This window comes from Amphiura filiformis, chromosome 2 (genome assembly GCF_039555335.1).
Source record: "Amphiura filiformis chromosome 2, Afil_fr2py, whole genome shotgun sequence".
NCBI lineage: Eukaryota > Metazoa > Echinodermata > Ophiuroidea > Amphilepidida > Amphiuridae > Amphiura > Amphiura filiformis.
Window position 1 is genome coordinate 87,809,290 of NC_092629.1, and position 144,179 is coordinate 87,953,468.

Sequence of the window (144,179 nt, forward strand, 5' to 3'; positions counted from 1 at the left end):
CCTGCACTGAGGCCAGGCTTTACCTCCAATTGTGGGTCTCATAATGGGCTCCCAAAATAGGCTGAAAATTATCGCATAAATTGATTTTTATTTTTATTTTTCTTCTCCCCTAAAACACTGAACTTTTGGATCCTCTTTGGGATCATTGTACCTTGTTTTACCCCCCCCATTATTCCCACACACACCCCATTAAATGGTATGAACACTAAAAATCAAACTCTTTAAAACCTACAGGAAAATTATCTGAGAAAAAATTCTTATTCGCACAATTCCCTTTCATCGGCGCATAGGTGAGCAAATCCTAAACTATCAGCTAAGTTATACAAGTTTACAGTGGGCAGTTCAGAAATTTACCGCATAGTATGATTAGTAAACTAATCATACTATGCGATTAAAATATGTTTTCTGTACTGTAAATTTCACTCTACAACACCCTCAATATCGGTTAACGTTTTTATCACTCGAATTTAGAGCAAGCCTTAAAGAGGGCACATTTCCACCCGTCCACAAAAATGAGAGAGCACAGTCATAATATAGACCCTTGATGATCATAAGATGGAACTATACAAATGTAAAGCTGTTGTTTGTGTTGCTTATGCTCAATATCCCGGATAAGCTCTAAAGTTGGGAAAATATCTTTTTGTTAATTCAGTATGTTTGGGTGGGATAATGGCTTGCAAGGCTGTAAGCAGTTCAATTCAGGTCAGCTTTTCTCCTAGAAGTACATGTATAGCCTATGTGTGTAGCCTGTAGACTGTACATGGTTCATATTAACATGATTAATGATAAATACTACCTAAACATGACCAGTTTACTAACTTTTCATAAGCCTCACTTTTTAGCAGTCCACCTGCACCGAAACACACCCTTTTAAAGCTTTTTTTAAGGTTCTGCCATGTCTACGCTGCGCTGAATGACCCCTATATTCGAGTTGCCTCCGCCCTTCCGGGTTTTGTCCCAATTAGAAGGGCAGGGAAAATAGGATAAAAAAGATTGAGTTATAAATATCAAGCCGTTTTACCATTTCATCCAGTGTCTTATCATGGTTTTTCCGTTTCTATTAAGGGATCTGGAATGAACGTTTTGAGCGTTTCGACAGTATTTTTGTGGGACATGAGAGCACATCAGACATATCGAATTGCATTCTGAATACGAAGAATGCCTTTCTGATATCAAATAATTTTCATTTTTTGAAATTCATGATATAATACAATTTTTTGACAATATATTTTTCACATTTTGATAAATAACAGTCCTCGAAGTAAATTTTATAAATCTAATGATATGTTCTTAAAGTGTACGTAGCTGGGAGGAAAAGCCGACGATCAATTGAACATTTTGACCTTTCATATTGAAGATATGGATTTTTTCCCAAAAGACCTAATTTTTTTTGTGTGTTTTGGCGAAAAAATCCATATCTTCAATACGAAAGGTCAACATTCATCAGATTTATAAAGTTTACTTCGAGTACTGTTAAATATCAAAAATATCAATTTTTAATCATTTGCCATAAAATGTGTATTACATTGTGAATTTCAAAAATCAAAATTATTTGATATCAGAAGGACATTCTTCGTATTCAAAATACAATTCGATATCATCCGATGTGCTCTAATGTCCCACAATAAATACTGTCCAAACGTTCATACCCCATCCCTTAAACGCATAAACGTATTTGGAACCCGGAGAAATTTGACTGCTCAAATTTACGTTGATCATGTTGATATGTATTTCCATGGACCCAAGGATGTGGGCGGGGGCGTTGATTGGGGGAGCCGGGCCTGATTGGGTGGCACAAGCCCTTTTTGGCAATTTTCCTGTGGGATTTTCTAAATATTTTCAAATCGATTGGAGGCATGTGCTCTGTATTGTCTGCACTTAAGGGAAGGGTATGAACGTTTGGACAGTATTTATTTTGGGACATTGGAGCACATCAGACATATCGAATTGCATTCTGAATACGAAGAATTTTGTCAAATAATTTTGATTTTTTGAAATTCGCAATTTAATACACATTTTATGGCAAATCATTAAAATTGATATTTCTGATATTTAACAGTACTCGAAGTAAACTTTATAAATCTGATGATTTATACTTAACGTAGTAGGTGGGATGAAAAGCCGACGATCAATTGAAAATTTTGACCTTTCGTATTGAAGATATGGATTTTTTCCCCAAAACACCAAAAAAATAGGTCTTTTTGGGAAAAAATCCATATCTTCAATATGAAAGGTCAAAATTTTCAATTGACCGTCGGCTTTTCCTTCCAGCTACATACACTTTAAGAATATATCATTAGATTTATATAATTACTTCGAGGACTGTTATATATCAAAAATTTGAAAAATATCAAATTTTTTATAATTTGTCATAAAATTTGTATTATATTGTGATTTTCAAAAAATGAAAATTATTTGATATAAGAAAGACATGCTTCGTATTCAGAATGCAATTCGATAGGTCTGAGGTGCTCTCATGTCCCACAAAAAATACTGTCGAAACGCAATAAACGCTCATTTTCTAGATCCAGTACTCTGGTATTTTTTATGGGACATGAGAGCACATCCGACATATCGAATTGAATTATGAATACGAGGAATGTCCTTCTGATATCATTTTTTTTAATTCGCGATATAATACAAATTTTATGAATGATTAAAATTTGATATTTTTTAAATTGTTGACATTTAACAGTCCTCGAAGTAAACTTTCTAAATCTAATGATATGACAGCATTCAAGTTTTGATTTACGTTTGGCGGACACGCGTGTCGTGTGAAAAAAAAAATATTTAGGGGTGAAAACAGTCAAAATTCTTGATTACTTAAATGTTTCTAGGGTAAAATGTCACATATTTTCAGATTTTGGACACTTAAAATCCCTTATTTTTCACTGATTTTGAGAAAAATTAATTTTTGGTCCAATTTGGCCGAAAATGGCCGTTTTGGGGTGACAAAAAAATTGACTTGCTGAGTGTAGGCCTATGAACATGAAAACTACTGAGTAGTGCATAGCCTAATTGTTTATGCTAATTATGTGACAAGGGATTTGTGATATTCAAATCATTAAACGGGTAAATCTGTTTCTTATTTTTCGTAACAGGGTTAGAAAGTTGGGGTCAGGTTGACAATTTATTTGGGAAAAAATGCAATTTTCGCCTAATTTTGAGCTTGAAAAGCCATAACTCCTCAATGGTATGAGATAATTGTGATGCTTTTTGTGTCTTTTTGTTCAGTAGGCTATTTCAATAGCTAAATCATAGCCGATCAACAATTTAGCAGTTGCAAGGTCCAAAGATTTACATGATTCCAGGTTATTAAAGTTTCATGTAAGCCTAAAATGTTCTATTTAAAAAAACCTGATTGTTTCATTGTCCTTATGCTGGTTTCATACTACCCTGCCGCTTGCCGCTGAGCGGCGTGGCGCACGCGTATTGCAGACAAACGGACACAATCAAGGCTTGTCATTGGTTGAAACGCCCTGCATATAAAGGAAGAAAAAGAAAGAAAGAAAGAAAGAAAGAAAGAAAGAAAGAAAGAAAGAAAGAAAGAAAGAAAGAAAGAAAGAAAGAAAGAAAGAAAGAAAGAAAGAAAGAAAGAAAGAAAGAAAGAAAGAAAGGAAGGAATGAAGAAAGAAAGAAAGAAAGAAAGAAAGAAAGAAAGAAAGGAAGAAAGAAAGAAAGAAAGAAAGAAAGAAAGAAAGAAAGAAAGAAAGAAAGAAAGAAAGAAAGAAAGAAAGAAAGAAAGAAAGAAGGATGGAAGGATGGAAAGAAAGAAAGAAATTTGACAAAAAATTTGTCATAGCATATAAAGGAAGAAAGAAAGAAAGAAAGAAAGAAAGAAAGAAAGAAAGAAATGAAGAAAGGAAGGAAGGAAGAAAGGAAGGAAGGAAGGAATGAAGAAAGAAAGAAAGAAAGAAAGAAAGAAGGAAAGAAAGAAAGAAAGAAAGAAAGAAAGGAAGGAAGGAAGGAGAAAGAAAGAAAGAAAGAAAGAAAGAAAGAAAGAAAGAAAGAAAGAAAGAAAGAAAGAAGGATGGAAAGAAAGAAAGAAATTTGACAAAAAAAAAATTATTGTAAAGTTGAATTTAACAGACTATGCTAAAACGGCCTAAAATTTCCTCAGACCTGAAGGAAATTCTCTCTGCGCCAGTGATGAAATGCACATAGTTTCACTGATTCCAGTTTGAAAGATTTTAAGTCATACTATATACAAGCAGAGTTATGCAATTATGTGTAATAAGCCGGAGCTTTAAGTTAAATTTACAATACCTACAAGGACAAATGAATGGTAAAATGCCAAACAGACCTCAAAACAAATAAAAATGCATTCAGTATTTCTTACTATTTCCTCTCTATATATAGTAATGTTGCTATATAGTGTAGAGCATGGATTTGGATCATTACTATAGTATTATAGTCATGATAGTAGGCCCAGGCCTAGTTTGAAATTTTCCTTTTGATAAACAGAAATATAGGCCCTATACTATCATTAATAATACTAAATCATGATGGAGATTTTGTTGAAGAGGTGTATAGGCAAAAAATAATGATAAAGAAATGTATCTAATTTTTAAGTTCTCACTGTTCATCATATATTTACAATGGAGTATAGGTATAACACTATTTATACCCGGTATTTATATCATCAGCTATGTCAGAAAATATTGAAAGAGCTTTTTTTAACTGGAATTTACATTGTACATTTAGGCCTGTAAATTATCCAACACAAAGAAAATATTTTTGGAATTGTCAAGTTGTGTATAGGCTCTACATGCTGCATGAATTATAAAATATTACATGTAAAAAACCACCACAGATTTGTGCAGACTTATTACAAATTGCAAACTAGATAAATAAACCATCAGAAGTAAATCCGTGGATAATAATTCCCCATTCGTGGTTATCATGAATGAATAGAGAAGTTACAAACACTGATAAGTAAACATTCCTTGAGCAAATAATAACCTGAATAGATGCATTCTGATATCACATCCATAGCTGCTCTGTGCCTGCATGAATGAACTCATACACAAAATGTACCAGTATAGTATATTATAAACTGAAAATGGCAGCTTTTGAGCCTCAAGGCAGACTTCTCATTGGCTATTGTTGGTCAGTCAGTAAGTTTAATAGGAGTGGCTTAGCTTGGCTTTGTGAATCCACACACGCCCATTTTGGAAATGGCATATAATGTGACTGTTATGACCCAATGACCCCCTTTTTTTTTGGTTGCGGCTACTCAATGACCCCCTTTTTTTTCTAGATTTTCTAGAAGAGCATCATCAAAATGCAACAAAATAATGCCGAAACTTTCAAATTTTGCTCCATTTTTTTAAAATTATGCCGAAACTTTCAAAATTGTGCCGATAGGCCCCTACTTCGCGACACCGGTAGGCACATACCCGTCACTTCTAAAGTTGAGTGCCCCCCCGGGCATCGTAATCTTCATGCCGGAATACCCACTAAATTACTGTATCAATCGCCAAGCAAAAAAGAACCTCGTCATCGTCGTTCACCAATGTTATAATTACCTCTGTTACCTGTATACCGACCCTGTCAAGAAAACCATACATAGTCTTTTAAAATACAACAATATTAGAATATTACCTATGTCATGGTGTGCCCCTCTCTCCTGGCTCCCCACTCCACGGGGAGGGGAGGACAACACATAATATACCTACCACCAAACCACTCCAGTACGTTTGTATTAGTGGTGATTTGGTGACTCTTACCATGCTTACGGAATGAGTATTTTAACGAACTTGGGTTGATGACGTAACGCACTGGTGGCTTACCATTTGATTTCCAGGATAGGGGAGTGTATGTTTTTTCTTCTTTAATTCGCCCATTAGTGAGGCAAAATAAATCGCCCCACTAAGAAATAAAATTTGAAATAAAAAAAACCGCCAGACCCAAACTCCAACCCCCTTGAAAATCAAATGGTGTGTCCCTTACCGATGAATGTTTGCACAGAGCCTACATTAAAATGTAGTCTTCGGAAATAATTTACGTACTGTGAAGCAAAATAAGAGCGTTATCTCATGAGACCTTGTATTTTAGGGTTTTGTTTAATTCTAGTCTTCTGAAAAATAATTATTAAGACATTTTGCCTAGAAGCGGCAGTAGTAATAAGGACTGTGGCGACGTTTTTCTCTTCGACGTTTTTCTCTTCGACGTTTTTCTCCCTCGACGTTTTTCTCCCTCGACGTTATTCTCCCTCGACGTTATTCTTCCTCGACGTTATTCTCTTCGACGTTTTTCTCTTCGACGTTTTTCTCTTCGACGTTTTTCTCTTCGACGTTAATCTCTCAAGACGCTATTCTTCCAAGACGTGATTCTCCAGCGACGCTAATTGTGCCGTCGTTCGAAATTATAAACCATGGCAGCGTAGGTTACCCTTCACTTTTTTTATAAAGGGAAAAAATGTTTCGAAACGAGGAAGATGTCTATGCATATACATCGAGGTTTATCTTTCGTTCGGAAGAAAGACGCGAAACCGATCGTTTAAACGCCGAAGAAATGGTCCAGATAGAAAGTTTAATTCGGACCATCAGAAAACACGACGATTATAAAACTTTACTCGGTTGGGCGCTCGAAAAAGAAGACATAATTTCGGGGTTTAAATCGTGGAGCGATAATGTACTTTTTGACGGCGTAAATCCTTACAAGTTATCTTTTTAGGGCATGGACGCTTTACATTTTTATAGAAAATCTCGAGAAAGTTTTAAATTATTGATATTTTCCCCATGAATAATAATAATAAACGAAATTTTTAATATCCCAGCGCGCGTTGCTCAGATTCGAGTCCAGGTTCGGGGAAATCGTGTCTTCTTTTTTGAGACGTGTAATATAGAACTGGAAAACACCTGTTATATGGCACCCTCACCCCACCCGATACATCAAAAACGTGAATTGCGTCAAACTGCGTCGATTGCGTAACAAAATGCGTTGATTGCGTAATGAAATGCGTAAAACCGCGACATTGCTTAACGTAATTGCTTAAAATGCGTCGAATGTGTAACAAAACGCGTCAAACGCGTAACGAAACACCCGTCTTTTATAGCCAGTATTCTGCACGATTCTGCACTTACGAAATTACTTACGAACAACGTAAAAAATGCACAAAATTTGTCCGTAATATAAACAGTTAAGGTTTGACACTATTTTAAAGTGTTGCGATTTGGTAGTTCACAGCATCTTGCGAATGGTAGCTTTGGCAAAAATCGCATTGCTCATTTCATAGCGAGTGTGTATAAAAATATCACAGATATACTTTTGTAGGTCCTGTGGTTCTTGAGTTATATTGTAGGAGGACTGAAACACCTGCAACACTTACATAAATGTACATAACTCATTAACAACGATAAATCAAGCAAGGTTTGAAAGTATATGGTTTGTAGAATGAACTTTTGCAAAACATCAAAGTGTTATTGTTCAATAATATATTGATTTACATAATGGAAATCGATATTTTGTGGCTGCTTCGAACAGTACCTTGTCTACCCTTAAGGATATTGAACACTAACTATTAATATGATCATAGTCTGACCCGAGACTACATCCAACCACAGTTGCAATAAGCTTAAGGTGGCCCTATGCTGAGACAAATATATCTAAAGAGATCGGAAGCATTCATTAATTCGCCTTGGGTCAATCGAACCAGAGAAGGTAAGAATAGATTCTCATCTTGGTATCGATATAACTGACTGTATCTATTGCGCTTAGCATTAAGTCCAGTAGCGATATTTGAGTTGGTTATATAGGGAGGGGAGCCCCCTCTTAAAGAGGTATGGGTTGTGCTTCTCAGGGATAATGAACTAATTCATTATAAAATCATCTCCATGCATCGTTTATGTTTCATACAAACAAACAAAGCCCCCGCCCCACCCCATCCTTCAATATACGCGCATGTACAGGGTGATTTAAAATGAACTGTACCCAAATTCAAATATTAAAATAAAATATTTAGCGACATTAAAATAATTTGTGTTTGTAAGTTGTAACAGGATAGTATGTTTCCTATTATTGGTGAAAAAATCATGTCTTTACCACAAATGGTTTTGAAGAAAACTACATTTTTATAAAACACACAAATTTTGTTACTGCGGTAGAGAACACGGATAAACTTAGTTCCATGTGTTGGTCTAACAATGGGATGATAAATTGAAAATGCGATATCTTCTGACTAAAATCACTTATTATCAAAATTCAAAATTTCTACTACAGAGCACTTATCACTGCTTTCTATGATAGTTTTTGATATGTACAATCTCCGCGAATATATATGAAAAATTGGTTAAGTTGGGTACAGTTCATTTTAAATCACCCTGTATATGTGACCGTCCACGGCGAATGAGCCGTAAATTCCTCCCCCGGTCAATTTTGTTTTATTTTGTGTTTAATAAACATCATAAACTTAAAAATGGTATATCATTTGACTTCAAACGATATCCAGAAGCGAGGTTATGGTTTGTTAAACTTTGCTCCTTCAACAAAATTATAGCTTTTTGCGTTTTTACATATGTCTCTTTTTCCACATTGCTGGCAATATATATCAAACAGTCATAATTGGCGGTCATTTCAAATCATCCTGAAGTCAACGAGGTTTAAGAAAGTTCTCTCATTGTTAATTGTTGGTTATGCATACCTGTACAAAATACAATGCCTGGTAACCCATCACTTGAACAAGATTTAGCAAAAGCAAACAAAGACCAGAGCTATCAAAAGTCCTATAGCCGGCCATCTAAGGTAGAAGCTTAGGGACGCACCATTAGTCTTCAAGGGGGGGTGGAGGAAGTTGGGGTTGGGGCAAGATTTTTTTTTTTCGCCGCCAAAGGCGACAAGTTTTTTTAAAAAGTTTTATTTTTAATATGCATTTATACAGTTGGGTGAGGAAAGATTTTTTTTTTTTTTTTTTTAGTGTTGGTAGGAAAGTTTTTTTTTGCTTATGTAGTGGGGAAGTTTTTTTTTCAAAACTTCCTCCCCACCCCTATGAAGTCTAATGGTGCGTCCTTATTATCCACTTCAACAATAGGATTATTGATTAGTTTTTGATGATCAAAATAAGACGGAAGTCGGGCCAGCTTAATTTATCGATGAATACGACCTTCGTACACATTGTACACCGTAACACAGAATACAATTTAGGGAATTTACGGCTCGTTTGTGCTGCCGGGTCACATATGATTTCTAGGCCTAGAACTCGTGAGTGTAATAATGCCACCTTCGACAGAGAGCATCAACTATCGTCCGCGGGATAGATTTCCGATATCAATCATGAGAATAATTATGTTAGCACAATAGGCTATTGTATACTTCTGGTTATATACCCTATACTGTGTCCTCCCATAGTGTTATCATTGTAGACCATGCAGATCTGCTCTAATTTTTAATCCCTTGATTTTTGTTTGGTTTCTGAACAAAAGAGAAACCGAAACTAAAGATTTGAAATGAGACACTCCCTCATTTCAAATATATAGTTTTGGTTTCTCTATTGTTCAGAAACCAAAAATCAAGGGATTAAAATGTGGAGATGAACTGGTATGCAATCATAACACTATTGTGCTGGGAGGACACAAGAGGGTATATATAATCAAAAGTATAATGGCCTATAACCATACGTATATATTATAATAGCCTATTGTGCTAACATTTTCATTATCGATATCTATCAACGCGGACGACTTTTGATGCTCTCTGCCGTATGTGGCACACTTCCATGACACCATAAAATTAAATTACATCCGAGTTCCGAGATTCGTTTGATAAGTTATGCATAGACATCATGTGCATATATTGAGGGGTGGGGGTGGGGGTGTTTTGTTTATTTGTCTGAAATATAAACGATGCATGATGATGTAGATGATTTGATTATGAATTAGATTATTCCCCGGAAAGCACAACCCATACCTCTTACCTATGTTCCTCCGCCACCTATATATAACCTCCTCCTCCCCCTCCCCACACTCGATATCGACTCTTCCCTATTATTCCACTCCACTCTTGAGCCCCCTCTCCCCTCCTTCCCTTCCCACTTCCAATGCTCTCTTCCCTCTGTTTCTCTTTCTCCCTTACCCTTACCCCCTCCCCCTCACACACACACATACCCTCTTTCCCTGGCGATCTCTTCTATCTCTCTCTCTCTATTCTCCAATAAATAAATTGAATAAAAGTTAGTTTAAACCAGCTTTCTATGATATTGATCTTCCGTCATGCGACATGCACATAAATAGAGTTGTGTATAATAGTGTTTATAACACTGAAGTCATAATCTGTCAAGTGCCTATTGTAATGTCTGTGGAAATATTTCGATGGTCTATATATTTTCACAGTGAAATCAGCTTAGGCTAATTCGTAGTCTCAAGTCAATGCTTTCAAACTAAATCAATGCTTTCAAATGTAGACTGCTTTGTTCGACTTCTCTGCTCGTGAATATTGCACTGCGAAATTTAAACATTTCTTTTGTATACTTAGAGTAGGTAACTTCAAATTAAATAATTTTACGATCCACACCACTTATAAGAAACTGAAACCAAAACCGAAACTGACTGACACAAATGTTCGGTTTTAAACAAAAGGTAGAAACAATGAGTTCGATATCTTATGATTCAAGTGGTTAGGCAGGACAATAGGAAACCACGTGACCAAAACCAAAACCAAAACTAAAACTATATATTTGAAATGAGGCACTGTCAGAGTTACATATACTTACATACTTAGATAAATGTGTAAAAATTTATTTAACTTCAAACGGGATCAAATAATCTGTTTTACCATAGCATTTTTTGCTTTTGCAATAACTAAGTTTATATTGCAGTCGTAACTGTGTCGGAGTTAAAAACTTTCAAACACGCCAATCCAAAAGGTGCGAGCGAGATGAATGGTCTCATCAGCATAATGTGAATACAGTAAGCCAAAAAATTAAGGCACCAGTTATGTTCACCTCCTGTATATCCTAAACAAAGACGGATATGTCATAATTGGAACCAGCAGCCAATAGCTGCATCTTTTAGCTCAAATTTAAGACCTTATTTGTTGAAATTGTTCAAGAAATAAAGACACGGCGATCCCAAAATCCAAGGAAGATACCAACTTAAAAGTTGCAGTTTGCTGCGTTAAATGCCCTATTGATTTGTACACAAAGCGTTCGTGAGCAAGAGAACTAGCGCTGCGCTTCCATTGATTAGCACGTTAAAACTAGCGTCGTACTTTCATTGATAAGAACACAAAAGTGCAACTTTTGATTTCGCTTCTTCATTAGGTTTTCGATCACCGTTTCTCTAATTCTCAACCAATTTCAACAAATAAGGTCTCAAATCAGAGCTTCAGATTACATATATTGGCTGCTTGTTTTAATTTTGACATATTTGCCTTTATTTAGGATATACAGGGGTGGACATAACTGGTACTTAGGTTTTACTTAGGTATAATTCTTAGGCTTACTGTATACTAAACAATAATACGACCCAGATGTGAGCCCATGTCTTCACGGTCTATGTTTATAACTTTCCGAATGTCAGATGTTTCTCAGATCGATCTGTTCACCATCACACTACTTTATACACATACTGATGTCCAGGTCTGTTGAATATCCAATCTGGAATAAGCTCGTTTGCTTCTTTTACCCATAATCCTTTGCAAACCAGTTCCTGTAAGTCGGATTCAAATTTACCGTCTTTGAATTTGTCAAAAGTATCCTTGCTGTTACTACTCACACTGAATATAATTGGACCACCTGCAAATGATTAATAGTATGCATTCAGTTTCCACAAGAGATGAATGTGAGTGTTATCAATTATATTGCCCCTCCCTCCCCCCCCCCCAAGAAAAAAACACGATTTAATTAAGATTTCATTATCATAAGGTTGCTTCCTTACCCGTACGCTTTAAAGCAGCTGATATTTTGAATATCAAACATGAATTTGTAATAAGACCGATGCTCAAAGAATACTGCAACCCTCGGTTTTGCTTTTGTCATCAAAAGACCCAGCAATTTAAACAAAATATATTATCTTCGTTGATTATATATTTTTTCCAACAAACCGTATAATTTTCAACTCTAGACCCCGACCTTACCAACAGCTTTAGACACTTCAGTTTTGTGTCTTTGAAGCCAATTTCTGCTGTAGCCTTGATGATTGACTCACCGTGTGTTCAAAGTTCAAATAAGAAACGTTGACAAACCCACGTTCAGAAGTGGATCAATATATGTTTCTTATGTTTATTGTTTCCTTATTTCATTAGATATCCATTGTACCACTGGCGACATAAAACCGATCAGATCTGATCGAATACTGTTTACTAATTTAAAATTTGAAAACAATTCTGGAATTAGAATGTTATTGTTTTATACTGCGCTTTTATATAGTTTAAGTCGACTCACCAGGTTTGACAATGCGTATCAGTTCTGGAAAGCATCCTAGATTTAAATGGCCTTTTAAAAGAGCTCCGCATAAAATTAAGCCGTCGTAGCTATCTGCAATTTAAAATTACAATTGACGCATGTGAAAGTTGTGAAAAGAGTAATCCCCGTATTATTATTATTAATTGATTATTCAGTTTCTAGATTCTATTGTCTAGCCTGCATTAGTAAATAATTCGAGACTTCAGACTTAAATAACATCGCTGAAGGTCCATCAGTAAAGGGTAGTTGGTAAAATATGATGTACGGGACAACAATGAAATATTTCACTAGAAGTTCTGCATTATGATGACCTAAGCAATTATGTGATGCGATCAAGCAAAATCAGTCGGAACTCGGAAATATTGATTTAGAGATATAGCCAAACAAAGGAAGTATTTCCTTTTGTTTCCTTTTGTTTTGGAAACTCTTTATTGCTCATATCTTTAGAACTGGTTGATTAAATTCAATGGGGTTTTCTGCAAAATGCAATGAGCTTTGTATGCTTGTTGCTATCGTATAAGAAACTAAAAATATGAGTTCCGACTGAGTTTCCTTGATCGCATCACATATGACGCCAATGGTTATTATTTTCAGTGACATTGCAAACAATGTTGAAGTATAACGGAATCATCCAGTCGTGGAATCAGAAGGTGAATTATGAATAAAATACTGCACTGACCTTACGAATTTGGCACATTTTCATCCAATCTTATTGGACTTCATCTTGCTATTGCAAAGATGCTACTGTATTGATCGTAATCGGAGACCGGTCACGTGTCAAACGGCAAGAAATATTGATTATTGATGCATCCCATGCACGTGAAAAACTAGTCCATGTTAAGGACAAGCCTCTGAGAGACAAACAATCGAACCTTGTTTACGGTATGAAGTGTGGGGATCCGGATTGCACAGAAGCATACGTAGGTCCGGGACGTAGGCGCCACAAAACAATCCCTCAAAGCAGGCTTGAACAGCATAGACGTCCTATCGCAACTGAATTCCGCAATATCACGCTAAAACGTCTAGACACCAAATTGATACGGAGGATAAACTATACAAACGAGGGGCCTGATATTTCCAACTTTCACGTCCATGGGATGCATCAATAATCAATATTCCTTGCCGGGTGACACGTTACCAGTCTCCGATTACGATCAATACAGGAGCATCTTTGCAGGTGCCAGATGAAGTCCAGTATTTTATTCATAATTCACATGTTGTTAAGGGATCTGATATCAACGTTTATCGACGTTCTCACGTATTTTTGGTGTGAGCTGAGAGTACACCAGATTGCAATCTGAATACGAGGAATGTCCGTCTGATATCAAATAATTTTGATTTATTGAAATTCGCGATGTAATAAAAATTTTATGACAAATTATTAAAATTTTTATTTTCTAAATTTTTGATATTTAACAGTCATCGAAGTAAACTTTATAAATCTAATGATATGTATTTAAAGTGTATGTAGCTGGGAGGAAAAGCCGACGATCAATTGAAAATTTTGACCTTTCATATTGAAGATATGGATTTTTCCCCAAAGGACCTATTTTTTTTTTGGTGTTTTGGGAAAAAATCCATATCTTCAATACGAAAGGTCAAAATTGTCAATTGATCGTCGGCTTTTCATCCCACCTACATACACTTTAAGTATAAATCATCAGATTTATAAAGTTTACTTCGGACTGCAGAGAATTATTAAATGGATAATGTCCTCAGGGAGGTAGTTCCAGAGTGTCGCGACGTCGGAGCATAAGGATAGAAGGATTTTCAGCACAAGGTCAGACGACAGAAAGATGGAACGATGGCTTGGGAGAATTTTGGTTACTGAGACTTAGCAAAATGAAAGAGAACATCATTAAAACCATTATGTGCTAAGTACAAAAAATAACCACATATCACCTTACGCCACTATGGATGAAATGTTCTTGACAGTTATAATTCCCGAACGAATTATGGTCTATTCTTATCCATGAGATGACAACTTTACAGTTTGTCGTAGAGCCATGGTCAGTTTATAGCCCAGATGCAGAATCGGCAGTTACACCTGATGACCTTGTACTCCAGACAAGCTTTCAAAAAAGTGACCTTCATCGTGTTCATCTGAGGCAAATGGTTGTCAAATGTTGACAGTCGGTAACAGGATTGTCTTTTCAGAATAATTATTTAGCACTGTTAAATCCTGACACATTTGAATCATGTGTCCAATAAAATGTGAAGAAGAGATACGAAAAGAATTCGTTTAATGCAAAAGCATGAACATATTTCCTGAAAAATACAATCAGAGTATTTGTAATAGCTTACCATCGTTTATATCCAGTTTATTGGTTCCGATGCGATCGCATATCAGGCGTCGGTATAATCCCCCTTCTTTGCAAATTTTCAAACTTTCCGTGGAAATGTCAACTCCGTCTATATTTTTAAATCCATGTCTTGTCAACTGTGTAAGCATAACATGAGAACATTCCTATTTAGGTTGTACTTTGATTAATCATGAGTAAAGGTATAGAATAATAATATCCGCATTATTTTGTCTGAATTAATTTAGAATCTAATACAGAAAAATTAAAGATTATTAGTTGCAGCACATTGATAACTTTTGGCGTTGATAGTGATGATAGCCTCTTTTAACAAGCTCAAAAAAAGACGGAAATTAAGGACAATTATTTGCCCCCGAAAACGCAACAAAGGCCCTCAAAACGCCTTGAATTGAAAGGACAATCTTTAGATTTGTAGCTCAAAATAAATGGGCAAAATCCCGAAAGTAGACCCGAAAGTTAAATTACGCATTAACGAGGCGGTTTTTAACCAAAATAAAAATCTTAACGAGTATTTTGAGACCTGCTACAACGTCAATGAAAATATCGACAATACTGATAACTGCAACAACAAGAAAAAGAATGTCCGGTCATACCTCGTGTGCCACAAGACCCGTTCCGCAGGCCATATCCATAATTTCAGCATCTTTGTTAGTTAGACATTTTGCCATAGTTTCTGCTGACCTTCGTGGTGCAGTATAACCCTCATGAGCAAGATCCTGTCAAGTGGAAACAAATTTCGAGTGGCATAACTTTTAAGATTACACTAAGATTTATTCCAGGTTTTAATTCCAGAGGGCGTTGTTTATCACAGCAATAACATACTTAGAAAAGAATGAACTCTGATCGCGCTCCAAATAAATTACTAGGGTAAAAAAAATCAAGTGGAGCTGGAATTCGAACCCCGAGAATTCTAGAATTATTCAGTCCATAAATGGTATAGCCCTTTTGACTGCTCAGCGATATGAATAAAGTGAGCTGAGTAAAGCCTCCGGCAAGCGGAGGGCGTTTCAACCAATGACAAGCCTTGATCGTGTCCGTTTGTCTGCAATACACGTGCGCCACGCCGCTCAGCGGCAAGCGGCAGGGTAGTATGAAACCAGCATAAATGCGTCAAACCCATGAAAACTTAACGGCCGATGCATATGTGCAAGTGACATCATCGTGCTATGTAATATGTAGCAGAAGAAGCATTTTGAAGGTATATTTTAAAAACTCATTAATTCCAATGCTAGAACTTGAAGTTGATAGCAAAAACAAAACGAGAATTTCCCAATTCAAAGCTTAAAATAACAGAGAACAATCAAGTTTTCTGTGAGCAGCGTAATATGTTTTGTTTAAAATACAATTGAAACCCTCACGTTGCAGAAGAGAATCGCCCATGCAGTAGAACGGCTGAAATTGGCTTCGTGAAGTAGTGGTCATGCACAAAAATGAAAAAACGTATGTTGAAGACAGTGACCAATGGGAACCACATTTACATATGAGTTACATAAAATATTAACGAATCAAAATCAACGTTCTAACAGATTGACAGATACCAGGAAGTAGCCCTCTTGTGACGATCGGCGAGGTAAAATAGTGCATTTTCTGCTAGGCCTATAAGGAAAGGTTTCTATACAAAAACGATTCTCTTGTAAACCGCACAGTTTCCACCTCGATACACCTGGACACACATTTTCGTCCAAGAGCTTCCAAGCAGAGAACAGCAAGCAGTGAATTGTCTCCCCACAATATTTGATTACACGACACGGTTGAGTACATAGCATCGTACGAGCTGTGGAGCTTCTAGCTGGAAATGGGCCTCTGTAATTGTTTTTTGTCGAAACCTCAAGTGTTCCCTTCATCCAATCAGAATCTTTTTAATATCATACGAAAGCTAACACTTCCCCCAAAAAAAAACACTTTTCGTCATTAGGCCAAACAGACAACGCAATTCAATGTTATAGCAAGGCGAATGTGGTAAATCTATTCAAAACTACCTATCCTTAAGCACATTTTATGACCAAAAGGTAGGTTTTAAAAGTCAAAACCTCAAGTGTTCCTTACAATATTTGTCAACTTTTATGTCATTAAAGCCTTAATGTACGATCTTTTTCAGAATATACCTTTATTTATTCAAAACCGATTTTTGACATATTTGTAATACTTACACATGTTCAACGTACATCTATGAGTAAACTGTCAAATTCGCCCTATTTGTAGTAAAACGAGATGATTTTCTGTTGGTCCGACATAATTATATATTATCATAATTTTCAGATTATATTAATATGTCGGAACGATCGCTAATCTTAGTCTCCTACGAAGCCAGTTTTGGTTACGCTCCCTCCACACATGTGGAGGGAGTGTAACCAAACTGGCTTCATAGAGAATAACCCTGAGGCCGCACTCGGCGTCCTAATCCGAAAAGTGCGAGATATTTCGAGTGATAGAGGTGAAGTGTATGATGTTGTTTGCCTCCAAATGTATTGGGAACTTTCATAATAATTGCATTTATATTAACTATTTTATCATTATGGAAGAAAAAAGAAAAATCTAAAAATTCAAAAAGATTGTACATTAAGGCTTTAAATGAAAAAGCACACTTGTATTGTCCATGCACTAGCGTCACTAGAATGAGCAATGGCCAATTCTCTTTAAATTGCAAATCTTGTGCAAAAAGTTACTATTTTCGCCTGTTTTTTCATACGGTTGTAAATTCAATGAACCATGACTTTGCTAAAGAGCGCTTACAAATTGATAATATGTGTGCGGAAGGCCAACATCATGAGAAGTACCTACACTTTCAGTAAAAAAAACGCAGGTTATTCTCACTTCAAACTTTCTCTAGATAAATTCCTTATTAAATAAGCTTCATAATGATAGGTTCTAAAAGACAGTACGATAAATATATATTTTTTTAATCACAGGAATATTATGAAAAGTCGGGCTCAAGTGGTTGTTGATTCCTATACCTTTGTACTGTGGCCCATAGCTTCTTCACAGAAGTGGGTCAAAGGTCATTAATGGGGTAAAATCTTACAATTGCATTATCTGTAAAAGGGTATGAGGCTCAAACTCAGTGACAACAAATCTCATAACCAGGGGAACATTTTGCAGGGTTCATGTCAAAGGTCATGCAGAGGGCAAATTTTAGAAATGAATTTTCTGGACATCTGTAAGGGGTACGGGGATCAAACTCGGTGATAAAAACTTAATGACCAGGAGAACATTTTGGCACACTTTGCAGGTGCCAGGTCAAAGGTCATCTGGGGTCCAATCTTAGAATTTCATTTTCTGGACATCTGTAAGAGGTACGGGAATCAAACTCGGTGGCAACAAACCTCATAACGCAGGGAACATTATGGAACATCGTGCAGGGGTCAGGTCAAAGGTCATTAATTTTGGGGTCAAATCTTAGAATTGTATTATATATCTGGACATCTGTAACCGGTATGGGGCTCAAACTCGGTGACAACAAAACCTCATTATCAGGGGCACATTATGGAACATCTTGAAGGCGTGGTGCAATAATTATGTATACCCCGGGTGGTCAATTACAGGGGGGGGCAAGATTTTTGGCAGGCCAAAGGAGGGGGCAAGCATTTTTGGCAGGTCGAAAGGGGGGTTAAGCGATTTTGGCAGGTCGAAAGGGGGGCAAGTAATTCTGGCACAGATATTTTGGGCACCGTTTCTATATTACGCCCTGGTGTAGGGAAACATTAAAATATGCAAAATTTCCTGTTTGCTGCGCTCGCATTAGGCGAAGTAAAATAAAAAGCATGTTTCACATCCGGATTTTTTAAAAAAAGGAGGAGGAGGGGGCTCTTTTTTATCGCAAAATCAGTGTAAATAGGCCTACCCATAATTAGACCCTAATTAGAGCTATTATAGCGTACACATATTAACACAATAATGCCTGGAAAAAGGAGGAGGCCTCTTTTTATATGTTGTTCTGAGAGGTAGGCCCCTCTAATTATCTCAAAACCTTCCAAAAGTGTTTCTTGTGTATTAGCAAGGCTATAGAAAGCAGCTTTACTTCCTAGACATATATTTTGAAAAGTTATAGGCCTAACTGAATTTCAAAAAATAAAAAAATGATTGAAGAAATCTCAAAAAAGGAAGCGGGAAGGGACGTGAAACAATACATGTTTATTTTTTTATTTGGCCTTATATGATAAGACAATAAGGTTTAAAAATAGTGGTGTGCGCCCGTACAAAAAGACAGACACAGAGTGCTCTCAATCAAAATAATAGGCTTACGGCAGGTTTAAATTAAATAGATACCGTACATGCATGGTATAAGTAATTATAAGCAATCTTGCCTTCTCGTATGTGGGAGCCCATTCGTCATAGAATTGCTTTATTCCTTCCAGCGTTGTTGGGAAGCGGCCCTCTTTTGCATCAAGAATTTTATCGGGAATGTTATCCGCCATTATGAAACCTAACAATCATGCCAACTGCAGCACATAGTATGGTGTTCCGCGTTGCTTTGAGTATCTCAGTTCACTCGGTGAACTTGACCTTGTGCCATTGTGATATGTACAATAATAGTACATGCCAGGCGGCATAGGAAGCGCAACACGTGACGTACGAGGCTGGCGAAGATACAGCCCCATCATTCAAAATACACGGTTAGCAATTATAAATGGAAAATTAACATACTTACAGTGGGGTACTTTGTCGAACCCCGACGGTTTTAGAGTAAGATCATTTTGCTTTGACACGACATAACAAATTTAGAATTGTTTGTGACGATTTCATGATTATGTGTTAATCCAATGGCGACCTAAAAATTGGCGATATCGCTTCCATCACCGCCTGGTACATGCCTGCCTGAAAATTCACGCCCTCAATTTTGTTCGTCGTCTGCAAAACAATCCTGGAACGGCACTACTTAACGTATGGTGAGGGGTGATGATCTTCAAGTTTGCAAGTTTGGCACTCTCTGATAGGAGGTACACTGTCTTATGTTCGTCGAAGGCGGCCCTTTTTTTTAAATTTTTTAAAGGCTACAATTTTGTAAGAAAAAACTATAAAATAAAACCCCTTGCTTTTGCTTTATATTTTCTGAATATAAATTAGGCTACATCACATTTTGATCATCATGATCAACGACCTCATCCCATGCCAGTGGCAGATCCAGTCAGGGCACACCCGGCCCGTGCCCCTTTCATGTAAAAAAAAAAAGCCTGTGAAAAAAGAAAATAGGAAAAAAAAAAAAAACTGTGACAATTAACATTCACATCGCATAATAATATTGTAAAAATTTTCCATGAAATGGCTTCAATTGGGCCTTAATTTTTATTATTCATTCAAAATACTGAGGGGCGCATCCTCTCCCTCCACGTAGGCCTATGGATAAAGAAGTGCCTACTTTAGCTTTTGTTTTTAACCAGATATGGATGCAGGGGCGGGCTCAGCCGACCTGTGACCCCTCCCCTTACGCTGGGAGAGAAGAGAAAGGGCGAAAAAAATAAGAGAAAAGGGAGACTGAGAAGAAATATATGTGATTATTTTAGGCATTGTTTGAAAATGGGTCCTAGGCCAAAAAAGCCTGTGAAATTACTGCGGGCCCGCAGATATGCAGGGCCCGTTACATTCACCAAAATCAGTAAGACGGATTCAATGCTGATTATTTTCAACATCAATCCATGCATGCTATTAAGTGTCCAGTGTATAATAAAGTGTCCAGTTTAGGCCTAATTTTTCAAATTTTATAAATTTACCATTAGCTTACCAATGGCTTCGATGGAACCTTCATTTTGCAAAATTTTCCAACTTCTGAGGGGGATAAACAGGTGACCGTTTTCAATTTTGTTTTGGGTGCGAACTTTGAGTTTGGTAGTGATGTCTAAACTGACCTGCACGTGTGGTGACAACCCTTCTACAGGTTAGCGCGCGCAATTCAAAACAAGCTTCAACCTACAATCTTAGAAATATTTGTTCGAACACTTTTAAGGCCATATTGGAAATGGTCCCCCTTCTACCCCCGTACAATGTTGGCATGCCTAATATGCTCATCTTCACCATATCTTCTCCCAATATTGTTTGGTGGGGAAAGGGGAGGGGGCATGCTTAAGATGAACGTTGAGACAACACTATTATAATTCTTATTTTTCAGCGACTCATATAGCGTGCGCACTATATGCTAAGGGGTGGTGCAATAATTATGTGTACGAATCCAACGAGCCAAGTCATGGTCAGGATTTGGTCGGACATCTTTGGGTAGCCGCTAGCACCACCTTGGTGCTTTGAGCGTCCAATTGTGCAACTAAAACACCTAGAGAAGATGCAAGGACGAGGAGGGTTAATAGAATAATATAATAACAGAGATAATTCCGCAGGTAATCCCATCGCATCTATTCATACATACTATAGTCCTTTTGTTCGCAAGTACATCAATGCATAGATACCGCGTGTAGTTAATCCGATTATTATGTATTAAGGTGTAAAACGGGTGATGGAATGCAGTTTAAAATTTCCGCCAAGGCCGAATCATTTCACATTTTGAGTGCATTGTAGCCGACGGCTACCCAACTAAAGGCTGCTAGTCAGGTGTAGGAATGCGTGAATTTAGATTCGTCTATATTTAAATTGTTAGTCTGCATTATGCAATGCAGTTCCAATATGTGATGCATCTTTCACAATTTAAACGAGGGTACTTATTCGATTTTGGTATCATACAATGAATAAATTAATTCAAGCTGATAATGAGAAAATGGGGCATTTTGTTAGAACTTTCGACTTTCATTTCAGTTTGTTACCCCGGTATACAACCGTGTGACCACAGAAGTTACCAATGTAACGTTAAATGCCAATTGCCTTAGTAGTAAGTAACATCATTTTTTTGGTTAATTGTGTTTCAAATCAAGGTTAAAGCTAATTACCATAATTGCAGGTCAGTTTTAGACATCACTACCAAACTCAACACCCAACCACAAAGTCTAAATACTTTTGAAAGTATGCAAATGACTAATATAGTTATATTACATAATAATTGTGTATCGCTGTGATTAAATTAATAGAAGTTTGCTCAGAAGGGGGGGGGCTGAGGTGTTTAGGCCTATGTGATTTTATTTCAATATTAATAAATGGGTTACGTGAAATTGATTCATCGCAAATTATAGAGGGTTGGGTATTTTTCACACATAAAGTTCAACATTCTCCCGGCCCCCTCCGGCATTAATAATGAACGGTCCCAAAAACAAATCTTTCAACGTTAACTTGAAGGAACATCCCCAAGGGAATTTTTATTTTATTCCCATCGCCTCGTTTAGGGCGTAGACCACCAAAATAACTTCTCCATTGAAAAGCACGTAAAAATCAACTTTTTTTTCTTGGCACGCGTGACAATATTTTTCACTTTTTACGTCATATCCCTGTATTAATTAAGGTATGAATTTTAATTTAAGCTTCAATTTTGGTGAACTTTACAGATTCAATTTTTTTATTAAAAAGTGTTGAAAAGCGACGCCGCTATTTCAACGCCAAAATTAGTATTAAAACTTGTTCCGTTACCCGGGTTCCGTTAGCAGTAATTCGGACAGGGCCTACTTGTCTTGTGAAATCGATTTGTATAATATATCAATTTTAGTCATTAATAGGTTAGCATCTTTCATTTAAATCAGAACATGCCAACCTCACAAAGAACATGGTCCCTAAGGACACCATATTGTCTCCAGTAGCCATATACTTTTAACCGGATCTCATCACCATTGCACCTTTCGCACAGTGATTTGATGTAATGCGCCCTTTAACTCGATTTCAAAGCAGGTCAAGATTCTGAGGTCATAGAACTACTAAAGTATGTTAGCCTTGAGTTCATGGTCCGGCCCGTACGGACATATTCATCCTGGGATAACTTTAAAGCCTGCACTGCACTGCTTAGCTCTGCTTGTATTTAAAATAGCAGGTCAAAAATTATTGCATGGATTGATAAATACCATAATGGCGGGTAAGATAAGTGCTGTTAAAGATAAAGCATACCCAACAACGTTAGAGGGAATCAGACAGTTTTACGATGAATGGGCACCAACTTACGACAAGGTGAGATTAACATGGTTGCCGTATATACAAACCCTGCGCAGAGCGCTGCAGCTTTGCAGGTGCCGGGTATATTTATATACGGTACTACTAGTGCGCATGTACATGTAGGTGTAATGGCCCTGTAGCTATTAGCAGAGAGTAGATATTCTTGAGAGGGCACTCTATTCACGTGGTTTCCTTTCCAACGCTAAAAGATCACGAATTTTGGTGGTTTGCAAATGAAAAGTGTCCGCACTATCGATTGATTATGTAACTGTTATGAATAATTTATTAGGTTTTTCAATGCAATCGCCTCGACCCATTAATACATTATTATCTGTATTATCAAAGTACTTGGAATAGCAATACGATGAGTTCACTGAACTACGCCCTAATACTGATGGAGTTTTAATGGCGTTTAATGGCTTTAATCCTCTCCATACACAGATGAACAAATACAATAGATGAAGGTCAACACGTATGACCTCCTATGTGACATGTTATATGTGATGTACAAAAACCTGAATATCATAAAGATCAGTATTCGTTTGTGCATATGAACTGCACATTTAATACGTTGCTAAATATTGCTCATTATAATATATAACATTGTATAATGACAAATATTGGTATTATGACGGGGCCACAAGGGTGATACTAATTTTAATGCTATATTTTCAAAACGAATACGTGTTCCCGGTTGGCTCTAGCGATTTCACAGAAAAGGTATTTCTAGTGCAATGATGCAGCGTCGGACTCTAGCTGAGAGCGTAGCCTAAGTCATTACGGACTCCAAGAAGGGCTCTCCATACACAAATGAACAAACACAACGGAGGGTAGTCTCCTCCAGCTCCGTGACCAGCTTAATTTCGATGGAGCGGAACCAAATTGGCTGCGCAGGAGACGGGTCATTTTGCTATGCAAATTTTTCAGTGTCGTAGCCCTGCTATTAGCATAGAAGAACTCCTGGAAGCGGCAGCTTTAATTAGCATGATGGAAGGTCAGGTCGGGTATCAAAGGTTATTGTAACTTCAAATACTACTTGTATTTCACACCTTGCCACTGTCACATATTTCCTTCATATTATTGGCAGCAAGTCCTAATTTTGACTTTGCTATTGCAAAATGTCATTTCATATCCAATTAATAGACATTCTTTGAAAAAACATATCACTGGTGCCTGATGGGAATACCCGACCGCCATGTCATTAAACTGGGTCGTTTTCGCCTGATTTGTGCCCAGATGTATTTGGGGGGGGGGCGCTATACTCTCATTGAACAGGCAAAGTTCGCAAAACTAACAACGTTGTTATTTGCCAATATCAATTATCATGATCCAAGGGGTCGAACATGAATTATTCATAACGGATCAATAACTGGCCTCACTTTCTAGCTAGTAAACCAGCGGAATTTTGCATAGGTTTTGCGTTGCTAATAGAACAAACGTAAATTTTGTGTCACCCCCTTGCTATTAGGGCACCAGCTGCACGATAGAGATACTGCTTGACCCATGACCCTTTTTGACTTTATGACATGTTCCTAACATATCAATGATTCTTTTTACCATGTACATGTGTAAGCCCACAGTGGTGTAAGCCCAATGGATATACTCTAACATTTGCCCCATATGACCTTTGACATTTAGTGACCTCGGTTTGATTTTGTTCATGCTCCCGTGATATGGAGAATACTTTTAGCCAGATTGGGAGAAAGTTTGAAATTTTGACCCCAGATGACCTTTGCCCTAGATGACCTTTGACTTCGGTTGACCTCAATTTTGTTTCGCACATATTCCCCTCATTTCAAGGATTCCACCCACCAAGTTTGAGCCGGATAGGACAAAGTTTGAAATTCATGACCTTTGACCTCCGATGACCTCTATATAATGTTTTTCATGCTCCCCTCATACGAAGGATTCCATCCACAAAGATTGAAATTTGACCCCTCCGTGATGACCTTTGACCTCGGTTGACCTCGATTTCATTTCGGGCATATATTCCCATCAAGGATTCCACCCACCAAGTTTGGGCCCGATCGGGCAAAGTTTGAAATTTTGCCCTTTGACCTCGACCTCTAATGACCTTTCAAACCACCCCATAAACGTGGAATGCCCGATACCTATTTATATCCGAAATATTGGATTAATGCGTCAAAGCACGGCGAAACGCATTGCCGGACAGACAGACAGAGCTCCTTATTTTATTAGTACTAGTGCGCCTGTTGCTGTAATAGCCCTTTAGCTATTAGGGGGTATGTGGGCACTTATTGGGGTATGTGGGCGCTTATTGGGGTAGGGGCGCTTATAGAAATCATTTTCAGCAATGAATGCTGGGAAGACACTATAGCATATTTGCAGCAATGCATTCTGGGTAGACATTTACAGTGCATTTCAAATTGGGCAGATAGCCAAAAGCTGAATGGAATCTATGAATGAATGACCTTGTTCACCTGCTTGGGCAGCTTGAAACTTGTTGTAGATTGTCTAGTGGATTCTTTTTATCCATGTGCACTTGCTGCTTTGTATCCACGTGGGGTATTTTCCCCCATGACCTTTGACCTTGACCTCCGATGACCTTCGAAACTACCCGGTAAACAGCGCCCGGCCGGTACACATCTATGTCTGCAATATCGGAACGATGCGTCGAAGCGCGGCGCAACGCATAGCCGGACAGACAGACAGACAGACAACGGCTATTATTTTAGTAGTATAGATAGATAATATAGACCGCGGAACCATTTATCTATATTGACCATTTTGATACTTGTTTGACTGCGTTTGAATCTATATAGTTCTTCAAGTTAATACATGTACAGTGCACTGGCTTAGATATTCAACATGGGGGGGGGTGAAATTGAAAATACTTCGTTCCCCAATAGGAGTCAGAAAATTTGGCAAAATATAGGTTACAAACACTCATTTTCCCTCTATTTTATCACAATTTTTTAACTTCACCTAGGATTATGGGGGGGTGAAAGGTATTCCAGCCCCGCACCAAAATTATTGAAGGGGCTGAGCCCCTCCCCCCTTTTCCTAAGCATATGCAGTAAGACTATAAGTTGAAATTTTGTTGACTGAATCAACTTGAATGTTGGTAGTGAGTGTGCTGCGCTGGAGCACCGAGATTCGTGAATTCAGAAGTGATTTTGGGGCAAAATAAAGTAGGTCGTTTATACCTTTTGAATTAATTGGCTATAGCAGCTCTCAATGTATAGAAACCACCATATTATCCGCGGGATACCTGAAGGGTCCGTACCTTATTTTACTATATCCATGTTAGTAACCTTTGAAATGTGTCTCCAATCTCTTTAGGATCTTGCTCATGGTAACTATACTGCACCCCGATGGTCAGCAGAAGCAATGGCAAAGTTGGTGATTAACAAAGATGCAGAAATTATGGATATGGCCTGCGGAACGGGTCTTGTGGCACAAGAGGTAGGACCAGAAATTTCTATCCTATATATCTGCTGCAGTTGTCATCGTTATCGTCATCATCCTCATTATAATTATCATCATTAGCATCAACATCAGCAGCATCATCGTCGTCGTCGTCATCATCATCATTATTATCATCATCATCAGCATTAGGATCAACATTATCATCAACATCAACATCCTCATCATCATCATCATCATCATCGATTATCATCATTATCATCATCATCGCCATCATCATCCTCGTATGGTTAGTATCTTTGTCGTCGTCGTCATCAATACTTTTAACACCTTTATAAGTTTTTAATACTAAAATCCAGCGTTAGGAAAATACGTTTTACGTAAAACGGACTTTTACCGTAGTTTGAAACTTTCGATAAACAATACAATATTGTCTTTGGGTAGAATTGTGTACAATAATAATCAAGTTCTCATTTTATACTTTTATAGTTAATACAACACGGCTTTAAAAATATAGATGGAGTTGATATATCTACGGAAAGTTTGAACATTAGCAAAGAAACTGGTATCTACAGACGCCTGATATGTGATCGCATCGGAACCAACAAACTGGATATAAAAGATGGTATGAGATCACATAACCTATAATCATCTACAATCCAGGAAAAAAATAGTTGGCACACTTGCACTAAACAATGGAAATGCGTGCTCTATCAAAATTGGAGAGGCTTGAGAAACATGCATGCAATATATGTGAAGTACAGACTCACCCCTATATCTCACCCTTCCCCACTCCCCATCTTTCAATTTTGGGGGTCTCACAGACTTGTTGACAACATGGCTTCGTCCAACATTGAATTGGGGGAGCGGGGGAAGAGATATACCAAAAGACAGGCACAGTGTTCCAACCTTTTTTCCTGGATTGTAGTTTTGATAATAAGGCATTGGGACCAATTCATGTGTCTCAACCTTTTGTAAAATTTTAATCTGTAATTTTTTTAAATTTTAGATGTGAAGAACATTTACAGTGACTGCCTATAGGACATGCAACAAATGTCGCTCCATATTTCCATGAGAAATGCGAATTTTCAAGCAGTTGCTTTAAACAAACGGCCTACATTAGGCCTATCATGTTATATAAGAGCACATATCCAGTAATACCAAGGTCCTGGGCTCATACAACAGTATCCTTCGACTATATCCATAAATACTGTACGTATTTATAAATACGCACGTGACCACTTCCGAGCTGCCATAATAGCTTGTAGACATTAAGTCTCGAAGTGACGTTCTACACAGCCGCCGCTGGTGATCTTCCTGTACATTTGAATGCAAACATGCAGGCGGTAAACAACACGAGAGTACTATGCAGCAAAATTGTCTATGTTGTTTAACTTTGTGATTACGTATAATTATTGTAAACGTTTCCGTCTATAAATGTTTTTTTGCGTCGGCAATTAATTCCAAAATGTGTTTTTTGATAACATTTACAAATACGGAATACCCCATGTGTAATAATAATACTTAAATTTGATGATATTTATCTAAAAAGTTCCTACCCTTTTCTATATAGTGGTCAATGGCATTTGGTCACGCATGCTGGTCTTGTCCATGGGTGACGTGCGTAACCTTTGAAAGTCGAAACATACTGAATACAATTGCACCAGGCAGTAACTGTAAAGTGTCATGTATACGACTTTCTTCAGTTGCATTCGCTTAGGAACGTATAAATTAATAAAAAACTATGTTTTTATTTCAGATACATATGACGGTTTAGTTTTGTGCGGGGCTCTTGCGCAGGGCCATTTAAATCAAGAATGTTTTCCTGAACTGATACGCATTGTTAAACCTGGTAAGTTAAGTATAAAACAGTTTCAACTGTAATTAAAAATATTAAACAAGATTATTCTCTATATTTATATTTAATCAAACAGTATTATTCGATCAGATCCAATCGGTCTTATCCCAGATGGCAAGACTTCGTTTGGCCCAACGTTGGCGATGGTCGGCATGGCCACGGTCGGTATAAGCCGACGCCAAGCCAATGTTGGACCAACGTTGTTGGTCCAACCTTGGCGTAAGTCGACTATCATTTTAAGCAGGTGGAGAATGCTGGGCATTCTCTAAATTCAGTAAATTTCCTCTGTCAGCCGCGTAAATTGAATGGGATTATATTTTGAAATAAAAACGCTTAAAATATCACAAACAAGTACGCCTATGTTCATAATAAATAATAAATACAAGCTAAAACCGTTGGGGTTCGATATTGAACCCCACAAAACTAACCTTCAAATTAATTAAATACAGTAAAATTTGATTATTACTGGGTGAGAGTCGCTGTGACGGTTTTAAATTCGCCGTATTGGTTAGGCTCCGATCACTCAGGATGCAAATTGAATGGCGATTACCAATGATCACGGCAGCTGCGAAATTCAGTCCCGATTTGCTTTCATGTTCCGATTGTGTGGAAAGTGCCATACGGCTTATCAGTTTTGCCGTCTCTCTCTCTATCATGTCATCCCCGCCGCTTGATTTTAAGGTTGCCAAGGTTCACCTACCAACATTGTGCCAATATCCAGCAATATGATGATTTCACACCACCAAAAAGAATTATATGGTTGTGTGCCCTTAACTTCACTTCTCAGAAAAAACATGGACAGCTAAAGTAAGCATTAACTGAATGAGCAGAAATGTGCATAACTTTGGCAAAATTTGGATTGGTCATGATTAGTAATGTTAAATACTGCAAGTGTACCACAGATGGGAGAGATCGAATAACTTTTAATGATTTTAAGCAGCCTTTTCTTTACAGAAACACTGGCATGATTTTGCCTGTAAATATGCAATTCCCGGACATCGTAGACTTCGAGGGCCAGTCGTAAAAACTAATGACGGGCAACCTATATTTTTCCCAGCCAGAGGGATCAGGCAAGGGCTGATTTCAACCATCATAGCTGTCACTTAAAATTGAGTCGCTCCTGTGAAGGAAAAATGTTTTCTTAAGGCAAATTTAGCACATATCTCTATGGGACTCTGATTTGGTGGTGTGAGATCTGACTGAGTGCCAACGTTGGGCCAACTATGCTTTGCTATCTGGGATGCCGCCTGTGATCAAATTAAAACAGCCAAAATAAAATGTCAAAACAGTAGAAGTTAATCAGAAATTAAACAGACTTAAAAGTTAATGAATTCGATTATGTTGGTTTGTTGACTATTTCTTGTACCGGTGAAATGCAACCGTTGTTTAAAGCATCCTTATTGATATGACTCAGAACTGATATGAAAATCCACTCGCCAGTTATTTGGTTATAGAAATTAAACCAGATACATGGCCAATGGATCTCACAGTTAGACGGGGAAAGACTCGCTAAATACTCGAACAGAAATATACGGATAACAAAATATAACTTCACAAATAAACTTTAATTCCGCATCAACAAAGTGATCACAACATAATATAGATGATTGAATATACGTCCTGCTCCCACAGTGGCTGGCTCTCGACTACCCAGGGTAATTGATGAAAGGAAGCCGCGGAGCGATATATTTAAATGAGGAAATATAAAAAGAAAATAGCGCCATAACATTATATTGCGCTAATTGTTGACAGATACCAAACTCAGGAGGGAATTCAATTTTTGATCAATTCTCTTCAGGTAGTGAAACCTACTGCGAATGTGACTTTTTTCCGGGCATTGCTCCTGTACACACAATTCTATCTCATTTAATATTATAACTACATGTATTACTTTACACATCCATATTTTATTTTTATTTTTAAGGCGGTCTTATTGTATTCAATGTAAGAAGTAAAACCATGGATACTTATGAGAAATTCAAAGACGGAAAGTTTGACACCGACTTGCAGGAATTGGTCCGCAAAGGATTGTGGGTAAAAGAAGCATACGAACTTATTCCAGATTTGATTCTCAATGAACCAGGACATCAGTACGTGTATAAAGTGGTATGATGATGGACAGGGAGAACTCTTTTAACTGTTGACAAATTATTCTTTAAAAAAAGCGCAAGAAATGTTTATCGAAGCAACTATACACACTAAAATCGTCGCTGTTTTGGCATAGTGTCGTATGACGATTTTTGGGCAAAATGAGTTATATAAACTTTCAAAATCTATGAATGAAACTCTATATATTCACAAAGTTTTGAGACCTAAATGTAATTAGTTAATGAGATATGGCACTAATTAGTATGATACGACATGTTTTTTATGTTACACCCCCCCCCCCCCCTAAATCTTCATTCTGTGTTTTGGCATACAGTCGTATCATAGTCGTATCACGATACGTCGCCATAGGCCACCGTGTAACTGCAGTTTCCTATTGTTTTGGCATACTGTCGTATCACATGGCGTATCATATATTTTTACATAGGTTGTCAAATTGTGCATATTTTGGCATACTGCCGTATGAGTTTGCAGATTAATTAGGCTACTTCTAATTAGTGAATGAATAACAAGTTTGTATTATGTTGAGAACAAAGACAAATATATTATTGATTATATTCTTTGATAATAATAAACATATTTTACTTTGGTGCTCTCCAGTGGGTCTTCAAAAATTAAATGCGATTTTCTCAAAACAGCATTTTTCGTCATACGACATACATGTTTTGACAAGACTCGCTCAGATTCGCACAGTTGTAAATTTTTATATTATAGCATGCACCTTCTGGTTATTTAGGATCCCATGCATCTAGAAGAAACTGGCTTCCCGATAAACATCAACACTAATGGATGGGTAACAATCATTTTGATACAGTCTGTATGTAAACCAATGAGGTAGAAAGGATAGAGGGCCCTGCTGGCCGAATCTGTGAAGCAGGTTTGGGTCCCGGTTTGGGTGCTGTATAGATCACAAAGTTGAACAAATCATGTATTAAAACGCATTAAATTTCCCAGTATACCATTGTCTTTATCAAAAAATTGCTGAATTATAAAGGCAAACACGCCTGAATCTGGTATTTCATCAGTGTTGCCACGCTAAACAACTCTACCACTTTACGAAATTTCGCCTTCAGTCGCCGTTCCTGTAGCGCTGCATGGCAACGGGCGAATGAACTAGATTTAGGAGCGTGCTTGCCTTTATTATTCAGCAATTTTTGATAAAAATGGTACACAGTAAAGTTGAATATGCTAAAACAAGTAATTTATTTAATTTTATTAATCCATACATGCTAGAGTAAATTCAGTTTCCATTTTAGTTGTATTTGATGCTGATTTTGTTAGGTCCCTTCATTTCATAATGGCTTATTCAGTGTGTGATTGTCAATGAAACGGCAACGTACCAGCTCGAGCTCAGCGATCTATGTTTTTCTACGTCATTGATGTAAACACATGAAAAGAAATAAGTTCTGCACTGAACATTTTGTCATAACATCGTAAGGATACATTTTGTACCAATAAAACAAACTTAGAAATGATTATCTGTTTACTATAAGTGTTGTGTGAAAGTGACTTCATGACTGAATTAGTCCTGAATAGTAGACAAAAACTGCCCTTTTCAAAACTCTAAAAGTAGGTTTATGCTTGTAACAAAAGTTTTTTCACTACTTAACACTGTATACTCATTCTGGACAAAATTAAGACCATTTTTTTAAACATGTTTAAGGGAAGGGGTATGAACGTTTGGACAGTATTTATTGTGGGATATTAGAGCACGTCAGACATATCGATATATGCATTCTGAATACGAAGAATGTCCTTTTGATATCAAATAATTTTGAAATTCGCAATGTATTACACATTTTATGGTAAATAATTAAAAAATGATATTTTATGATATTTAACAGTACTCGAAGTAAACTTTATAAATCTGATGATTTATACTTAAAGTGTATGTAGGTGGGATGAAAAGCCGACGATCAAATGAAAATTTTGACCTTTCGTATTGAAGATATGGATTTTGTTTCCCAAAACACCAAAAAGAATTAGGTCTTTTTGGGAAAAAAATCCATATCTTCAATATCAAAGGTCAAAATTTTCAATTGATCGTCGGCTTTTCCTCCCTGCTACATACACTTTAAGAATATATCATTAGATTTATAAAATTTACTTCGAGGACTGTTATATCAAAAATGTGAAAAATATCAAATTTTAATAATTTGTCATAAAATTTGTATTATATCGTGAATTTCAAAAATGAAAATTATTTGATATCAGAAAGACATTTTTCGTATTCTGAATGCATGCAATTCGATATTTCTGATGTCCTCTTGTGTCCCACAAAAAATACTGTCGAAACGCTCAAAACGCTCATTCCAGATCCCTTAACTTCAAAGAAAATGCACAATGTGTTGCAATGATGGCTTTGAATTTAAGAATCATTATCCATACAATAACAATATTTAAGGATATACTTGTCACGGTCTAAGAAGTTTTTAATTATTATTATTATTATTTATTATTATCATTATTATAATATGGTAGACTTGGAACAAAACTTGTCTTAGCTAACGGGCGCTTTACACCAAATCAATGCGTCAAAATGCATGATGGTGATGAGTTCTGATAAAAAAGTATACGACTAGGCCTACTCGAGGCAGGTTGGTGTCCTTTGGGACTTAGTTTTCTATGTGGTTAGCATGTTCTAGTGAATTACAACGAAATAACGCAACACGTTATTTACTTTAAATTAAAAAATAAGAAAGCTAGGTTTCACCATGAAAAAATAGGCCTTACATGTAGGCCTACGGGATTTTTTATTTTTATTTTAGCGTTCTTTCCAAGACAGAGCTGATTTGGTGATTTGCGCCCTTGGCCTTTGGGGGGCATAAATAAGATTTTGCGGTCAAAAAATGCAAACCTTAAATATTCCTCGTAAAACGTAGAAATTGAGCTTATACTTGCTAAATCTTTTAGCCAATATGAGTCTTGGATATATTTCTTTGGTGCCATATTAAACCTGGTTTTGTTTTGATGGAATTATGAGCTAAACAATGACTTTAAATTTGTTCTGGCGGTCCAAGCGCGAAAAAAATCATGTATCGATGTAAAATCCCAAGTAATGGTGGTGTGCCCCCTTGATTGCCAAATTCAGCACCGTGTGTAGAACAGCTAGTGTTCATGTTGAAACTTGGAAATTAGGTGTATCAGGGTGCTATGAAAGACTGTTAGATTTCATGATGGACTTTCAGTGTATTGTGAGTAATTATGAGGGGGGGGCTGTATAGGCATAGGCCTATACGTTGAGTAGGCCCTAGTTAAGCTTATAGATTTCATTCATGTGAAAACTACAAGTGATGCATTTGGCAATGAATTGAAACCTTGGTCCACTCGAGCCCCTGGGTACCCAGGAATAACCGGCAGTTGATAACAGACGGGGCATTGACACAAATCTTACCAGACCTTTTCCTTGACCAAGTCCGAGTACCAGAGGATTGGTTTCAAGTTCTAGTGACAACAAAGACTGATATCCGGGATGGGGGTGGGCAATTCAATATGAAATGGGATATAGGTGTAGGGCTGGCACTTTCACAGTAGGCCTAAGGGACATTCGGTGAGAGCAAAATGTAAAAATATGAGGTCATTGGGTGAGAGCATGATTTTTGGCATCAGTCGGTGAGAGGAAAATGTAAAAAATATCGGGTCATGTGAAAACATGACCTTTTTTTAAATGGAACCTTTGGGTGAGTCAGCGCCACAGAAACCTCGAACAGTGAATTGTGCGGCTTCAAATTTTCTTTGTTTAAATAAGGGTCTTTGGGTGACAGAGCATGTGTTCGTAAACAAATATGGGGTCTTTGGGTGACAGCGACGCTGAAAAAGGGGGTCTTAACAGCCCTACATCCGGGGGGGGGGGCACTCCCTATCTGAAATGGCAGGGATGTGCCTCGGCCATGTTAAAAGTAGGGGGCATTCAGGTCAAATGTACAATTACAAAAATATGGGGTCATTCAGTACACAACCTGAAAAAAATGGGGTCATTCAGTATGAAACTTTGAAAAAAGGATGGTCATTGGGGTAACAACAAGTAAAATGGGAGTCATTGAGTGCAGGATTGCCAAAAGAGTATCATTAAGTACACATAAATAAGTGCCAAACTGCGTAAAAACAACTTGGCCACCTTGGAAATGTGAAAAATCTCATTATGTCTGGAGGAGAACACAAATACCACCTAAATTTGGGAATTAAAAGGGGGGGGGTCATTGGGTATAGCAGCAAATAGAAAAAGGGGGTCATTGAGTACATGAATTTTTTAAAGGGGGTCATTGGGTAATAGGTAGGACCATAACACAAAAAAGGGGGTCATTGGGTACAAACCGGTTTGAAAAAGGGGTCTATCCTGAGGCACATGATGCATATCTGTCATGGAAGTGCCCCCCCCCCCGGGCCCTACATAGGCTACGCGTCACCTCCAAAGTGGGAGTGTCCCCCACCCCCGGACTTACGTATAGAATTTCCAACCCCAATGAAGCATTGAAACAAAGGCCTGCCTATGCGAACCCAGGATTTCTTTATAAACGCAACTCTCAAAGTGGACAAAATTTAGATGAGGTATTGTTGCGCTGAGCTCTCGAATTACTGACATAAAAACTAAGAAATGGGAAACATTTACTATACTGACAACAGAGCATTAGAGAGCTTGCGAAATATGACGTTACTTTAACTTTAACTTTAACGTCTAGAGGATTATAGACAGGGGCGTAACCAGACCTGACCTTCCGGGGGGCAAGATTGAAAAATTCCCAATTTTTGACAAAAAGTTGTATTATTTATGTGCGCATCACGAGCGGCTTGCCGCGAAGTGATAAACGGGTGGGGTCCAGGGGCCCGCCTTAGGGCCCCTGGTGGGGTCATAGCTCATAGTTTTTGGCATATTAGAAGCTAAAAATCAGTGTTCAGAGTACAAAATTTCACAATGAGAGTAGTATAGATCTTCTTCCCTCTTTCTTTCCATTTTCTCTTCTCCCTTTCCCTTTTCTCTTCTCCCTTCCCCTTTTTTCTTCCCTCTTTTTTTTTTTTTATCCGGGGGGTCGGGTCATATGGGGTCAACGGGATGAAACAGTGTCGCTTCATGCTGCTGCCCCTCTGGGCTTAAACTTGGTAAAATTAATAGTATTTTAATAATAAACTTTAAACCAAAATAATGTTCAGTTTTTCATATCCAAATCTCGCAAAATTCACAATTAAGAAGTAGTGTTATAAACTATTATGTGGTTGAACATGTCACGAGGTCAGTTGTCATCAAACCAAGGTCATCAGGGGGCCAAGTTAATGTGGGTCAATGAGGTCAATCAGTATCTTTTTTAGCAAAAACACATGTCGCTTCCCCACCAACATACTGCAGAGTATTACATTTCTTACAACATGTTTGTGGCAACTTTCTAAAATTGAGCTAACTAAAAGTATAATATTACAGGATGCACACCACTAAATGGTCCCCATTGAATTTCTGTACAAACAGGGTCCGGGAAAACGTCATTTTGTTGACTCTTAGGCGACTCAGTTCTTCAAAACTTATACCTTTTTAGTGCAAGTTGAAGGTCAGATAAAGATCCACTGTAGAAATTATATATACGATGTCCAGCATGTTTTTTTCTAGAAAAATGCCGACTAGATCACCCTATACAACTTACGCCTTCTCACAACTTAAAATAGCTTGGTGTTTTTGAAATGTAACACACTGAAAGTTACCTTTTCAGAGTCTTTGTTAGCAGCGACGTATAGCTTGCGACACCATTACGGCGTCTTCATTCAGAGTCCAATATTCGGTATCCGTGTTGCTATACATTTTGAAAGCTTAGCCATATTTTCATAAAAAGTCGGATCCTGCTCATTTTTCTCAGGCCTAAAAAAATGAGGATTGAATATGATTCAGGGCCTAAAAGTGTTTGTTTTTAATCACGGTACGTATTACATTAAGTGCAATTTTCATTTCGCTTGAACACTGATTTTTTTCCTTCCAAAGTGCAAGAGAATTGTATTTATTGGTGTGCATATTTTTCATATTCAGACATAACTTTAGAACATCTTGTATCTCTAATAGGCTACCATCAACAATAAAAACTAATAATTGTCAAGATGCCAAAACTTTCTAATCATTTTTCCCGGTCATTTTTATATTTAATTACAAATACATTTATTTTTAGATGTCGACTAAGCCTGTGAATGCCGGGAGTGAATGTAGGTCTATATTTTCATATCATCCACAATCTTCACTCTGGATCAGACGCACTCCTTTTTAAAGGGATTTTTATTAGTTTTAATACTCAAAAATAATAATGAAATTCAAACATTTTGCATGAATAGAAGACTAGACCAAAGTGCCCCAGGCTAAAGTGCAGCGCTCATGCACAACAGTTGACAAGCTATACGGGTGACCTTAAAACCCAGTGGACTGACACACATGTCAATATTATTCACTGTGGTCAATTCACAATATAGCCTAAGGCCAAATAAAAAAAAACATGTTTCACGTCCCCTCCCGCTTCCTTTTTTGGAGGTTTCTTTAATTTTATTTTTATTTGTTGAAATTCAGTTCATACAACTTTTCAAAAGATATGTCTAGGAAGTATTGATGCTTTCTATAGCCTTGCTTACAATACACGATACACTATAAGGTTTGGACAGTTAGAGGATCTCTCAGAAAAATAGCCTACTATAAAAGGAGGCCTCCTCCTTTTCCAGGCATTATTGACATTATTGTATACGCTAAAACAGCTCTAATTATGGGTATTTGCGATAAAAAATTAAAAATAAAAAGCCCCCTCTTCCTCCTTTTTTTCAAAACCCCGGACATGAAACATGTTTTTTTTTTTTACTTGGCCTAAATAATGAACAAAAAATTGTGTCAGGTTCAAGGGCATTTTACACCAAATCACTACGCCAAAAGTGCAATTCGGCATACTATCGTGTGCGCGGGATCGTGTGCGAGTGGTAAATACATGTAAGCTTAATAATACGAGCCGTAGGCCTATAGCATCCATGATTAGGCCCTACAGGCATACAGTTGCGTTAAGGTATTTGTTTGTTTGCTTGTTTGTTGGTCGTCATGGCGGATAACATTCGTATTTGTAAAGAGGGGAAATACCCACAAACGGTGGAAGGAATAAAGCAGTTCTATGATGAATGGGCACCCACTTATCATAAGGTAGGATGGGATACATGTATTCCAGACATATAAAAATACCTATGAATAATTAAGCAGGTGACGTATATGGCAAGCCAAGGGGTCCAAAAGCGTGGAACTGCTACGCGTAGCTTCTTTCTCGTTACGAGCAGCTGTTTGACCAATCAAAATAGTCCAATTTAATCACGTGGTTGGGTCGTTAGCTGCGCGTAGTATAGTGCTAGGTATCCTCTTTCACAATTATTATCTTGTAATTAATTTACGGAATTAGCATAGATGGGTATTTCTCTGAAAAGGTGTACTATTTGAAGATAGGCAAATATGAATTTGAAAATGATTATAAAAATGTTTCCTTTACATATCTGTAAGGATGTAAGTCTCTAGTGCATGAAAACAATATTTGGCGCAATCTTTAGGGCGCCCTCTATATTATAGAGGGCGTAATCTGCAGGTTGTGCCAGGTGAGCATCATCTCCGTCACATTTAGGCCAAAAAGGAAATAAGGACAAAAAATTGTTAAAACTCTTAATTATGAGTTTTATGGATAACTTGTAAGTTGCTTGATTCATGTTTGCTTTTTTCATTAAAAAAAATATGATTTTGTACTTTCGTCATTTAGTTGGGACAATGAGAGGCAGGCTGTACGGATAATGTCATGTATGTTAGTATTTTTTTTATACAAACGTAAGTATATTCATAATTTTGCTTGAAATAACTAAATAAATTTCTATTGACATAGTAAACACATACAATATCAATTCCAAATAGTAAATTCCAGGTTGTCTGGGTCAAAGGTCAAATAAAGGTCAACAACAATTGTGATGGAGATGACAATGCTGTGATGGAGATGATAGTGATGTGACGGAGATGATATTTCTACACAAATTCCTATAGAGAATCATCTCCGTCACAGACATTTGATTTCAGTAATGTTTTCACACTACTTGAAAATTAAATTCATACAGATGAGAAGGTCTAGAATTGGTAAGCATTTTCTGATAAACTAAACTGGACTTCGCTGTATCTCAAGATCCGGTGATGTGATGGAGATGATGGTGATGTGACGGAGATGATATTTCTACACGAATTCCTATAGAGAATCATCTCCGCCACGGCAAATTGTGACGCCAACTGATGTAGCGGAGATGATGGTTCAGACATTGCTTACGATTAATAGCAGGGTTAATCTTACCCACGTGTTACATATCACCACAACAGCTTGTGGGACATATTCAACCATCATTATTTTCCGGAAAATTTCAACAATAAGACTTATATCAAATTGATCAGAAACGTTTGGAGATGATGTTGAATAAAGGTACGCGCGTGTATACTTGAAGATACCCTCAAAATTGGCAGGAAAAGAGTGCCAATGTGCACCTATTCCGGGTTGATGTTTTCGTCGTCTGTAAAGGCAGCGTACAGGGTCAAATTATTGACCTCTGATATTTGGTCTTCACCTCCAGTCGTTTTGATGCCAATGTGACGGCAATGATGCAAAACCAAGGGACAGCAATTTTTGACACAAATTTTGAATTATTCCATAATATTGACTTTAGAAGTGGTTTTAAGCATTTAAACCTTCTTAGACATGATATTTACCCCAGTCAGTGGTAATTTTCACTTCCCACACTTGCTCACAAAAACACTACAAAATCACTAAAATTCGGTGCGTGACATCGGGACATGGGGTTTTTAGGGGGGTCGTCAGATATTGAAGAATTTTTTGACTCCAAGAAATTAATTTTTCCCCACTTGGATGTTCTTAACTATTTTTATACATACAAAAGTCCATGACTAAGCCAAAAAAGAAAAAAAAATCCGCTTTTAAAACTTTTATGAGCGCCGAAAGTCGCGGGACTTAAAAGTTACTCTTTTCAGAGAATCACCCAGATAACAAGCGGGTAAGGAGGCCAAATCACAGCACGTGTCAAGAGAACATGTTGCTATTAAATGCCTGGCTAAAATGACACAAAGCATATTTATTTAGTGTTTCCAAGTTTACACCGTGTTTAATAGCAAGTAACTTTATACTCGGGCTGTATTAGCGGTGCAGGGGATATGAAGGTCAAACAACAACTACTCCTGATGTAAAGCGCTGTGTAAAGATATTGCAGGGAAAGCGATATCACATGCCACTGTGTAAATATGGAGAGAGTAAAATGGGTCATCATTTTTTTCGAAACGGGGGGGGTTCCTAAATTTACAAAAAGTCGGCGTCAATAAAATTGCGGCCCTCACTATTTCGGCATCAAAAATGTTATGACCCCCGACTCCCACCACCGATACACCTTACCCCCTAGACAGGCTAAATTGTATTGAAATCAGTCTTTTGAATACAATAAACACACTATCTGTAGTCATCTTGTGACTCCCTACATTTTGTTATTATCAATTTATGACCCCCTCCCCCTTATTTTTCTTTCCAAAAAAGTATGACCCCCTATATTTGGGACCCTCTTCCGAAGAAAATGATAGCCCCCTAAATATAGAACAATCATCATTTTGTTCAGATATTACTTTAGTTACTTGCTGATATACTACAGATATTTTCATTTACAAAAATTAACAACGTAATATTTGTGAGAGAGGATGTTTACATCAGCTCCACGTGTTTAAAACCGCGAATCTGATTGGTTAATAAGCTGCACGTAATGAGAAAGAAGCTGCGCGTAGCTAGTCCCACGTTCTGACCCGCTTAGCTTGCCATAGACGTAGGCCTTTTCACCAACTACGTGTATTAAAGATGTAGTGTTTCGCTTGTTTCGACGAATAAATCCGCTGCAGAATACCATATAAATATAAAAATTATAATATATAGTAATTAATAATAATAACAATAAAATAATGATAGTAATAACAATAATAATAACAATAATAAATAATAATAATTAATTAATAATAATTTGATACTGCGCCCCCGCCATACTCAGCTGCAGTTACTGTCCGTTTTCCTATACACAATACACAGTGCTCTACCATTGACGCGTGACCTCTACAAATACTGTATTTTGGAAGTATAGGATATTGCCTAGTTAACGCCACTGTGTGAAAAATAACCGGCCAATATTTAAAGTATTCTCTATTTCTCTGAAATTCTAGAAAATATTGTTTTGTAACATGTCCTAATTTTTTAGCTAATTTAGGTGTTTGGAAATATTCGCACTTTGGTGTTTTAGTGCATGTTATAGGTAATAGGACATTGCCTAGTTAACGTCACTGTGTGGAAAATAACCGGCCAATATTTAAAGTGTTCTCTGAAATTCTAGAAAATATAGTTTTGTAACATGTCCTATATTTTTAGCTAATGTAGGCTAGGTGTTTGGAAATATTCGCACTTTTGTGTTTTAGGAAGGATATGTAAACGACAGATAACACCAAAAAATATGAAGAAATTATTTCCAAACCGTGCTAAGTCAATAACCATTATATGTTTCTCATTTTCAAGAATGCTGGTTAACAATAAGCAGACTAGAATTAATATGGCCATGTTAGTAACCTTTGACATTTATCTTCAATCTGTTAACTTGGTTTAGGATCTTGCTCATAAGGGCTATAGGCCCAAGGCACCTCGATGGTCAGCAGAAACAATAGCAAAGTTGGTGCTTAACAAGGATGCAGAAATTATGGATATGGCCTGCGGAACGGGTCTTGTGGCTCAAGAGGTAGGACCGAAAATTCTTACACATTTATTGCAGTTTTCATCGTTATCGTCATCATCATCATTACCATGATCATCGTCATCATCATCATCATCATCATGGGCAGCAGCAGCATCGCCATTATCATTACCAGCATCAACATCAACATCGTCATCGTCATCGTTATCATCATCACCATTATCATCGTCATCATCATCATCATCATCATCATCATCATCATCATCTTCATCATCATCACCATCAATATTATCACCAAAATCCAGCAATAGTAAAATACGTTTTTTTTAAAGAACTTTTTTAAACTTATCATAAACAATACAATATTGCTTTTAGGTAGAACTTGTGTACAATAATAATCACGTTCTCGTTTTATACTTTTATAGTTGAGACAACATGGCTTTAAAAATATAGATGGAGTTGATATATCTACGGAAAGTTTGAAAATTAGCAAAGAAACTGGTATCTACAGACGCCTGATTTGTGATCGCATCGGAACCAATAAACTGGATATAAAAGATGGTATGAGATCACAATAATTTGACCATCTAGTTTTGACCAATTCATGTGTTTCAACCTTTTGTTAAATTTTAATATGTAAAAAAGTGTTGTTTTTTGTTTGTTTGTTTTTTGTGGGTTTTTTTTGGTTCTTTAATATTCGGATAAAATTAAATTAATACTCAAATTTGATGATATTTATCTTGGTGCTTGGTGGATTATGTATGGTAGAAACACACTAACAGCAAATGTAACGTATCATGATTACCACTTTCTTGCATTCGCTTAGTAACTTATAAATGTATATAAAAAACTGTGATTTTATTTCAGATACATATGACGGTTTAATTTTATCCTCGGCTCTTGCGCAGGGCCATTTAAATCAAGAATGTTTTCCTGAATTGATACGCATTGTTAAACCTGGTAAGTTCAAGCGTATAAAACAGTTATTGTCATTACATTATTTAAAAAGGATTTTTATTTTTTCGTTTATCAAACAGTATATTCGATCGGATCCAATCGGTCCAATGCAGCATGTGATAAAATAAAATGCCAAAGCAGTAGATATTAATTAGAAATTAAACAAACATAAAAGTTAGGCCAAATCAAATTAAAAAAATAAAAACGAACATGTTTCACATCCCCTCCCGCTTCCTTTTTTGAGATTTCTTCAATTATATTTTTATTTTTTGAAATTCAGTTATAACTTTTCAAAAAATATGTCTAGGAAGTAGAGATGCTTTCTATATAGCCTTGTCGATATACAATAAACACTTTTATAAGATTTATGTGATAGTTACAGGGGGGGGGGGCTATCTCTCAGAACAACAAATAAAAAGAGGCCTCCTCCTTTTTCCAGGCATTATTGTATAGTAATTTTTTATGCTAAAACACCTCTAATTAGGCTAATGAAAGTCAATGTTATGTTTAGCGTCACCCGCCCGCGTTTGGATTTTCTGGCCGCGTTTGTGATGCCAAAATCCCAAAACAATTCATTATTTTGTATTTTGTATACAATTAGTTTCCAATGGGGACACAAGCACAAATGCCAATAATAAATCAACCTATTCCAACATAAAAAAGAACTAAAAACAAGATTCTGTCATCAAATTGAACTATAATTGGCCATTACCCCAAGGAGGGCTGGTTTGGGACCAATAATGTGGACAGTCATTTAACAATTGAGCTGGTATAAATACCTGGATGGTGAAAAATATTTTTAATACAAATTTGTTGGTTCATATGCCTTCAAAAAAGGCCTACTGTTGATTAGAGTTGTTTTAAAAGAATATTGGAGGGTATATAGTGCGACAAGTGGCTGCTATTTTGTAATTAATGAAACGCTGCAAAATAATGAATAATGAATAATGAAAAAGTTGCCTCATTGTGGTTTGAAAAAAATGTTACGCTAAACATAACATTGACTTTCATTAGCCTTATGGGTATTTACACAGATTTTGCGATAAAAAATACAAAATAAAAAGCCCCTCTTCCTCCTTTTTTGTCTTCAAAAACCCGCCCCTTAAATAATGACCATCATTCAAAAACGGAGATTGTAATACAAATCTGTAAAATGCGCTGGAAACAGAATTTATTCCTGCACATTTTGACTCCTCATTTGTAGCAACTGACTAAATATTGACGTCATAGCGTACATTTAAATCAATTTAACCCAAGATTTGAAAGTTGCAGTAAATTCTATTGATTTGTATTCAGTATAATGGAAGGAAATCTGTGTAATGATATCTGAGTGGTTTGCATTGTATGTAAGTGCAACTTTCAAATCTGGACTGCACTACATTAAATTGACCGGTGTTTTATTGTTTTTTGGGCTATCGTATCGAGGTGTTAAAATGCGCAGAAATAAATTCTGCTTCTAACGCATTTTACAGATTTGTTATACAATAGTCCCTTTTTTGAATGCCTATGCTAGTATTAGCTAGTATTTAAGGGAGGTTAGCTACTTGTGATGTTTATCTCATTGTATTATAACTTTTACTCTATACACATCCGTATTTTCTTTTTCTTTTCAAGGCGGTCTTATTGTATTCAATGTAAGAAGTAAAACCATGGATACTTATGAGAAATTCAAAGACGGAAAGTTTGACACCGACTTGCAGGAATTGGTCCGCAAAGGATTGTGGGTAAAAGAAACATACGAACTTATTCCAGAGTTGATTCTCAATGAACCAGGACATCAGTATGTGTATAAAGTGGTATGATGGTGGACAGAGAGAACTCTTTTAGAAGTTGGCAAATTGTTCTTTAAAAAAAAAACGCAAGAAAGATTTATCGAAGCAACTGTCTACGTGACAGAGTGATGTATCGACAAACAGTCCAGGTCAAGTGCGTTTTATCAGTCGGAAGTTGCGTCTGGAGCTATTGGTCCTTGATTCTGTCATTAGTTTCTGTTCTGCGCTGCCTGCTTTATCAAAATAATTAATACCTATATCTATAATATTACAAATGCATGTATTGGCAAGACTCTCACATCAGAATAGTTCAGTTGTAGATGTTTATATTTAATGTTATATTTATAGCATGCAACTTCTAGTTATTTAGGATCTCATGCATCTAGAAGAAACTGGCTTCCCGAAAAACATCAGCACTACTGTACAGGGTGTAACAATACAATTTGTACAATTTTGAAAATAGAATAACACAGGTATGCCCCTTATTTTTTGATTTTATATTTATATGTTTATCAAGATAATTTCTTACGCCACAGATAAGCTTTGTTCCAATAAAACTGGTGGTATACAAGTGAAGATATTTTGTCTAAGTATTACAAAAGTAACTGAATATAGTTAAACCATGGACCAGTTGGACGGTGCTCTTATGATATAGGTAGTTTTAAACAATGGGGTATTCGAAGTGCAGTGGTAGAAATGATTGCATGTGTACACGTGGCATCACTTTGCTATGTTATTTGTGGCAGAAGGGGCATTTTTGAACGTATTTTTGTCTCAGACCGGAAGTAACCCCTTAATGACCTTTGACCCAAACAAGAATTTATCTTTAAAACAGACAAGTTCACGGATCGAGTGTACAGTACATGTACTTTGAGCTACTTTGGTCTAACATTTAATATTCATATCTAACCTACTCTGCACTTATTCGACAATAAATAAGTGATATGAGACTTAATAATGATACCTGCGTCTTGACACTGGAAAACAATATTTTTTAAAAACCTCATTTTGCATTTATTTTTTTATTGCGTTGCAAAGTAGCAAAACTTTCTTTATATATGGCCTAATTTATGCCTGGAGAAGGCTATCCCCTCTTACAACCTATCAACAGGTCTGATTTCTATAATGAGGTGTCACCGGGTTTGCAAGAGATGATTAGTAGAGACCTTGCGAAATGAAGTTACTTTAACTTTAACTTTAACGTCTAGAGGATTATAGAGGATTATGTATTCAAAACCACCTTGGTTTTGAATACATAATCCTCTATAATCCTCTAGACGTTAAAGTTAAAGTAGCTTCATTTCGCAAGGTCTCTAATGCCAAATCTAAACACCATGAAATTCATCACATCACGACCAAGCTCGCATTGGGCGCCCGTTCCTTTTTTAAAGGAATTTTTATGTCGGGGTCATGGTCCAGCTTTTATATGAACACCAATATTATACAGGTTTATACACATGGGTTATTACAAGAGTCAATACACATTCAATTAACTGGGTTATTACAGGAGTCAATAAACATTCAATTAACTATAGATAATGGACTTAGTTTTGTGCAATGTAATTATATTAAACTTTTTGTGACGTAAATCGCCTGCTGCATAGTTTTCTAATTACAGATGATATGTTTACTTTGTGATTAGGCCTGACCATTAAATGGTAGTTTTGATTAACCAATGAGTTATGTGCATTGTCAGCATGTGATGGCTATAAGCCAATTGAAAACATGTTTATAAATAATAATTCCTATAAAAAAGGAATGGGGCGCCCAATGTGAGCTTGGACGTGATATGGTGAATTCCATGGCATGGTGTTTAGATTTGATATTATAATGATTTACCCAGGGAAGAGTAGAAGATGATCAAATGCAAATGTGTTTGATTGGGGAAGGTGTATCACAGGACCGTTTTGGATGAAATAAATTGAATTGGAATAAAGCTGTCGTGTCAATTTGCGATTATGTGGGGTGGGGGAGTTCTGTTTTGGGGGCATATTGTAGTGATGATATTGTTTCTACTTGCTAATACACTGAAAATCTAATAGAGATGAAGGATAAAAAACAATTACAGAACATTCATTCTTCATAAAAGTAGCTATGGGTATACAATGTTTACAAGATAAGAACGTTAATGTTTTGTACATGCACGTAACGTCTTTGATACATAGCTGTTAACACACTGAAAATCTGACTAGAGATTTACAATTTGATGATATCCAAAATAATACTTAGCATTGAAGAATTAAAAACAATTACAGAACTTTCATTTGTTAACATACACGTAGCAATGATTAACAATGTTGAAAATACAAACGTAACGTTTTGTTCATAAACGTAACATCCTCGACACATCTAGGATCCGCATAATTTGTTGATTAATGTCATAAACAGTCACAAAGGATTTATGGTCTGATCATTTTATCATTTGAAGGGGACCCGATATTGCATTTGGAAGAACCAGGCTTTTCAATAAATATCAAAACTGCTGGGTACCAAACTTTTGATACAGCTTGTATAGTAATTTGTTCTTCCATGTAAAAGAACTTGGCCAGTTGTTTCATCCTTAAAACAATAATACACCATATTTTCAATTACACCATGCAAATAGATAAGACCTTGGTAAGCCATAGTGTTGGTCACCGTCTATCGGGTTCTTAGAGGCGGTTAACTGGTTTAAGCCCGGTACAAAGGTCACGGTTTATTTGGTGTTTTTATAAGTCCATTAATTTTGTATTTTAAACAAAGAATATACGCACAAGATTTTATCCCGTGCATATCAGAAAACAATAATAAAATAAAATCCAAGCAAATTGTGGTTTTATTTCTAAGCTGGGCATAATTTTAGCGAAGTAAATCTAGCAAGAGTGAAATTAGAAGCTTTTCACTATTGGTGGCGCCCGCTTAAGGCGGGCGCCCCCCCCCAAAAAAAAAGGCTAAACAATTCCTTCACTTAACAGACTCTTTCCCGGGTGTACGGCTAAATATTAAGTTGTCATGTGTGGCAAGATTAGATAAAGGCATACAAACTAGGGTATGAGATATTAGGAATTGACCTTTTCGGTAAATCCCATAACCCTTTACAAGTACACCCAAGAACTCGTCATTTTGCGTCACGCCGCTCAGATCTGCGCCGATGCGCATATCGTTTATCGAACATCGTTACTGCGCATTGCAAGTCGGCGTGACGTATAAATGACGAGTTCTCAGGTGTGCTCGCAAAGGGTTTTGAGATTTACCGAAAAGGTCAATTCCTAATATCTCATACCCTAGTTTGCATGCCTTTATCTAATCTTGCCACACATGACAACTTGATATTTAGCCTTACACCCGGTGCTGCGTGCAAAACCACATACCTTTGCAAAATATGATATTTTGCATATGCAAAATTACATACTATCCAAAAGTATGTAGTTTTGCATATGCAAAACTACATACTTCGGCAAAATATGTAGTTTTGCATATGCAAAATATCATACCATACGGTCACTAGGAAAAAATACAAGTTGCTGGGAACCCCGTGCAGTTCGTGTTTGTGAATAAGGGCGCATGTCACAATGATTGGTAACTTATATTTTAAAAGGCAAAATATAGCGGACTTTGTATGTAACAAATGAATTAGCAATATCTGTATCTGTCTCCACAATCCTAAAGTATTAGGCTACAATATAAATTATTCTTTGAAAGTAGAGAATATTAGAACAGTGACCGTATGTATGGATCCATTCTGCCCCTTAAAAGCGGCCGATACCGAACAACACATAGGGCCTACACGGCCTTGACCTGCGGTTGTCTAAATTCTGAGGGATTTGCATGCTGGTCAGGTAGAAGATAAATAACAGTGACCTTCAGCTTCTCCGTGTTTGGTAAGACCTACCGTATAGGCATAGGCCGCTGCATGGGGTGTATCCTGCATAAATTAGTGTTCTTGTTCAAATTAGTGTTCTTGTTCAAACACATGTTTCACACTTACGTGTACGCTGCATGACTGTATGTTTTGAGGGATGATTATCCTAACGTCTGATAAATGATGAGGGACATTAATTTGGTGGTATGCACCCTTACAACACACATCGCGTGGTGTTTCTTTATGCAAAATAAAAGTTATGCAAAACATCATACTTTGTTAGTATGTAGATATGAATGCTATACCGGGAAAGAGTCTGTTGAGTGGAGGAATTGTTTAGCCTTTTTTGGGGCGCCGAAAAGGTCAATTATTTCCTAGCCTCTTAACCACACTGGTTAACCTCATATAGCTATTCAAGACACAGAATATGTAAGGGATAAACTGTCGGTGCATTATGAGTTGTGGGTGCAAGTGGCATCATTTCACTGCCGTGAAAAAAAACCCACACACATATGAATTGGGTAACCACAAACCACAAAAGGAAGAATGAATGAATGAAGGAAAGACCATTAGAAACAAACCTTATCCAAATGGCTAAGGAAATACCCACAAAATTAAATTATTCATACTGTTTGTTTTTTTCACAGGTCAAGTTCGCGTTATTGTTTCGCTGATTTGCCCGTTACCATGCACGTTTGCATTGTATATATGCGAAGCAACTTCACATGACCTTTTAACCCAAGCTTAACTAAACGTTGGCAGTGTTATATAGTCATAATATGGTTAAGCAACCTTCTGAAGAATTGATCTGTTTTTGCAAATTTAGTGCAATACACAATACATGTAAAACTTGTTTTGACATTTCCAATTTCTGGCTGTTCTCTTGTGGTTATATAGGGCTTCTTGACAACGACAGTTGATCAGCAGCTACAGTGTTATCGAGAAACAGAATTTTATTTCAACGACAAATTATTTTCAACGCATTTTGCAGGCATTTCCAAGCTATTGCGTACTGTTTATTTTGTGTAAAGCTATAATGGCATCTGAACAAAAAACAACGGACACACAGGTACGTGCGTGGCAAACCTTGGTTGAAACACAAATAATCATATCTGTACCTCTTTTTGTTCCGCAGGAACTGTTGGTTCACTTACACCCTGCCCTCCTGAACAGTACCTTAAAATATTTCTAGCATTTGAAAAGTTAGGAATCATAACACCCTAGATCAGTGAAGAGTCTATCTAAAATATTACTCAGTTTCTTGCACAGAGATGTATAATGTTATTAGCTATTTGAAAAAGTGTACTGTGTGTGTGCAGTGTTAGTTGTGAAGAGTTGCTGACCTTGCATCCAAGAAATGAAACTATTGGAGCCAGTGATTGGCTCAGTTTTCTAACTCGTTTTAAACTGCTGGTTTCTTTGAAATGTTGTTGAATAAATGTATTAATGTATTGAAAAACACTACATGAGTACACAATGAATCATTTCTGCTTGTGTGAAACGATTAACATGGGTATAATTTGGCTGATTTTATCGAACTACTTCAGGTGTTGAAACATAATACTGCAAGGGTAAACCGTCTTTGCCGGCGATGCACTGGGCGTAATAATTGTAACTTACTAGTATAACAAACTTGTGTTAAATCTATCAGCTAGTGAACCTAGCCCAATTCATTGAACTTGATGACCTTACAGGCAAAACTTGTTGTGTGTCAAGTTATTTTGAAGTGAAGGTAGCAATACATTGAAAATACTCCAGTTAAAAAAAACCATAAAGCTCTCCAGTAGTTCTAGATAGGTACCATGTGAAAATAATTTTGCTGTTTATTAATTTTAATGTATTATTTACAAAATGCAATACTGACTGAAGATCTAATATCTTGTACAAAATAATGATATCATATTTATAACATAACTTGCATAAGGACAATGTGATAGTTGCAATTAAAATGTGAACATTTTGCACATGATTAGTTGGGCTATTGTTGACATAGATAGCATACATTTAAATACATTTGCACAACTGAAAGGTGAGAATCTGTTCACCTGTCTTTTGTCAATTTAATAGGAGAGCAAGTTGAAAACTGGGCTCAATTGGGAGTGCAAACTGCGTGTTATACCATGTGTGCATAGTTTTACATGAGCAAATGTAAAAAGAAACCAACAATTTTTTAACTACTTAGAAAACTGAGCCAATCACTGGTTCCAATAGTTTCATTTCTCGGAATAATAATCAGTGACTCTCCACAACTAATGCTGCACACACTAGCAGCAAATGAAACAAAATATTTCATTTGATTTTAAAAATGCTCATCATCATCAGTCGGCTGCGGAGCAGGCGACTACAAGCTTTATCCAATTATTGCGATCTATTAGAAATATTACTACCTGTATATATAATATATATAGTTAGGGGCTGTGCAATACTTATGAGCCCTGGGGAGGGTAAAATTGGGGGGGGGGGCAAGTAATTCATGGGGCGCCTTTTTTTAATAAAACGCTCTAAAAAGGCTTAAGAAAACAGTACGGAAACGCTTAAATATGCAAATTTTCCTGCTCGCTGCGCTCGCAACATACATCTAGACCATTTAAGGTTTGCAATTTGGAATCCCCAAAATTTGGCATGTTCAAGGGGGGGCAAAGAATTTTTGGCGGGCCGAGAGGGGGGGCAAGCGATTTTTGGCGAGCCGTTTGGAAATTTTACGGGGGTCATAATTATTGCACAGCCCCTTAGTTAGCGCCTTCCACTGATGCTTTGCATCAAAGTGTTCTTGTATAGTACTGGATGGACTGGAGTAATGTATATTTTATTACAAAATGATTGAAATTCACTGCCATGAGTCAAGAAAGAGAAGATTTATTTATTTTCAATACCAGTAGGCCATTAGCGGAACGTTGTCCTTTTTAAGGACTCTTCTTGTGTTGGCCTACTTCTACGTTGGATATTACTATGTACCTATCACCGTACCAGTTAACCCAAACATGGTAGACCGGATGATGTTCACTTTACGGTGGCTTCCGATAGAAATCATCCCAACGATTATAGCTATACTTGCTGTTAGTACCACGAGACGATATAATCTGCGCATCGCCGGGGATCCGAGGAAGCCTGAACAATTGAATCCACCAGTTCTTGGAGTTCACGTTCGATTCTTGGCTAACACCGTCGAACAAACTCTCATCCATGTTCCCGGGCTATTTGCCGTTGCATCACACGTCCAGCCGGAGAATTTGAAGTTGATACCTCTCATAGTCATCTTTTTCGTCATTGGCAGGATTATATATTGGATCGGCTATTCCCGCCATGCTTTACAGAGGGCTTTGGGATTCTCATTGAACATGTTTCCAAGCATTGCCATGCATGGATATGCTGTGTTTTGCCTGGTCTACAGTGGCGCCATCTATGGAATTTCAAATAATGAATAAGACACGTGCTGTGTATTATACATGCTCAAATTTGACAATGATATTTTGAATACCATGTTCAATATCTCCAATACCGTTGTGCGGACATTTAAATAGCTTAGCGTATATCCTGTATTAAATCAATATTAACTGTTCATATATATAAATAATAAATGCAGCTTTTCATATTAGCCTGCATTTAAGATAAGGATAACTCAGTGAGCATAGTGCATTAGTCAAGATACTCGTACGAGACCTTAGAGTTTAATATTGCATTTGAAGTGCGATTATCTTGACGAATGCATTTCTGCGAAGTAATTATCCAGCATAAACATTTCGAATGCATCAGATATAATGAAACAATGGCCAATTAATTGCTGCATTGAAGTTCAGTGACTTATTAGGAAAATTAATCACTGCATAAGTTAACTACCACTCGGTGAGTGCCACTATGCTAGCTACTGTATACGAGAATTTATAGCCTACACTCCTGTTTGAACTTTCAAATACTTGTATAACAACGCACAACAGTGGAATCTTACAATATGAACGGTTTGATATTACACTAATAAGCATGATCGTGATGATATTCGACGCTAATATTTGTGTGTCTTTATGTACTAGTATATTTTTAGACTTAATATCATTTGTAAAATGATGACTATTTGTAATTATGGTGTCCTGTTGTATGTGGTCACCCCGTTTATATAGCAATAATTTGAAATGTTTCATTAATAGAAGTGGGATTATTCTCCTTAGCTGATTTGGGTCATTGAATCATTTAATTTTTATTTTTAAATATCTCCAAACAGAATAAAATTCGTTTATGGTGCATATTCTGCGCCTGAAAAAAACCAATAGCTGAATTTTAACACCGCAGAATGTATATATGTAATTTTTGATGGTATATATATATCGATCAGACAAGTTATTAGTTATGCGAAAGTAATATTTCTAGTATTTGAGCGTATACTTACTACTCACCCCCCCGCATTCGAGTCTCAAGTGCAATCAGTAGGATGTGAGTTAATAAGGGCAATGTCGGGGAATAAAGGTCACAGTCGATGCGAAGAGATGAGGTCCGACCTATAGTCTCCTACACAGCCAGTTTTAGTCTCCTACGCAGCCACTTTGGTTACGCTCCCTGTGGAGGGGGCGGAACCAAACTGGCTGCCAGTTTGCGTCGGTCTGACTCTCGTCGATCCTCGTCTTTGTCCATGCGCAGATCTGGCTGGTCAGGAAGATATCTGATATCCCGAATTTAGGCCTATAGTATGCCTACCAGTTCCATCGTATAACAACAACAACAAAACCGTATTTTTTTTATAGCGCCTTACGCATACACCTCAAGGCGCTGAACAAAAGTACGACAAAAACCAATACATTACTAAAAAAAACCCCTTAATACCTTAATCGTACAGTTTACACATAAATATATATGAAATACACACTGGCATTAATTAAAAGTACACAAGATAATATGTTAAAAACCTGCAGCAGAATATATACAAAGCAGGCTCCAATGCACAAAGTCAATGTTCAAATGATGCAGATTGCACAAAAAATAAATTAAAATAAATCATTGTCGAACAGAAATGTCTTCAGAGCCGATTTGAACTGAGATATCAAGTCTATCGGATGTGAGTGGGCAGCTGATTCCATAATTTTGGCGCTGAAACCGAAAAAGCACGATTGCCATGTGTATGTGCCGATTTGCTAGAGAATATTTGTTACCATGTTTAATAAATTCGTATTTATCGTATAATAAAATATGGCCAAATGTATTATGTGTACATAGTGTGTGGATCACAGAATAATATATCTTCTACGGACTTGGCTACTAAGCATGTCGGGAAGGATATGGTCGTATGCTGGCCTGGGTCAATATGTTTTGGCCAGATGTGGTCCGACCGATTGCCTACGTCACTGTGTGCGATCATGTGTGACAGGCAATTCCCGATATCATAATAAATTCCCTGGTGCAAGTATTATCTAAAATCTATTGTTTTAAGGTTGGTCTGAACCCTGGAATTATGGAAACTTTCGGGCCTCATAACTGCTAAATTGTTGGTGTAAAGTATATAAATTATATATATTTATAATGGCAAAGACTTGTGAGGTCAAATTTGGGGCAAAATGATGAGGATGTAAAACAAATATTTAATTTTATGTGGCATTTGCGTTATTTTGGGGTTAGTGTAATAAATTGAGTGTTAACCCAAACCCGACTAAAACTTGGCCACTTGAGTGCGCGTGCCTTCCTCATGGTGAGTTTGGGGCCTCCGAATTTTGGTCTGGCCCAGCCCCCCCGCAAGAAAAAAAAGGTAAATCCGGCCCTGACCCGATGACCCCCCTTATTTCATCAACTTATTACACCCAATGACCCTCTCTCAAGATTAGAACTTAACACCCTTCAAAATTTTGCCCAAACTTGGTGGTGAATCCGTGATATGAGGGGAATATGTGTGCAAAATAAAATCGAGGCCATCCAATATAAAAGGTCATCTATTGGTTAAATTTTAAATTGATAAATTTTAAATTATCCCTGGAACCATTTAATTCCACATACATTACAGCTAAAGAACCATTTTATAGGTTTAATTAGGTTATGGTCACTAAAATTACCCAGGCCAAAATTACCTGCTTCCGATTTCACGCCACAGCGAACACACTGTTCATAATATAACACCTTGCTTAATAAATGTATTTATTAATTAGTAGCACTGCTGTTATCAACTGGCTGTCAACTACAATATCATCATGATCATACAAGAATCAATCTTAAAATTAGTATATTGGCTGACTTTCTGATGAGATTCCGTTGATGGTCTCAGTTCTTGAGCCAAGATCCGGCAATGCCCAAGATCCTGTCTATCCAAGGTAAGTCCCTTGCTTGCCACAATCTCAGTTCAAAGTCCTGATGTCTATGTTTTCACTATCCTAGCTACTATGCTAGTGCTTTCCAAATATATCTTCTATGTTGACCGTAAGCTCCTCTCTCGGGGATCTCTTGAGCAAGCTTTCTGCCCCACTTGACAGACAGATAACACATAGTCCAGCAAAAGATCACATTTCGTTGATGGAGATATTTCAGTCTGTCGCTTCTTTGAGTCGACAAACAATGAAGAACTATTTGGCTTTCACTGCCGCCTTCACTACCGCGTATTAAATTCTCTCCAACACACACAAGAACCGCGAACCGATGTTTGAAGACTTCCCACATTAATGGCTGGCTAACACAAGTTTCACAGAGTTCCCTCTTGCATTTCAAGTCTGCTGTGTCAATCATAAATCCAGGCTTCATATACCATTTCTTATCATTCTAGAATAATCTTAACTATTTATAGTAAATTACAGCACTTCCAAAAATAGCACATTAGATCACCACAGGCCAATCACATTCATTAATCTGTTTACATAATTTCTATATTTATTACATTACCTCAACACAAACCAATCAGATTTCATTAGTGTACTGTACCATGATTAATGGCATAGTGCCATTACTTAATTACCACTGTGTTTATCATGACCATTCTATTCGATTCCATTATGATCGGAAAATTTCTACATGTTTGAACCATATTTTGTACTTTGTTCTCAAAATTACAAAAATGACATGGGCAATTACGATATGGATGTAGAACCGTAGACCAGCTACTGGTGACCTACACAAATGACCTAATAACTGACCAGGAAAGTCAATTCACAATCAATAGGGTGTTAGACGGCAACCTACTTTTGAAAGTACTTACTTTCAACACATCAATTCGTCGCCCCCAAGACATAGTGGCGTATCAGCCATTTTTGACAAAATGAGTTAAGATCAGTTTCATAATCTATGTATAAAACTCTACATTTTGACAAACTTTCAAGACATGCATGTCATTAATTAATAAAGTATTATCACTAATTAGGTTTGGCGTATCTCACTCAATGGAATTATTGTGTACAACATTCCCCTTGTTTTGGGCGACATAGTGGCGTATCAGTGACATACGCCACTATGTCGCAAATGTGACATACACCACTATTTTGGTATACCGCGGCTGTGTGGCCAATATGGATATGAATTCAACTATTATTCGACATAAGACTGACATACTGGCGTATCACGTGTCGTAGGCCTATGTCAATTTTGAATGGAGAATAATTTTTCAAAAAATTTGACATACTGGCGTATAAGTTTAATGACTAATTACAATTAATTGGTGAATGACAACAATGTATTTTATACATTAAATGTAACTTAAATATTTATATTTTCATATCCATTCAAGAAAAGGGGACATTTTAATCAAGGCAATGTATGACAAACGGTTAAAAGTTGCAAAAACTTCAGATGCGATTATCTCAAAATAGCCATTTTCGTGATACGCCACTATGTCTTGCGGGCGACGAATTAAAATACAAGTGTAAGTGTGTCGTATGTAGTAATTACCAAAATCAATGGCGTTGCATCATAGGGGCACGCCACCCAGTCGGATTGCAAATCGGAGAAATTCACACAGGAAAATTGCACTAAGTATTATATTATATATAATAGGCCTATACTATCAAGTATTTTGAAATTAGAAAATGTTATAGCGATAAAACGACGAAAAAAACTGTTTTACGGACGGACGGTTTTTCAAAAAAATGTTCAAAACGGCTGATTTTACATGATTTTAGCAAAATTCAAACAAAATTCCACAAAAGGCAAAATTCTCAGTCAGTCGGGCCCGTAGACATGGTAAAACAGGCTTTTTGCGTCGCCTTACTGCATATATATTGCTTCAACTAAAAAAACACAAAAGTAATTAAGCGTGATGACCTTCAGTGGTAAATTCTGCACAATCACAATAGGATTGGATCACACACAAAAAAAAGTTCATGCTACATGTACTTGCATGAATATTACCCTTAACATATTAATGGTGTGTGAGGTTCAAGGACGTTTTACACCAAATCACTACGCCAAAAGTGCAATCGGAGTTTTAATAATTAATAGGTAAAACCTATCAACCTACAGGCTGCGATTTGTGTGTCCTTTGGGACTTATTTTTCTGTAAGGTGGGCTCAAATTTACAACGAACTAATATAAGACGTTGATTACTTAAATGGACAGGATATTAATAAAGAAATCCCTTAAAAGGGATGAGCAGCGACAAAGGTCATCATTAAATTGGCTATATGGGGAACAAATTTAGAGTAACATGATAAAAAATAGGCCCTGTCGGAGCTAGACACCAAGTAGTGAGCCGTCATGTTACGTGCTGAAAATTGTTGACAAAATAAGCTATCGTGTGACAGCCGTAGTAGCCCGTAGTTCATATAGGCAAACAGTTGTTTGTTTGTTTGTTTGCTTGTTTGTTTGTTTAACCGGTCGGTCCGGACAGACACACACCGTGAGGTCGTCATGTCGGATAAATTTTGTGCTGCTAAAGAGGGAAACTACCCACACACGGTGGAAGGAATAAAGCAGTTCTATGATGAATGGGCACCCAATTATGCGAAGGCAAGATTATTTTTGTACTCGTAACGTATATACTACGTTATTTATTCTAACGAATGTTTGATGACGTGACGTAAAATCAAAAGTATAATTATTTCTTCCAGATATTTCACATAATGTTAGAACTATTACTTGGTGAGTGGAATACTTGATACGAGGGGGATATGCCCGCATACCGCGTAATGATCATGCACTGAAAACTTTAATTGGTCAGCTTGACTAACCCTCGTTTCAAGTTATCTGTTTCGGGAGCTCTATTGTTCAGAAACGAAAACGCAAGGGATTAAGTAGGATGGTGTGTAAGTTGACTTCATTGTTACGTTTGGGGCATCATGCTTCTCATTTGAAGAGGTAATAATAGGCGCTGTCAATCACACTTATGTCTGTCAATAAAGGTTGGATAAGTCAATTATATGCAACACTGGCGTCTCAAGTGGGCAATCAATACTCACTCTTACTTTTAAAAAAGGGACCCCTGCCTCTTCTCCTCTCGCTTTCTTCTCTTTCTGTCTGTCTCTCCCCCTCCCCAACTCTCACCTGTGCCATCTTTTGAATTATGTGGATATCTGAATTATATTGGATGTTGTATTTACTTTACCCTTCTCCCCCTCTCACTGTTTTAGCAGTAGGCCTATGATCAACGTGGAAAAATCAAAATAAACGAAATAAACTCCTCACTGCTCTCCTCTCCTCTCCTCTCCTCGCATCCCCACTCTCTCATATAATATACATTTAAAATAGATTTTGAGTCTGGCAATTTTGCCTCTCCTCTCCTCTCCTCCTCCCTCTCTCTCCTCTCCTCTCTCCTCCTCCTCCCTCCTCCTCTCCTCCCTCCTCTCCTCTCCTCCCTCCCTCTCCTCTCCTCCCTCTCTCCTCCTCCCTCCTCCTCCTCCTCTCCTCCTCTCCTCTCCTCTCCTCTCCTCTCCTCTCTCTCTCCTCCTCCTCCTCTCTCTCCTCTCCTCTCCCTCTCCTCTCCTCTCTCCTCTCCTCTCCTCTCCTCTCCTCTCCTCTCCTCTCCTCTCCTCTCCTCTCCTCTCCTCTCCTCTCCTCTCTCTCCTCTCCTCTCTCCTCTCCTCGCATCCCCACTCTCTCATATAATATACATTTAAAAAGTAAGGTTTGCATTCTCCATAGAGTTGTACACATTTTTGATTTCGCATGTATAATGACTTATGTACAACTCTATGGAGAATGCAAACCTTACTGATGTGTTGAAACCATCGAGTCCCAAAGCCAATATCTCTCAGAAATGTTGTCCAAGGACATATTTTCAACATACCTGAAGTTGATGGTGGATCAAAATGCCTGACATTGGTTTTCAGGGGGGTCAAAATGTACAAAAATGTACAATTGGGGTTTTGCATGGGTAATATCTCAGCTAAAAATATTCTAATAGGCTCAATATTGGTTAAGAGTAATGTCCTACCAAAGGGCTCTGACTAGCAAAAAAATGGACAATAAAATTATTTTTACTTTTGGAGTTTTGACCCCCCAAAGTTGGTCCCGGGTGGACGAAGTTGCATTTTGAGGGCCCTATATCTTTTAAAGTAAAGGAGTTACAAGTTTTCTGATGCCAGATTTGAATTCTACACGAATAAGTACCCCAGGATACATACTTTTCAAAGTTGTAAATGGTTCCCTTTATACATTCATGGACCTCCAAACGTCGTCTTTCGCGTTGCGACACATTTTTTACGTTGACCCCTCTAAATTTCAAATTGATGCCACGGGAAAACGAAATGGAGTACGAAGCTCAAATTTTCGGGATTTTACTTTCTCATCAATATCTACCACCACACAGAAAAAGAAAAAAAAAATTGAAGAGGTGCTGCGGTGCACATCCCTGGAGTTGACATGGAATGGGCCTACATAATCATAATGTAACCGATTTTTGCGCGATTGCACGAACAAGTACGTAATTCTTGGCAACACTGATTACTCGTGTTAATGTATATATTTCTACGTTGGGCAATTTTCACAATCTACTCCCGCTTAGGCTGGAGTACCTATACACCCAACGCAAGTCAATTGAAGCCGTACAATTTATCGCGAATTTACGACCGTAAAATTTAGACACTTCTTTTGTCTAGATTAGCATCAACCCTCTCATCTCACTTTTTTTCCTGCCAGAAATTAACATAACTCCCGAAACCGAAACAGAAGTTATCTTCGTTCAACTTTTCTGTAGTCAACAAAAGACTAGAATAAAAGGATTGTTCACACGTACCATGCTAACACTTCAAAATAACAATGAGATCCGAAACCGAAACCGGAAACCGAAACCGAAACAGAAAAGATGAAAGGACCCTATCCATGCTAACGTAAAGTTCGTCCAGATGGTGCCCATCTTGACTAACGTAAAGCTAATCAAGCCGGCTCGACTAACTTGCTTGACTAACCTGGACGTTAGTCGAGCAGGCTTGACTAATTTGCCTGACTAGCTTGGACGTTAGTCAAGCCTGCTTGACTAGCTTAGGTTAGTCACTCGACTAGTTTATGACTAACTTTATGTTAGTCCAGATGGTGTCCATCTTGACTAACCTGACGTTAGTCGAGCAGTTCTAAGCAAGTCAGGCAGCTGCTTGACTAGCTTGCTTGACTAGCGTGCTGCAAACCACGTACGTTACTGGTAAAAAAAATTGAGACACATGTTGAAGTTTATCTTGTCTGATGGGATTTATTCTCATAGTTTTGCGTTTTGAAACTGATGCTTGAAGAATATCTTCTTACCTGGTAATCATGATGACAACAAATTTATGACCACTTAACTTCATTAGGAATTGAACTCGGACCTGGAGATTACAAACCCTCTACACTCGACTATAGGCCACGGAGGCTACTATTTTAGCGGCAAGCTGCAAAAGGCTATTGCACTCCCTTCCGTGCAATAGTCATTTTTCCATTGCACGGACGCGGAGCTGCCATAGCAACGCTGGTAGACGCGCGAACGTATAGCGAGAGGTTTCCACCGCGACTCGCTAATTACAGGTGCGGGTGTTGCTTCTAAAAATAAAAATGCATTTAGATATCTATTAATTTATTTTGTTTTCCTGGTGATTTATAAAATTAAGTGGAAGCAAAGGAACTTATGAGTTTTATAAAACAAAATAACGTTTTTATCCGTTCAATATTTTGTATAGTATTTTCAGATTCGGTCATTATCGTAACGTTTCTTCTTGCATTTACTCCTGTTTGCTTTCCGTGTTTTTGTAACAGTACCAATGCATGACAATGTTGGCTTGAAAATGCGACCGAACCAACTTTTCCCCGCAGAAGTACGCGCCGCACCAAGCCAACCCCCCCCCCCTCCCCATCCCCTGCGTACGGGCCTGCACAGAGTATACACATTATCCGCGGGATACCTGGCAGGGCCCATACCTCATTTCACTATATCCATGTTAGTAATCTATGAAATGTGTCTCTAATCTCTTTAGGATCTTACTCATGATAACTATACTGCACCCCGATGGTTAGCAGAAACAATAGCAAAGTTGGTGATTAACAAAGATGCAAACATTATGGATATGGCCTGCGGAACGGGTCTTGTGGCACAAGAGGTATGTAGTTTTTTGTCGTCATCGTTATCATCATCATTATCATCGTCATTATCATCATCAGCATCAACATCGTCATCGTCATCATCATCATCATCATCATCATCAACATCGTTATCAGCATCATCATCATCGTATCATCATCATCATCATCATCATCATCATCATCATCACATCATCATCACCATCATTATCATCATCACCATCACCATCACTATCATCATCATCATCACCATCACTATCATCATCATCATCATCAACATCGTTATCATCATCATCATCGTCATCATCATCACCATCATCCTCATCACCATCATCGTTATCATCATCATCATCATCATCATCATCATCATCACCATCATCCTCATCACCATCATCGTTATCATCATCATCATCATCATCATCACCATCATTATCATCATCATCATCATTAACATCAACTTCGTCACGTCAACATCATCACCGTCGTCATCTTCATCATCATCATCTTTATTAGCAAATTCGTCGTCGCCATCAACACTTTTTTTTATTACCTAGCTGGGGGTTTACACCCCGCCGCTAGGTATTCTTATGCTATCCGATTCTTCTTTCTGGCAACAAAATGCACATTTTTTGCTCTAGCTCAGACATGCTTCGGCCGATTTTGACCTAACTTGGTCACAAGCATCATTGACCACAACCATACATGTCACCTGACTTTTAATGGGTTAAATGTCACTGAGGGGTCAAATAAGCCAAAAATGTGAATTGAGCTAAAATTGTTTTTCTTCCTACATACAACATCCTACAATGACGTCACTTGCACATAAGAATCGGCTATATCCAGTGTTTATAGGGTGCACACAGAATTGAGGTCAAAGGTCATTAAGAGGGCATTACTGGTATAAAACCAAATACCTGTAAAATGCTTCTTGTGCCACAAATTACATAGCACAATGACGTCACCTGCATATATGTATCGGCTATACCCAGTGTCTAAAGGGTGCACACAGAATTGGGGTTAAAGTTCGTTAAGGGGTCATTTCCGGTCAGAGTTTAAAAAGCTTTAAAATTTATATCTGCTACATGCAACATAGTATGTTGATAACAACTTGCACTGATGCATGGTCACTGGCCAGTGTTTGTGGTCAAAGGTTAAATTTTTCAATAGCCACTTGTTAAAGACAGTATTTGAAGCATTTATCCGTTTTTGCTTACTGCAATTTTTTTTGTGACACCTCAGGACACCTTGTAGATAGGAATCATAGCTTTCCACATGCAAGGGACAAACTTGGGTAATCTAAACTTTCATATCAAGGGTTCAGAACCAGAAAGTTGTAACTCAGTATGACCAGCTCTCACAAAATGAGCATAAAGTTGGCTCCTTGCTTTGGTCTTCAAAATATATTTCCTCCACAATGTGTTTTGTGATTAATAATGGACTCTATCTTCTATAGTGCCCTGGCGAGTTTGTGCTCATTTTGTGGGAGCATTTCTGGCTATCAACCCCAGAATTATGCTTTTGTGTACTACATCACATGTCATAGTAAATCTCTTATCACCTGTTAGATGGCTAACCCTTGTCACTTCAGAGAAGTGGTTTCATTAAAGGCACAGTTATAACTTGCTGAAGTTTTAACATATCATTGCTAAAACCTGTGTATTATGGTATTATATTAAAGCCCAGGTATAAAGGATGATAAGGATGATATTAAAGTGTATTTACATTATTATACTTGAGTCATGTACAATTGTCCATAAAAAGAATGTTGGTAAAAAACAATTTGATAAATATGATAAATTAAATACTTGGAGGGGGTGGAAAATGTGGTACAAAATGCTGAAACAAAATGGTTGTGGTAAATTCTTCTTCCTTATTAGTGATGGCCTCATATGTTTGAGTATTATCGTACTGCGTACAGACAAGCTGTACTTATTTCATGTTGGCGGGTCATGCTAATTTAAGCTTGGTATGGACAGTGCAGTTATTAAATAGCGAAAATTAATTCTTAAATGTGCCTTTAGTAGTAAAACACCTGTTATCATGTATCCAAAGTGCCAGTTGGTCTTTAGTTATTATAGTATTGGCCAAATGGATATTTAGTTATGTTTCCTATCTGAAAGTTCATTGATTATAACTTAGTCTACTTTAGTAGACCTTTTTAATTTATCATCCCTGTATTCTCTTCTGATCCAACAGCTATAAATCTTGGTAGCCCACTCCGAAAACCGCTGTCCCCTGATAGCCACGCCACCGAGAAAAAACGCCTTTTTTTCTCTGGGCAGAGCAATCACTCAGTGGGGGATGTGTTTTATGCATGGAATGGCATAGGAGTGTGAACTATTATTTAAAAGGGAATGCAAAGCAGTCTAACTATAACTTTGCTAATGTTGTATGTATGAGTAGGGTAACTTACACTTGCTCTATGAATCCAATGGCTTGGGGGAGGGTTATATTAACCCATTAAATGAAGGAAGAAAGAAAGAGTAGTCAGTAAAATAAATAAATATATAAATAAATTAATTAAATTAATTACCGGTAATTAATTAATGTCAAAGGTCATCCAACAGGTCAACTGGGGTCGAAGGTCATATGGGGTCAGCGGGGTGAAACAGTATCCTATCAGCTGGGGCTTTATAAACTTTTGTGCTGGTGATTGCATATTTTATTAACCCTTTAAATGAAGAAAGAAAAAAGATATAGCTGATATAATAACAAACCTGTGAGTGTCTGTGTCCTCATGTTTCATCATGTAGTATTTTAATATCCACATGTGGCCACAAGATTTTGGCCACATTGATACATTTATGTGTTTGCTATCTAAAAGTATATTTCCTGGACATCTGTAGGGGGTACAGGGTTCAAACTTGGTGAGAACAAACTTAATGATCAGGGGAACATTTTGGAACACTTTGCAGGGGCCAGGTCAATGGTTATCTGGGGTCAAATCTCATAATTTGATTTTCTGGATATCTGTAATGGGCAAGGGTGAAATTAAGTGGGTGATGGGAGCCGTTTGGCCCCCAGAAGCTCTGAAATGGCCCCTGGTTCTATCTCAATTGTAGTTGACCAGGAGACACTTTTCTCACAAAACTAGCCCCCTGGATAGTGAACTAAATTCAAAGCAACAAGTGCTTAATTTTACTCATCCAGGACATCTTTATTTTTATTGACCCTCTTAAGTGGAAATGGCCCCTGGATCCTTCCAATCTTGGTGAACCAGGGACCATTTTTTGCCAAAGTGGCCCCTGGTTCAAGCTCTCTTATTTTCACCCTTGGTAAGGGGTATGGGGCTCAAATGCACTAGTGACAACAAATCTCATGACCAGGGAAACATTTTTCAGGGGTCAGGTCAAAGCTCATGCAGAGGTCAAATTTTTCGAAACGCATTTTCTGGGTATCTGTAAGGGGTACAGGGCTCAAACTCTTTGACAACAAACTTAATGACCAGGGGAACATTTTGGACTACTGTGCAGGGGTCAGGTCAAAGGTTATCTGGGGTCCAATCTTAGAATTGCATTTTCTGGACATCTGTAAAGAGTACGGGGCTCAAATTTGGTGAAAATAAACCTAGATGACCAGGGGAACATTTTTTTAACATTTTTCTTGGGTCAGATACCTCCAAAACACCAACATGCCCCAGCTAGGTTTGTGGTCTATGACCACCATTTGCCACTAGTTACCTAGCTGGGGGGTTTTCAACCCCCCAAGCTAGGTCCTGTTTTTCTGTCCGTTCTTTCTTCTTACCTAGCTGGGGGGTTTCCAACCCCCCGAGCTAGGTACTGTTTTGCTATCGGATCTTTACCTAGCTGGGGGGTTTACAACCCCCCAGCTAGGTACTGTTTTTCTATCCGATTCCTCTTTCTTTCTTTCTTTCTTTCTTTCTGGCAACAAACTTCGAAATGCTTCTCCTCCTACATGTTACACCCTACAATTACGTAACTTGCACATATGTATCTCCTATATCCAATGCCCATATGGTGCAAACAGAATTGGGATCAAAGGTCATTAAAGGGGCATTTTCGGTATTTAACCAAATATCTTCAAAATGCTTCTTCTGCCACATATTACATAGCACAATGACGTCACTTACACATGTGCATCGGCTTTACCCAGTGCCCATACCTTTCACACAGAATTGGGGTCAAAGGTCATTAAGGGGGTAAAATCTTACAATTGCATTATCTGGATATCTGTAAGGAGTATGGGGCTTAAACTCGATACAATAAATCTCATGACCAGGGGAACATTTTGCGGGGTCAGGTCAGAGGTCATGCAGAGGTCAAATTTTAGAAACGCATTTCCTGGACATCTGTAAGGGGTACGGGGCTCAAACTTAGTGACAACAAACTTAATGATCAGGGGAACATGTTGGAACACTTTGCAGGGGTCAGATCAAAGGTTATCTGGGGTTTAATCTTTATAACTTCATTTTCTGGATATCTGCGAGGGGTATGGGGCTCAAACTCAGCGACAACAAATCTCATGACCAGGGGAACATTTTGCAGGGGTCAGGTCAATGGTCATGTAGAGGTCAAATTTTCTAAATGCATTTTCTGGACATCTGTTAGGGGTACGGGGCTCAAACTCCACAACAACAAACTTACTGACCTGGGGAACATTTTGGAACACTGTGCAAGGGTCATGTCAAAGGTCATCTGGGTTCAAATCGTAGAATTTCATTTTCTGGATATCTGTAAGAGGTACGGGGCTCAAACATGGTGACAACAAACCTCAAGACCAGGGGAACATTATGGAACATCATGCATAGGTCAGGTCAAAGGTCATCTGGGGTCAAATCTTTGAATTTTTTGGACATCTGTTAGGAGTACGGGACTCAAACTCTGTGAAAACAAACCCCATGACCAGGGGAGCATTTTTGGAACATTTTGTAGGGGTCAGATACCTCCACAACACCAACATGCCCAGCTAGGTTTGTGGTCTATGACCACCATTTGCCACTAGTTCTTCTTTCTTTCTTTCTTTCTTTCTGGCAATTAATTTCAAAATGCTTCTCCTCCTACATGTTACACCCTACAATTACGTAACTTGCACATATGTATCGGCTATATCCAATGCCCATAGGGTGCAAACAGAATTGGGGTCAAAGGTCATTAAGGGGGCATTACCGGTATATAATCAAATACCTTCAAAATGCTTCTTCTGCCACATATTACATAGCACAATGATGTCACTTACACATGTGCATCGGCTTTACCCAGTGCCCATACCTTGCACACAGAATTGGGGTCAAAGGTCATTAAGGGGTAAAATCTATTTTGCCTTATCTCGATATCTGTAAGGGGTGTGGGGCTCACACTCAGTGACAACAAATCTCATTACCTGGGGAACATTTTACAGGGGTCAGGTCAAAGGTCATGCAGAGGTCAAATTTTAGAAATGCATTTTCTGGACATCGGTAAGGGGTACAGTGCTCTAACTCTGTGACAACAAACTTAATGACCAGGGGAATATTTTGGAACACTTTGCAGGGGTCATGTCAAAGGTTAACTGGGGTCAAATCATATAATTTCATTTTCTGGATATCTGTATGGGGTATGGGGCTCAATCTCAGTGACAACAAATCTCATGAACATGGGAACAGTTTGAAGGGGTCAGGTCAAAGGTCATGCAGAGGTCAAATTTTAGAAATGCATTTGCTGGACATCTGTAAGGGGTACGGGGCTCAAACTCTGTGATAACAAATTTACTGGAATGCTGTACAGGGGTCAGGTCAAAGGTCATCTGGGTCAAATCGTAAAATTTAACTTTCTGGGCATCTGCAAGTCGTATGGGACGCAAACTCGGTGACAACAAACCTCATGACCAGGGGAACATTTTTGGAACATTTTGCAGGGGTCAGATACCTCCAAAACACCAACATGCCCCAGCTAGGTTTGTGGTCTATGACCACCATTTGCCACTAGTTACCTAGCTGGGGGGTTTTCAACCCCCCGAGCTAGGTACTGTTTTGCTATCCGATCTTTCTTCTTCTTCTTTCTGGCAATAAATTTCAAAATGCTTCTCCTCCTACATGTTACACCCTACAATTACGTAACTTGCACATATGTATCGACTATGTCCAGTGCCCATAGGGTCTAAACAGAATTGGCGTCAAAGTTCACTAAAGGGGCCTTTCAGGTATTTAACCAAATATTTAACTCAAAATGCTTCTTCTGCCACATATTAAATAGCACAATGACGTAATTTGCATATATGCATCGGCTATACCACACGCCTATAACTTGTACACAGAATTGGGGTCAAAGGTCATTAAGGGGGTAAAGTCTTACAATTGCATTATCTGGACATCTGTAAGGGGTATGTGGCTCAAACTCGGTTACAATAAATCTCATGACCAGGAGAACATTTTGCAGGGGTCAGGTCAAAGGTCATGCAGAGGTCAAATTTAAGAAATGCATTTCCTGTACATCTGTGAGGAGTACTGGGCTCAAACCTGTTGACAACAAACTTAATGATCTGGGGAACATTTTGCCGGGGTCAGGTCAAATGTCATGTAGAGGTCAAATCTTAGAATAGCTTTTCTGGACATCTGTAAGGGGTACGGGGCTCAAACTCAGAGACAACAGACTTGATGAACATTTTGAACATTTTGCAGGGGTCACGTCAAAGGTCATCTGGGGTCAAATTTTTAAATTGCATTTTCTGGACATCTGTAAGGAGTACGGGACTCAAACTCTGCGACAACAAACGTCATGACCAGTGGAACATGTTTGGAACATTTTGCAGGGGTCAGATACCTCCACAACACCAACATGCCCCAGCTAGGTTTGTGGTCTATGACCACCATTTGCCACTAGTTCTTTCTTCTTTCTGGCAATAAATTTCAAAATGCTTCTCCTCCTACATGTTACACCCTACAGTTACGTAACTTGCACATATGTATCGGCTATATCCAGTGCCCACAGGGTCTAAACAGAATGGGGGTCAAAGGTCATTAAGGGGGAATTTCTGGTATTTAACCAAATACCTTCAAAATGCTTCTCCTCCTACATGTTACACCCTACAGTTACGTAACTTGCACATATGTATCGGCTATATCCAGTGCCCATAGGGTCTAAACAGAATTGGGGTAAATAGTCATTAAGGGGGCATTTCCCGTATTTAACCAAATACCTTCAAAATGCCTCTCCTGCCACATATTATATAGTACAATGATGTCATTTGCATATATGCATCGGCTATACCCCACGCCTAGAACTTGCTTACAGAATTGGGGTCAAAGGTCATTAAAGGGGCAAAATCTTACAATTGCATTATCTGGACACCTGTAAGGGGTATGGGGCTCAAACTCGGTGACAACAAATCTCATGACCAGGCGAACAATTTGCACGGGTCAGGTCAAAGGTCATGCAGAGGTCAAATTTTAGAAATGAATTTCCTGGACATCTGTAAGGGGTACGGGGCTCAGACTTGGTGACAACAAACTTAATGATCAGTGGGACATTTTGGAACACTTTGCAGGGGTCAGGTCAAAGGTTATCTGGGGTCAAATCTTATTTCATTTTCTGGATATCTGTAAGGGGCATGTGGCCCAAACTCTGTGACAACAAATCTCATGATCAGGGGAACATTTTGCAGGGGTCAGGTCAAAGGTCATGCAGAGGTCAAATCTCATAAATGTATTTTTTGGACATCTGTAAGGAATACGGACTCAAACTCGGTGACAACAAACCTCATGACCAGGGGAACATTTTTGGAACATTTTGCAGGGGTCAAATACCTCCACAACACCAACACGCCCCAGCTAGGTTTGTGGTCTATGACCACCATTTGCCACTAGTTCTTTCTTCTTTCTGGCAACAAACTTCAAAATGCTTCTCCTCCTACATGTTACACCCTACAATTACGTAACTTGCACATATGTATCGCCTATATCCAGTGCCCATATGGTGCAAACAGAATTGGGATCAAAGGTCATTAAAGGGCATCTTCGGTATATAACCAAATATCTTCAAAATGCTTCTTCTGCCACATATTACATAGCACAATGACGTTACTTACACATGTGCATCGGCTTTACCCAGTGCCCATACCTTGCAGACAGAATTGGGGTCAAAGGTCATTAAGGGGTAAAATCTTACAATTGCATTATCTGGACATCTGTAAGGAGTATGGGGCTCAAACTCGATACAATAAATCTCATGACCAGGGGAACATTTTGCGGGGGTCAGGTCAAAGGTCATGCAGAGGTCAAATTTTAGAAACGCATTTCCTGGACATCTGTAAGGGGTACGGGGCTCAAACTTGGTGACAACAAACTTAATGATCAGGGGAACATGTTGGAACACTTTGCAGGGGTCAGGTCAAAGGTTATCTGGGGTCAAATCTTTATAACTTCATTTTCTGGATATCTGCAAGGGGTATGGGGCTCAAACTCAGTGACAACAAATCTCATGACCAGGGGAACATTTTGCAGGGGTCAGGTCAAAGGTCATGTAGAGGTCAAATTTTCTAAATGCATTTTCTGGACATCTGTTAGGGATACGGGGCTCAAACTCCACAACAACAAACTTACTGACCTGGGGAACATTTTGGAACACTGTGCAAGGGTCATGTCAAAGGTCATCTGGGGTCAAATCGTAGAATTTCATTTTCTGGATATCTGTAAGAGGTACAGGGGCTCAAACATGGTGACAACAAACCTCAAGACCAGGGGAACATTATGGAACATCATGCATAGGTCAGGTCAAAAGGTCATCTGGGGTCAAATCTTAGAATTGAATTTTTGGACATCTGTTAGGAGTACGGGACTCAAAACAAACCCCATGACCAGGGGAGCATTTTTGGAACATTTTGTAGGGGTCAGATATCTCCACAACACCAACATGCCCCAGCTAGGTTTGTGGTCTATGACCACCATTTGCCACTAGTTATTATTATTACTGAAAATCACTGCGATAGTAAAATACGTAAGAACAAACTTAACCGTACAGTCATGTAGTTTCAAACTACAAAAATTATAATAAACAATATTAATCGCTTTAGGTATAGAACGTGTGTACAATAATACCGTAAACGTGGGCTCCTTTGCCTTGGGGTAACTAAATTTCATGTACAAACTGAGAGCTCCCTCCTCTATAAATCCCAAAAAGAATTAAGGGTATATGCCCTTATTCGCCGGTGAGATTCTTATGGGAGGGCACTTGTGTGCCAAGGAACCCCATAGCGCCATTAGGCGAACGTTTACGGTAATCAAGTTCTCATTTTATACTTTTACAGTTGAGACAACATGGCTTTACGAATATAGATGGGGTTGATATTTCTACGATCAGTTTGAAATTTAGCAAAGAAAGGGGAATCTACAGACGCCTGATTTGTGATCGCATCGGAACCAACAAACTGGATATACAAGATGGTATGAGATCACAATAATTTGACCATCTCGTTTTAATAACGCATTTTTGTAACCAATTCATGTGTCTCAAGTTTTTGTAACATTTTGTCGGATCCCTTTAACCACGCCTAATAGGAAACACCAAATTTGTAGAATTAACAAAATGTTCTTCTTGCCAAAACCAACTATATTTTACTGACCTGACAGTTTCGGCCATCTTGGTCGAAGGCCATCACCGGAGTGATGGTACTTGATCCTTCCTTCTGGTTGATTGGTCACCAACAGAGGGCGCACTAGCCAGAAGTGGATCGTATACGTGACTGAGAAAATGAGCCCCCTCATCTCTGTTCATGGTGTTTGGAGCTCTCTTTTTATCCACATAGATTCTTTGATGCGGCGAACCCTCAGATCACATTCCTTGTCAAGAACGTTTGCGCCGTCCAAATTGATAACATGATTATGTTGAACTGTGTGGTCTGCGATTGCTGTTTTGGATTGTTCACTTTCTGACTGTTTCCTGGTTTGTCTAGTAAAGATTCCTTTACTTTTTGCTACTTTGTCCGATTCCTTCTTATGTTCACCCAATCTAGTTTCAAAACCTGTTTTACCCACATAAGTAGTATCACAATTGGCGCAAGGTATCTCATACACACAATCGGTCGTACAGAGGGATCTCTTTTGTCCTTGGGGTGAACTAACAGTTTCCTCGGGGTAGTATGAGGGCGTATCGCGGTGGAAATGTTATGCTTTCTAAAAATACGAGTGGTCGTTTCAGACAATTTCTCAACATAAGGAATGATGACAAGTCCTTTATTTCTTTCTGTGGAATCCTTGTTCTTATTCGGTTTCTTCACCTGTTTATTTCCATTTTGCGTTTTACTTGATTAAACGTCCACTCCGGGTAGCCACACCGTTTGAGGGCGCGTTTGACTTTGTCCTAGCTCTTCCTGTTCTACATCCTTCTTTTCTGTAACAACACAGTCATCCTATCCAACAGCGTGCTGACCACCCATAGCTTATGATGTATCGGATGATGCGAAGCGAAATTGAGGTACTGGTCTGTGTGCGTTGCTTTCCTGTAAACCAGCAGCTTGACAGAACCGTCGGGTTTGCGGACGATGCGTGTATCAAGAAACGGTATTGACCCGTCATGTTCTTTCTCATAGGTGAAGTTGATATTGTCCGTGGGGTCGGTCTGATTCAGATGAGAGGTTAAATTATCAACCTGATTTTCGTTGACAATCTCTAAAATGTCATCAACATACCGTTTCCAGAGCCGTGGTTTACAGTCTAATGGGACTGTCGCAATGGCTTGTTGTTCTAAAAACTCCATATATAAATTCGCGACCACCGGGGACACCGGGCTCCCCATCGCTGCACCAAATCTTTGTTTGTAGATTTTCCCTCGAAACAAGAAAATAGGTGGTGGTGAGCACAAACCGTAGGAGTTCGATAACATCGTCTACCGCGGGCCGTCAGGTCAGTAAAATATATTTGGTTTTGGCAAGAAGAACATTTTGTTAATTGTATCAAACAAACCCAATGAATTTCTTCCAAGAATTATGTAAAATGTATACATATAAGACATGCAACACATGTCGTTCCATATCTTTCTTACATCATTCGCTTAATAGTAACTTCTAAATGTATCAATAACTATGATTTTATTATTTCAGATACATATGACGGTTTAGTTTTATGCGGGTCTCTGGGCCAGGGGCATTTAAATCAAGAATGTTTTCCTGAACTGATACGCATTGTTAAACCTGGTAAGTTAACGTATAAAACATTTATTGTCTTAATATTTAAACAAGATTATTCTCTATATTTTCTTTCATCAAACAGTATATTTGATCGGATCCAATTATATCGCCAGTGATAAAATTAAAACGGCCAAAATAAGATATCAAACAGTATTATTAGAAATTAACAAATCATTTAATGAAATTTATTCGATAATATCAAAAGATTTTGTAAGTTATAGGCCTACGAGTGGATATTCATACGTAGTGGTAGATAAAATGAATCAAAGTTTTAACTTCAACACACTATTTTTCGCTCACCTGGAACGTTTTCTCTAGTCCGACTAGCGTCTTCAGCAGATGGTAATGCTGTGTTGATATCTTGTCTACAATCGGGATATCTCTCACTGATGACGTCATATGATTGACAGAATGACGTCATAGGAATAGGATGTTACGATGTAGCGCCACCCCCGGGCTTCAGCAGGTTATCCCAAATAGGATCTATTTCTAACATCCTATGACGTCGTTCTGTCAATCATATGACGTCATCAGTGAGAGATATCCCGATTGTTGTTTTTTTTAACTTGGCATATGTAGCATCATTAAAACTAAACTGGTCTAATATCATTATATTTATATCTGGAATGAGGAGGGTAGGCCTATACCTATACACTAAATTTTTATCTCATTTGATAAAATAATAATTCTACACATTCATATTTTCTTTTCAAGGCGGTCTTATTGTATTCAATGTAAGAAGTAAAACCATGGATACTTATGAGAAATTCAAAGACGGAAAGTTTGACACCGACTTGCAGGAATTGGTTCGCAAAGGATTGTGGGTAAAAGAAGCATACAAACTTATTCCAGATTTGGTTCTCAATGAACCAGGACATCTGTATGTGTATAAAGTGGTATGATGGTGGACAGGGAGAACTCTTTTACAAATTGACAAATTTAAAAGAAAACACGAAACAAAATGTTTATCGAAGCAACTATACACGAAAATGATGTATAGAGTGATGAATCGACAAACCAGACAAACACCAGGCCAGGTGTGTTTTAGCAGTCGGTCGTTATGTCTGCCCGTTCTTTACTCTACAGACGAATCCAAGTTCACGCATTCCTGCACTTCAATGGCAGCCATAGCCGCGACGGGGACCCAACTATCTCACCTAAAATGTGAAATGATGCGGCCGTGAAGGTTATTTTAAACTGTGTTACACGGACAAAAGAATGATGACAGATTACAATACAAAAGAATCTAACACCGAATTTTAAGCGGGTTTAATGACCCAATTGGGCACTCACAACACCTGCTTGGTGCATGCGGCGGGGACCCGAAAATGGCCGACCAAATCCTGACCATGACTTGGCTCATTGGATTCGTCTATACGGCGTGAGTTTCTGCTCTGGGATATTTGCTGCATGTATCACATCAATATTTAACATAAGATTAACTTAATTACAAATTTGTTGTAGCAAGACATGCAACTTCTGGCAGGCGCGGATTCAGGGGGGCCCGGCGGGCCTGGCCCCCCCTCCTCCCAAAAAAAAAAAAAGAGGAAAGGAGAGAAGAGAAGAGAAAGAGGAGAAAAGGAGAAAAAAAAGAAGAAAAAAGGGAGAAAAGGAGAAGGGAAAAGGTTAAATTGCACGTATAGTAGGCCCATGCCTAAATCGCAGTCAGGTCAGTCTATATAGGTATGTGATTATTTTGCTTGAAGGCGGGTCCTCTGCCTAAAAGCATGTGAAAATTACGGCGGGCCCACCGATATGTAGGGCCCGTCACATTTTGTCACCAAATTCAGTAGGCCTATTAAGACGGACTCCGAGCCGACTTCAATTCAACACCATGCATGCTTTAATTGCGAATCTCAAGTCTTAGGCCTATAAAGTGTCAGTTTACATTTAAAATTTTACAAACCTTTTTTGTTTTAAAACGCAATGATAGTGTAAAAATGGTCCACCAAATGGCTTCAATTAGGTCTTCATTTTGCAAAAGTTTCTCACTTCTGAGGGGGGCATATCCCCCCTCAGACACCCCCTGCGTGCGCAACTTTATTGGTACATAATTATAAAGCAATAATTCACACAATAAAAGTCAAAACTTGTCCACACTAATGGCTTCAATTGGGCTGTTTTTCTCAAATTTTAGGCTTTTTCAAACCAAAATTTTACACAATAATAGTGACAAAATGGTCCACCAAATGGCTTCAAATGGGTCTACGTTTTCCAAAAGTTTCTAACTTCAGGGGGCACATCCCCCTCAGACACCCCCCCCCCTGCGTTGCGCAAGCACCTCCGGGATGGCCGCTTCGCGGCCATTACTTACATTTCTTTTTCATAAATTGGGCCCCCCCCCCCCCTCTGACTGCTCTGGATCCGCCACTGACTTCTGGTTATTTAGGATCCTATGTTGCTCTAAAGAAGAAAATGTATGGCGTAAGTCCGACGTCAAACGCACAGTTCGTCGTATAACAGTGGGGTGCATTATCAGTCCGACACGCAGCTAATTCGACATCCGACCAATTCCCTCAACAGACCCGGTAGCAGTTTCCAGCCAACATTGCGTCGGTTATATTAGTTAGGGGCTGTGCAATAATCCATGAATGTGTCCCAAATCTCGCTTGCCACCCCCCCGGGTAAAATTGCTTGCCCCCCCTTTCGGCTCGCCAAAAATGTCTTGCCCCCCCCCATCCAATTTTACCCTTCCCCAGGCCTCATAATTATTGCACAGCCCCTTAGCGTTTAGTCGGACATTCGGATTGCAAACTGCCCTCAAGGGATGGGGTATGAACGTTTGGGCAGTATTTATTGTGGGACATTAGAGCACATCAGACATATCGAATTGCATTCTGAATACGAAGAATGTCCTTCTGATATTAAATAAATTTTGATTTTTTTTTTTTTTTGGAAATTCGCAATGTAATTCACATTTTATGGCAAATGATTATAAATTTATATTTTTGATATTTAACAGGACTCGAAGTAAACTTTATAAATCTGACGATTTATACTTAAAGTGTATGTAGATGGGATGAAAAGCCGACGATCAATTGAAAATTTTGACCTTTCGTATTGAAGATATGGATTTTTTTTTCCAAAACACCAAAACAAATTAGGTCTTTTGGAGAAAATCCATATCTTTAATATGAAAGGTCAAAATTTTCAATTGATCGCCAGCTTTTCCTCCCAGCTACATGTATACACTTTAAGAATACTAGTATATCATTAGATTTATAAAAATTTACTTCGAGAATTGTTATATATCAAAAATGTGAAAAATATCAAATTTTAATAATTTGCCATAAAATTTGTATTATATCGTGAATTTCAAAAATGAAAATAAATTTGATACTAGAAAGACATTCTTCGTATTCAGAATGCAACTCGATATGTCTGATGTGCTCTTATCTCATGTCCCACAAAAATACTGTTGAAACGCTCAAAACGCCCATTCCAGATCCCTTAAGAGTATTAGAGACAATAAAAGAGTAATCTCTACTATCTCTACTCCAACGAACTCTGGGACAATTTCTTTCGAGGCGTTGGTCGTTACCCAAAAACAAAAATTAAAACGTTTAAACATGTTACATTTTGGGTTTTGCGGGTTTAGATAAAAACATTTTAGTAACATTAAATGTCGGGTTATATAAAGGTCATGAAAACGTTCTGAAACGTTTTGTATGAAAACACGTTACTGTCTGTTCAGTTTTTGTCAATTATCTCGAAAAGATCAATATGTTAGTTATGCCCTTTTGCCATAGGAGGGCTAACACTGCAACAATGATGTTTTCAAAATGTTATTGTGAAATATTTTTGTGAACAGTTTTTGCAAAATAATTGGTCAACGCTTAATATAACATTGAATAACATTAGGCCTATGTTAGAATATTTGTAGGTTATATAATCAACAAATATTTTTGATTGTTATGAACACGTTTTATACCATTTAGGCATGTCCTTCATATAACCCGATCGACATTTTTAAACGAGTTAGAATGGTTACCAGAAAACGTTTAAAAACGTTTTCTGGTAACCATTTCTAACCTTTTGCGAATGAAGTCGAAAACCGTTTGGCGTTTGCTGGGACGATTGTAACCATGGTAAGCAGGAGAGCTGCCATCACCGGCATCATAATTATGTAACCATGGTAACGCCTTCTATAAACAAAAGAAGAAGATTGTCGCAACGAACTTCACTGTAAATCCAAGTGTTTCGGGTTTCTGTAACACTTTTTAAACACTGCAATGCGTTTATTTTTTTCATTTACACAGTAAAGGTATAGGACACCTGCATGTTTACAGTGCGTGTTTGTGGCAACTTTCTAAAATTGAGCTAACTATTCAAAAAGTACAGGGTGCACACCACTATAAATATAGTCCCCTTTGACTTTTTGTACAAACAGGGTCCGGGAAATCGTCATTTTCTTGACTATAGAGCGACGCAGTTCTTCAAAACTTACCTTTCAGTGCAATCCATTGTAGAAATTATATACGGAGTCCATGAGCATTTGTTTTTTTCAGAAAAATGCTTTATCACCATACAGCTTGCGCCATCTCACAAATACCTTGGTGTTTGTTACACATTTTGAAAGCTTAGTCAAATCTTCATAAAAAGTCGGATCTTGCTAATTTTTCACAGACAATCTATTTCTCAGGCCTAAATAAGGATTAAATATGAATCAGGGCCTAGTTGGGGTTTTCTAATGTATCACATTAAGTGCAATTTTCATATTTTCGAATCCTTCCGGGGTGTAGGAGACTGGTAGGCCTATTTACTGGTGTGCACTCTATATGCCTAAAATCAGGTATACAGATACAATCTGCACATTTCACTAAAGTCTTTTTCATAATTGTTCCGACATAACTTTAGAACACGTATCTCTATAATACCACCAACAATAAAAACTAATAATTGTCAAGATATGTCAAAACTTTCTGATCATTTTTATTTTATAAGTTGAGTTATAAAATGATTGCCATTATAAGAATACATATAATATAATGCTAGTATTTTGATTCCTGATTCTTCAAGCATGTTTCCATATGTCCACAACGCATATCCAATCTCCTCTCTGGAGCAGATGCACCCTTTTAAAGAGATTTTTATTTCTTAAACCTCAAAAATATTAAATAATATTAAATAATATCGCGAAAAGTTTTTCTGGACCCCCCCCCCTTTTTTTTTTCTGACCTCCAAAATTTCAGGCGCCCCCCACCTTTTTTTACTCAATTTCCCCAGGAAAATGTGTAGTCATTTTTTCACCCCCTTCTTCGGGGGTCAAAACTTTAAGGCCCCCATTTTTTGCATCAGCCCCCTAAGTGTTTGTGACCGGTCCCTAATGAAATGCAAAATTTTCACTAGTAGTAGGCCTACAGTGCAGCGCTTCTCTGTATAGGCCTACATGTATCAACACTTGAAAAAGCTATACGGGTGACCTTAAATAAACTGACTGACCAGGGAAATGGACTGGCTATTTCACTCAGTCATCCATATCCACCGAATTGCATTGGCGAAGTGATTTGCTGTAAAATGCCCTTGAACCTGACCCAGAACCTGACACAATTTTTGTTCATAATTATATTTAACTATCGTGTGCGAGAAGTAAATAATACGAGCTGAATACAGATGTATAGGCCTACTATAGTATAGCAGTGTCGGTTGTATAATTTGCTTGTTTGTTGGTCGCCATGTCGGATAAAATTCGTATTTGTAAAGAGGGAAAGTACCCGCAAACGGTGGAAGGAATAAAGCAGTTCTATGATGAATGGGCGCCTACTTATGTGAAGGCAAGATTATCTATAATTTGTATTACCGTAATCTCTCAAATTGAAGGGATGGTGTATGAACGTTTGGAGCGCTGTTTGGACAGTATTTGTGAAACAGAGCACATCAGACATATCGAATTGCATTCTGAATACGAAGAATGTCCTTCTGATATCAAATAATTTTGATTTTTGAAATTCGCAGTGTAATACACATTTTATGCATCATTAAAAATTGATATTTTTGATATTTAACAGTACTTGAAGTAAACTTTATAAATCTGATGATTATAATTAGGTCTTTTGAGGGAAAAAAATCCATATCTTCAATATGAAAGGTCAAAATTTTCAATTAATCGTCGGCTTTTCCTCCCAGCTACATACCCTACACTTTAAGAATGTATCATTAAATTTATAAATTTACTTCGAGGACTGTACGTTATAGGCCCATATTTCAAAAATGTGAAAAATATCAAATTTTAATAATTTGTCATAAAATTTGTATTATATCATGAATTTCAAAAAATGAAAATTATTTGATATCAGAAAGACATTCTTCGTATTCAAAATGCAATTCGATTATGTCTGATGTGCTCCCATGTCCCACAAAAAATACTGTCGAAACGCTCAAAACGCTCATTCCAGATCCCTTATGCAAATCTAAAGGACTTTTTAGTGGATGTAAGATATTAAATGCAGCATATCTACGTTATTTATTCTATTCCCATTCTATTTCAAGTAATGTTTCAGTTCTAACGAATGTTTGATGACGTAAAATCAATACTAGCCCAAGTAGGCCTAATATATTTCTACCATATAGGCCTATTCTACGTGACGCGCGTTTATAGAACTTAAAAATTTTTGGAGATCAATACAATGGGAATAGATCGAATAACATCAGACATATCGCATTGGATTTTGAATACGAGAATAAGTCCATATGATATTAAATGGTAAATTTTGATTTTTTTTTTAATTCGCGATATAATCACACACATTTTGTGGCAAATGATTAAAACTTGATGTTTTGAAATTTAACAGTCCTCGAAGTAAATTGTATAAGGGGTGGTGCAATAATTATGTGTACCCTCGGTCTGGTGAATTATAGGGGGGCAAAGATTTTTGGCAGGCCAAGGGGGGGTGGCAAGCAATTTTGGCAGGTGAAAAGGGGGGTCAAGCGATATTTGGCAGGTCGAAAGGGGGGGCAAGCGATTTTGGGCACCATTTCTAGACGCCCTAAAATGGTGTAGGAAAACGTTAGGAACACATTCAAATATGCAAAATTTCTTGCTCGATACGCTCGCATTATATGATAAGACAATAAAAAATTTAAATTCGGGCTTCCCAAAATCTTAATTATGTAAGGGGGTCAAAGGTTTTTTGGCACGTCAAAAGGGGAGGGGGCAAGGATTTTTTTGGCATGGCCAAAGGGGGGGCAAGCGATTTTTGGCAGACCATTTTGACAATTCACCACCCCGGTGGTACACATAATTATTGCATAGCCCCTAAATCTCATGATATAGGTAATACTTAAAGTGCATGTAGCTGGGATGAAAAGCCGTCCATCATATGAATGTTGACCTTTCATCAGGCCTTTCGTATATATATCCAAAACACCAAAAATGTAGGTTTTGGGAAAAAATGAATATCTTCAATATAAATGGAAGGTCAAAATTGTCAGTTAATGGTCGGCTTTTCATCCCTGCTACATATACACTTCAAGTAATATCATTAGATTTAAGTTTACTTCGATGACTGTTAGCTATAAAAAAAAATATAAAAAATTAGTTTTAATAATTTGCCATAAAATTTGTATCATATCGTGGATTTCAAAAAATCAAAATTATTTGATATCAGAAGGACATTCTTCGCATTTAGAATGCAATTCGATGTCTGATGTGCATGTCCAACAACAAAAAACAGTGCAAAAGTTGCTATCCGATTCCTTAAAGAGGAAGCCCCGCCAGAGCAGTTCTTCTGGGGTAAACCAAACCTGCCTGGTTATCGAATTAATCAGTGACAAGGTTATCTTTGAATTTGACAAGTGCTAATTGATGTTTTAATGTTATTGCATCAATTAGCAACTGCCAAATCTTCAATGTTATGGCATCAATTAGCACCTGCCAAATTCAAAGATAACCTTATCACTGATAATTCGATAACCAGGCAGGCGGGTTCACCACAGAAGAACTGCTCTGGCGGAGCTTCCTCTTTAAGCTTGGTCAAAGTATAAATTCTCCATATCACAGAATCAAACCGAGGTCAAAGGTCATATGGGGTCAAACAAGTAGGCCCAATTGGGCTTAATCGACCCAAAAAGAATCCTAAATATGACGAGAACATGTCCAAAAGTCAAATATTCTGCTCCTATTAGCTACAGATTCCCTCACAATTCTTGGCAGGCCGAGAGGGGGCAAACAATTTCTCTACACCATTTGAAAATCCCCCAGTGGTGGGGGTATATTTATTGCACAGCCGCTAACTCTATTACTTATCATTTATCATGATTTTTGCCCAATTTAATATTGCTTATAAACATTTAGTCATAATAGTTGCTTTTACAATACAACTGGACATATGTATGACCTTTTTACTCAGTCACACCTCTTATAGGCCTATAGGCTTAATCATTTTACTCGAAATTTGTTTCCACTTTCTAATTATAGGATATTACTGAAGAGGGTTATACTGGACCTCGATGGGCAGCAGCAACTATGGCAAAATGGCTGACTAACAAAGATGCAGAAATTATGGATATGGCCTGCGGAACGGGTATGCAGGCACACGAGGTATGACTGAGAGTTATATATGCATGCACGCTTTCGTTGCATGGGTGTCAATCCGGAGGGCGCCGGAAACGTGCCCCACCCCCCAACCTTTCGGCAAAATGACCAAATTTTTGCTCTTTTCAGCCACTTTTCAACAATATTGGTCGGTTGCCCCCCCCCCGGCACACATACATTTCAAGCCAGATTGGCGCTAATGGCCGGGTCAGCGAAAGACCCGTGGCTACCGGTCGGTGATCTTGCGCAACTACCAGCCCCCTGGGGGGGGGGGGCACTTCAATATGAAATGGATATAGGTGTAGTGCTGGCAGTTTCGCACTAAGGGGCATTCGGTGAGAGCAAAATGTAAAAAATATGGGGTCATTGGGTGAGAGCATAATTTTTGGCATTCGGTGAGAGCAAAATGTGAAAAATATGGGGTCATTGGGTGAGAACATGACCTTTTGTTTTAAACGGAATCTTTGGGTGAGCGCCGAAAAAGCGCCACAGAAACCTCGAAAATTGAGTATATTCTAAATGTCTTCAAATTTCCTTGTTTTTTCAAAATAAGTAACAAAATCCATGATAAATGAAAGTTGCTGTTCAAATTGGACTTGTAAGGCTCTTTGGGTGACAGATCAAATGGAAAAATAGGGGTCTTCGGGTGACAGAGCATGTGTTCGTAAAAAATATGGGGTCTTTGGGTGACAGCAATGCTGAAAAGGGGGGTCTTACAAGCCCTACCTACGCGTCACCTCCAAAGTTGGAGTGCCCCCCCGCCCCGCCTACCAGCTCTATTAAACTGTTAGTCAGTTTGTTTCTTCATCTGGGACAAAATTTCAAATTTTTTAAAATTTGCTTACTTCATATCTGATTGCAACGTGTTTTACTGTTGCTGTTGTTGTTGTTGTTGTTTTTTTTGGCGGGGGGGGTGGATTACGATACTGACATATCTTTATAATTATGCCTGTTCTCATCTTATACTTACACAGTTGACACAACAGGGATTTAAAAATATAGACGGAGTTGATATTTCTCCGGAAAGTTTGAAATTTAGCAAAGAAAGGGGAATCTACAGACGTCTGATATGTAGTCGCATCGGAACCAACAAACTGGATATACAAGATGGTAAGCTAAGACGTTTTAGTCAAATTTATCGGATCATCTTCAAAATTACATATAAAGGTTGTATCAGGAAGTAGCAGTACTTTTATTAAGGGGGTACTACACCCCTCGATAAATTTGTGTCTATTTTTGCATATTTCTCAAAAACTAATAACACAGTGGTAACAAAAGTTATGTATATTATTGGGGCAAGGAATTCAATTACTACACTGGAATTTCAGTGACCCAAGTCAAGTGGTTCGTTATTTATGATAAGAAATAAGGTACCGATAGGATGTACCTCATTTCTTATCATAAATAACGAACCGCTTGACTTGAATCACTGAAATTTCAGTGTAGTAATTGGATTCCTTGCCCCATATAATATACATAACTTTTGTTGCCAGTGTGTTATTATTTTTTGAGAAAAATACAAAAATAGTAACAAATTTACCACAGGGGTGTAGTACCCCCTTAAATACGCTACATCGATATTAATCGATGGGTGGGTTTTCAGTGGGATAAATGCGTCCAATTGGGCGCATTTGGGCAAAAGTAGCATTAACATGAACAGCACCCAATTTGAGCAGGATTTGGCGATTTTTGTGAAAAATAAATTGGTATACTGATCGGTTGCAAAAAAAAAGTCTGCAATCAAACAATGTTTTCGACATACAACACCTACGCCATGAGATGACATCGCGTATTTAGATTCGACATATGTAAAGGTTTGGCTACAATGATATTAATCGATTCTCTTATAAACGCATCTATGCCCAGTTTCCACTTCGATATTAGACCTGAGCACACAATTTCGTCCAAACAAGCAGTGTCTTGTCCCTACACAGTCGGTGTTTACACAACACGATAAAGTTGAGTGCATAGCATCATAAGAGCTGTGCGAGCTGCTATAGCTGGTGACTATACTGTGATTGGTTTTTGTCAAAACCCCGTATGTTAGGCCTACCGTATGTTAATATCATCCAATCAGAATTTTTTTTTTATATTTTAACGAAAGCTAAGATTTCCCGCTAAAAACACTTTTTATAACGTTAACAGGTGACGCAATTCAATGCTTATAATAGCAAGGCGAATGTGGTAAATCTGTTGAAAACGACCGTATTGACCAAAATATATAGGCCCTAGGTTTTAAAAGTCAAATCCCGAGTGATCCTTACAATATTTTTTCAAATATCATGTCATTTAAGGGGTGGTGCAATAATTATGTGTACCCCCGGGGGGGGTGAATTTTCAAAATGGTCTGCCAAAATCGCTTGCCCCCCTTTGGCCGTGCCAAAAATCTTTGCCCCCCCCTTTCGACGTGCCAAAAAACCTTTCCCCCCCCCTTTCGACGTGCCAAAAAATCTTTGCCCCCTTCCACATGCAAGATTTTGGGGAACCCGAATTTAAAACCTTTAATTGTCTTATCATATAATGCGAGCGCAGCGAGCAGGAAATTTTGCATATTTGAACGTGTTCCTAACGTTATCCTACGCCTTTTTAGGGCGAAATATAGAAACGGTACCCAAAATATCTGTGCCAAAATTGCTTGCCCCCCCCTTTCGACCTGCCAAAATTGCTTGACCCCCCTTTGACCTGCCAAAAATGCTTGCCCCCCCTTCTGGCCTGCCAAAAATATTTGCCCCCCTATAATTCACCCCCGGGGTACACATAATTATTGCACCACCCCTAATGAAAGAGCACACTGTTATCATGGTTATTGTCCATACTAGATTCATTTCATGAACAATGGCCAATTCTCTTTAAATTGCAAATCTTGTGCAAAAAGTTACTATTTTCGCCTGTTTTGTCATACGGTTGTAAATTAAATGAACAATGACTTTGCTTATAAGAGCGCTTTACAAATTATTGATAAATATTATGTAATAGCCTATACATGTTTTGATGTACTCCACTGATGTTTGCATTATGTTCCACTTTCTTGTACTCATAGATAAGATCATAATATAATTAATTATGTGTCAATCATTTATTATAAAATTTCAGATAGCTATGACGGCCTAGTGTTAGGCGGAGCTCTTGGGAGCGGTCATTTAAATCTAGAATGCGTGCCACAACTGATACGCATTGTCAAACCAGGTGAGTTTAATACAATTAGGCTATAAACCAATTATTTCAAATTTTATTTTCTAGATTTGTATTTATAAATACAGTGAAAGTATGAACAGATTACGAAAGTACTTTTAACCCTAGAACTATACGAGGAAAATGTGTCAAACCCTCCCCAAGGTTTTTATCGGTCATAAAAAACGCGCGCGATTTTACGCCCGAACGATCTAAGCTAGTCGCAGATGCATGTTTTTGCGCTCATGTTAGTGATAAAATTTACCACAGCACCTTATGGGGTCGTCCCTCTATCCATCAAAGATGCCCAGAGAGGGAGGGGGGGGCTGAGGCCCACTATTAGTTTCTACAGTAAAGTCAATGATTTTCATTTCGCTCTTGTAAAATATTTCAAGAGCTACTCACTTTTTACTTGTTAGTTAAGGCTGGTTCAAAGTGAATATTCGAAGGCGAATATTCGGCTTCGAATACTTTTTGTGACGTCAAAATATATACGGCAACGAATAAAATATGATGACACGCCGAGTTGAACCGGATTAAATATCGCGCAACTGATAGTGAGATACTATTGATTTATATGAAAGGCTCGAGGTCACCTGAATATCGTTCAACGAACGATGATTTCAAAAATCCCCAATGAAAATTAAGGCATCTGGAATGAGCGTTTTGAGCGTTTCGACAGTATTTTTGTGGGACATGAGAGCACATCAGACATATCGAATTACATTATGAATACGAAGAATGTCTTTCTGATATCAAATAATTTTCATTTTTTGAAATTCACGATATAATACAAATTTCATGACAAATTATTAAAATTTGATATTTTTCACATATTGATATATAACAGTCCTCGAAGTAAATATTATAAATCTAATGATATTTTCTTAAAGTGTATGTAGCTGGGAGGAAAATGTAGGAATGGATATATAGCGCTTTGCAATGAATATCTTCATAAACTATGCAGAACAACCAAAACCACGAGCGTTGGTACCATATCATTGCGTGTTCTTTTTAAAATAAATTCTTGTTTATTTCTATAATTTGTGAATCAGGCATTAAAACACATTTAGGCCCTAGCAATGTAGGCCTACACAAGTTCGGAACGAGACCTTTTATCTTTTGACGCGTACACAGGCATTTTGCGCATCCAGTGGACCACCGGGTGCCCACTGGTGGTCCACTGGATGTGACATCCAGTGTCACTCCGGTTTAGGCACATCCAGTTGACAACCAGATGTTGACATCTGGTGTGACACTAGATGTCAATATGTGGTGGACTGCTAGTATTGGAAATCAAGCGGACCACCAAAAGTGTGCATGATGTTGTCTGCTGTTTGCATACATTAGGTGGCCTGCTTGTTGTGGTTATTTCGAAAGCTAACACAACAATGATGCCATAATTGGGCATACCAATTCTCATTTACAAGTCACGTGACCAAAATCTTAGCTAAAACGTCAAAAAACCATGATTTTTGTGATTTTGATGAAAATCAATGGGAAAAAAGGTTTTAAATAAGTCTAACTCCGTTATTTTTTTAATCTTGGATCTGAAACTTTGCAGATATATCAAGGTTGATAAAAACTTACCATATAAAGTAACATAAAGTGAATCTTATATTTTCACTATCTTCTGTTGTCATGGTAACATGTTTAAAATTCACAGATTTGGTAAAAAATGAGTCTAACTCCATTATTTTTAGAACCTCGAACCTGAAACTTTGCAGGTGTGTCAAGGTTGATAAAAGTTAACAATATATAGTAAAATAAAGTGAAACATATATTTTCGCTATCTTCTGTTGCCATGGTAAAGTGTTTAAAATCCACAGATTTGGTAAAAAATGAGTCTAACTTCGTTATTTTAAGAAACTCGAACCTGAAACTTTGCAGGTGTGTCAAGGTTGATAAAAGCTAATCATATATAGTAAATTAAAGTGAAACATATATTTTCACTATCTTCTGTTGCCATGGTAACGTGTTTAAAATCCACAGATTTGGTAAAAAATGAGTCTAACTCCGTTATTTTTAGAACCTCGAACCTGAAACTTTGCAGGTGTGTCAAGGTTGATAAAATCTAACCATAAACAGTAGAATAAAGTGAAACACATGTTTTCGTGATTTCCTGTTGCCATGGTAACGTGTTTAAAATCCACAGATTTGGTAAAAATTAGTCTAACTTCGTTATTTTAAGAAACTCAAACCTGAAACTTTGCAGGTGTGTCAAGGTTGATAAAAGCTAACCATATATTATAGTAAAATAAAGTGAAACATATATTTTCACTATCTTCTGTTGCCATGGTAACGTGTTTAAAATCCACAGATTTGGTAAAAAATGAGTCTAACTCCATTATTTTTAGGAATTCGAACCTGAAACTTTGCAGGTGCAAGGTTGATAACAGCTATACATATGTGGCTGGACGCGGCGAATGAGCCGTAAACTCGGCAAACTTCATTTCGAGCTACAGGTGAAAATATATGCAAATCTCGTATTTTGGCGAAGTTGAGATTTTTGCAGATTTGAAATGTTCTTCTAAACACATACAAAGTTTTATTTTAAAGAAATAAGTGGAAATATGAAATAATTTACATTTTCTGAGGCCCATCTGATGAGTGGTCATTATGCTTCCCTAACGTTGAACGTGTTTTTCTCGGTTTCGCGTTTTGATTCATGACAACCTTTAACAAGCCATAACTTCGCTTCTGATTTTCATATTAAGTTCATTGAGGTGTCATTTTAATCCCTGAAACATGCTCTTTGCAAATATGTAAAAAAGTAAAAATGACCAGAGGGGACTTTACGGCTTATTCGAGGTGTCCAGGCACATATATTGTTTAAAAAAAGTGAAACATATATTTTCGCTCCCTTCTGATGCCATGCACAATGTCAACACCCTATATTATAAATATTTTTGTGTCAGTTCCTGCAGAACTGACACCTTCTCCTACAGGTTTGACGATCACGTGACAATTCGAATCATCATATCGAAATATCACGTGATCTGTAAAAATATCAATATCGATATCAATACTATTCGTCAATTCAGCCCCAAACCAATTCGCCCACATGCTAATTCGAACCCTGTATATTGATGTACAAAAAGTTGGCCAAATTTAACTATTTCGTGATTTTCTCCATAACCGTTGTTTTTACACCAAATCTGTATAGATGCCTTGATGTCTTGCATTCGGTCACAAACCAATTCGTTGTACTTTGTGCACTTAATCCTCTATCTTTTAAACCAAATATCCTAAAGAGTCGTGTGATATGGCGAACTTTTCCTCTGGTCATAAAGAACAAAAAAAGTCAGCGTTCGCGTATCTGTGCGTAGCCGCAGTTTGTGGCCCTCACAACACGGGCTTCCGGTGAGCTGCCGGTCCTAGGAAATGGAATATTACTGATAAATATATCCCGGGAAATATATAAAGTTGGCAAAATCAGTAAACCAGTTTAAGTTACAAATAAAGAAAAGTCTAATAAAAAATTACATCTAATATTTAGGCATTATTTAATGACCTCACCCATCCCCACCCATCTCCACCCCAACTATCAATTGAATATATGAATACAAAAGCCACCTAAGTCCATACTTTGGCCAAATTGAGTTAAGCATGGGAAATTGTTGCTATACATAGGCCTGTCATATGCATGAAAGAACAACTCAAATTCATTCTCTGTGTCTATTGGGCATGTGAAAAATAGCATGTATGAAAGAATCACCCAATTCCATGATTTGAGTCTTTTAACACATTGATTGAAATCCAGTATGTATAAAAGTCCACTTGTAACATTGCTAGAGAATGACTTTTGAACAAAAAATGGGTTTAATAAAGGAAAGTGTGTGGTTTATATTACATGGCAGAATGCTTATCAACATTATACATACCTGTGTGCTTTATTTTGTATTATCTTACTAGTGGTAATCTCATTCTAACATTGTTGTCTTTGTATATGATTCAAAAAACCACCTAAGTCCAAAATTTAAAATTAACCCCACGAAGTCCCTGAAATGCTAATCGTCATACCTAATACAGGTTAATCCACTCATTTGCACGTAAAACTTACCATATTGACCAGGTAAATCTAACTGAAGGAATTAAAATGATACACGGGTTTTTCTCTCAAAATAACTTCGCATGGACTTAGGTGGCTTTTGTATTCATGTATTCAATTTCTTCTGTGAACTGTAGAATGTCTATATGAAATGTTATAAATATTTATATTGTAGTCAAGCAGCAAACTAAATTCTGTGGCCTTTTTTAGAAGACAATGTGCCACCTATCCTAACATGTTATTTGGGTCCTAAGTAACATATTTATACATGTTTACAAAAATCCAGATGCAGCAGATGGCGGCCATCTTGTTTTTCAAAATGGCGACCATTTTGGCAATAATTTTCCAATATTTTTCAAACTGACCCTTCCCATTGTAAATTTATTAGTACAATAGCTATTGTTTTAGGTCTAGGATATTATCTATGACATGTATGCACTAATATTGATGATTTTGATATTCAAAATGGCCGCCAAAAATACCAAATGGCCGCCAAAAAACTTATTTCCTCTAAACATACAATGAGCATTGTAAAATATAAGTTTAAGCAAGTAACATGTTAATTAATATACCAACACATACACAAACTCCATACTACACTGCAAATACACTCCACACCACCCCCATACACCCACCCCACATTCAAATGCTTACCTATAATTATGAATTCGCTCTTTATGATAACATTTTATGATAAAATAGTTCCTGAATTTAAGATATTTAACTTCCACCTTAAATGTCTTCATGTCTCCTCATCTGGATATGATAATAATAATTATGTACCCGCTAAGTTTGATGTACCGGGGCCAGCCCATACCCATACCCTAACCTGTAATCCTGATCTTTACCCCGATCACCCCTGACTCTGTACCTAACTCATAACCCTGTAGGCCTACCCTGCTAAACGTACATAGTACTCTGATATCTATAACCCATAACATGTATTCTGCACTAGTACCCGTATGTCCTATACCTTTATACCCTCCTCGGTTCGCATAACCCTGTATTCTTGGTACCCCTAACCCCATCCCTGGCCAGTAGCCCTACCCATCCCTGGGACCCCTAGACCCATCCAAGGGACCCCTTAACACAACACCGGGACCCATACTCCACTGCCCAGTGGCCCATAACCTGAAATGTTCCAATTTTGATGTACTCGGACCAGCCCATAACCACATCCTTGGCACCCTAACCATATCCTTAGTACCCTATAAGCATGCTAAGTCTCTTACTCCAGTACCCTTACACAGTCCTCGGTACCCCTAACACCATCCCTGGGACTCCTAACGCCAAACCTGGAAACCCGGAACTCCATCCCCAGTACCCTAACCATATCCCCGGGACACCTAATACCAACTATGGGACCTTTAACTCCATTCCTAGAACCTCTGACTCCTTCCCCGAGACCCATGAACCGTCCCTGGGACCCTAATCCCATCTTTGGTACCTGTAACCCCACATCCGGTACCCCTTACCCAATGCTGGTACCCTTAACCCCTTTCCTGGTACCCATTACCGCAACGCTGGGACCCCTAACTCCATCCCATTATCCCATACCTTATTCCCTGGGACCTCTAACACCAACTTTGGGACTTTTAAACTTCGTTCCTGGAACCTGGAACTCTCGCAAGACCCATAACACGTCACTTGGACCCTAATCCCACCTTTGGTACATGCAACCCCACAACCTGTTTACCCTTAACCAATGCCCAGTACCCTTTACTCTGTTCCTGGTACCCGTTACCCCAACCTGGGACCCCAAAGTCTATCCCCATTATCCCTTACCCTATTCCCTGGGACCTCTAACAATAACTATGGGACTTTAAACTCTATTCCTGGAACCTGGAACCCCGTCCCCGAGACCCATGACCCATCCCTGGGACCCTAATCCCATCTTTGGTACACATCCAATTTCTCACTGGATGTACTCTGGAGCTACTCCGGATTACCCCCAGGGCTACTCTGTAGCGGTGTACCGTAACGTGAGTCAAAAATCCGTGGACTACTCCTATCCGGTTTTCCAAGGTGTACCTTATATAGGCCCAATATTTGGTCCAAGCCCAATCTTGGGCCCATGAGCAAATGATATTGGACCATTATTGAACATACATCGGGCCACCATCGGACCAATATCGCCATGGGATAATAGCTCCACCATCAATCCACATCATCAGTGATCAGCAACTTGAGGTAGTTCATCAATTCACCTACCTATAGGCTCTACTATAGCTGCCACAGACAATGATCTATCTCTGGATGATGAGCTCAACAAAAGGATCGGCAAGGAGGTCTCTACTCTCTCCAGGTTATCTAAGAAAGTATGGGAGAACAGCTCACCAATACAATAAAACTGGAGGTCTACAAGGCATGTGTAATCAGCACGCTCCTCTATGGTAGTGAATCATGGACGACCTAGAAGACGGGAGCTGCAAGTATTTCACTTGAGATGTCTACGCCGGATTCTTGAAATCTCCTGGAAACACAAAGTCACAAACAATGAAGTCATGCCGAAGGCGGGTATCCCATCAATGCGGGTATCCCATCGTTGCTACTATGTCAACGTCGCCTTCGAAATCTAGGACATGTGAGTCGAATGGAAGATGGTCGCATTCACAAGGATCTCTTCTACGGAGAACTGTCATCAGGACACAGAAGAAAGGGTCGATCGCTACTCCGCTTCAAGGATAAGCACTTGGCATGAACTGGGTAACCTGGGAATCTATTGGTAGTGTCGGGATCGGAAAAACTTGGAAGCAACAGCTCTCTGATGGCCTGAAAAGGGGAGAAGACCTCATCCAGAATGCTGATGATCATGATGATGACAAACGAGCAAGGCGCAAAGCCAGTCAGTGAGAAACATTCAAACCAACCCTACCAGATGCACCAGTCTTCATACCGTAGAAACCCGTCTATAAGGAATAGAAGCGACTGTGATGATAGCATATTTCACGCTAGCGCCCTCCACAATATTATATCATTATGGAATTTGAGCAAATCATTTACCGACACAAGCAGGTATACAATGTATTATTTTATCTTTATTTCGCATCTCACGAGCATAGCTCACTTGGCAAGGCATAAGACTTTGGTTCTTTAGATCGGAAGATGGTGAGTTCGAGCCTCATCACGGTCACACAAACTTTTATAAACAAAATATTGTTCAAACTTTTCATTTATATTTTCTTGCATTTTCTAAAGACTCCTTTCGTGATCATTTTTTTTCATATTTAGTTTAATTTATTCTATTGTTTTTCTTTTATTGTTTCTTTTCTTTGTCTTTTTTTCTTGTTTAATTTAATTTTTCTTTATTTTTCTTTGATTCATATAATATTGGCAGGATAAGGAGAGGAGGGAACTAAAGACCCATTCAGTGATTTGCTCATCCGGACGATCGTAAAAATCATCAAAATTCACCTTTGTCATTGTCATAGATGTGGTAACATAGCCTGCTAGTGGTTCAGCAGAAAACCGTGTGACACATAATATACATTTGGCTACATTTTATTATACGATAAATACGAATTTATTAAACATGGTAACAAATATTCTCTAGCAGATCGGTTATACGATGGAACTGGTAGGCATAGGCCTATTATAAATTCGGGATATTAAATATCTTCCTGACGAGACAGATCTGCGCATGTGGTCAAAGACGATTCCTTACTAGCCACAGACCGTCCGCTGGAATTAGTTGAATCGCTATGCAGGGGGGTGACACTAAATTCACGGCTTTTATTTAGCCACGCAAACCTATGGAAATTTTGTTGGCTTGCTCTCAACAAAGTGAGGCAAGGTATCGATCGGTTATGAATAATTCACATCAACTCTTACTCAGCCCATGTGATTGAGGTCACCACATAAAGGTGTCGTAAGTTTAGCGAATCGAACCTGTTGAAGATAGTAAAAAGCGCCCCCAAGCAAGGTTAGACCGGGCGGAAGTGGGTCAACTACTATGATCCCACCAGGCCACAGTGATTTTTTTCTGCAAGAAAGTCTTTTAATTTGATAATGGAATGTCTTGTTGATATAGTAATGTCGAAATTGAGACTAACTATCGATAATACAAAGGAAATATACGACAAGCATAAGATATGAAATACAGTGAATATTTCAAGTAAAAAAATCACGTGACCTTCCAAAATGGCACCCGCGGCAATAGTTTTGCCATGTGCTTCCTCCCTGTGGAAAAGTATCCCGAAAAATATCAATCTGCACTAATACACTTATTGGTGTAGCCTGCCAGTATGAATTATTGTTGAAAAGTAGAAAAGCACCGTAATTTTGACATTTAATTGTATACCGCCACTAATAATCCAAAAATCCGATCTTTATTCATCACGTCTATTGGCTCATTTTCTTACATTGAACTATTATAGGCACTTCAACATCGATGATAACCAGCGTACACCACAAGACCCCAGAAAAAAAATCATAGGCTCACGTCAAGCCGTCTGTATACCTGTCTTCAATCATATAATAGATTGAATACAATACCGTTCTTTTCAAAGAGACTAATCTTACAGGTGCATGAGTGATTAGCATTTCTTTGACATCTATGGTTCAATGCATCGGTAGGTCCTACTGCATGAACGTGAGTACGGGCGATATAGTCAAAATTGTATTCATCTATTGTTATGGTAGTTAATCCGATTTAAATACGTCACTTCGCCAGCGTGCCTATAAACGTATTCTGTTAGGGAGTAGCCTACACTAAACAATTACAATTTCAAACTTTGTGATTGGCAATAGGCCCCTACCGGTATGCAAAAAGTATGCATGGGTGACACCCAGGAGCGATTATAGTATTTGTGTCCTTGCTACATCATATTTTGATTGTTTCCGTTTGCCATAATTTAACACAGAATAAAAGCAAAACTCACTGAAAAATAACATTTGCTGAAAATCAACTAAGTTTAGGGAGTGTTCAGAAATACTTTGGTGGGGGACAATATATTTTTCGTGTTACAAATTTTTAACCCCCTATCCCTCTTCGTGAACCCAAAACTTTGTTGACCCCCGGTCTCACAAGTTAATGGACCTAAAACTGTTATGACCCCACCCTCATATTAAGTACAAAACTATTTTGCCCCCCCCCCCCACAACCTGTACCATTGTACATCAAACGATAGAGGAAATAATATTATTAAATAATACTAAAACATGTATTCATGTCAGTGTTGTAAGTCGGTAAATTACCGGTACATGGTAATTTACCGCCATCTTAATTTACCGTAGTAAAATAGGGTAATTTTTTAAATTAAAACTTCAAATAATATTGTTTTTGTTTGTTTGTTTGTTTTAGATGACAATTACAGTTTCATGCAAAAGAGTTATGCAAATACTTTAAAATGTACGTTCGGCACATAGGCCTATGCGTCATGGCCTACTCTGCCTGGCAAAGCTAGTCTGGTCGGAGTGTGCATAATAATTATGTTTCGTTCGGTAGCCGATACAAACGGCAACTACTCTGTCCCTTGATCAAACGTCTATTATATTAACGCCCTCTGGCCAGGTCAGACCATCATTTTAATAACAATATGCTATTAACATATGAATTGGACACATGCAAATTACGAAGTGTCACATCCTGATTTGATAATCCTTGCGCTATGGCTGTTGGTCGGACCTCTCATCTCTCCACATCGATTGTGACCTATCCCCGACATTGCCCTTATGAACTCACATCCTCCTGTTTTATTCAATACGCTGGCGAAGTTACGTAATAATCGGATTAACTACCATAGCAATAGGTGAAAACAATTTTGAATATACCGCGTTATACACTGATACGTTCAGGCGGTACCTCTTCATTGAACCATATCATGCTGCACCTGTAAGATCTTTGAAAAGACCAGTATTGTATTCAATCTATGATTGCAGACATACACAGTACAGGTGATGAGTGTAACCTGCTTGTAGCGCAGCGCGATATGTTCAAAATTGTTTTCACCTATTGCTATGGTAATTAATCCGATTAATTACGCACACTTCACCAGCGTATAATGGCCGAATAAATTCTGACCATCACTTGGCTTGTTGGATTCGTCTATACTACAATTCGCTGTCGAAGTGACGTAATAATCGCAATAACTACCATCAAGCAGATTGCACTAATCACCCGCGTATGTCACCAAACATAGATTGAATACCACTCTTTTCATAAATACTAATCTTACATGGCGAGTGATTAGCATTTCTTTGACAACTATGGTTTAATGCATAGGTGCCACGTGAACGATGAAGTGCAGGGCTATATATTCGAAATTGTATTCATCAATTGCTATGGTAGTTAATCCGATTAATTACGTCACATCGACAGCGAATAGCCTATAGTATGGGTTCAAGTGGAACAAAAAATAGTGTATGTCCATTGCTAGCTATGGTAATTAATCATGTTAGTGTTTACATCACTACTTCGGTGAAGACAAGAGAAGTGTGCCTTCTCTACCAACGCCTGTGATATAACAGGTGCAAGCGAAACAAAATTGAATGACCAGAATAGTTTCCTTTGTCAGATGAATTGATTGAAGTTTTGAAGACACTCTATTCTTGATGGGACAATAGATTCAAATATGGAATAATTATTATTCCTCATCTATTTTTTTTTATTGAAAAACTACAATTGTGGCAACAGAACAATATTTATTTTGATTTCATTTCAAGTAGAAACAAAATCGTGCTTAAGCCAAAAACGCACCCTACCTCAAGAATTGGGATGGCACAAAGGTGCAACATAGGTTTTTATTGCAAAGACAATTCTATAAAACCACAAAATTACTAAAAAAAACTATAAAAAAAATTTTAAAAAAAATTTAAAAAAACGCACCTAAAATTAAAAGTAGAAAGGTAGATTTGAAGAAAGATAAAAAGAACATGTCAAAAAGTTCAAATTAAACGAGAATGAAAAAACGGAACCGGTGCCCGGACCATGCTCTCTTCAGCATGTCTTCAGTTCCAAAGTCTGACGCTCTATCAATTGAGCTATACGATCCTGATATACGAAACAGTCGTTATTATGTCAATACAATTGATTGGTGTTACAACATACTTAGATGGAATGCATAGCCACCCAGTGCCAGTATATATTTGCTCAAACTCCAAATACAACAAGCAACCAATTTTATTGAGGGCGTTTCTTAGGTATATCCTTGTAGACGGGGTTTTACGGTATGTCAGGTCTGCAATAAAATCTGCCATTGGTCTATTCACTTAATTCAGCCACACAAGACGATGCTTTTCAACCACCTCAGACAACGCTACTCCATCCGCGAAGACTGACCGATGCCAACAACAACAAAAAACAATCTTATTATAATGTCCGTTTTATTTCAACAAGTATTCAAATTAACAAGATGTTCAGCTTATTACTTGACAAGATCATCCATTTTACTTTGACAAGATTCTGTTATGTCCCCTCTGGCAAGAATTATTCTAATTTGATTTCTTTTTTTGGTCATAGGCCTATTTGATAAGTTGGGTCATTTTTGACAAGAATCCTATTAATTTTTAAGATGACAATTAATTGACATGTCAAATATTAAACTTGAGTTTCTGGTCATTTTGATGAGAATGCACATAAATAAACATAATTTTTTTACCAGGTAGAAAAGGTGATACCGGCCGGGATCGAACCCACGACCTCAGGTTTACGGGACCTGTGCCTTAACCACTGGCCCAAGGGAGCTACCTGATTAAGCAAATTGTTCGTTTTGATAAAACAATTCAAATAAGGATAGGATTGCACCATCTAAGAAGATGTTTTGTTACCTAGGTAACACAGATAAAACTTGAAACAGATTTTTTAAAACTGAGAAATCAACCTATGAAATTGGGTAAAGTTGTTTTTGGACCACACTGTAAAATATACATTGTTATTGTCGTGGAATGTTAGTTAAAGTGTGACATTTCTTGACCTATTTTCAACATGATACACACATAGCAGCATTTTCATTTTGTGGCAATAGTAGGATTAGGCATATCTGTTCATAACATACTTTATCTATGCATTACAATAAGATGCACTCTGTAGCTTATCGAGGATTAGAAATAATTAATTTATTAAAACTATCATTTTTTTAAACAATAGGCCTCATGGCCGCAGCTAGAGGGGAGATAAGAGGGGAGATCCGGGGGGGGGCTGAGACCTCCCTTGTCAAATCTGTCAGCAAAATCGTGCCGTCGTCGGTAAATCGCAGAGGAGAGGAGAGGCTGCTTAAAGACCATTTAAAGTTTGCAATTTGGGATGGGGATTTGGGATTTGGCATGTTCAAGGGGGGGGGGCAAATTGTTTTGGCATGCCAAGAGGGGGGGGGCAGCAATTTTGGCGGGCCGAGAGGGGGCAAGCGATTTTTGGCAAGCCGTTTGGAAATTTTACCAAATTATTGCACAGCCCCTAAACTATCTGTGGTCATCTTGTGACTCCCTACATTTTCGTCATCAAAAATTGTATGACGCCCCTATTTTACTTTCCAACAATTTATGACCCCTCTGTATATTTGAGACCCCCTTCCGAAGAAAATGATAGCCCCTTAGTACTAGCTAAACAACATATAACTTTTATAACACTGGGAACCACCCCTGGAGACTTGGAGAGTGGAAACCATCAAAAATTATTAAAATTTCCAAAATAACAATCCATGAAAACAAAGATCAATCAATGCATTAGTACCAGCTGAAAAACATGGAGCCAGCAACACTGGGAACCACCCCTATATTATTAATATTTGTTCAAAAAATAATTTCCAACATCGAGAATAACAAAATCCATTAAAACAAAGATCTAGCAATTATGCATTAGCAGGCCTATACCAGTTAAACAACATGGAGCCAATAACACCGGGAACCACCACTGGAACGTGGAAACCATCAAAAAGAAGATTTTTTTGTTCCAAAAATAATTTGCAACATCAAAAATAACAAAATTCATGAAAAAAAATCTTGAAGCAACGCATTATAGGGCCTAGTACCAGCTAAACAACACGGAGCCAATAACACTGGGAACCGCTACTGAAACGTGGAAACCGTCAAAAAGTATGATTATTGATAAAAAAAAATTTGCAACATCCAAAATAACAATAATCCATGAAAACAAATATCAAGCAATGCATTAGTAATAGCTAAACAACTTGGAGCCAATAAAACCGCGAACCACAAATGGAAAGTGGAAACCATCAAAAAAGTAGATTTTTGTTAAAAAAACCAATTTGTAACATTCAAAATAACAAAACCTATGGAAACAAAGATCCACCAACGCATATACGCACTATCCAAACAACACAGAGCTAGAAAAGAAAAGAAAATGGGAACCACCACAGGAGCCATCTGGAAATTAAATCGGCCAAAAACTTAAAAAATATATATCATGCCAAAAATATTTTTGATGACTGCATGTAGATGTGCACGGTATGTCTACACCTGCAGTGCAATCGCATGTATGCAATCATAATGCTAACAGATGTCTACATCTGAATTCTAACTACGTGTGAACATCTGTCAGCATACCTGTTGTCCACATCAGGTAGGCCACCAGATGTCACCACATCCTCATGTCCACCTGGTGCAGCTGCATCCAGTTGCCCACTAGATGTTGCCGCAACCGGTGGGCAACTAGTGGTGCACCTAGTTGCCCACCGGATGTCGTGACATCTGGTGGGCAACTGGATGCGCGAAACGGCTGTGTATTTCGGTCAAATGCCAAAATTGATTGCTCAATGAATCATGAAATGAGAGCAATACTACTTTGATGATACCGATCTCAAGTGGATATCAGCCAATGAAAAAGTATTCACCTGAAATATATTTGTAGGAGTTGAATTTTGTTGAACTCGACAGATATATATTTGGTTGGTCACCGTGGGTGGTCTCATATATAACACTTGTGAGGGCTGTCATATTTGTGGTCGCTTCAATCATATCTTATGATATTGATATATTTATTTATTTATTTTTATTTATTTATTTATTTATTTATTTATTTATTTATTTATTTATTTATTTATTTATTTATTTAACAACATTTTACTCAAGTTAGACTATCTTTTGAATAAAGTGCTCAATCCCAAAAGGGATTGTCTGTTCTTTGAATTTTTATTTATTTATTTATTTATTTATTTATTTATTTATTTATTTATTTATTTATTTATTTAATTATTTATGTATTTATTGACTTATTTATTTATTTTTTATTTATTTATATCTATTGACTCATTAATTTCTTGATTTGCTTTGCAGTTGAAACATACAAGAAGGTATGGGTCAACCTCCGCGCCTGTTACAGGCAGGTCATAAATGCCCCGAAAAGCGTTAAACGGGTGGAGTCGGTGGGGTCTACTACGGGGGTCCAGGGCAAAGCCCAGGCGGGGTCAAGGGGCTGAGCGCCATGAAGCTCCTGGTTTTTGGCATATTAGAAAATATCAGTGTTTCAGAGTACAAATTTCACAATGAAAGTAGTAAGCCTATAGATCTTCTTCACTTTTCTTTCCCTTTTCTCTTCTCCCTTGAGTCCCTTCCCCTTTTCTCTTCTCCCTTCCCCTTTTCTTCCCTCTTTTTCTTTTCTTCTTTCCCCTTTCTCTTCCCTCTTTCTTTCCCATTTTTCTCTTCTCCCTTCCCCTTTTTTCTCTTCTTTCCCCTTTCTCTTCCCTTCCCTCTTTTTCTCTCTTTCCCCCTTTTCCCCTTCCCAATTTTTGACTCTTCCAGGGTTTTTTTTCCGGGGGGCAGCTTGCATCCCCCGGCCCCCACTGGTTACGCCACTGCTCCTATTTAGACCCATTTATATAGACATTAAATCATGACAATAGTTCAATGGAGTTTACCTATTATGATTTTATTTACTTCGTTAAGGAAATTCTCTAAATTTTGCTTACCTTGGTCAACGGGCAATACTTGTTAACAGTAGGGCAACGCTGTGAATTGTAGAAATATATCTTTCTCCGGTTCATAGTATGATATTCGAAGCCGCATATATTTTGACGCCCAAAACGTATTCGAAGCCGAATATTCGCCTTCGAATATTCACTATGAACCGACCCTTAGGTTGAAATAGTCATTTCCTTTTATATTTAGGAGGAAATTAGGTGAAAGGTTTTTTTTGTAGTTAGCCGAAATCAATTTTGCCTATATACTTTTGTACAGAATTTCCCAAATTTGTATGGACGCCCTCGCATTATTACGTCATGTAACATTATGTGGGTAATGTTTGTACTTTAATATTTTGGTATCACTTGATAGAGGAGACCTAATGGTACCAAATAAACATCTCAAAAAAAGTAACTGACCCCTCTTAAATAATGACCATTATTCAAAAACGGGTGATTGTATTACAAATCTGTAAAATGCGTTGGAAGCAAAATTTATTTCCGCACATTTTGACACCTCATTTGTAGCAATTGGCTAAATATTGACGTCACAGCGTACATTTAAATCAATGTAGCCCAAGATCTGAAAGTTGCAGTAAATTCTATTGATTTTGCATTCATTGTAATGGAAGGAAATCTGTGTATGATATCTGGGTGTTTTTGTATTGTAAAAATGTGTATGTAAGTGCAACTTTCAAATCTGGACCTCGTTACATTAAATTGACCGATGTTTTATTGTTTTCTGGGCTATCGTCAAATGAGGTATCAAAATGCGGAGAAATAAATTCTGCTTCCAACGCATTTTTCAGATTTACAATACAATAGCCCCTGTTTGAATAATGGATATTGTTTAAGGGGGGTTAGTTACTTTTTTTGAGATGTTTATAACAGTATACGACATTTATAATAGAAAATTGAGGGGGGGGGTGCAACAACGCCCCCTCCCTCTTATAGCCCGTGTTATAAAATTTGGCTAAGTAGTTCTAGGGTTAAATGAAATCATTGTAGGCCTATTTAGTAGATTTTCACAAGAATTTTATGTTTGATTTCAAAGATCAAAAGGAGGAGGACATGAGGTTTCCCTGACCTGCGAAGATTATTAAATATATAGGCACGTTTTTGATGAACACCGGCTTTATTCATTTGTTCAAGTTGAAAAAATAATCCAAGAAACGGCTTTAATAGCGATCACCAGGCGCGGGTATCGACCATTACAAAATGTTTTACAGGTCTTAGTTTTTGGGTCTTAGAAAACGATTTTTTTGGTTGCATGCTATTCGTCCATCTGTTTCAGTTTAGTTTCAGTTCAGTTTTATTTTCATCTCAACACACATACATATAAATAACATGATATAGAAAAAAACCATTTTGTAATAAATTAGTAACAATGCAATGCCAAATAATTTACAATTGAGATATCAATATTAATATTACAAAATAATATTTTAATAATGTGGTATGAGAGACTGATGTGGATGCCACAGAAACGCAAAGCGTGCGGTGACAGGGATGCAGAAACTGACGAAGTTGGGAGCATCGTTCCTAATAAATGACTATCAAAATTGAGGAAATTAGATCATGTGCACGGGAAGAAAAAAGGACAGAGAGAAAAAGAATAACAAAACATTGTTTATCATTTACAGGCGGCCTGATTATATTGGATGTGGATGCGGCATCCAGGGATACTACTGTTGACGCATTTAAATATGGAAAATTTGAGGCCGACTTGGAGGAGCTGGTTCGCAAAGGATTATGGGTAAAAGTGGCATACGAGTTGATTCCAGAGTATTTGTTCAACACACCTGGGCATCAGTATGCGTATAAAGTATTGTGATGGGGACAGTAAACAGAGAGATATGAGAAACATCATGGGACTGTAAAGATAAATCTCAGAATTATGAAAACGTATAAAAGACAAATTAACACAATTAATGACGATGACGGATAACAAAATGTTATTTGTGCATGCTTGTAGGCCTATATGTAGCATTATTGTTTTTCCAATGGTTTGCCTCAAGTTCGACAGTGACGTAATAGTGCGTATTTCATTGGTCACAGTATTGAATCACACATTCGTATCAGGGAGGCTCGTCGACACGCTGGCGACGGAACCGCGAAAAGTTAGAACATAATGTAAAAAATATGGATGGGAACAAAGCTTTAAAATGACCCATGTTCGTCTGCTTGTTCCATTGATTTCGCATGTAGAATGGTGATTTTATATAACAAATAGAGTTCAAATTCCTTATTATTTTCTTTATTTGGGGCGGCACAATTTCTTCATTATCTTTAAATGAGGGTTTCCGACAACTGCCGTGTTTCGATGGGTCACATAATACTAGTACCAGATTCCCTGAGATTCTATTATGGTAAGTATACTGCCCTCATCGGAATACAACGTCGAAATCATTTTGCTGACTCGTGAAGATGCTTATAAAAAAAAGTATAGGGTTGGCGCTGTTCAACAGAAGAATAAAATACCGGGCGGTGGTCGACATGATAAATTACAGGAGCACAGCACTAAATCCTTCCGCATTAATTGGCGTGCCTTGGTCCCGGGGGGGGGCAATCAACTTTGGAAGTGACGGTATGTGTCTGTCAATAGGCCCCCTCTTTTGAAGTCGACTATATCCGATGACCCCCCAAATTTTGCTCCATTTTTTCAAAATTATGCCGAAATTTTCAAAATTTTGCTACCCGATGACCCTTTTTTTTAAATCTTAAATACTCGATGACCCCTTTTTTCAAAATATTGTACCCAATGACCCCCTTTTTTATTTTGTTTGTACCCAATGACCCCCTTTTTTAAAATAACGCTTTGTACCCGATAGGCCCCTACTTTGCAACTCCGGTAGGCACACAGGACTATACCCATCACTTCCAAAGTTGAGTGCCCCCCCCCTTGGGCCTTGGTTTCAAGATTTGGAGCAATAATAATTCCAATGATTGCTTTATGGAACTTAACCTTTTTTGCCACTCGCCAATCGGGCGAGTAGGTCATAAAATGTACCGGTCTGAACAAAATTTTACCCGTCCGGGTAAACTTGGTCGACTGCACTCCGAGTCACGATCCCGGTTTGCTTTCCTGGGTAACTCTACGTTCTGTCAAGTGTCATCATGACATGAAAAAACAAACAAAACACAACAACAGCCGTAATTCAGTGTCTTAGGTTTTTGTTTTAAGCACAGACCCTGCACACATTTATGTAAAACATTTAGGCAACGTTCACAAACACTTGTAAGTGGGGGCCTGATGCAAAAAAAGGGGGGCCCTGAAAAATTTTGACCATCCTGGGAAAATTGAGTTTATATGCTTTTCTATGGGGTTGACCGATAATGTTCATGTCAAAAAGGAGGTGGGCTGAAATTTTCGAGGTCTGTAAAGGGGGGCCCCGAAAAATTTTCGCGATAAAATATTTTTGCATCAGCCCCCCCCCCCTTACAAGTGTTTGTGAACGGTCCCTTATGTTAAAATTAATGTGTTGCATTAAGTTTTCAAACATGTTTTTTATGTTATTAAAACGTTTAATACCCTTTAGCATGTTTAGGTCTAGGCCTATTATCCTAAGCGGACATTTTAATCTTTCTCTGTTTTGTGTTTCCCGGCAGATCACAATATACGATTGTATTGGTATGAAGTAAATGTCAGCTGGTATAAATATACTACATGTATATTTTATCATGTAGCATATTTAATAATAAAATATTGACTTCGATTGTGTTCTTTCTAAAGCCACCTCATCATGCTCATTGTCTTTACTTTATAAACAATGTCATAGAAACACATCCGGGAGAATATTGCTAATTAAAACAAACCATTTGTAATATGGTTATGCGTTAAACAATAGCTTTATTTCATCAGCATACATCATGATAATATCACAATGAATATAAACATGTATAATAATTACATTTATTGTGCAGTAAAAATAATACTATAAATTTTCAATTTATGTGCGTATAAACACTAGGATCCACAACATGCTCATCTATCAAGGCACAGTTCTTTAACCCCAATACATTTGTACATTTTGTGAATGACCTTTGAAAATGTGGGTACACATACTCATACTCTGCAACTTGAGGTCAAATTTTGCACTATGATTGTTTAATCAAGGTTATTGAACTACGCCATCGGGATGAGGCTATTGTGGTCCATAGTGAGAATTAGATTTCATAAAATATTATTATTTTAATTTGGAATGGGCTATTCCAATTGAACTTCCACACCCCGATGTAAGATATGACTTAAATCTTCTAAGGGAGCGATCGTTATTTAATGGGTAAACTTAGGGGGAACACGAAATTTTTTGTGGTCTTGAGGGGAACCTGAAATTTTAGTTGAACCAGGAGGGGGGATTGTTAAATTTTAAATGGAGAAAATTGGGAAAACAAGGGGAATGCGAAAATTTTGAGCGGACGCGAGGGGGGAACGCGAAATTGTTTGTCGATATTTTTGCCAAAACACCCATTCCCTTTGCCGTAAATAACGATCGGTCCCTAATCAGGGAGCATAGACCCTCCCTTCTATATTGGGTCTATATAATGCAGGGAGTGTGAATTTCAAATGGGATTTATACCTGGATTGGTGCTTCTATTTGAAATTTACACTGTGTGCGACATGAAGGTCATGTCGTCCATAGGGATTGTATGGATTTCAACTAGAATAGCACAATGGAAGCAATTAGTGTGAAAATATTAAAAAAAAACAAAAAACGGTGCGCAGATGAGTGATACTGTTCTTCTTCGTATATTATGTAGCGAGAATTTCAATAAAAATGAAAAAGAAGAAGGAAAAAAAAACCCAAAAACTCAAGGCGAGTGAGATGGCTTCCAGCCATTTAACTAAAATAACTGCAGTGCGCTTCTTAATTTTAATACATATAGTCTTATCAAGGAAACCAATAATGGCATTTATACTTCAATTGGTCTTGCGGTTCTTGAGTTAAGGCTATTAATCAGGGACGCAAGCTGATCTAAGAAAAAAACATGAAACGTGCGTGAATCTGGACCAAAAGCCTCCAAAACGGGCTGAAAATAAAGAAAAATGCGGGAATTTGGACTTCATGAAAGCATGCATTCCTCCAAAAGCAGAAAACATGCATCCCTGAATCGAAACACACACGTTGTGGTCGTTTATCAAGTAAAATCATGCACACGGGGCAGAAATAACACCCCTTATATCCAGCCTTGGGATTTCCTATTATATAACCATAAAATTTCTCTTGTGTGTCAGCTTCATTTGTCTCAATATTTTAAGGAGAGGGAAAAAGAAAACTTGCAGGCAGGGTTGTCTTGAATATATATACATAGACATCGATCACACTTGACATGACTGTACATAGTGTATCAAAATGATTGGTACCCATCAGTACTGTGCACAGTAAGCCTATATTGATATCCGGCTTCATCCAAAAGTATATAGGCCCTATAGCATTTTGTTGAAATGATTTATGAAATTAATCCACAAACTAAGTGGATCGTTGCAATTTTGATGTGACAGTCTTGTCCAAAATCACTAGAAACTAATGGATACAAATCATTTTGAAACAGCTTGTATGATACTCCTCAAAAGATAACAACATTGTCTGAATATTACATATAGGCCTAGTATTTATACCATGTATCAAACAAAACCTTGATATTGATAGATGACCCAGTCTATGACACAAATTTGTATGATAAAAATAGTTTCATTTAATATCCTTTGTAAATATATTTACGATTCCAATAAATATTTTATTATCCCTTCCCTGGTTCATATATTTTGTCATCATGCATGTTAAAAGCAAGCGCTACATACAATTACATGATGTCAGATTACATGCGCATTCAACACAAACAATGATATAAAAATGTTACATAAATAATGTTTTGTAGCACAATGTGAAGCTGTATACTTGTTTTTAATATAATAGCTCATTATGGAATCCAGTTTAAATACATTGTTCAGCTGAAAATAGTGAAATTTACAAATTTAAACATGCTAATTCCCGAGGTTCTTCCCTCTTTCATCTCAAAATAAAATTGTATGGTGCATATTATTATAAAGAAAAATATAATAAACCTATTGGGCTACATTATGTTTATCTTCAGTACATAAAAATGAACATAATTCTTGAACTGCTAAAATGAGTTATTTACAATATTATTATTATAATTATTTGTGCACGAGATATTATCTTAAAAAAGATTGAATTTGAAATCGTAACTCTCTATGTGGAAGATTAAGGTCATGTCTTCCATGGATTCCATCTGGAATATCCCGAAGACCCATTCATTGATTTGCTCATCTAGAGGATCGTATAAAACTCATCTAAATTAAGATTTTGACACCTTTGTTAGTGCCATAGATGAGCTAACATAACCTGCTAGTAGTTAAATCGAAAGCCGTGTATTTAATAAAGACAAGAAGACATTTTACAAGAATATGTAATTTGAACCTCTACAACAAGATCTTCACATGGTTTATCATGTTTATATAGCTAAAAAGATATCGGGGAATTGTTCCGTTGTATAAGATCTTGCATTATATTAAGGGAAGGGGTATGAACGTTTGGACAGTATTTATTGTGGGACATTAGAGCACATCAGACATATCGAATTGCATTCTGAATACGAAGAATACGAATGTCATTCTGATATCAAATAATTTTGATTTTTTGAAATTCGCAATGTAATACACATTTTATGGCAAATCATTAAAATTGATATTTTGATATTTAACAGTACTTGAAGTAAACTTTATAAATCTGATGATTTATACTTAAAGTGTATGTAGGTGGGATGAAAAGCCGACGATCAATTGAAAATTTTGACCTTTCGTATTGAAGATATGGATTTTTTCCCCAAAACACACAAAAAAAATAGGTCTTTTGGGGGAAAATCCATATCTTCAATATAAAAGGTCAAAATTTTCAATTGATCGTCGGCTTTTCCTCCCAGCTACATACACTTTAAGAATATATCATTAGATTTATAAAATTTATTTGGAGGACTGTTATATCAAAATTTGAAAAATATCAAATTTTAATAATTTGTCATAAAATTTGTATTATATCGTGATTTTCAAAAATGAAAATTATTTGATATCAGAAAGACATGCTTCGTATTCAGAATGCAATTCGATACGTCTGAGGTTCTCTCATGATCATGTCCCATAAAAAATACTGTCGAAACGCTCAAAACGCTCATTCCAGATCCCTTAATAAATTCTAAAAAGAACCAATTTTGCATGATATCCAGTCACAATAATGAATGTAAGTAAAATTTAATATAGATCTATATATACCTGTATTTGACCAAGCTAAGACTATAATGAAAGACAGAGATAAAAAGACAAGTTCGCGTCTGAAATTCTGACAACTAGACATAAAATGCCGTACTGCGCAGGTCGGCAACCAATCACGGCAAGACTTGGCCCTGTCGTCAGACGCGATTTAGTCTGTTTTATCTCTGTCTTTCATTATATTATAACTTTTAAATATATCGTACATCGTATTAAAATAGAAAGACAATTAAGTATGAGGTATGTTACATAAAGCAAAAAAAAAAAAAAAACAAAAAAAAACAATAATAATAAAGCTTAAAATACAATGAGTATTTACATGATGCAAAGATGTCAATTACATTTCATAATATCATGATAGCGAATCATCCACCTTTAATGTGCTTCTGACTTTGAGTGGAAAATATACGATGACTTTTGGGCGGCCTTTAGCTAAATTCCAGTTAAATTTAAGTAAACCGCGCCTGTATGTATTTTATCTACCGGGGTGGGGCACTCATATAAATGGTCTGTACGCATGCGTGACCAACAAAACAAGTAAAAAGGGGTGTTTTTGTTAGGCAAGGCAAGTTACGCGTACGACGCATTCAGGGTCTAAAGACACTGATTTTCAAGAATAAGGGTTGTTTTCTGAAACTGAACAACTTATTTAGGGTACCTTTTCAAATTTTTGGTAAATTTATAAGTCCAAAAAGAGTAGGCCTATATTTGTTGCATTTTTTGCTAGCCAAAAACTCATTAGGGGGTAAATTCAATATTAAATTACATTAAGGGGCTATAATTTGCTGGTAGGGTTAAACTTGTTTAGGGGGTGTTTAAACAAGATTTGGTCACGCATGTGTATACTATATCATACCTGAGTGGGCCCCCTCGGCCAATCTAAGGCTAAATTATAACTTTTAAATATCTTATATCGTATTAGAATAGAAAGACAATTATTATGAGGTATGTTATACATAAAGCAAAAACAATAATAGAAAGCATAATTATTTGGCATGGTGCAAAGATTATTTCAGTTTCATTACATGATTATATAATATCAGATCATCCAAATTTAATGTGCTTCTGAGTGGAAAACCTATACATGAAGTGAATGTTGTAATACTTATGTGGTCTGTGTTGTGCGTCGAGCGCTAGCGTAGGCCTGTTCGTAAGCGTGAACGCAGAAAGGAGAAACAATTATGCTGATTGATCAACTGTCATGACAACAAGACAGTTGGCACATTTGGTCACGAAATAGACCTCGGCTATTCTACGCGATCACCGATCACAGACCACGGAAGTATTAAAATATTACTTGAGTTATCATTATTAATTTTCAACGAGGATATAATAATTATGAGATGAGTTATGAGATAAGTATAGAAATACCAATACCACAAACAAAAGATAAATCCGCGTATCGCATGCCACTGAGGTCACTACGTATTTCCACGGCGCAATGTGTAATGGACCCGATGGCTTGCGATACACGCGTAATAATAAACACACTGGCACACAGGTGCGAGTCGTAACAGGTACGTGAAGGCAATGACGTAAGTGGCTCGAGAATGCAAATCAAACCCTGTAAAAAGTAAAACTTGTATTATATTAAAATAATAATGTACAATTATGTAACAAATGACTAGTTCTAAAGAAAAAAAACCCTGTATATACATGTAATATTTCGTCACCCTCGTAACCTTAAGTGCAAAGTCATTGTTTGCAGTTTTGAGAAAAAGACTGAAACTCAGCTGCTGCAAATCTCATGATCAATAACTATTTTCTATTAACTTGTATTTTCTTGTGCAAAGTAATACATATCAATACTGATCTTGTGACTTTGTTATTATTATGATTACCATCATGGCTATTAATAATAGACTACTTCCCGGGAGTGACACATGTGATGTGTGACTTAGGTATTTCTATTATGACTTAGACATAATAAAATGAATCAAAAGTTTCCAAACTTCTTAATAACAGATTTTCTCATCCGACTGGATTTCATCATGCTTGTGAGCGTCGGCCATCTCCTCGGACTGGATTTCACCATGCTTGTCCAGGAAAAAAACACGCGTTTGAAGAATCTCGGCATCACACCAAAAATTTTATTCTAGTTGATATCCTTACACCCCCTAGCTATGACTGATGATATGATCTTAATCTCAAACACAAGGGGGGGGGGTTATATGGAGTCACCCATTAAATTTAAAATTTACACTCCATGTGTGGGAGATTAAGTTCATGTCTTCCATAGGTGGTGTATGGATTTCAACTTCAATATCCCTTAATGACTAGTCATATTTACAGGGTGTGGGAAGAAGAATATTATTGACTCTGAAAAGCTCAAAACTGCCAAAAATGGTTATGAGGATGATGATTTTGGTACATAATTCGTCAGGACATGAAGGTAGTAACACATTCTTAACATTCACGTCATTTAATACAACAAAAAACCTGTTTACTCTTCGACCAAGTACTAAATGTCACGTATCTGAATTTATTAAATTGTTTAAGTTTACGAAAATAGGAAAATGTGTCCACCAACTCCCATAAATGTTACAAAATACTATAAATTAAAATGAAAATGTTGTAAATTTACAGAAAACTGACAACATTCGTGTTTACAGAATGTTAAAAGTTGAATTTTATAGGTCAACTGTAAATATGTATTATATTTTGTTTTTGTTTTGTTTTTCATAATTATAGAACCAAATGACAGGTGTTGCAGTGCAAATTATCTATACATCCTCCCTTGGCTATATACATTTTTATTACAAAATAAATAAACATAAATTTTTAAAAAAATATTACCCATTAATTTGTTTAAGCTGCATTATAAAAGTATATACATGGTATATAGGGCGTCATCCCAAACAACTCCAAAATGACTCGCATGTAACCTTAAATGGTTCTACAAAGAACAGAAAAGGGTTCTAGAAAGGTAAGATCCATTTTAGACCTGAAAAGGGTTCTGGAAAGGGCAGAAAGAACCATTTTGGAGTTCTTTAAATTTTCAAGAACCATTCTCTTCAACATACAGGACAGCCAAGAACCCTTTTTTCTAAGAGTTTTCTATACTTCCTCCCTAGAAGATACAGTTCTTGTGAACCGTTTTCAAGAAAGAAAAATCGAAAGAAAAACAGAAAAACAAATAAGCAAGCAAACAAACAAACGAACAAACAGCCCCACCCCAACAGTGGCGTAGCGTCAGAGGCAGGGGGGGTGGGTACGCACCCCCAATCGATCTGAAATGAAAAAAAAATATATATGAAAATTGCCGAAAAACGGCTTGTGCCCCCTCCAATCAGACCCCCCTTCCAATGACCCACGCTACGTCACTGCACCCCAACAAACCAACAACAATCGTTTCCTAAACGCTGTTGCATGCACGTATGTCACTCTCCTGTGTGACAGTACGGGTAATGCCTTTTTGCGGTTGTTCATAACCGCCACCACTACCACCACCACTTCGACCTCCACCATCACCATCACTACCACCACCACCGCATGACATTCGTTGTCGCAATTTTCTCCCGGATGCATCATTTGCAAAGATGAAAGAATAGATGTTACCAGCACAAAGACCAGCTGTGATTGGTGCAGCCCAGTAAACCTGAATATAAAAAATATTGAAACAGGTGTTTAGAATGGGATATCATTATTAATTGAAATTTAGTTCTCTAAATGTAAAAGAGTGAATTTCCACTCTTTCAAGGAGTTGAACGAAGGACAACACCTTTTTGAGAACACTACTATAAAATGAAAGAAAGCTCATTTTCTTTAGGGCAATACCTTTGTATCCCTGGCAATACCCATGCACTCTTAAATTGAGAGTATACAGGCTACTTTTTTCAATCATTTTAGAGGGAAATTTTTCCACTCAAAAAGGGGTTGTCCTCCATTTTACTCATTCGCTCTTTTTTCCACTCTTTCCACTCTGTATATCATAACATAGCATAACAAAACAAAACAAAACAAAACAAAACATAACATAACATAACATAACATAACATAACATAACATAACATAACAAAACAAAACAAAACAAAACAAAACAAAACAAAACAAAACAAACAAACCAAAACAAGACAAGACAAGACAAGACAAGACAAGACAAGACAAGACAAGACAAGACAAGACAAGACATGACATGACATAACATAACATATAACATAGCATAGCATAGCATAGCATAGCACATAACATAACATAACATAACATAACATAACATAACATAACATAACATAACATAACATAACATAACATAACATAACATAACATAGCATAGCATAGCATAGCATATAGCATAGCATAGCATAGCATAGCATAGCATAGCATAGCACAACATAACATAACATAATGTTATAATGTATGTTTATTCAAACCCTTCTGAACATTTTGATAATAATTCTGTCCTATGAAATCATAAAATACCGCACTTTTTAGCTGCATCCTTACTGTCAAGACCTATCTCCATTATTAATATATTTGCCAACATGTTCCAGATTACGTACAAACGGGTCTCAATAATCAGATAATGAGAGTAACCCTTCCCTAGGATCATAAAGCGCCAACTCGGCTTGAAATGTGTGTGTGCGTATAAATACCTCCAAACGAGGACCTACATATGGATACACACCATACAATGAGGACACACCTCCAAACGAGGACGTCCTCTGTTTGTTACTATGACCAGGATGACGACCAGGATAAGTCGAGGTCCTCGTTTGGAGGTATTTACAAACAGGGGTGTGTGTTGGGGGGGGGGGGGGGGCGGTCTAAATTGCCAAAAGAGGCTGAAAAGAACAACAAATGGGTACCGTAATTTTGTCGAAAGGTAGGGGGACACGATCGGACGCCCCCCGGATTGACGCCCATGCCCAGGATACTTACCCAATGGTATGTCCATACACCTGTTACCAAGGCTGGACCAAAAGATCTAGCTGGGTTCATACTGGCTCCGGTATAAGGAAGCTGTGGGTAAAAAACAGAGAACATGACCATGGGTTAAGATCATTCGTTGGGTAGGTGCAGGGGAGGGGGTGAGTTGTGTGCGACGGTGGGGTCTTGGGGTGTGTGTATGGAAGGGAGGTTATGCAGGTGTAATGATCAAATCACGAATCATCCGCTCAAGGAAGAGTTCAGATATATCGATCTTGTTTCCTATATTTCAGGCACAGTGGCGTAGCGTGAGACAGAGGGGGGCACTATCAGGCCTAGTTTATCGTTCAGCTGGAATCTTCTTTCAATTTATATACTGCTGCATGGAAGGGAAGAAATCCTTTTCGAATATTTTCCCTTTTATTTATTTTGTTTTATTGGACCTTTGAAGGTTTAATTGCCCCTTCCCCGCTTACTCACTTTATCGAATCATTTATAAATATGCTGGTTACAAAACTTTATATTCTACTCTATATTACTAGTAACCGCCGGTATTAGTGACAAAAAAACCCAACAAACAAATTACAGAATAGGCCTACAATCATAAGATATGAAAGAGATTCCAACTTGAAGGAGATTCCCGCATTTCAAGATAAATTTCCCAGCAAGCACAAAGTGTATAAAAAGTTGTAATAACATTCAAAAATATTTGATACAAAACAATCTATCGATATCATAGTGCTATTTAAGTATTGACAACATAGTTAGCATAAATGTTATTAAAATGTTTTAACAAAAACTAAAACGCGTTCATGACACGTTGATAACGTTTTAAAACCTTCTTTGTGGGGGTTTGTTTGCTGAGTTACTTGCCGAGGTTACTTGTTTATCCTTTAACACGCGTGCTCTCCCTTTTATAGGAATTGTTTTTAATTGGAAGTTGTAAAGTGTTTTTATTTTTAGAAAATTATTTATTTCTATGGCAACATAGCACACGGTAAATACACTGCCTGTACTTGTGACCACCATGTGGTGACTATTATTATGCCATATTATTCGGCGATAATATAGTCTCTACAACAGTCTCATATTATCATTCAATTTAGTCATAAAGTTTACGGTACACTCAGTGCCATCGCAATCAGTGCAATCACCATTCGTGCCTGGACTCGGAGGCTATGCTTTGTTTACTAGTAGCTCAATTACGCGGGAAATGCAGTATCAAGTCGCTCGTCTGGAAAAAAAATATAGTACCGTATTCAAATGGAAAATTTTGGTTTGTGTACGTATTTTGTTGTTGTTAACGGACACGAAACAAGCTAAAAGTGTCCGCCGGTATATCATGGCATGGTCAAGATGGTCATGCGCCGCTACAAGCATTCACTTGAAATTAAAGGCATGGGCTAATGATGTATCGTATGGGTTTTTTACCCGATTTTTGGCATTTTTGTTATGTTTACACATGTCCTGACCCAACTTAGGCCTATATATATATAAGTCTGTAAAAGGCAAACTATTCAAATTTCATTTTTGATCATTTTTGATAAGATGTTATTCATTTTGACAAGAACCTATTCATTTTTTAAAATGACAAGGCAATCTTATCATAGCCCCCCTATTTAATAAGTTTTTTTGTCGTTTTGTTGAGAAAATCCGATTCATTTTGAAGAGAAATCTGTCAATTTTGAAGGGAAATCTGCTCTGTCCCCCTCAGAATAGTCATGCTTGTCAAACTTTGTGAGGAGTTAATTTTGAGTGTAGTAGCGTAAGATAGTGTGGCATATAGATAGCGGCATTTTATAGTGTTTTATATGTTTCTTTATACAGCCCTTTGACCCGTTTGATAAGGTGTTTTTATAAGTGTCATATAAGTTCATTTCATGATGTATAGGAAACATGTTCATGATATTGACCTCTTTATGCCATTCAATGTATTTTTATGCAGTACATGTATTTAAAATAGTACAAATTTTGTTACGTAACTATGACACCCTGTATAATTTGAATGGTATAACTGCACTCTGCAGTAATTACTGTAACCTGTAGATGTCGACATTTTGAAGCATAGGCCTATTTTATTTGGAAATTCATTTTTAACTCTGCGCCAAAAAAAACAAACCCAAAATACACCAAAAAAACATTAATTAAACATGGTTTGGTTTTAAAGCGTTTTCTTAACGTTTCACAATGTACAAATATTTGGCACACCCTGTTTATCTTAACGCGAAGTTTAATCCTAAACAAACTCTAGTATATTTTTAAGCTATACCATCATTATTTGAATATAATGCTTTTCAAATATATAACTCTTTAAAAAAACTATTTCAGTAAAAAGAAATGGGTAGGTTCACTCTTCAAAAAATATTTTTAGGCAAATAATTTATTCACCTTCTGTCCAAATATTCACACCAACTTGATCTAGATTACTAGATTAAACGAAAATCAGGATTCATCGCTTCTGGAAACGCATTTGGTGAAAATTCAAACTATGGTTTTGTCCACAGTGGCTACAAACCCCCAAAAATTACGTAAATTTCCACTTTTTACGGCAATATTGGACAAATTTGGTCGATTTGTCCCCCCCCCCCCGAAAAAAAAATCCTGGTGCCGCCACTGTTTGTCCATCAACATTAAGGTAAAGATAAGACACGTTTTCACCAACAAAAAAAGGAAAGACTTGAGGAGGTTAGAGTCAATTACGATTCACTTTGATTCCTGCATTAACATTCAGATTAATGTTGAAGGGCTGATATTTTATTATTTTATCAGTATGAAACAAAATTTAGCTATTTCATACCTGAAGCCCTGCGTGGTATATATATAGGCCGAGGTTAGGCCATACCAGAAACCAGAAGTCATTGACCATTTTTAGTTCCTCTATATGCACTATTACCTGTACATGGTGTCCCAAAAAAAGAGGCCCCTCATTTCGCCCTCTTTTTCGCCTATTTCTGGAAGGTTGATCAAATATATTTTTGTATGTGAAGGTTGATCAAATATATTTTTGTATGTAAAGAAACCTTTATTTGTTAGCTTTAAGAAACCAAAACATTTATTTCAATCGGCTCACAACATTTGATGATATGCCCTTTCAAAGACAAGTACACGTTTTTCACCCTGTCCACGGATAGCAAACAGAGTGGTTGGGATGGGTCATGCTGTGGAGTGGCCTGCAAGATCACCAGACCTCACACCACTTGATTTCTTCATTTGTGGCAAAATCCAAGATCTTTGCAAACGTATTACTGCTATATTCGCAAGTATCCGGCGCACAAGGTTGGTACGCAACGCAATTGATGTAATGAGAACTAGGGCTGAAACCTGTATTCGTCAAGGAGGCAACCAGGTAGAGGGCAGAGCAGCACAGTAAACTCACTTCAAAAGAACCAAAGACAAACTAAACAGCCATTTTCAGGGTAACCTTTTATTCCAAAAAGAGAATTGACTTATGTTGTCAAATGAATAAAAAGAAAGCAAGAAACAATAAAGTAAGAAACATAATAAAAATAAGGCTTAAAATAACCGAGAAAAACATAAGTAATTGCAAGTACAGCAAAAGAGGTCCTATCCCACATCAATTTCGCCCAAATTAATGACACTTAACAAAATCCATAACCCATAAGCCCATCGGTAAAGCCCATTCCCTAAAATAAAGTTGTTATTTTATAAAGTTATCATCGAGGGATGCTTTATATTCATGCATGGTATATGCACTTTTCAATCTTTGAAGTAGCCAAACCTCCTCCGTGGACAGAGTGAAAAACGGATACATTTCTTTAAAAGGGCATATCTTCAAAACTTATGAGCCGATTGAAATAATTGTTTCGGTTTATTAAAGCTAACGTGTAAAGGCTTCTTTAGATACCAACATATACTTGATCAACTTTTCTAAAATAGGAGAAAAAGAGGGCGCAATGAGGGGCCTCTTTTTTTTGGGACACCCTGTATTTATAAGAGTTGGTGCAGAACCTTTTGAATGACATTAGAAATGTATTTTGATTTCACTACATGTATGAACGTATGAGTAACATTATTTGAGAATTTGCAAGTCACGATGAAGTTGGAGGAGGGGAAAAACGGGTTTTTATGCAGTCTACAGATATATAGAATGATTAATTTCTATTGTTTATTTTATAATGATGCATTCTAAATTCCAAAGTTGTATTTCCAAGTCCTACAGAATTTTTTCTTCTTATCGTGACAAAACTTTTAGGACCTTAACAAAATTATCGTATACATTTTGTAAATCCTTTAAATATATAAATTGTATTTTTTTTAAGTTAACTTTATTTTATAATTCCGTATTACTTATTTTAGATACTAAAGCTTTGTCACCGATACGAGTTCGTGAAAGATTTAAAATAAAAACTTTGAAAATATAATAAACCAAACCTGAGTATTGAAAAATGTATGCAAATCGCAACTAAGCCAAGAACCTATAAAAGTAGCATCCGCAAAATGTTTTATTGTGTTTTAAATATTACTCTGAGACGTACCAATTCAGAATCTGGCGGGTGCCACCCCGAAGGGGGGTACTCAGTACAAATGACCATACGGGGACGTGCCGCAAATATGGGTAGCATTTTAGCCTCTTGGTATATCAATGACCCCTTTTTCAAAGCCTATTTTGGTATCGGGTCCTTTTTTCAAAATTTTCTCAATTTTTTCGGTAAAGAGCCCAATTTTTCCGTAATCTGGCCCAAATTTTCAAAATTTTCCCAAAATTTTGGGAAAATTTGTAAAAACTAAGACAATTTGGGTTAAATTCGGCCGAAAATTTTGACTTTTGGTATATCAATGGGTCCAAATTTCTTGAAAAATTGGTATATTTATGGGTCCACTTTCAAATTCTCAGCGGCACGTCCCTACCAAAACCAAACTTGAGTACCCCCCACCTGCGCCCTTGAGCATTTTGAAATAAAGGACGCCAACATTCCCCCATAGGGTTATACACAGGGGTCAAAATTGAAAGTGTTCAAATAACACTTAAAAGTATATCAAATAGCCCAAGGATGACACATGTAATTTTTCTCTCAATACAACCTTTGGTTCAGAAGTTACTGTGTTTCGCAACAGGTCAAGGGTCAATTTCCAGTTTGCATAGGGGTCAAAAAATTAAAGTTGCTCCGATTTTCGTGAATTAGTGCAAATTTCTGTCTATACCATAAGGAATTCAGAAACATAATAGTTTACATTTATAGGTCCGATCATGATGAGTAACAGAGACAGATATTATATAGGTCAATGATCTCAATAGGATCAAATGGCAACCTATCATGCCTATGGTGTTTGACATTTGTCATCGTCTATCTTGGTAACTATGCACTGTCCACTATATTATATTGGCAACTATACAATATCACGTCTGACATTGTCAAACGTCAAAATAGCCCAATTCAGAAATCTAAAATAAAATTCTTTATCTTGACCATAGTGATACCTCCTTGACAGATGAGAAGGTGGTCAAGTCTTGTCAAAAAATTCGTAAAATAGATAAATAAATAAATAAATAAATAAATAAATAAATAAATAAATAAATAAATAAATAAATAAATAAATAAATAAATAAATAAATAAATAAATAAATAAATAAATAAATAAATAAATAAATAAATAATAAAAACAAAGAAACTTTGAGCTTCATACTCCATTTCGTTTTCCCGTGGCATCAATTTAGGGGGTCAGCGTAAAAATGTGTCGCAACGTGAAAGACGATGTTTGGAGGTCCATAAATGTATAAAGGGAACCCCAACAACTTTGAAAAGAATGTATACTGGGGTGCCTTTTTGTGTAGAATTCAAATCTGGCATCAGAAAACTTGTAACTCCTTTACTTATTAAGATATAGGGCCCTCAAAATGCAACTTCGTACATCCAGGACCAACTTCGGGGGGGTCAGAACTCCAAAAGTAAAAATAATTTTATTGTCCATTTTTTTGCCAGTCAGAGCCCTTTGGTAGCACTCTTATCCCATATTGAGCCTTTCTGAGATATTACCCATGCAAAACTCCAATTGTACATTTTTTGTACATTTTGACCCTCCTGAAAACCAATGTCAGACATTTTGCCCCACCAACAACTTCAGGTATGTTGAAAATATGTTCTTGGACAGCATTTCTGAGAGATATTGGCTTGGGGTCTTGATGACTTTGCTTTAAAAACATCAGTTAGGTTTGTTTACTCCATACTTCATACATAATGAGTCATTCCATGCCATATCAACAAATGGGTTTGCTGGTCAGTGGTCATCCCCTCAGATTTTGCTGAAAATCATTTCTAGCATACCTCTATGGGCATAATGAACACATGGAAAAAATGAATGCTCAACTCCAAGCGGTTTTAGAGATATGGCTTATCAACATTTGGCCCAGGCCCCCACTTTTTGCTCTCTCAAGTTGTGTCGTTGAAAACCGCTTGGAGTTCATTTTTTTCCATGTGTTCATTATGCTCATAGACATGATAGAGATATGCTAGAAATGATTTTCAGCAAAATTTGAGGGGATGACCACTGACCATGCTGACCAACCAACCCATTTTGTTGATGTGGCTGGAATGACATGTGAGTAGGCAAACCTAACTGATGTTTTTAAAGCAAAGTCATCGAGACCCAAAGCCAATATCTCTCAGAAATGTTGTCCAAGAACATATTTTCAACACACCTGAAGTTGATGGTTGGGCAAAATGTCTGACATTGGTTTTCAGGGGAGAGGTCAAAATGTACAAAAAATGTACAATTGGAGTAATATCAGCTAAAAGTATTCTAATAGGCTCAATATGGGATAAGAGTAATGTCCTACCAAAGGGCTCTTACTGGCAAAAAAATGGACAATAAAATTATTTTTACTTTTAGGAGTTCTGACCCCCCGAAGTTGGTCCTGCACTGCAAAAACAAGTGTTTATATTTAAACACCATATTGTGTTTATTAGAGCAACACTTAATAAACACATAATTCATGTTAATGGTTAACACTAATGTTCATAAATTAACACTTGGTGTTATATTACAAACACTAATGTTTGTAAAATAGCACCAAGTGTTAATTTATGAACATTAGTGTTAGAACCATTAACATTAGTGTTAGACCATTAACATGAATTATGTGTTTATTAAGTGTTGCTCTAATAAACACAATATGGTGTTTAAATATAAACACTTGTTTTTGCAGTGTGGATGGACGAAGTTGCATTTTGAGGGCCCTATATCTTTTATAGTAAAGGAGTCACAAGTTTTCTGATGCCAGATTTGAATTCTACACAAAAAAGTACCCCAGGATACACTGCTTTCCAAAGTTGTTGGGGTTCTCTTTATACATTTATGGACCTCCAAACATGGTCTTTCGCGTTATGACCCCCCTAAATTTCAAATTGATGCCACGGGAAAACGAAATGGAGTATGAAGCTCAAATTTTCAGGATTTTACTTTCTCATCAATATCTACCACCACACAGAAAAAGAACAAAATTGAAGAGGTGCTGCGGTGCACATTCCTGGAGTTGACATGGGATGGCTCTTATATCATATGTTCCTGTGTACGATGCGTAAGCCATCCCTTGTTTGAATTTGGTTAACTTTTTTGAAACCATATTTTTTTTATTTGGCTTATTTCTAATATTTACACATTAATGTTTCAACAACGATAAAAGCACTGCAAAAACAGCAGAGCAACACATAAACACTTGAACACTCAATAGACACTTTTATAGGGTTTAAGGGATATTATTTCATAAACACTAAAATAACACTAAAACACGTAACATATGAAGAAGTTTGTTTTTAACACACGATAGTGTTAAAAGTGCCTTACAGCTTTAACACCCATACATCTTCACTGTACAAACAAGTGTTTATTAAGTGTTCAAGTGTTGATGTGTTACTTAAACTGTTTTTGCAATGTATTTTAATTGGTCAGGCAATTGTTTTGTGCTTTAGGGCAAATTAATTTTCAGAACAAGTGTCAGATTAAGACACTATAGACAAGATACAAAATGTATGAATGTGGACTTTGGATTTGTCTATAATAAATGAACTTAATTTGACATCATCATGATTACAATCCCGATGAATCTATACACAAAAAGAGATATCTAGTCAGTGGGGTTCTTTCATTTTTCCTAGTTATTTCAGCTGAAATACATGACAGTAATTTATAATAACAACCGTCAAATTTGACCGAAACGCATAATATGGCAAAAGAGTATAGGCCTATTATCTCCATTTTTATGTTAAGGGGCTACTACGGGGTGATCTTAATAAATGGTATAAAAATTGAATCGCTTTAGGCCCTTTATGCATGGTAGGAAATTAAACTTTCTTAAAGGAGGCTTTCGTGATCCTAGCATCCTCTTTTTATGACATTTTTCAGTAGATATCCGCAAAAAAAAAGCTTACTCCCAAAATTTCGGTTGATTCCGATTTTGCGTTTGCGAGTTATGCATGATTTAGTGTTATATCCATAGGCCATTGTTGTAATTTCGTTCTGGTACGGTATACCAGAACGAAATTCAAATTTGACGATATTTTCGGCTAAACAAATTAATCTGTAAGACATTTTTGGTACATGAACATTATAGCCAGAGCTTTCCAGTGGCATAAAAATCTCAACTTTTTTGGAGAGAAGTGGGGGGATGAGCCTGTGGATCACGAAATGCCCTTTTAATAGTGTTGCATAGCTTTATATTTAAGCAATAGGCCTAAGCTACTTACACCATAAAGAAGACCAGCGACGACGGAAAATCCTACCCCTATCGCTGCAGAGCCTTTGACATCATCCCTGGACGGATCAATGGTGGCAAAAACCATGAAAACTAACTGAAATGTTATGACAAACTCCAGCAGAAATCCCTGCCATGGACTCACGTTTTCTCCCAAAAGCGAACAACCAATATCGTCCGTTCTGACCTCTATAGGGGTCACTCTCTGCAGAACAAGTCCCCCTAAAGCAGATCCCAAACATTGAGCTATAATATAGCACACAGCTCTTATAATGCTAACATCCCTGTTCCAGGTAAGAGGTATGGTTACCGCAGGATTAAAATGAGCTCCACTTACGTGTGCAAAACACTGAATTAAAGTTGCTATCATTAAACCATTGGCAAAAGCAATTTGAGTATTGCTTGGAGTATTTCGGCCTGTCCAAGGTATAGAACTTCCAACAGCAATAGGAACGAAAAGAGCCAATGCGATGAATTCAGCGGCTAGTGCCCGCAAGAACTTCGGACATATTATGCGATCTTTCGCGTATAATGATTTTTCGCCTGTTTCGTCGCTAGTTGGTGCGTTTGAAACCTTGTAAGATAATAAAAAGTCACCAATACGAGTGTCACACAATCGGGATACCATCTTGATATTGAGTTTTGCTCGAGAACAAAATAATTTGTGCGATAGAAATTGTGGAAAATATAGGCATGTGATAGCCACACGCGTACACGGTCCCTGCAATTGCTATTATATTGTATCTAGTTCAAGGTCACAAAGTTATACTGACCAAAAAGGAAGTGACGCGAAGCGAAATATAAAATTGACTAGAAACACTAAACAGATAAATGCATCTGAAATGAAAGGGTGGCGCTGGTTCAGTGTGCGCAACGTGCATGCGGTGTAGGACATGGAAGTGGATAGGATGACATTGCAGGAAAGAGGAAAAATTAAGGGAAGAACGTGGGGGAGTAAGGAATACGATAAAATGGGAAATAAAATGGGAGGGGAGGTTTTATATCCAAAAATATCCTTAATTATCCCATTTACCCCCATCTTACCCTACATTTTACGATAAAATACATTTTACAGTTAAAATTATAGTTAATTGTTGCCGTACTAGTAGGCCTAGGCCTATACTATTTAAACAATTAGGCCTACAATCTATTGGTAGGGCCTAGGCCTACTATTTTGTTTATTGGTAGGGATTCCGATTTTGCGTTTGCGAGTTATGCATGCTCATGTGTAGGCCCTACTGCACTGCTCCATAGACAATGTGTTGTAATTTCGTTCTGGTATACCAGAACGAAATTCAAATTTTACGGTATCTTTGCTAAACGATTTAACCTGCAGCAAGAAATATTTTGTATGTAGCCAGAGGCTTCCAGTGATATAAAAATGTCAACTTTTTTTTTAGAAAAGTGGGGGGGGGATGAGGCTGTGGATCACGAAATACCCTTTTAATGTTACGGTACGTCTTATTTATATGTTCATGCGAGAATCTACTCCCTATTCCTTAATACAGAACTAATTTTTGGGGATTATTTACCGGATTAAAGAAATATTATCCTGTTTTGCAAAATGAAAACTAGCTAAATCCTAATAATCATTTAGTTAGTCCTAACTATAGCAATTAAAGTCCAATTTTAATATCATTGGCCAAAAACATGCGTTTTATAGGGTGTTTGTTGTATGCTGTGACAATTGTGATGCGATCAAGCAAAATCAGTCGGAACTCGGAATTTTCAGTTTCTTATAGGCTAGTAAAAGGCACTTACAAAGCTGTATTTTGCAGAAAACCCCATTGAAATTGAACAACCAGTTCCAAAGATATGAGCAATTACAGAGTTTCCAAAACAAAAGGAAATATTTCCTTTGTTTGGCTATATATCTCAAAATCAGTATTTCCAAGTTCCGACTGATTTTGCTTGATCGTATCACAATTAAGCCCAAAGACTTGTTTTACTTGTGCATAAGTTGTAACTTGTAAGACATACTAATTTCAGTTTATGCATTCTAATTTTTGGAAAAGACGGGAATGGTTAGTTGGCGAGTTATGTGGCGGTGAGTTAAGGGCGAGTTACTGTTAGACCATTGGGCGAGTTACTGTTAGACCATTGGGCGAGTTACTGTTAGACCAATGGGCGAGTTACTGTTAGACCAATGGGCGAGTTACTGTTAGACCATTGGGCGAGTTACTGTTAGACCATTGGGCGAGTTACTTTTAGACCAATGGGCGAGTTACTGTTAGACCATTGGACGAGTTATGGTTGGACCATTTAGCGAATTTAATTTGTAATTTAAATTTTTGAAGTTGAATTTCTACTTTTTGCATGATTGTAAATTTGTAATACTCAATGGTGTACAGCATGTGAACTTAAGACTAACATGGAAGAGCTTTAATTACAGTAAAAGTTAAGTTTTTGTATAATAAAACCGGATAATAAAACCGGAGATCTCCGGTTTTATTCAGAGTTCACTGATCGAGTGGTGGCTAAACACATTGCGTGCATTAATGAATCATTCAATCAGTGACGTATAAACTGTGTGCATATCGCTATTAGTCTTACGTCTTGTTTGTTCGTCCTAGCTGTGTGAAACTACGCCAATGTACATGATAATAAGATGATCGGCGAGCTAACACACACATTGTATAGGCGCTGGAATGAAATAGCAATTTTCCTCGTTTTGCCTCACTTGTTTGGCTTAAAATTAAAGAGGACAATGTGATCAGTGAAAACTAACATTTTAAAAATAGGAATCTATTCTTTATGCAAATCACACATTATGGCTTTAAAGGAACTGACCAAGATCCAAATTTCCAACCTTTACTTTTTTCCACACTTGCAAACTCAACAACATCTTTGACCAACTCATCATGCCCTCTATGGCGACTGCTGATATAATTGAAGACCGAATTAAAAAGACTAGTTTGCGTCGGACGTCATGGTAAATGCGTGACTTGATCAGTTGCTGATCTGCGCAATATAGCATTTTGGTCCAGTTGAGAGGACGTCATATGAAAACTAGTCTCTTTTTTTTTTTCTTCAATAATAAAAACAAGCGGAAAACAAGGATGGGCTGCCAATCTGAAGAAGCTACCAGTACGGTAGTGAAATGGCACTAAAATTTGAGTAAATATCATCTTTTATTTCCTTTTCCTTAGAACTAGATACAAAGCAATACAGTCTTTATTGAATATTCCAAAGATCTGATGTTATTGATTCCCACGATCTGTGACATGAAAACACAAAAAACTATTTGGGCTTAGTGAATCTCACCCCCCATGCAAACACACCCCAACCCCCAATACACAAAACAACTTTTTTTTTTTTTTTTTGATAGAGTTCTGATGCTTAGTTTAGTCATATATTTAAATCAGAATGACCCCAAAATGATCATGTCATTATTTGTCTTCGTTCAGTAATCATTCCCACCAAATTTCATGAACATACAACGATCTATAGCGATTTGACCTTGGGTGGTCCCAAAATGACCGTCACATTTTTTGTCTCGCTTCAGTGTTCGTTCCCACCAAAATTCATAAACCTGCGACAATCTATAGTGATTTGACCGCAGATGACCCTGAATGACCCCAAAATTACCGTAACCCAACTCCCACGCTCTACCCTACCCACCACACCTTAACCCACCCCAAGCTACAGTATAACTGCTTTCCACCCTGTTCCTACACTACACCACCACCATCTTAGCATATAATTATCCACCCAATGGTCTAACCGTAACTCGCCAATTGGCCTAACAGTAACTCGCCCAATGGTCTAACAGTAACTCGCCCAATGGTCTAACAGTAACTCGCCCATAACTTACCATCACTTAACTCGCCATTTATCCATCCCCGGAAAAGACATGTTTCATTCTTATAACCAACTGTTTAATTAAAGTAACACACAAAAAAGTGAATATTAGAGCAAAATCTCTGCACATGGGCCTACTCAAGATTTTGAATGCTTAGAGGTTAAATACCACTAAATAGGCCTGGGCGATACATTGAAATACGATGAGGAACTATTTGTTTTCATGGCATTCGAAAAAACTGCATTAAAATCGCTGAAATTGATCAAGTTATATAGCCAAAAAAGTTCTTTTTAGAGTTTGATGCTTCAAAATGGTACATTTTCTCTCATTACATGACATTTTTGATGTAATAGTACCAAAATTCATACGCACGGCTTCGGTTTTTAGTAAATAGTCGCCTTATCATATTGTAACTTTCAGCTTCGAGGGCGCACTGTCATTTTAAGGTGTTTACGGTTCAGTGCGTTAAAACAAGAAAAGTCTCAGGTCAACCTATGTTGAATTTTTGATCATTTGGCATCTAAATTATATAGTTTCACCTGATATTGGTGGCATTGAACTGTGAGAGTTCTGAATATGAGAAAATTCCACCCGAAATTAGGCATTTTCCCATTGAAACACGTGTAATACATAATTAGTGGTATTTAACCTAGAGTTGTTCCAAGTCTGTGATTTTTGTGACTCGATTGTCAGAAATCATGCCGAAAATGCATGTTTTTGGCTCTTTTTGTCAAGAAATTAGAAAAAAAACGTACTTTTCTTTTATCTCCAGTAGACTAAATGAATGATTAGGATTTAGCTATAGCCTATGTTTCATTTAGCATAACTTTATAATATTGTTTTAATGCCAAAAATTAGTGCTGTACTTTTCTGTAAGGCCAAATAAAAAAAATAAACATGTTTCACGTCCCCTCCCACTTCCTTTTTTGAGGTTTCTTCAAATATATTTTTATTTTTTGAAATTCAGTTATAACTTTTCAAAATATAGGCCTATGTCTAGGAAGTTGGGATGCTTTCTATAGCCTTGTCAAGATACAAGAAACACTTTAGGAAGATTTTGTGATCATTAGAGGGGGTGTAACTCTCAGAACAACAAATAAAAAAGGGCCTCCTCCTTTTTCCCAGGCATTATTGTATACGCTAAAACAGCTCTAAGTATATGGGTATTTACACCAATTTTGTGATAAAAAAAAAAGCCCCCTCTTCCTGCTTTTTTTTTTTTTTTTTGAAAACCCGGACGTGAAGCATGTTTTTTTTATTTTACTTGGCCTAATGGGGAGTACGTCATATTCATAACGCATTGAGCATCTTGAGCCGATCGACTCTCAAAACGTGTAGATCTACGACGTATGGTTAAGCATAGCTTTGCTCCAAAGCCGACCTATTTTCCATCCAATTGAAAGAAAGAATGAAAAACCATGCCAAATGCCCCCTGACACTATAGTAAAGACCGGTCTCGGCTGCGCCTCGGTTAGTGGATTTGAGCGGTGGGGTATACCAATATCTGTGGATAGACATCAGTAATACTGCATAGTGGTCCTACTTGTTGGTGACAGGGAAGTGCTGATTGGTGACTTATGTAGCTTGCCTAGTGATGTAGCTTGCCTTCGGCAAGCTCTGTACTAGGGGTGGTATTATTTTTTACAGAATGGTCTAACCAGGCAGGGATTGGCCTTACATTTTCTTTACTAGTCATTCACTTACTTGGGTTTATTTTACTCAGGGATCACTGGATCTTATAAGGTACTGCGAGGGCTCTGATCTAGAGCTAGGTTAAGCCATTTCCATGGTTAAGCATAGATCTATGTAAGAGATACTAGTATAAGACAACTTGAAATATCAAGTGTCAAAGGTCAATTATGCAGGGTTAAAATTTCAAGATACTCTTTCAATCATAATACACTCAAATGTTTCAGCTACACTGCAAAAAAGTTGGTCAAATTTTTCTACCTATTTGGTTGGGCAAACTCTTTTACTTATTTGTTGGTCACAGCTTGCCCAATAATAGTTAAATCTAAATTCTTATTGGGCAACCTCTTATTTTGACCATTTATTTTTCTTTATTTTACTACGAGAGGAGTACAGTTGGTTAAGTTTTTGGCCACGTAATTTATATACGACTGTTGTGCTAAATAAATCACATCAGTTGGGCAACTTTGTAGTAAATTGCGTGAATTACAAGTTGTTGGGCAAAAAGATGTAAAATGTTGAGCAAAGTTTTCGATCATGCGCACTGTTGTCTTTTCATTGAACAACAGTTGGTCAACATTCGCGCGGTTCGGTTCTGGAAAGCACATTTTCGATCTTATCGTAAAATGGCGGATGACGTAGTGGCATGGGTGCTGGCAGAGTGGGGGGCTGAGACAGCTATTTGACACCTTTAAATGTGAGTTTTCTCTAAATTAATTATAAAACATACATTATTGCACGGCGTTACTTGCCTCATTTCATTCTGACCACTGTGTATGAAAAAATACTGAGAAATTTAGTGAAGTTGTTTTACGACATGTACGAGTCAGGCACCCGTGATATGCACGCATAGCCATGCATGCAATAAGCTTACGTATACATATTAATCAATCAAGTATTTGAAAATAACTGCACTGAATTTCTCAGTGTTTTTTCCGATACACATTGGTCAGAATGAAATAAGGCAGGTAACACCGTGTAATAATGTATGCATTTATAATAAATTTAGAGAAAACTCACCTCACAATTGAAGAATATTTGCCCAACTATGTTTGGCAAATATTTTGCTCAATAGTTAAGCAAAAAATAAACCAACGTATGAACCAATAATGTGTAAAATGCCCAACAGTTTAATCAAATTGTGTCCAACAATTGGTCCAATCAACTAGATTAGTTATTTTGCCCAACAGTTTTATCAAATATTGCCCAACAATTAGTGAAAAATATTTACCCAACTATGTTGGTCAAATATTTTGCTTAACAGTTATGCAAAAAATAAACCAACATATGAACCAATACCATGTAAAATGACCAACAGTTTGATCAAATTTTGAACAATAATTGGTAAAAAATATTTGCCCAACTATGTTGGGTAAATACTTTGCCCAATATTTGAGCAAGTTTTTGTTAACCAACTGTTGGTCATAATTTTTGTACAACTCTTGTTGGTCAAATTTTGACCAACTGTTTCATGTGTTGTATATAGACCAAACTGTTGGTCATTTTTTTGACCAACATTTTTTGCAGTGTAGGCTGTTTAAATAAAATCAGTTTACACTACATTTTTCCGAGTTACAGGGCAAACTATAGGTCCATGGCCATTTAACTCTGTTGACCTTTGACTCTTGTACTGTTGAACTCGGTAAAGAAAACACTAAACATTATTGAAAACTTTACTTGTTTGTTTTAGTCCTTGTTGCAAGATTTAATATGAACAATTTCAACCTATTTGAAACAAAAATCGCAGCATTTTAAAGTTCTGTCCTTGTATAATTTCCTCCCCTCCCATCATGCAACTGTTACCAATCAACATCTCTATGCATAGGCCTACTACAAGGAACGTGTAGGGGAAAGTGGGGTAATGCCGGACTGTGGGGAATCCCGGACACGTCGATTGCAGCTAAACGGAGAAGGGTGGCACTATTATACTACCTTAGGGTATTAGCTACCTCAAAGTGTATCTCACGTGTACTACTACCAGCGCTTTGGGTCTCGCCTTTCTTTGTGAAAATTACGAAAAAACAGAAATTGTAATTTTTGACTTTTTATCTGAAAAGTGATTTATTAGCTGGATGACAGTTAATGCGACAAGGGACACAGATAAAGTATGGATGAAAATTATGTTTGATACTTGATTGTTAGCTGGATGTATGAATTTTGGTATCTTAAAAATGGATAAGTAGAACAAGCACTGAAAAAATAAATCGGGACCGTGAGGGGTAATCCCGGACACACATGCATCTCTATACAGATGGGGTAATGCCGGACACTTGTTATTTCGAAAATATAGACAACAACAGCAGCCTCCATAGTTGTATGCTTGAGGTAACAGAAGTACCTAATACATTCAGGGGATTATCATCCTACTCCACTTTCCCTCTTAGCAACAATCATGTGTCCGGGATTACCCCGTGTCCGGCATTACCCCATCATTTTTTTTCCATTTTGTTTTTTAATCATAACTTATTAACTAGAGATATTGAGTTATTAAAAACTGGTTGCTAGTTAGAACATTACTCCTACTTTGCATTGATATGATTTTCACTGATGAACTTTATTTAATCTTGAACCTGTGTAGCCTTAACGAAAGGTGCCCGGGATTACCCCACTTTCCCCTAATGACTATATACAAGATATCCTTTATTATTATATATACATACTATTTTTATAATACAATTTTTACAATACAAAGAAAAATTGTGACAATACCGTAAAACCTCATCTACAAGCATTATACTGTGCTTTTGATGAAAGTTAAATTAATCCAGGCGCCATGCATTGACAAAATTATAATATTATGGAGTTTGAACAAATATATTTACCGATACAAACATAAACAAGTTTGTCTATTGTAAGACCAATAATTGTTTTGAAATATTTACTGCTGTTTCGTATGAATTTAGCTTTCATCCAAAACACTATGCTTGTAGACGGAGTTTGACGGTAGCTGCTGTTTCTAAGATACCGATCGCAAAACAATTAAGATATCACTTATTTTTTAGGCATATGTCCTGAACAAAGACAGATATGTCAGCTAAATCTCTAGCTCAGATTTTCTTTTAAAAGACCTCGTTTGTTTAAATTGTTCAAGAAACAAAGAAACGATGATCCAAGAAACTAACGAAGATGCAAATTCAAAAGTTGCAGTGTTCTCGACAAGAGAATAACTGGCGCATAATATAGCGCCGTGCTTTTCGTTGATTAGAATAAAAGTGCTCTTGTTATTTTCATTTTGGGCAAAGAATGATCAAATTGAAATCTGACGGAAATCGTACATAATGGCTTTATTCATCTTCAAACGTCGCAAGCAGTGTTTTGTACAAAGCAATAGATTTGTGGTTACGTCTTTTGTGGTAACCAAAATTAATTATATGCATCTGAAAACTATATGTCTTTTGGTGAGAGCCTATAGCACCAAAAAAAAAGGGGGGGGGGTCGTTTGACTGGGGAAAATCTTGCCAAACAAAGGGGGTTTCTGTGAGACTGGGAAAAATTGTAGGTACAAACATATAAATTGATGCAAAAGTTTCAAAATGTCATCCAAAATTTAGAATTTTTTGAAAAATTTGAAGAAGACTGATATAATGAAATTATATTATATTATATTATATTATATTATATTATATTATATTATATTATATTATATTATATTATATTTCTTTTTTCCAAAATTGTACTTTACGGACTTTTTAGTTTTGCAACTAAAATGATATCTCTAAAAGTAATCGAATCAAAAATTGATTGAAAACCTTATAGTAGGCCTAGGTTATAAGAGTAGGCCTACATGAGTTCTTAGTGATATTATAATGTTATACAAGGCTAGGCCTTCTTGCACTTTACTTTTCGAAGATGACGTGCATTAATAGTACCAATCGTTCAAGATATTTCAGATGATAGAGGTTATCCGTGTTAGCTGCATATACCTTGTTTAGGACTTTCAAAATAATTACCTACATGTGCAACCATTACTGTTTCTAAATAGCCCGCCAAAGTCACGCAGGTATAACTCCGAGGTCATGCATTGAATTGGTTTGAATGAGGAATACTACGGGAACCAGCGCCTTTTGTTAGAAGTCTCACATGAGTAAAGTGGATAGCCTCTATTTATACGAAAGCATACATGAAAGGTATATTCATTTGTTACACAGTTAGGCCTTTTTACACTATGTTACCTCTCGCATATAGACGAATCCAACGAGACACGTCATGCACAGGATTTGGTCGGTCATTATTGGGTCCCCAAACTGGTGTTGTGACTGCCCAATTGGGTGGATTAAAGCCGCTTAAAATCGATGTTTTGTGTTGTAAACTGTCATCATTCTTTTATCTACGTGTAACACGGGTGATAGAATGCAGTTTAAAATACCCTCCAAGGCGCTAGGCCGCATCATTTCACATTTTAGGTGAGATTGAGCCGACGGGGACCCAGCTTTGGCTACCATTGAGGTGTAGGAATGCGTGAAATTGGATTCGTCTATAAAGTGCATACACGGTTCATACCAATGGTTCAAGATATTTCAGATGCATTGTTTTCGGCAATACAATAACTCCTCTGTTATGTCCATTTTATACCCGATCGATCAATTCGGGCTCAAGCGACGTTTCTGGATTAATGATAATGCCACACGTAGAACGCACATCTGGTTTTGATGGCACCATTTTGAAATTCCTTACAACCTAGGAAAAAAGAGGAAAATAATATTCGTTCAGTTCAGTTCAATTCAGTTTTATTTTCATCTCAAACACATTAATACAAAGGAATAATGTAATACAGGGACTTTTTTTTATAATGAATTAATAGGCCTATCAAACACAAAATTTTCGCTCGCATTGCACAAATTTTTATTTGAAAGACCAAAATTCAATTTGATTAGGCTATACCAAATTTGTATGCACATTATTGCGCGCCCGCACCACTGGTATTGTGTATTCTTTCCTCTGGGCGCCACAACCCCTATAGCTATACGTCATTACAGCTAGTGACGACTCTTCAAAAGTATGAGACATTGGAGAAGATGAAAACATTTTGTTATTAACATGAAGTTATTCGGTAGGTCTATGGCTTTCAATACCAAAATTGATTAGCTCTGCACCATGCACACATAGTCTCATAGTTCGGCAGGAACTGTTTTTTCTTAGCTATAGCAACTATATTCTCAAGACTCACTCTGATCGCTCAAGAAAGATTAATTGCGAAAGTCCACTAACTGCCCCACCCGAAAAAAAATTCGGGCGGCGCGGTACGGTCACTGGACTTGCGCAATTCGTCTTTCTTGCGCCATGTGAGATAGTGATCATAGTCTGAGCTGAGCATACATGTATAGAAAATAGAACCTAGAACTTAGAAAATAGGACCTACACCAGTGGCGCAGGGACCGGGGAACAGAGGGGGCACGTGCCCTGGGCGCCACCCTGAGGGGGCGCCGAATTGACCAATTCAGCGTCAATTATACGCCCCTCCAGCGATGAAAGTCAAAATTTTCACGCGCTTCGCGCTCATTTCACCACAAAATCATTTGAAAGATAAGTTTAAGACCGATATTCAACTTCATTATCACCAAAATTAATGCGTGATTGGTCCTGTTTGTGCAAATTTTCGCGTGCTCCGCATCAAGAATTTGGAAGGGGTGCCACAACCCCTAGCTACGCCACTGTCCTACACGTTGGACTATGCACATCCTTGGCTAGGGGCACCCGCTCTACTTTCGCCCCGGGCACCCTGGCCCAAAGTTACACCACTGCAACCATTTGCATGATAACATTTAAGCCCCACATATTATGTGTGGGCCAAACATTTAGTAATGATCTATGCCCTATTCCTTTTCAATGCATTAGTCATAATAACAATGGTCTTACCTCAGCCAAAACTAGATACATCTCTTGTTGTGCCAGTCGACGACCTATATGGGTGAAATAATTACAGATATATTAACACTGGTGGCATAGGCGTATATATCCGGGGATATTGGGGGGATAATGGGGATGGTCCATACAATCATTCAAAATGTTGACGCCTCTATGTGGGTGTCTGACCAATCTAACTTCATTCATTGTTTGATCATTTGCATAAACACTCAGAACGGTAGTCAGTGGATGGCTATTGTTGTACAAGACCCACTCAATAGTATTATTAGGCATTGGAAACGATCGAATTCTGTGTTGAAATTAGCAAAAAGTTGAGTTACACCTTTCACTTCATAATTCATTTTCTCGGTCACATGTAAAGCAATAATTTTGGATGTTTCAATCCAATTCACCACACTGATCCCTCTCGGCCTGGTCACTATTATTCAAGAAAACTTACCGATGCACATCCGGGTTCCATGGCCAAAGGGCATGGATGCAAAAGGGTGATATGTCTTGTCATGCCCGTGCTCAAGCCATCGTTCTGGGTGGAATTCCTCTGCATCGTCAAACACATCCTCTCTACGGCACGCCGAGTAGAAATTTGTTTGAATTTGTGTCTAAGGAAAGAAAGAAGAAAAAATATATAAAACGCAACATTGGAAATTTTACAAATAAAATGCCCTATTTAGCCATTTGTCGTTTCGTATTATCCCACAACCACTCATCCTCACTCATCCGATTGTTGTGGTTAACATAAATAAGTTTTTTTATCAATCTCATTTGCATAATTTCGTCTAAATTTACATATTTAGTGTTTCTACAAATAAAATGCCTTTTTTAGCCATTTGTCGTTTCGCATTATTTCAAGTTTGAAAATACATTTATCTGCAAATCTATGAAAAGCATTTTAACGATTTTTGTTTACTTTTTGAAAACGACGCATTTGTATTAATTAATAATGGAAATTACGCAATTTCTGAAAATACCCGCACCATTGCGCGAAACGAAACGCACTTTTTGAACATTTCTTTTCATAGAATTGTCAAAAGCATTCTAAAGTATGTCTATACCAAACTTTGAAGTCTTTAATGTTTTCAGAAGGTACTCAAACACTGCGCGATGCGATAACCTTGAAAAATTGAATATGGCCGCAGTTACCATGGCAACGGAAGTGACGACGCAAATAAAAACTAAATAAAATGAATCGCAATGTCAGTATACATAACCTGGCCAAATATGAAGTTGATTGAGTGTTCACTTTGAAAAAGCACCCTTGGCAGATAAGCCCATCCCCTTAAATTGGTGGGTTGTAGAAAACTCCTAGACAAATTTCCCAATTCCGATGTTTAAGCAGAACAATAGATTTGACAAGGCTAATAACCAGATAACATGGCGATATTGGTCCAATGGTGGCCCGATATATTCAATAATGGCCTAATATCATTTGCTCATGGGCCCAAGATTGGTCCAAGATTGGGCTTGGGCTAAATATTGGGCCTATATTGGACCAATATAGGCTGCCAGTATGAAGATTACCGATGGTAAGCCAAGATTGATATAAAATTGGATCGATTGAGCCCATATTTATTGGTCGAGCTTTGAGTTTTAAAATATTGGACAAGACGTAGTCGAGTCCAATATTTAAAAACTCATAGCGAGACCAATAAATATTGGGCGTAAAGCATCCAATTTTATCATTATGTTTTGGATCCAATATTTTCACACACTTGGACTCATCAAAACATAATAATGGCCCAATATGGGCAGCAAAATAATGCCGATGCCAAGATTGGCGTTCGAAAACCAACTTGGGGCAAATTATATATGCATGTTATAGAAAGACAACAACATAAAAAGGCCCTGTGAAAACTTGATGTATAGCAGTAAAATAATAATGCAAGACCGCATAACAAGTTACTGGAAATGCCCTTCTATATCAGTCACGAATGGTACCAAAAATGAAGGTGGAATCTCCTTCTGGAATGACTTACCCCTTTTGGTATATTGTATCCTCCAATAACGACATCTTCTTCAAGAATCCTTGCCGTTGCTATTGTAATTGGATATAATCTGAAAATGGACATACATGTATTTGATTTCAATAACTGGAAGTAAACGAGATAATGTTGACCTGAAATTCATAAGGCTACAAGTGTGCCTCTAAATGATATGCAACACTGTTCGTGTTTTCAGCAACTTCAGGCAATTTTAAGAAAATGTTAAACTTTGAGTAACTCTATACTATTTTGACAATTTTTGACAACTTTGGGCAATTTTCCCTGTTTTCTTCTCTTGCTATTTGATTGTTTATTCCTACTTTTTGTTTCATATTTATTTGCGCAATTTGGATATTTGGTTCCTCTTCTTTCTTATGACTGACTTGCACTGAATCACACAGCAAGATGCTTTCACGTTGGAGCCACATCTCATAATCGTTTACTTGTTTCTAAAACTACCATCATGAGAAAAACAAGCTTGACTGATAATGCTACTCAGAAAGATCTTACTCGGAAAGAAAGCTCTTTCGGGCTAGGTACATAAGGGCACGATGGCGCAGCGGTACGGGCTCTGTCTTGCAATCGGTGAATTGCGAGTTCGAGCCCTGGCGGTGCCACCGTATTGTGCTCTTGGGCAAAGCACTTTACCTTACTTGTCTTTCTCCACCCAGGGGGTGTAATGGGAAGCTGTTATGAATATTGTCCATTGAGCGCCGCCCAAACGTATGAGTATACTTTGGGCATTGTATGGTAGCTGGCATATTCTAACGACAGCGGAATTAATGTAAAGCGTTTTGGTACATGTACACATGTGAAAGGCGCTGTATAAATACCAACATTTAACTAAATTACTGAGCTAAATACCTCTGCGTTTCCTTAACGACTGCTTTCAGATATGGCATGTTATCGAGTTGTTCCCGTACTGGAGTAGTGCCAGCTGGTATTACACGTTGTACTTCTTCGTACAGTCTTTCTTGTGCATTCGGGTTCTTAGAGAGCAAATGGATACCCCATGTTGTCGTATAAGCTGTCTAAAGGTTTCAAAAGATATTCAAATAGACAAAGGTTATAATTGATCTATCCTATGTGTGTCATATACTCTGGCTATACAACAACCCAATTGATGTAGTCACCTGTGAGGTGAAAAAGCAAACATTGTCTAAGACAGTGCTAACAATCGTATTAGCATCTCCAACTTGACAGTCCGCTCCGACCGCCTGCCCAGGAAACACTGCCGGACCAGACAGCATGTTGCCTGGACAGGCAACACAGGCCTTTGTAACTCTTCCGAATTTGGCAGACTAAAAACGCCCAACACTATTAAAGCCCTAAATTATTAATGATGACTTTATTAAAGATCGGGAGAAACTTTACTTTCACGCACATGAGCAACATCTAATTTGAGAATTTTTATTAGGCCAAAAACAAATCCACCTGGAGCATAATAATTAAGATAACAAAACAATTTGTAACGGTTTTTTGACAATTTGATTTGAATGCAAATCACCTACAAATAAATAATATTGAGGGAAAATGCCACTGATTGTATATTTATTGATAATATTATACATTTGACTTTAATACTTCTTTACTCTAAACCAAGAAACATTGTTCTGTGAAAGGATACTCTATTTGAAACAGAGCGTTACCCTTTGGGATACAATATATATGCCTGCGCAGGCAACATGCTACCTGGTACATGGTGTGGTCAGGTAGTCAGATCCGCGGACCGGGCTACTTGATGACAAGTATACTTACAGTATCTACAGATGCACCGAGGACTTCTCCAACCACACTGTATATTTCATCCGGAGTTAATTTGTCTTGTTTCACCAGGAAGGCGACAAATGTGCCATCGTCAAGATCCTCCGCCCGGACTGCTTTTCGGGCAATAGAACCCATTTTTTCGTCCAAATATTGTTTGGCTGATATTGAAGAAATAAGAGGAAGTTAGTAAAGTATTTATTTATATTTCTGGTTTTTTTTTCATCACCAGATCACATTACGTGTATTAGATTTAACCAAGATGAGACTCGATAATGTACATCTTGTATGATATGTATATTATTATGTGACCTGCTACCACGAAATGAGCGTAAAGTCATAAGTTGGTAGTTTCGAGACATCCTGGCTGCTGAGTTGTTGTTCTTTGTTTGCCGCGCACCTGCACAAACCAGCAGTATGCAATTCGTGAATGGCCCATTGTGACCCCATTCACAAATCACATACAGACATACTATTGGCTTGAACAGGTGCGTGTGAAACAAAGAAGACCAACGCAACAGCCAGGATGTCTCGAAACTACCAACTTGCGACTTTACGCTCATTTCGTGGTAGCAGTTCACATATGTGATGATGTGCAGAATTCTATATTTATTTGCATGTTTTACTGCATGGACTGGTCGCTAAGTAATGATGACCTGAAGGAGAAACCAGTTGGTTCTTTGGGTACGTATAGGGGTGGGGTGGTGGTGGGCGGGCAGATTCAGGTAGCAATATACCAGGCTCTTAGGTTCGAATTCCGCCCGGAGGAATTCGGTCTCAAATGCTTTAGGAAGGGTGCTTTTTCAAACTGTTCCCCAAAAATCTGGAAAAAGTGCTATTAGCGTTAATTATTGTTATTTGTTTAATTACAGAGGCCACTCCACTTCGGATACAAGCTTCGCAGGGAATTGTCAAGGTAGAAATATATTATCCATTAAAATATGTTTTGTCTATCGTCGTATTAAAAGATGAAGACGGGTTGTCTGTGACGAACTAGTTGAGTAGGAAGGCCTCTTTAAGTATTTGTTTTAAAACCATTACTTAGAATATTTTTGGGTCTGTTGTTTATCATATTTTGTATTAGGCTATCTATCGCACATCCCAACCATCCCAAAAATCACAAAAACACTCACAAAGATGCAACACTTGATCCCAGGCTTTGTTTGTCTGATGGAGCGGATTCACACTTGCTGGTATGTACTTAAAGACGGATTCTGGTAACATTAAGAGGTAAAATGACTTGAATGTCAGCACACGAAGCTGGTCAAAGAAAAGCTGGTTCTCTGGTTTCAATACTTTCTCTTTGAGCAGGTGCAAATCACAATCAAATAAGAACTTAGCTGAAGCTGAAATAACACAAAGTTATGATTTGATGTTAAACTTGGCATTGAACATGTTGAAATTGGACAGCTCTTATTGAAAAGTGAGGTTTTTGGGAACTAATCACACTGACCATTTAAATACTTGTAAACTTTAATCTGCTTTGACACAGCTTATACCTATTAGGATCAGGATTGAGGACGCCGGGCAAGAGCGCCATTGATCATTTCAGCAGTATTTCATGTTTTGACAAGTTTTTTTTTTCCCATGATGCAGTGCAGTGGATTGTAGAGCTTTTACTGGCAGGGATAGACATTTTATTCAGAACACGTAGGATAAAATTTTGATCTCTCGTCGTCGGCAACAAATCCTTGCATATCCATAAGTTCAATCAGTTGTTGGTACGTGGTGATTGGCCAATTTTAAAGCCATCGTATTATATCACTCTCAACTGAACATGCTGAATATAACCAGAGATGTCTGGAAACGCCAGCTACTCGTCCTTATACCACCAGCAACACTTTCTTATCGCTTCGCGCGCGGTCAACTGCTTATCACCGGCTATAGTCAATAATTTGGCCCCTCGATGCAGTGACGTGACTGACGTCAGTGCGTGCTCCAGTGAGCGCAGTATTAAAATGCGTGCGTTGACCCGCGCGAAGTAACGTGCGACAAAGTGTTGACGTCACTGCCTCGAGAAAGCTAAATGGACTATAGACGAATCCAACGAGCCAAGTGATGGTAAGAATTATACCATAATTACTGGGGTCCATCCACACCCGCTTAGAAATCAATCTTGATTGTATTGCGTTGTAAACTTTCATCATTCTTTTGTGTTTACGTGTAACACGGTTGATGAAATGCAGTTTAAAATACCCACCAAACCTACATTATTTCACATTTTCAGTTGGACGGACCCCATCTCTGTCTGTCATTGAGGTGTAGGAATGCGCGAAATTGAATTTGTCTATTGTTTTGTTTCTACTAAAACTTCAGTACATTCCTAATATTATTTCTTACATTCCATGGCCCATTTGTACAATTCCGTCTCTATATCAGGTACGATATTATCCGCACGTCGGACATCCCTGACTTTATCGATGAATTCGAGGGCAATGTTGTGCATATTACCGACGTGTCGAGCCACAATGTTGGGTCTCAGGATGCCTTTACTTACTGCCGATCGTAATTTGTGCCACTCTTCTCCATCGCTGTAGAAAGAAAACATGATATAATTTAGACTCACAACTAAAACAATTATATATACTAAGATGAACTAAGATACTAAGATTCCAAGAGGACTAAAATTGGCTTGTTTTCATTTCACCGTTCTTGCTCCTCTGATTTGTGCGTAATTTTCTACCAAAATGATGATGATGATGATGAAGATGATGATGATGATGATGATGATGATGATGATGATCATTTCAATGATGCAGATGATGATGATAACTTTCCTCACCTGGTTAGCAAGCCGGGTGCATGATTAGATTCGTGCCTATGGTCTACCCAAGGCTGAGGTACTGGTCGTCGCGGTATTTACCAACATGACGAAACGCTGTTTCAATATCTTTTGGGTCTGATAATACCACCATCCAACCACCACTATATCTTTGCCTGTTTAATAAAAATTTAAATATTCAAATAAAAAGGTAATATTAAAAAAAACTTTTATCATGATTATATAGCTAACTTATGATTATCGGCAACTAAATATGCTTCTGCCCACAAATTACATAACACAACAACGCCACTTGCTAAAGCATAATGTCTATATGGGGTATTCACAGACTTTGGGTGAAAGGTCATTATAAGGAGTATGTTCTGGTCCAAGAAGAATACTTCTTCTCACATAAACATAACACATTAAATAGTACAGTGACACCACTTGCACATACATTAACAATTCGTTGTAGAAGTGTTGATATAACAGGTTTCTTTACCATAATGATAAGCTCTGATATGTGAAAACAATTTTTGAAAGTATTGTCCCGGGGTATTGTCCTGCACTAGATATACGCGTAACCCTGCATCGGGCCCTTTAAAAGAAAAACACAGGCCTGAAGAGATCTTACCTATATATGGAGCCTAGTTCCTTTCCTGTATAACTTTGATACTCGTGTGGTTTGGAAAATGCACCATGTTTCAATGCATGAACCAACGGAGCTACGGCTCCCATGAAACCGTCACTGTAGCCTCCCGGCATCGGTAGCTCTTCAAAGTCCTTCACAGAACCATCATGGGTATGTAAAGTGTCCTCGATGGGAGCGGTGGTAGCTGCTGCTGCTGCCGAACTTTTGCTTCGTGAAGATGTAAAAGGACATTGTCCTTGTTGGGTGCTCGAATGGCGACGACAATTGGTAGGTATTGTATTATGGCCTGGAAATACACATGAAAACACGGTTCACAATTGAATATATGAATACAAAAGCCACCCAAGTCCATACTTTGGCCAAATTGAGTTAAGCATGGGAAAGTGTTGCTATACATAGGCCTGTCATATGTTTGAAAGAACAACTCAAATTCATCCTCTGTGTCTATTGAGCATGTTTAAAAATAGCATGTATGAAAGAATCAACCCAAGTCCATGATTTGAGTCTTGTAACACATTGATTGAAATACAGTATGTATAAAAGTCCACTTGTAACATCTTCATTGCTGGAGAGTGACTTTTGAAGAAAAAAGGGTTTAATCAAGGAAAGTGTGTGGTTTATATTACATGGCAGAATGCTTATCAACATTATACATAACTGTGTGCTAATTTTGTATTATCTTACTAGTGGTAATATCATTCCAACATTATTGTCTTTGTATATGATTCAAAAAACCACCCAAGTCCAGAATTTAAAATGAACCCCACGAAGTCCCTGAAATGCTAATCGTCATACCTAATACAGTTTAACCCACCCATTGCAATTGCACGTACAACTTACCATATTGACCAGGTAAATCTAACTGAAGGAATTAAAATGATACACAGGTTCTTTTCTCAAAATCACTTCCCATGGACTTGGGTGGGTTTTGGATTCATGTATTCAATTAACTTGCACTCGATATGACTTCTTCTGCAACCCTTTTGTTTTGCCTCATGTTTATTTATTGTGCTTGTGCCTGGACCCCAAGTCATTTTGATAGATTTGAGAAAATTCGGAGGAAATAACATGTCCGATAAAGATTTTTCCGAAGTTAATGATCGGCCTTCATAATTAATACTTATTGACAAAACTTAAAGATCTGTGTTTTTAAGTTTCAAAGACTGGTTTTCAGTGGAGTATTTCAGAAAATTCTAGGTTTTTGCACCCACCTGCCTAATATTTTTTCTTTCATATTTTTTCTTCCAATTCCATGCTCAATATTGGACTTGTCTGGCCATGTGCCAAAAGTTATGAATAAATAAAGCAATTAATAAATACCGGCTATATACTTAATTTTATTCTGCAACCATAATGGGCCGCTAACCTTTAGGGTTAGGGTGTTGTGCATTACTGCTCATTATGGTTGCAAAAAAAATATATACGCATATCTCGGCTATACCCCCCCCCCCCAACACCCCCACCCCAAAAAAAAAAAGGGGTACCAGAAAACGATGCATTTGTACTATAGCTCTCTATTATAAAGATATCATAAATAAAATTAAATAAATAAATAAAACATTCACGGGGTAACAACATTCCTCGTATAATCGTGGCCAGTCGCTACAATAATAACTTCTTTGCTCGTCAGTTTTACATTTTTATAATCAACGAGTTGTTCTTTTTTTTTTATCTGTTTCACTTTTTAATGTGCACTTTATGTCATCAACGTTCCCCGATCGCCCCCAAATGACCGGGTAATAAATATTAATATGCAAACCTGGCAAGATAAATATATGTACATGTATGATTACTCCTCTTTTCGCCAAACGACAAGTGTTTCTGGAATGCTGCTAAAATAAGAAAAATTTTAATGCTAATTTATTACACATTCTAGGGAAGCGTGGTTACCTTTTTTTAATAGCCGAGTGAGAGGGTTTTCAATGAAATATTTTTGTGTCAAAATTGAAGCATCGTATGTATAAAAGTATATATGAATATTTACACATCATATATAACGATTCGTGATACCCAATTGTGGCACATTTTGATGTCGTTTAAGAAGCAGAGAATTTTATTTCAATTTTATATACGCCAAAATATTTTTTTAATTGAGCAAGAATAAGGATAGAAAAAAACGTTGAAAATTCTATGTAAAAATTACATTAGACCCCGCCAAAGATTACTGTTTCCTTTTTATGGTAATCTAATCTTTTATTTCCTGAAAAAAAATTGAGGTCTAATGTGGAATTTTTATATAAATGATAAAAACATCGAACGTGTATACAAGAAAAATGGTAGGATCCACTATAGTATTATACTGACACACATGTATATACGATGTACGAGCGCACATGTCCGGCGAGTCAAAATCGATATAATGTATTGTCTATGTAGAGGCCCATTTATTGGGGGATTTCTGTATATAGAACACGCAGTTAACAACAATTGAGCGCTATTAATACACATTAATGTTTTTATGCAAATAAAATTCCAAAATATGGTACATTTTCTGCCTTTGCTTGTCACGTGGTAGGCCTATGTTGATGTTGCGATTATGTTCAAATAAGTTTCAAATGGATACCAACAAGACAAGTGGCCGAGCGGTCTAAAGCGCTAGGCTCATAGAGTATCCAAAGCGGTGCGCCGTGAGTTCGAACCCCGCCTCTGCCAAATTTAATTTTACTTTTTTTAAATTTCATATTGGGGGAATGTGACTGGGAGAATTTATGTATGGCATGGAGTGGTGTGATGTATGATCATACACTATGGACCACAATTGTCTCGTTCAAATGGCATAGTTCAATAACCTCAATTAAACACTCAGAGTGTAAAACATATGGAAAGGTTTGGCTACATAAACGATTCTCTTATAAACCATCTATTCACAATTTCCACCTCGATACACCTGAGCATACAATTCCTTTCAAGCTAGCAGTGAATTGTCTCAACACAATCTTTAATTACACTACACGGTTGAGTGCTTAGCATCATAGAGCTGTGTGAGATTCTACCTGGAAAATAGGCCTCTGTGATTGGTTTTTCTCAAAACCTCTAATGTTCCCTTCATCCAATCAGAAATTGTTTTATATCGAACGAAAGCTAACATTTAGTCCCCCTAAAAACACTCTTTTACATAAGATCAACAGATAACGTTAAGATAATATTTTAAATGATTATAGCAAGGCGAATGTGGTAAATCTGTCGAAAACGACCTTTCCAAACACGATTTTTGACCAAAATGTAGGTTTTAAAAGTCAAAACCTCAAGTGTTCCTTACAATATTTGTCAAATTTTATGTCATTAAATGAAAGAGCACACTTATATTGTCCATAATTTTTTTTATACGAACGTCATGAGAATGAGCAATTTAAATATTGTGCAAAAAGTTTCTATTTTCGCCGGTTTTGTCATACGGTTGTAAATTCAATGAACTATGAATTTGCTAAAGAGCGCTTACAAATTGATATGTTTGACTTCAAGTTGCAGAGTATGAGTTTTTGTACCTAAAAGGTCATTCAATGAATGTACAAATGTATTTGGGTTAAAGAACTGTGCTCTGATAAATGAGCATATTGTGGCTCCTAGTGACAATGGTCATTACCTGTCTTTGGTCCTTCTTTGTGGAATTCCCAATGACAGTGCATGTTGAAAGGTCCACATATAGTTACGTCAAAATACTCAATTTGGTGACCACTCTCTGGCTAGTAAGGTTTGACAATTGATTCGACTTCTATGGACCATTTAGAAACAAAATAGCCTCCATGTCCATCGCGAAAATCCCGGCATTTTTCGCTAGAGGCCAAAATCCAAAATGGCCGCCGCCACCATTTTGAAAATGTAAGTTTTGAACCAGAGAACCTATAATCATGCACAAAGACACTTTTTCGGATATGTCGAGTACAAAGATTCCGATTCTGACATTAGTTTGACATTACGGCATCATTTTCACCCAGAAATCCAAGATGGTGGCCGGCACCATCTTGAAAAATTTAGTTTTGAACCAGAGGAACTAAAATCGTGTACAAAGACACTTTTTTGCATTAGTCGACCACAAGGATTTTGAATCTGACATTACTTTGACATTACGACCTCATTTTTACCCAGAAATCCAAGATGGCGGCCGCGGACGCCATCTTGAAAAAAATAAGTTTTGAACCATAGTATCAAAAATCATGTACAAGACACTTTTTCGGGTAAGTCGATCTCAAGAAATCCGAATCTGACATTAATTTGACGTTATAACATAATTTTTGCCCAGAAATCCAAGATGGCCCCTATTTGGTAGAGCGTAAATGTGATTTTTGAATGAGAGCAGAAGCATAAGTGTGTCATTTCCGCCTTATCTGGGGTTCGTGTCCCTTATATGGTATTTAAACTGTCTTAACTTGGGTTTACATCCCTTATTTACGGATAAGGCACCTTATCTTCCATAGAATCGTCAAACCTTACTAGCCAGAGAGTGGTCACCAAATTGAGTTTTTTGACTTAACTACAAGGATAAGTAAGTATGAAATAAAATAATATAAAATATATTCTTTTTCTTTTTCCGTTCATATTTATAGAATGTACAAAGTCCAGTCATTAAAGAGAGTAAACATGGTAAAATGGTAAAATATTCAAGCCAACGGTCCAAACCCGTTTTTTTATATTATAAGTAAAGTGCTTATACTGGTTAAAGTGCATGTTTATACGTGATTGATACAGCTGCTGTTGACGTTTCCAAACACCATCAACTGACCAATATTACGCCCATTTTTAATGGTATATTTATTTTACTCTTTTTGATGCCTCTTTTTGGCTAAATTAACACTAGAACTAAGGGATTTTTGATCCGTCATAAAAAAAACCGCACGCGTTTACGCCCATACGAACTAAGCTAATCGTAGTTCCATCCTTTTAGTGAGAGTTTCAAGAGTTACTGACTTTTTACTTGTTGTTTACATTTTTGTAGAATTTTAGCCGAAAATCAATTTTGCCTATACATTTGTACATAACCAGAATTTCCCAAATTTACATGGATGCCCTCAGATTATGACGTCATAACGACATTGTTTGGGGATGTTTGTACTTATTTTGGTATCATTGGATAGAGGAGACGCAAAGCTATACATTGGTAATGGTACCAACGATAACGGTATTAATTGAAAATTCGAAATCCGTGTTACAAAATATGGCTTAGTAGTTCTAGGATTAAGGGGTACTACACCTGTGGTAAATTGTGACTATTTTTTTTTTCTCAAAACTAATAACACACTGGTAACAAAAGTTATGTATATTATTGGGCAAGGATTCCAATTACTACACTGAAATTTCAGCGACTTACGACAAGCGGTTCAGTATATATGATAGGAAATGAGGTACATCCTAGCGGTACCTTATTTCTTATCATAAATAACGAACCGCTTGTCTTGGGTCACTGAAATGCCAGTGTAGTAATTGGATTCCTTGCCCCTACAATATACATAACTTTTGTTACCAGTGTGTTATTAGTTTTGAGAAAAATGCAAAAATAGACACAAATTTATCGAGGGGTGTAGTACCCCTTAAATCAATACAATGCGATTTCCATAAAGAATAGACTCTTATTTGTTTTCCACAAAATGTTATTTTTCATTATTTTTTTTTAGTCTATGTCCCCTTTTAATTTCGAGTTATTTCATTCCAGAGGCTATAATTATCGCCCGGCAGAGGCGGGGTTCGAACTCACGGCGCACCGCTTTGGATACTCTGTGAGCCTAGCGCCTTAGACCGCTCGGCCACTTGTCTTGTTGGTATCCATTTGAAACTTATTTGAACATATAATATAAACTTCAACATAGGCCTACCACGTGATAAGCAAAGGCAGAAAATGTACCATATTTTGGAATTTTATTTGCCTAAATACATTAATTTGTGTTAATGGCGCTCAGTTGTTGTTAACTGCGTGTTCTACATACAGAAATCCACCAATAAATGGGCCTCTACATGGACAATACATTATATCGATTTTGACTCGACGCACACGTGCGCTCGTACATCGTATATACATGTGTGTCAGTATAATACTATAGTGGATCCTACCATTTTTCTTGTATACACGTTCGATGTTTTTATCATTTACATACAAATTCCACATTAGACCTCGAATTGTTTTTCAGGAAATAAAAGATTAGATTACCATAAAAACGAAACAGTAATCTTTGGCGGGGTCTAATGTAATTTTTCTTGCTCAATTAAAAAATATTTTGGCGTATATAAAATTGAAATAAAATTCTTTGCTTCTTAAATGACATCAAATGTGCCACAATTGGGTATCACGAATCGTTATATATGATGTGCAATAAATATTCATATTCTTTTATACATAGGATGCTTAAATTTTGACACACAAAAAATATTTCATTGAAAACCCTCTCACTCGGCTATTTAAAAAAAGGTAACCACGCTTCCCTAAAATGTGCAATAAATTAGCATTAAAAGTTTTCTTATTTTAGCAGCATTCCAGAAACACTTGTCATTTGGCGAAAAGAGGAGTACATTAATATATAATTTTTATATAATTATCTAGATCTATATTCTTGTCGTTTTATAAAAATGTTCGTACATAGGGTACCGTCCGCGGTAAATAAATAAAGGTATAGTTTGTTAACCCCTAATGAAGGAACTTGTAATCCATTTAAGTTACATTACACATTAGTTACTGTGCAGTGTCAAACTGCACAGTGGAATAACCGGAAGGGGCCACAAAAATAAATTGTTATCATTAAAAAGTCTTTTTTTTTTCTATGTAGAGTCCACATTCTTATCTTTTTATAAAATGTTCGTACATAGTGCACTACGTGACTCGGTGGTAGATAAATAAAAGTATAGTTTGTTAACCCCTAATGAACAAACTTTTAATCCATTTAAAGGGTGGGTACATGTATGAACGTTTCTGAATACGAAGAATGTCCTTCTGATATCAAATAATTTTGATTTTTTGAAATTCGCAATGTAATGGTCAATTCCAGCCAAAGCGGACAAAATTCTCTCTGGGGCCATTTTGAAAATGTTTTCCTTTTCAATTCTAGACTTATCAAATGAGACGATCATATCTAGTGAATCATCAGGTGGAAGTGCCATCGGATTGAAAAATGAATTTTCTTGCTAGACAAAATAAAGTGTTAAATGCGCATATGCATGTTACCCACGAATTCAAGCCTTTTTCACCTGTTGTACGCCATAAAATTTCACTTTCTTTAATATCTTTCAATATTTTATGTGTGACTCATATACACTAGAAA

General features: G+C 37.4%; 6 protein-coding genes across 8 annotated transcripts in view; 3 read left to right on the plus strand and 3 right to left on the minus strand.

Moving 5' to 3' along the window:
* Positions 1-10,730: 10,730 nt before the first annotated feature.
* On the minus strand, positions 10,731-19,204 carry LOC140146777 (methyltransferase-like protein 27). 2 transcript variants are annotated; one of them, XM_072168654.1, is made up of 5 exons: positions 19,026-19,204; positions 15,315-15,437; positions 14,705-14,840; positions 12,380-12,472; positions 10,733-11,731 (listed from the first exon to the last, which is right to left on the minus strand). In XM_072168654.1, the coding sequence occupies exons 1-5, from the start codon at positions 19,134-19,136 to the stop codon at positions 11,544-11,546; spliced, it is 651 nt and encodes a 216-aa protein (XP_072024755.1). In that variant the 5' UTR covers positions 19,137-19,204; the 3' UTR covers positions 10,733-11,543. The 2 variants fall into 2 exon arrangements, with proteins under 2 accessions (XP_072024756.1, XP_072024755.1); XM_072168655.1 differs by lacking the exon at positions 15,315-15,437 and having other exon boundaries at positions 10,731-11,731.
* Positions 19,205-22,417: 3,213 nt separating this feature from the next.
* Positions 22,418-31,489, plus strand: LOC140146779 (methyltransferase-like protein 27). Its single transcript, XM_072168656.1, has 5 exons — positions 22,418-22,749; positions 26,038-26,160; positions 26,611-26,746; positions 27,881-27,973; positions 29,904-31,489. Exons 1-5 carry the CDS (start codon positions 22,510-22,512, stop codon positions 30,089-30,091), a joined length of 780 nt encoding a protein of 259 aa, XP_072024757.1. The 5' UTR covers positions 22,418-22,509; the 3' UTR covers positions 30,092-31,489.
* A 5,509-nt stretch (positions 31,490-36,998) lies between these two features.
* On the plus strand, positions 36,999-43,635 carry LOC140137490 (methyltransferase-like protein 27). Its single transcript, XM_072159209.1, has 5 exons — positions 36,999-37,229; positions 40,745-40,873; positions 41,254-41,389; positions 41,696-41,788; positions 43,400-43,635. Exons 1-5 carry the CDS (start codon positions 37,131-37,133, stop codon positions 43,585-43,587), a joined length of 645 nt encoding a protein of 214 aa, XP_072015310.1. The 5' UTR covers positions 36,999-37,130; the 3' UTR covers positions 43,588-43,635.
* Positions 43,636-56,075: 12,440 nt separating this feature from the next.
* Positions 56,076-99,917, plus strand: LOC140146783 (methyltransferase-like protein 27). 2 transcript variants are annotated; one of them, XM_072168663.1, is made up of 6 exons: positions 56,077-56,299; positions 59,731-59,853; positions 79,368-79,490; positions 80,459-80,594; positions 82,578-82,670; positions 99,203-99,917. In XM_072168663.1, the coding sequence occupies exons 1-6, from the start codon at positions 56,201-56,203 to the stop codon at positions 99,391-99,393; spliced, it is 765 nt and encodes a 254-aa protein (XP_072024764.1). In that variant the 5' UTR covers positions 56,077-56,200; the 3' UTR covers positions 99,394-99,917. The 2 variants fall into 2 exon arrangements, with proteins under 2 accessions (XP_072024765.1, XP_072024764.1); XM_072168664.1 differs by lacking the exons at positions 79,368-79,490; positions 80,459-80,594; positions 82,578-82,670; positions 99,203-99,917 and adding exons at positions 69,074-69,209; positions 70,865-70,957; positions 71,666-72,428 and having other exon boundaries at positions 56,076-56,299.
* Positions 99,918-108,169: 8,252 nt separating this feature from the next.
* LOC140137499 (aquaporin AQPAe.a-like) lies at positions 108,170-119,126 on the minus strand. Its single transcript, XM_072159218.1, has 3 exons — positions 118,416-119,126; positions 109,726-109,806; positions 108,170-108,445 (listed from the first exon to the last, which is right to left on the minus strand). Exons 1-3 carry the CDS (start codon positions 119,049-119,051, stop codon positions 108,203-108,205), a joined length of 960 nt encoding a protein of 319 aa, XP_072015319.1. The 5' UTR covers positions 119,052-119,126; the 3' UTR covers positions 108,170-108,202.
* Positions 119,127-126,536: 7,410 nt separating this feature from the next.
* LOC140146784 (cytochrome P450 27C1-like) overlaps positions 126,537-144,179 on the minus strand; it is a 25,671-nt gene continuing 8,028 nt past the window's right edge. The window contains exons 2-11 of the mRNA XM_072168665.1: positions 136,918-137,221; positions 136,305-136,459; positions 135,863-136,053; positions 134,656-134,868; positions 133,517-133,683; positions 132,623-132,789; positions 131,753-131,831; positions 130,219-130,378; positions 129,771-129,814; positions 126,537-128,591 (exon numbers count right to left, since the gene is read on the minus strand). Of these exons, the coding sequence (XP_072024766.1) occupies positions 128,481-128,591; positions 129,771-129,814; positions 130,219-130,378; positions 131,753-131,831; positions 132,623-132,789; positions 133,517-133,683; positions 134,656-134,868; positions 135,863-135,968 (1,047 nt within the window). The 5' untranslated portion in view covers positions 135,969-136,053; positions 136,305-136,459; positions 136,918-137,221 and the 3' untranslated portion in view covers positions 126,537-128,480. The remainder of the gene's footprint in view (positions 128,592-129,770; positions 129,815-130,218; positions 130,379-131,752; positions 131,832-132,622; positions 132,790-133,516; positions 133,684-134,655; positions 134,869-135,862; positions 136,054-136,304; positions 136,460-136,917; positions 137,222-144,179) is intronic.

Excerpts from the sequence above, each read along its gene's own strand:
- LOC140146777 (XM_072168654.1), bottom strand. The coding sequence starts at position 19,136 with ATGGCGGATAACATTCCCGATAAAATTCTTGATGCAAAAGAGGGCCGC. Across the intron at positions 14,841-15,314 it reads CGGGTCTTGTGGCACACGAG|TTGACAAGACATGGATTTAA; the intron begins GTATGACCGGAC and ends ATGCTTACACAG. Across the intron at positions 11,732-12,379 it reads GATACGCATTGTCAAACCTG|GTGGTCCAATTATATTCAGT; the intron begins GTGAGTCGACTT and ends AATCATTTGCAG.
- LOC140146779 (XM_072168656.1), top strand. The coding sequence starts at position 22,510 with ATGTTAGCCTTGAGTTCATGGTCCGGCCCGTACGGACATATTCATCCT. Across the intron at positions 26,161-26,610 it reads CGGGTCTTGTGGCACAAGAG|TTAATACAACACGGCTTTAA; the intron begins GTAGGACCAGAA and ends ATACTTTTATAG. Across the intron at positions 26,747-27,880 it reads CAAACTGGATATAAAAGATG|ATACATATGACGGTTTAGTT; the intron begins GTATGAGATCAC and ends TTTTTATTTCAG.
- LOC140137490 (XM_072159209.1), top strand. The coding sequence starts at position 37,131 with ATGGCGGATAACATTCGTATTTGTAAAGAGGGGAAATACCCACAAACG. Across the intron at positions 40,874-41,253 it reads CGGGTCTTGTGGCTCAAGAG|TTGAGACAACATGGCTTTAA; the intron begins GTAGGACCGAAA and ends ATACTTTTATAG. Across the intron at positions 41,390-41,695 it reads TAAACTGGATATAAAAGATG|ATACATATGACGGTTTAATT; the intron begins GTATGAGATCAC and ends ATTTTATTTCAG.
- LOC140146783 (XM_072168663.1), top strand. The coding sequence starts at position 56,201 with ATGTCGGATAAATTTTGTGCTGCTAAAGAGGGAAACTACCCACACACG. Across the intron at positions 80,595-82,577 it reads CAAACTGGATATACAAGATG|ATAGCTATGACGGCCTAGTG; the intron begins GTAAGCTAAGAC and ends ATAAAATTTCAG. Across the intron at positions 82,671-99,202 it reads GATACGCATTGTCAAACCAG|GCGGCCTGATTATATTGGAT; the intron begins GTGAGTTTAATA and ends TATCATTTACAG.
- LOC140137499 (XM_072159218.1), bottom strand. The coding sequence starts at position 119,051 with ATGGTATCCCGATTGTGTGACACTCGTATTGGTGACTTTTTATTATCT. Across the intron at positions 109,807-118,415 it reads TCGCTGGTCTTCTTTATGGT|CTTCCTTATACCGGAGCCAG; the intron begins GTAAGTAGCTTA and ends TTTTACCCACAG. Across the intron at positions 108,446-109,725 it reads GTGTATGGACATACCATTGG|GTTTACTGGGCTGCACCAAT; the intron begins GTAAGTATCCTG and ends TTTTATATTCAG.